General features: G+C 44.0%; 2 protein-coding genes across 6 annotated transcripts; one reads left to right on the top strand and one right to left on the bottom strand.

Annotated features, from left to right (window-relative positions):
- Positions 1-26,714: 26,714 nt before the first annotated feature.
- Positions 26,715-41,970, top strand: NXPH3 (neurexophilin 3). Its single transcript, XM_056549409.1, has 2 exons — positions 26,715-27,239; positions 40,578-41,970. The coding sequence occupies exons 1-2, from the start codon at positions 27,186-27,188 to the stop codon at positions 41,325-41,327; spliced, it is 804 nt and encodes a 267-aa protein (XP_056405384.1). The 5' UTR covers positions 26,715-27,185; the 3' UTR covers positions 41,328-41,970.
- Positions 41,971-42,109: 139 nt separating this feature from the next.
- On the bottom strand, positions 42,110-134,772 carry SPOP (speckle type BTB/POZ protein). Of its 5 annotated transcripts, none has more exons than XM_056549408.1 (11): positions 134,356-134,649; positions 133,771-133,857; positions 132,397-132,527; positions 132,184-132,305; positions 130,391-130,542; positions 130,177-130,304; positions 129,004-129,181; positions 102,440-102,495; positions 99,574-99,696; positions 93,160-93,302; positions 42,110-42,896 (listed from the first exon to the last, which is right to left on the bottom strand). In XM_056549408.1, coding segments are annotated over exons 3-11 (981 nt in total). In that variant the 5' UTR covers positions 132,475-132,527; positions 133,771-133,857; positions 134,356-134,649; the 3' UTR covers positions 42,110-42,895. The 5 variants fall into 5 exon arrangements, with proteins under 5 accessions (XP_056405383.1, XP_056405382.1, XP_056405380.1 ...); XM_056549407.1 differs by lacking the exon at positions 42,110-42,896 and adding an exon at positions 77,589-77,744; XM_056549405.1 differs by lacking the exon at positions 42,110-42,896 and adding an exon at positions 87,370-91,602 and having other exon boundaries at positions 134,620-134,772.
- Positions 134,773-144,179: the final 9,407 nt, after the last annotated feature.

Here is a 144,179-nt window from a genome sequence, read left to right as displayed (position 1 = left end):
CCTTATATCTCCTCCTATTACAACATATAACCTCCCTTATATTTCCTCCTACTACTCCATATAACCTCTCCTATATCTCCTCCTATTACTCCATATATCCTCTTCTATATATCCTCCTATTACTCCATACTGTGGTATCCCGGTACAGGACCTTGTCCTGTCCCTGTCTAAAGTCCCCTCAGTTAGAGTCCCTCCATTTCACAGGGCTCTCCTTCAGGGCTTGCCCCTTGGTCGCCTCATATAAATGTATATCTGTATAGTGTACGAATGTATAGGACCTACCTAGGTCACGTGATAAATTGTAATGGTTGTGCAGATATTTAGGACCTTCCTGGGTCATGTCATAATGTCATGTGTTGTACCCAGAGTTCTCAGGGTTCAGGATCTACAGGCTTTGAAGCCAATGGGATTAGTCCCGCCTCCTTAGTATATAAGGGGCTGTAGTCACTAAATTCACTCTCTTGTTCCTGTCACTGAAGCAAGCACAATCAGAAAATCTGCATATTTTAATTCATCAATTAGGCCAAAGCCTAAAGAACCAGAAGCCACTAAAACCGTGAGTTTTAAAGCTCTATCTACCAATTCCTTGTGACTACTATTCAACTCAACTCATACAAGTAATAGCACAGTGGCCTGCTTAAAGCTAAAGACTACTAGTCCCAGCAAAGCCTGTGAGGAACCTGTATCCCGGGGGTTGATACCACCAGGGTTGATACCACCAAGGGTTGATACCAAGGGTTGATACCACCAGACCCTGTTACACCATTGCCTCACCCAGCTCACTACATAGCTTTTGGCATCCTACGAACAGAATACGGGTGTTTGCCTTTAGTGACTTTGCTACCCTGACTGCCCGCAACGAAAAAAGGTGTATACGATAATTGCAAGAGCATAGTCCTCCCCTATTCAGAACTGTGCATACAAAACTGTCCGGGATTATCGCAAGGTGCGCACAAAATTGCGCCCAGAAGTGTACAGGACTTTATTGCTGAAATTGTGCTTAGCCGAGGGGGGTGCAAGAAAAAGTAAGGGGGGAGGTGAAGAATTCTGTGTGTTTTCTGTCATACCTGAAGGGGTTAAAGTCAGTGCTGGGCCTTCCCGCGCACGCGAAAAGCTGCGGCTCCTCCCCGCTGATCCTCCGCAGTCACGCCTCCAGTGCCGGATGGAAAGAATGAAAACTTCCCCCCTGTGTTACCGAGGGGAAGGATTTCTTGCCCAGACCAAACCGGAAGTCCTCCGAGAGCAGCAAAATTCAAAGCTCCGGCAGCTGCGCCCGCATCACTATAGTACTCCTCCGGACAGCACAGCAGTCATCAGAAACTGCAAAAGCAAGCCACACAGATCACAGTAGCACGCCGCGGTCCATCTTAAAGGGCCAGCGTACCCAAATTGCCCAGCAGTGACAGCGCACTCAATCTTGAAGACAGCGCACTCAAGCTTCAAGACAACATACTCATACTTCAAGACAGTGCACTCAAGCTTCAAATCAGCGCACTCAAACTTCTCTTAAAGGGCCAGCGTACCCAATCAAGTCTACAAGATGTCAGCGCCTACACCACCGCCACCTGACTCACAGGATGGTGATGCTCCTGCAACCCCGCCAGAGGGGTCACCACAGTCTGCAAGGAGAATGTTGCCCTCTTCACCCCCAGTTCAACATTACAACCTGGGAGCTCCTGTAGCCGCACCTGTCTTCTTGGGGAATCCAGTGCCCCCTATCTATAATGGGGATCCTTTCACCCTGCGAGACTTCAAGGAGAAGATACAGAGTCTTTTTGTTTTCTATTCTGTTCTCCCTAACCAGCAGGCGCAGTTACTCACAGGACAGCTTCAGGGATCTGCATTGGAAGAGGTCCGCACCTGGCCAGCTGCCGACAAGGCCACAGTGGAGCAGATTTTTGAGAGGCAATACCAAGTGTTCGAGTCTCACTCCCCATCTGAGGTACGTCTATGCCTGTACGAAAGACATCAGAAACCAGGTGAGACCCTTCGGGTCTATGCTGTAGCATTGCAAAATGCATTAGAAACTGTACAGAAGCTAGATGGCATTACGCCCGAGCAGGGTAACAAGGTGTTCATGGACAGATTCATAGACGGGGCACAAAATAAATGGGACAAGGCCCAACTTAGAATGCTGGCGGTGCAGAACCCTGACATATCTTTCCCTGCCTTTAAGAGATTGGCCATAAAAGTTACTGAGTCAGGGTCAGAGGCAGAAGAAGTCAGTGCCCTTTCCACTGAAATGATAGGAGCCTCTTTCAGGCCAGCACAACCCTCACCGCCTGTTCCTGCACCAATACCTGCCCCTACAAGTCCTGTGCCCGCGGACTTACAGAGTGTACGACAGGACATTGATCAGTTAACTAAGGCCGTTAAAGAACTAGTGAGCAGGTCTAGTCCACCTAGTCAAGAGACACTTCCACCCAGAAAACCTGCTCCCTGTCCTGCCAATCCACCTCATTACCCCCCTGTGGGGCCTCCAGGGACTCAGAGACCCTTCTGCAATCATTGCAATAAAGCCAGACATTGGAAAAGTCAGTGTTGGGCTTTAAACGGGAATCCCCTGAGGTCGAGGACCGCCCCTCAGGAGCATCATCACTAGGCCCAGATACAACATGCACCAAGTCAGGGCTTTCCCTGTACGTCGCCCCATGCCCTTATGTGAAGGTTATTGTGGAGGGGGTGCAGTTAGAGGCCCTCATTGATACGGGTTCCCAGGTATCCACTATTCTTAAAGATGTGTTTTATAGATATTGGGGGCCTGAAGTATTGTGTGAACCACATAATGTGGACTTTAAAGTGATGGCAGGGAATGGGAAACCGGTACCCAGGCATGGGTACTGGGAGCCCACTATACAAGTGGGAGAGTACGTCCTCCAAGGACAATGTGTCATTATAACCAATGTAATTGACAAAGGGGCAGCAGAGTTCATCCTAGGAATGTACCTTATGAGGCATTGTTTTGAAGAGATTGTAGGGTCCTTGCATGCATCTCTCCCTCACATGTCACCCTCAGGCCAGCGAGCTGTGCAAAACCATCAGAAGACTTTACAAGCCGAGCAGAAGTTTGTCAACCGCCAAGTAGAGATCTGCCGAGTGAGGATTCAGGATATACGGTCTGTGACCCTCCAGCCTCAGACAGAGACAATTATCTGGTGCCGTGCCCGACCAGGGGTGAAGAATCAGGATTATCAGGCCTTACTGAAACCAATTCACTGGAAGACTACCCCTTGGTCCGTGCAGCGAGGAGTCTAGTTACAGTATCTAACGGAAGGGTCCCGGTCCAAGTGGTCAACTTGTCGGATGTCGCCACCAGGCTACTGAAATATACTCCTTTCGCTCAGCTATACCATCTTGGGCCCAAGAATCCAACACAGATACCTTTCGCATACTTCCCATCGGACGACTGGGATGCAGATCCCCACAGGATTCGGCCGATGAGGTTGCCAGAGACAGCGTGTGAAGAGGAAGCGTACAAGATGCCCATCATGGATCCCAAGCACATGTCAAGATCCAGTTCATCATCTGTAACAGAGAATCTGCCCAGGCCTACTCCCCTGAGGAGGTGAGGCCTGATTAACAGGCACCAACAAATGTGCCTAGGCCTACTCCAGAGCCGGAGGTATGGCCTAATCATCAGGCACCAATTGATGTGCCACGGCCTACTCCACCCAAGGAGGTGAGGCTGAACAAACCGGCACCAACTGTAGTCCCAGTGGCCTCAGCCGCTGCCATTAATGTTGTAGCGAGCGTCAACCCATCAGTGGCACAGTCCCCGCTCACAAATGTGTCTTGGGACACTACCGTAAATCCCATGAGGGAACCCCAACCTCGTGCTCCTCGCTATATGTCACAAAGTAGGAAGCACGCTGATAGGCGTGGTTGGGAGTCAAGAAAATCCTACTTCTCAGTGTTATGCTCATCACTAACTGAGTAGTACACCAGTACCTTTATTGTCTTCCAGGTTTACCAGTTTTGTAACCAGTTCCAAGAGGAAGTGCCTGGCAGGACTATGCCAAGAAGTTCACCTGTTAAGCAACGTAACCTTCACAAGTTTGTGCCCGGCCCCTGGCCGAGAGACTCCTTGCCTGAGGAGATCCTAGTAAGTTTGTACCTGGCACCCGGCTTAGCCGTGTTTTATTCAGGACTCCTAATGTAAGGTGACTGTTGAGCCTTGCATGACCGTTTATGTAAATAATATAATAATAATATATTTTTGTGCACAAAATGTTTCACCCAAACAGCAGGTAAATATGACCTGGATATCTTGAGTGTTGTGCTGCTGATATGTAACCTCTGTATTCCAAACCAATAAAATATCTGGTTACATAAAATGTGAACAATGAAAATGGTGTTATTGTACAGAAGTATAAAATTCCTGTACATAAGTACATAATTCCTGTACAGAAATATTATATAGTATATTTCTATTCCAGGTGTTATAGTGTTTACTTAAAGGTGCCCCAGCTCCTCTGAGAGTAACAATAAATGTCACCCTTCACTAGCTCCCAAGGGAAACATATCTGTCACGATGCCGGCTGGCAGGTAGTGGATCCTCTGTGCCAGAGAGGGATGGCGAGGACCGCGCTAGTGGACCGGTTCTAAGCCACTACAGGTTTTCACCAGAGCCCGCCGCAAAGCGGGATGGTCTTGCTGCGGCGGTAGTGACCAGGTCGTATCCACTAGCAACGGCTCACCTCTCTGGCTGCTGAAGATGCTGAAGATAGGCGCAGTACAATGGAGTAGGCAGAAGCAAGGTCGGACGTAGCAGAAGGTCGGGGGCAGGCGGCAAGGATCGTAGTCAGGGGCAACGGCAGGAGGTCAGGAACACGGACTAGGAACAGACTAGGGAACGCTTTCACTAGGCACTAAGGCAACAAGATCCGGCAAGGAAGTGCAAAGGGAAGTGACTAGATATAGGGAAGTGCACAGGTGAACACAATAAGCTAATTGGGAAGATTGGGCCAGGCACCATCATTGGTGCACTGGCCCTTTAAATCGCAGAGACCCGGCGCGCGCGCGCCCTAGGGAGCGGGGCCGCGCGCGCCGGGACAGGACCGAGGGAGAGCGAGTCAGGTACGGGGACCGGGGTGCGCATCGCGAGCGGGCGCTACCCGCATCGCGAATCGCACCCCGGCTGAAGGCGGGACCGCAGCGCACCCGGTCAGTGGATCTGACCGGGGCGCTGCAACAACGAAGATGAGGCGAGCGCTCCGGGGAGGAACGGGGACCCGGAGCGCTCGGCGTAACAGTACCCCCCCCCTTGGGTCTCCCCCTCTTCTTGGGGCCAAAGAACCTGAGAAAAAAAAACTCAATTTTTCCGTGAAGAGGTCCGATGCAAATTAGGAGGGGTTCTGTGTGGAAACGTACGAGACAGTCCAATCTTTTATTGTAAAAACAATAGATGTAGAGGGGTCTGGCGAGACTGGTCACAGGAACGTAGAACCTGTTGATGAGAGAGGCCAAAAAAAATTTTCCTGCAGATCCGGAATCCAAGAAGAGCATAGTAGAGAAGGAGAAGGTAGAGGCAGATATCCGCACAGGCACAGTAAGGCGTGGAGAAGCAGAGTTGACATCAAGAACTGTGTCACCTTCGTGCGGAGTCAGCGTGCGTCTTTCCAGGCGGGGAGGACGGATAGGACAATCCTTCAGGAAGTGTTCGGTACCGGCATAGTACAGGCAAAGATTCTCCATGCGGCGTCGTGTCCTCTCTTGAGGTGTCAAGCAAGACCGGTCAACATGCATAGCCTCCGCGGCGGGAAGCACAGGAACAGATTGCAGAGGACCAGAGGAGAGAGGAGCCGGAGAGAAAAAACGCTTCGTGCGAACAAAGTCCATATCCAGGCGGAGCTCCAGACGCCATCCGGAAGAACGCATGTCAATGCGAGTGGCTAGATGAATGAGTTCATGTAGGTCAGCAGGAGTCTCTCGTGCGGCCAGAACATCTTTAATGTTGCTGGATAGGCCTTTTTTAAAGGTCGCGCAGAGAGTCTCACTATTCCAGGACAACTCGTAAGCAAGAGCACGGAACTGAATGGCGTACTCGCCAACGGAAGAAACACCCTGGGCCAGGTTCAGCAGGGCAATCTCGGCTGAAGAAGCTCGGGCAGGTTCCTCAAAGACACTTCGAATTTCCGAGAAGAAGGAGTGTACAGAGGCAGTGACGGGGTCATTGCGGTCCCAGAGCGGTGCGGCCCATGACAGGGCTTTTCCAGACAGAAGGCAGAACACGAAAGCCACCTTAGACCTTTCAGTAGGAAACTGGTCCGACATCATCTCCAAGTGCTGGGAACATTGCGAAAGAAAGCCACGGCAATACTTAGAGTCCCCATTAAATTTGTCCGGCAAGGACAGGCAGAGGCTAGGAGTGGCCACTCGCTGCGGAGGAGGTGCAGGAGCTGGCGGAGGAGATGATTGCTGAAGAAGTTGCGAATGTTGGTGCAAAATGGTGGACACTTCCGACAGCTGGTGGGTTAGATGGGCGATCTGTCGGGCGATATCAGAGACAACTGGCAGGGGAACCTCAGCGGGATCCATGGCCGGATCTACTGTCACGATGCCGGCTGGCAGGTAGTGGATCCTCTGTGCCAGAGAGGGATGGCGAGGACCGCGCTAGTGGACCGGTTCTAAGCCACTACAGGTTTTCACCAGAGCCCGCCGCAAAGCGGGATGGTCTTGCTGCGGCGGTAGTGACCAGGTCGTATCCACTAGCAACGGCTCACCTCTCTGGCTGCTGAAGATGCTGAAGATAGGCGCGGTACAATGGAGTAGGCAGTAGCAAGGTCGGACGTAGCAGAAGGTCGGGGGCAGGCGGCAAGGATCGTAGTCAGGGGCAACGGCAGGAGGTCAGGAACACGGACTAGGAACAGACTAGGGAACGCTTTCACTAGGCACTAAGGCAACAAGATCCGGCAAGGAAGTGCAAAGGGAAGTGACTAGATATAGGGAAGTGCACAGGTGAACACAATAAGCTAATTGGGAAGATTGGGCCAGGCACCATCATTGGTGCACTGGCCCTTTAAATCGCAGAGACCCGGCGCGCGCGCGCCCTAGGGAGCGGGGCCGCGCGCGCCGGGACAGGACCGAGGGAGAGCGAGTCAGGTACGGGGACCGGGGTGCGCATCGCGAGCGGGCGCTACCCGCATCGCGAATCGCACCCCGGCTGAAGGCGGGACCGCAGCGCACCCGGTCAGTGGATCTGACCGGGGCGCTGCAACAACGAAGATGAGGCGAGCGCTCCGGGGAGGAACGGGGACCCGGAGCGCTCGGCGTAACAATATCCATCAGATACCAAGACTGACTTCATTTACATTCAGTGTACATATAATTCAGTACATAATTCATTAGTGTACATTCATAAAGTTCAGTACACATCACTAATAACCTATGCTCAGAAGAAAAAAAAAATAGGTACATGAATATATCTCACCATCAAATACAAAAATAAGTCTTAGGGACTGTAACGTGTTCTATATCAGTCCATACCACTGTTATGCACAAATGTCAAGCACTAATATGTTCTTTTGTCTTTACGTATTCAGGATGGTCTTCCTGGCCAGAAGGTATACCTGTAGCTAACTAAAAATACACGTATCCAGTAAGGTAACAGTATGCTTAATTGTTATCTAGGTCAAATAGTTCTAGGGGTAAGTGTGTAGTACCAATAGACCCTAGTAGCTAAGGCATTGGGCAGAAAGCCTCAGGCAACCCAATCCGCAACCAGTGTATAACAAATGGAAATAATATGTGGTATAGTATCAAATGTATGTCAAGTAAAAGATAATAGTGAGCTTAATTACAGTATGTAGAAGCCTTTCTGTCATTATACATACTTCCAGTCAAAAGTCTATATGTCAGTCAGGATCAAATGTCAGACATCCATCAAATGTCTCATGTCAATAACATTTTCAGCTATAGGCGGATGTTATAGCTATAATAAAATTTCATGCATAGTCAGTAGATGCATAGTCTCCTAAACTAAGGTAAAATGGAGATACCAAAAGAATAAAAAATATACTCATCCTATCCTGTTAATCCTGTTTGTGAATAGAGACTAATGTTATCCTGTTTGTGAGTAAGTACTAGTATCATCCTGTCCTTAGGTGATATTATATCCTGTTCAGGTGCTATCCTGTTCGTGAGTCAACTCCCAACAAATCTTGTTTGTATATCAGTTTAAGAGCATGTATGGACATTGCCTAAAAGCACAGAGACTCTATATATATTTTTCTTCATTTTTATTATCACCATCCTGAATTTGGACATTTGTATTAGTGCTTCAGGACTGCATCCGGCCCTATGGCCATTCTGTCCTTCTACCTCCCGGGACCTACGTCGAGGATGACTCATCTTAAGTAAGGGGGTTTGTGGTGTCCTGGTACAGGACCTTGTCCTGTCCCTGTCTAAAGTCCCCTCAGTTACAGTCCCTCCATTCCACAGGGCTCTCCTGCAGGGCTTGCCCCTTGGTCGCCTCATATAAATGTATTTCTGTATAGTGTACGAATGTATAGGACCTACCTAGGTCACGTGATACATTGTAATTGTTGTACAGATATTTAGGCAATGTGACAATGTCATGTGTTCTAACCAGAGTTCTCAGGGTTCAGGATCTACAAGCTTTGCAGCCAATGGGATTAGTCCCACCTCCTTAGTATATAAGGGGCTGTAGTCACTAAATTCACTCTCTTGTACTGGCACTCAAGCAAGCACAATCAGAAAATCAGCATATTTCAATTCATCTCAACTAGGCCAAAGCCTAAAGAATCAGTTGCCACTAAAACCGTGAGTTTTAAAGCTCTATCTACCAATTCCTTGTGACTACTATTCAACTCAACTCATACAATTAGTAGCACAGTGGCCTGCTTAAAGCTAAAGACTACTAGTCCCAGCAAATCCGGTGAGGAACCTGCATCCCGGTTACCTTAGGAGAAACTGTATGTTTGTAAAGACTGTTTGCATAAGAAGTTCAGTAAAAGTTCCAGTTATCTCATAAATTCTGCTGTGGACATTCCGTTGATTATCTTCCCGTTTGTGGACCGGTTGTCGGCAGGGCCTTCTATCCAATACAACCGCACCCTGGCGTCACAACAAACCAAGGGTTAATACCACTACACCCTATTACACCATTGCCTCACCCAGCTCACACCTAACCTCTTCTATATCTCCTTCTATTACTCCATATAACCTCCCCTATATATCCTCCTATTACTTCATATAACCTCCCTATATCTCCTCCTATTACTCCATATAACCTCCCCTATATCTCCTCCTATTACTCCATATAACCTCCCCTATATCTACTCCTATTACTCCATATAACCTCCCCGATTTCTCCTCCTATTACTCCATATAACCTCCCCTATATCTCCTCCTCTTACTCCATATAACCTCCCCTATATCTCCTCCTATTACTCCATATAACCTCCCCTATATCTCCTCCTATTACTCCATATAACCTCCCCTATATCTCCTCCTATAACTCCATATAACCTCCCCTATATCTCCTCTTATTACTCCATATGACCTCCTCTATATCTCCTCCTATTACTCCATATAATCTCTCTATATCTCCTCATATTACTCCATATAACCTCTCCTATATCTCCACCTATTACTCCATATAACCTCTCCTATATCTCCTCCTATTACTCCATATAACCTCTCCTATATCTCCTCCTATTACTCCATATAACCTCTCCTATATCTCCTACTATTACTCTATATAACTCCCCTATATCTCCTCCTATTACTCCATATAACCTCCCCTATATCTCCTCCTATTACTCCATATAACCTCCTCTATATCTCCTCCTATTACTCCATATAATCTCTCTATATCTCCTCATATTACTCCATATAACCTCTTCTATATCTCCACCTATTACTCCATATAACCTCTCCTATATCTCCTCCTATTACTCCATATAACCTCTCCTATATCTCCTACTATTACTCTATATAACTCTCCTATATCTCCTCCTATTACTCCATATAACCTCTCCTATATCTCCTACTATTACTCTATATAACTCCCCTATATCTCCTCCTATTACTCCATATAACCTCCCCTATATCTCCTATTACTCCATATAACCTCCTCTATATCACCTCCTATTACTCCATATAATCTCTCTATATCTCCTCATATTACTCCATATAACCTCTTCTATATCTACACCTATTACTCCATATAACCTCTCCTATATCTTCTCCTATTACTCCATATAACCTCCCTATATCTCCTCCTATTACTCCATGTAACCTCCCCTATATCTCCTCCTATTACTCCATATAACCTCTCCTATATCTCCTCCTATTACTCCATGTAACCTCTCCTATATCTCCTCCTATTACTCCATATAACCTCCTCTATATCTCCCCTATATCTCCTCCTATTACTCCATATAATCTCCCCTATATCTCCTCCTATTACTATATATAACCTCCCCTATATCTCCTCCTATTACTCCATATAACCTCTCCTATATCTACTCCTATTACTCCATGTAACCTCTCCTATATCTCCTCCTATTACTCCATGTAACCTCTCCTATACCTCATCCTATTTCTCCATATAACCTCCCCTATATCTCCTCCTATTACTCCATATAACCTCCTCTATATCTCCTCCTATTACTCTATATAATCTCTCTATATCTCCTCATATTACTCCATATAACCTCTTCTATATCTCCACCTATTACTCCATATAACCTCTTCTATATCTCCACCTATTACTCCATATAACCTCCCCTATATCTCCTCCTATTACTCCATATAACCTCCCCTATATCTCCTCCTATTACTCCATATAACCTCTCCTATATCTCCTCCTATTACTCCATATAACCTCTCCTATATCTCCTACTATTACTCTATATAACTCTCCTATATCTCCTCCTATTACTCCATATAACCTCTCCTATATCTCCTCCTATTACTCTATATAACCTCCTCTATATCTCCTCCTATTACTCCATATAACCTCCTCTATATCTCCTCCTATTACTCCATATAACCTCCTCTATATCTCCTCCTATTACTCCATATAACATCTCCTATATCTCCTCCTATTACTCCATATAACCTCCCCTATATCTCCTCCTATTACTCCATATAACCTCTCCTATATCTCCTCCTATTACTCCATATAGCCTCTCCTATATATATATCCTCCTATTACTCCATATAACCTCCCCTATATTTCCTCCTATTACTCAATATAACCTCCCCTATATTTCCTTCTATTACTCCATATAACCTCTCCTATATCTCCTCCTATTACTCCATATAACCTCTCCTATATCTCCTCCTATTACTCCATATAACCTCTCCTATATCTCCTCCTATTCCTCCATATAACCTCTCCTATATCTCCTCCTATTACTCCATACAACCTCCCCTATATTTCCTTCTATTACTCCATATAACCTCTCCTATATCTCCTCCTATTACTCCATATAACCTCTCCTATATCTCCTCCTATTACTCCATATAACCTTCTCTATATTTCCTTCTATTACTCCATATAACCTCCCCTATATCTCCTCCTATTACAACATATAACCTCCCCTATATCTCCTCCTATTACTCCATATAACTGTGGTACGCCTCGGGGGGTGTAGGGTAGTTGGGGTGTTGCTGTAATATATGAGGGGTTAATTCAACCCTTTTCACTTGTGACACCAGGGTGAGGGTTAAAACTCTGAGGTAATGCTGGGCCTATCGCCACCCTTCCCAAGAGCGATAGGTGAGTGTAGAACAATGGATTGTCCACAACCGATGCTGAACTGGAAAACTTGTAGAAACTTTACTGAAGATTTTCTGTGTATGCAGTAACGGTAACAGTCCAGAAAACAGAGTCTATATACAGCACAGCAATGACTGACAGTCGGTTGGGACCGGTAAACTCTCTTTGGAGTAGGAGAATTAGATGGCATAGATCTGCTGGATTTAGGGGTTGGTTTAGGTCCAGTGATCTTGCGAAGATTTCGGGGAATTGTAATAACTCACAATTTGGATTATGGCCGAGGCTGCAAGGCTTCGGCCTAGTGGTTGCCGATGACAGCTGCGCAGATCCTACCTCATCAGCAGCCCATGAGGAAAGAGAGAGATTAAAGGCCGCAGCTCCCTTATATGGGCAGGGGCTGAACCGTTTTAGATTGGTCCATGTCAGCTGTCACTCACCGTTACATAGGATTGTGGGTGATCACCTGACTAGAACCACCAAAGGTCCTTTAGCAAACCATAGAGTTCTGTGAACCAAGTCACATGACCCGCAGGTCCTGCGACACTAACAAGGTAGGCATCTTAACTATACATATTTACACTTATATTTACACGAATTTTAGCTAACTGAGGGGTGACGAGGGGTTAACTAAAGAATAGGACCCCACTGTTCCTAAGGACTTTGGGGACCTCACCACAAGGTACGGTATGAAACCGGTACCGGGACACCACATAACCTCCTCTATATATCCTCCTATTACTCCATATAAGCTCCCTTATATCTCCTCCTATTACAACATATAACCTCCCCTATATCTCCTCCTATTACTCCATATAACCTCTCTTATATCTTCTCCTATTACTACATATAACCACCCTATATCTCCTTCTATTACTCAATATAACCTTCCCTATATCTCCTCCTATTGCTCCATATACCCTCCCCTATATCTCCTCCTATTACTCCATATAACCTTCCCTATATCTCCTCCTATTACTCCATATAACCTCTCCTATATCTCCTCCTATTACTCCATATAACCTCCCCTATATCTCCTCCTATTACTCCATATGACCTCTTCTATATCTCCTCCTATTACTCCATATAACCTCCCTATATCTCCTCCTATTACTCCATATAAACTCCCTTATATCTCCTCCTATTACAACATATAACCTCCCTTATATTTCCTCCTACTACTCCATATAACCTCTCCTATATCTCCTCCTATTACTCCATATATCCTCTTCTATATATCCTCCTATTACTCCATACTGTGGTATCCCGGTACAGGACCTTGTCCTGTCCCTGTCTAAAGTCCCCTCAGTTAGAGTCCCTCCATTTCACAGGGCTCTCCTTCAGGGCTTGCCCCTTGGTCGCCTCATATAAATGTATATCTGTATAGTGTACGAATGTATAGGACCTACCTAGGTCACGTGATAAATTGTAATGGTTGTGCAGATATTTAGGACCTTCCTGGGTCATGTCATAATGTCATGTGTTGTACCCAGAGTTCTCAGGGTTCAGGATCTACAGGCTTTGAAGCCAATGGGATTAGTCCCGCCTCCTTAGTATATAAGGGGCTGTAGTCACTAAATTCACTCTCTTGTTCCTGTCACTGAAGCAAGCACAATCAGAAAATCTGCATATTTTAATTCATCAATTAGGCCAAAGCCTAAAGAACCAGAAGCCACTAAAACCGTGAGTTTTAAAGCTCTATCTACCAATTCCTTGTGACTACTATTCAACTCAACTCATACAAGTAATAGCACAGTGGCCTGCTTAAAGCTAAAGACTACTAGTCCCAGCAAAGCCTGTGAGGAACCTGTATCCCGGGGGTTGATACCACCAGGGTTGATACCACCAAGGGTTGATACCAAGGGTTGATACCACCAGACCCTGTTACACCATTGCCTCACCCAGCTCACTACATAGCTTTTGGCATCCTACGAACAGAATACGGGTGTTTGCCTTTAGTGACTTTGCTACCCTGACTGCCCGCAACGAAAAAAGGTGTATACGATAATTGCAAGAGCATAGTCCTCCCCTATTCAGAACTGTGCATACAAAACTGTCCGGGATTATCGCAAGGTGCGCACAAAATTGCGCCCAGAAGTGTACAGGACTTTATTGCTGAAATTGTGCTTAGCCGAGGGGGGTGCAAGAAAAAGTAAGGGGGGAGGTGAAGAATTCTGTGTGTTTTCTGTCATACCTGAAGGGGTTAAAGTCAGTGCTGGGCCTTCCCGCGCACGCGAAAAGCTGCGGCTCCTCCCCGCTGATCCTCCGCAGTCACGCCTCCAGTGCCGGATGGAAAGAATGAAAACTTCCCCCCTGTGTTACCGAGGGGAAGGATTTCTTGCCCAGACCAAACCGGAAGTCCTCCGAGAGCAGCAAAATTCAAAGCTCCGGCAGCTGCGCCCGCATCACTATAGTACTCCTCCGGACAGCACAGCAGTCATCAGAAACTGCAAAAGCAAGCCACACAGATCACAGTAGCACGCCGCGGTCCATCTTAAAGGGCCAGCGTACCCAAATTGCCCAGCAGTGACAGCGCACTCAATCTTGAAGACAGCGCACTCAAGCTTCAAGACAACATACTCATACTTCAAGACAGTGCACTCAAGCTTCAAATCAGCGCACTCAAACTTCTCTTAAAGGGCCAGCGTACCCAATCAAGTCTACAAGATGTCAGCGCCTACACCACCGCCACCTGACTCACAGGATGGTGATGCTCCTGCAACCCCGCCAGAGGGGTCACCACAGTCTGCAAGGAGAATGTTGCCCTCTTCACCCCCAGTTCAACATTACAACCTGGGAGCTCCTGTAGCCGCACCTGTCTTCTTGGGGAATCCAGTGCCCCCTATCTATAATGGGGATCCTTTCACCCTGCGAGACTTCAAGGAGAAGATACAGAGTCTTTTTGTTTTCTATTCTGTTCTCCCTAACCAGCAGGCGCAGTTACTCACAGGACAGCTTCAGGGATCTGCATTGGAAGAGGTCCGCACCTGGCCAGCTGCCGACAAGGCCACAGTGGAGCAGATTTTTGAGAGGCAATACCAAGTGTTCGAGTCTCACTCCCCATCTGAGGTACGTCTATGCCTGTACGAAAGACATCAGAAACCAGGTGAGACCCTTCGGGTCTATGCTGTAGCATTGCAAAATGCATTAGAAACTGTACAGAAGCTAGATGGCATTACGCCCGAGCAGGGTAACAAGGTGTTCATGGACAGATTCATAGACGGGGCACAAAATAAATGGGACAAGGCCCAACTTAGAATGCTGGCGGTGCAGAACCCTGACATATCTTTCCCTGCCTTTAAGAGATTGGCCATAAAAGTTACTGAGTCAGGGTCAGAGGCAGAAGAAGTCAGTGCCCTTTCCACTGAAATGATAGGAGCCTCTTTCAGGCCAGCACAACCCTCACCGCCTGTTCCTGCACCAATACCTGCCCCTACAAGTCCTGTGCCCGCGGACTTACAGAGTGTACGACAGGACATTGATCAGTTAACTAAGGCCGTTAAAGAACTAGTGAGCAGGTCTAGTCCACCTAGTCAAGAGACACTTCCACCCAGAAAACCTGCTCCCTGTCCTGCCAATCCACCTCATTACCCCCCTGTGGGGCCTCCAGGGACTCAGAGACCCTTCTGCAATCATTGCAATAAAGCCAGACATTGGAAAAGTCAGTGTTGGGCTTTAAACGGGAATCCCCTGAGGTCGAGGACCGCCCCTCAGGAGCATCATCACTAGGCCCAGATACAACATGCACCAAGTCAGGGCTTTCCCTGTACGTCGCCCCATGCCCTTATGTGAAGGTTATTGTGGAGGGGGTGCAGTTAGAGGCCCTCATTGATACGGGTTCCCAGGTATCCACTATTCTTAAAGATGTGTTTTATAGATATTGGGGGCCTGAAGTATTGTGTGAACCACATAATGTGGACTTTAAAGTGATGGCAGGGAATGGGAAACCGGTACCCAGGCATGGGTACTGGGAGCCCACTATACAAGTGGGAGAGTACGTCCTCCAAGGACAATGTGTCATTATAACCAATGTAATTGACAAAGGGGCAGCAGAGTTCATCCTAGGAATGTACCTTATGAGGCATTGTTTTGAAGAGATTGTAGGGTCCTTGCATGCATCTCTCCCTCACATGTCACCCTCAGGCCAGCGAGCTGTGCAAAACCATCAGAAGACTTTACAAGCCGAGCAGAAGTTTGTCAACCGCCAAGTAGAGATCTGCCGAGTGAGGATTCAGGATATACGGTCTGTGACCCTCCAGCCTCAGACAGAGACAATTATCTGGTGCCGTGCCCGACCAGGGGTGAAGAATCAGGATTATCAGGCCTTACTGAAACCAATTCACTGGAAGACTACCCCTTGGTCCGTGCAGCGAGGAGTCTAGTTACAGTATCTAACGGAAGGGTCCCGGTCCAAGTGGTCAACTTGTCGGATGTCGCCACCAGGCTACTGAAATATACTCCTTTCGCTCAGCTATACCATCTTGGGCCCAAGAATCCAACACAGATACCTTTCGCATACTTCCCATCGGACGACTGGGATGCAGATCCCCACAGGATTCGGCCGATGAGGTTGCCAGAGACAGCGTGTGAAGAGGAAGCGTACAAGATGCCCATCATGGATCCCAAGCACATGTCAAGATCCAGTTCATCATCTGTAACAGAGAATCTGCCCAGGCCTACTCCCCTGAGGAGGTGAGGCCTGATTAACAGGCACCAACAAATGTGCCTAGGCCTACTCCAGAGCCGGAGGTATGGCCTAATCATCAGGCACCAATTGATGTGCCACGGCCTACTCCACCCAAGGAGGTGAGGCTGAACAAACCGGCACCAACTGTAGTCCCAGTGGCCTCAGCCGCTGCCATTAATGTTGTAGCGAGCGTCAACCCATCAGTGGCACAGTCCCCGCTCACAAATGTGTCTTGGGACACTACCGTAAATCCCATGAGGGAACCCCAACCTCGTGCTCCTCGCTATATGTCACAAAGTAGGAAGCACGCTGATAGGCGTGGTTGGGAGTCAAGAAAATCCTACTTCTCAGTGTTATGCTCATCACTAACTGAGTAGTACACCAGTACCTTTATTGTCTTCCAGGTTTACCAGTTTTGTAACCAGTTCCAAGAGGAAGTGCCTGGCAGGACTATGCCAAGAAGTTCACCTGTTAAGCAACGTAACCTTCACAAGTTTGTGCCCGGCCCCTGGCCGAGAGACTCCTTGCCTGAGGAGATCCTAGTAAGTTTGTACCTGGCACCCGGCTTAGCCGTGTTTTATTCAGGACTCCTAATGTAAGGTGACTGTTGAGCCTTGCATGACCGTTTATGTAAATAATATAATAATAATATATTTTTGTGCACAAAATGTTTCACCCAAACAGCAGGTAAATATGACCTGGATATCTTGAGTGTTGTGCTGCTGATATGTAACCTCTGTATTCCAAACCAATAAAATATCTGGTTACATAAAATGTGAACAATGAAAATGGTGTTATTGTACAGAAGTATAAAATTCCTGTACATAAGTACATAATTCCTGTACAGAAATATTATATAGTATATTTCTATTCCAGGTGTTATAGTGTTTACTTAAAGGTGCCCCAGCTCCTCTGAGAGTAACAATAAATGTCACCCTTCACTAGCTCCCAAGGGAAACATATCTGTCACGATGCCGGCTGGCAGGTAGTGGATCCTCTGTGCCAGAGAGGGATGGCGAGGACCGCGCTAGTGGACCGGTTCTAAGCCACTACAGGTTTTCACCAGAGCCCGCCGCAAAGCGGGATGGTCTTGCTGCGGCGGTAGTGACCAGGTCGTATCCACTAGCAACGGCTCACCTCTCTGGCTGCTGAAGATGCTGAAGATAGGCGCAGTACAATGGAGTAGGCAGAAGCAAGGTCGGACGTAGCAGAAGGTCGGGGGCAGGCGGCAAGGATCGTAGTCAGGGGCAACGGCAGGAGGTCAGGAACACGGACTAGGAACAGACTAGGGAACGCTTTCACTAGGCACTAAGGCAACAAGATCCGGCAAGGAAGTGCAAAGGGAAGTGACTAGATATAGGGAAGTGCACAGGTGAACACAATAAGCTAATTGGGAAGATTGGGCCAGGCACCATCATTGGTGCACTGGCCCTTTAAATCGCAGAGACCCGGCGCGCGCGCGCCCTAGGGAGCGGGGCCGCGCGCGCCGGGACAGGACCGAGGGAGAGCGAGTCAGGTACGGGGACCGGGGTGCGCATCGCGAGCGGGCGCTACCCGCATCGCGAATCGCACCCCGGCTGAAGGCGGGACCGCAGCGCACCCGGTCAGTGGATCTGACCGGGGCGCTGCAACAACGAAGATGAGGCGAGCGCTCCGGGGAGGAACGGGGACCCGGAGCGCTCGGCGTAACAGTACCCCCCCCCTTGGGTCTCCCCCTCTTCTTGGGGCCAAAGAACCTGAGAAAAAAAAACTCAATTTTTCCGTGAAGAGGTCCGATGCAAATTAGGAGGGGTTCTGTGTGGAAACGTACGAGACAGTCCAATCTTTTATTGTAAAAACAATAGATGTAGAGGGGTCTGGCGAGACTGGTCACAGGAACGTAGAACCTGTTGATGAGAGAGGCCAAAAAAAATTTTCCTGCAGATCCGGAATCCAAGAAGAGCATAGTAGAGAAGGAGAAGGTAGAGGCAGATATCCGCACAGGCACAGTAAGGCGTGGAGAAGCAGAGTTGACATCAAGAACTGTGTCACCTTCGTGCGGAGTCAGCGTGCGTCTTTCCAGGCGGGGAGGACGGATAGGACAATCCTTCAGGAAGTGTTCGGTACCGGCATAGTACAGGCAAAGATTCTCCATGCGGCGTCGTGTCCTCTCTTGAGGTGTCAAGCAAGACCGGTCAACATGCATAGCCTCCGCGGCGGGAAGCACAGGAACAGATTGCAGAGGACCAGAGGAGAGAGGAGCCGGAGAGAAAAAACGCTTCGTGCGAACAAAGTCCATATCCAGGCGGAGCTCCAGACGCCATCCGGAAGAACGCATGTCAATGCGAGTGGCTAGATGAATGAGTTCATGTAGGTCAGCAGGAGTCTCTCGTGCGGCCAGAACATCTTTAATGTTGCTGGATAGGCCTTTTTTAAAGGTCGCGCAGAGAGTCTCACTATTCCAGGACAACTCGTAAGCAAGAGCACGGAACTGAATGGCGTACTCGCCAACGGAAGAAACACCCTGGGCCAGGTTCAGCAGGGCAATCTCGGCTGAAGAAGCTCGGGCAGGTTCCTCAAAGACACTTCGAATTTCTGAGAAGAAGGAGTGTACAGAGGCAGTGACGGGGTCATTGCGGTCCCAGAGCGGTGCGGCCCATGACAGGGCTTTTCCAGACAGAAGGCAGAACACGAAAGCCACCTTAGACCTTTCAGTAGGAAACTGGTCCGACATCATCTCCAAGTGCTGGGAACATTGCGAAAGAAAGCCACGGCAATACTTAGAGTCCCCATTAAATTTGTCCGGCAAGGACAGGCAGAGGCTAGGAGTGGCCACTCGCTGCGGAGGAGGTGCAGGAGCTGGCGGAGGAGATGATTGCTGAAGAAGTTGCGAATGTTGGTGCAAAATGGTGGACACTTCCGACAGCTGGTGGGTTAGATGGGCGATCTGTCGGGCGATATCAGAGACAACTGGCAGGGGAACCTCAGCGGGATCCATGGCCGGATCTACTGTCACGATGCCGGCTGGCAGGTAGTGGATCCTCTGTGCCAGAGAGGGATGGCGAGGACCGCGCTAGTGGACCGGTTCTAAGCCACTACAGGTTTTCACCAGAGCCCGCCGCAAAGCGGGATGGTCTTGCTGCGGCGGTAGTGACCAGGTCGTATCCACTAGCAACGGCTCACCTCTCTGGCTGCTGAAGATGCTGAAGATAGGCGCGGTACAATGGAGTAGGCAGTAGCAAGGTCGGACGTAGCAGAAGGTCGGGGGCAGGCGGCAAGGATCGTAGTCAGGGGCAACGGCAGGAGGTCAGGAACACGGACTAGGAACAGACTAGGGAACGCTTTCACTAGGCACTAAGGCAACAAGATCCGGCAAGGAAGTGCAAAGGGAAGTGACTAGATATAGGGAAGTGCACAGGTGAACACAATAAGCTAATTGGGAAGATTGGGCCAGGCACCATCATTGGTGCACTGGCCCTTTAAATCGCAGAGACCCGGCGCGCGCGCGCCCTAGGGAGCGGGGCCGCGCGCGCCGGGACAGGACCGAGGGAGAGCGAGTCAGGTACGGGGACCGGGGTGCGCATCGCGAGCGGGCGCTACCCGCATCGCGAATCGCACCCCGGCTGAAGGCGGGACCGCAGCGCACCCGGTCAGTGGATCTGACCGGGGCGCTGCAACAACGAAGATGAGGCGAGCGCTCCGGGGAGGAACGGGGACCCGGAGCGCTCGGCGTAACAATATCCATCAGATACCAAGACTGACTTCATTTACATTCAGTGTACATATAATTCAGTACATAATTCATTAGTGTACATTCATAAAGTTCAGTACACATCACTAATAACCTATGCTCAGAAGAAAAAAAAAATAGGTACATGAATATATCTCACCATCAAATACAAAAATAAGTCTTAGGGACTGTAACGTGTTCTATATCAGTCCATACCACTGTTATGCACAAATGTCAAGCACTAATATGTTCTTTTGTCTTTACGTATTCAGGATGGTCTTCCTGGCCAGAAGGTATACCTGTAGCTAACTAAAAATACACGTATCCAGTAAGGTAACAGTATGCTTAATTGTTATCTAGGTCAAATAGTTCTAGGGGTAAGTGTGTAGTACCAATAGACCCTAGTAGCTAAGGCATTGGGCAGAAAGCCTCAGGCAACCCAATCCGCAACCAGTGTATAACAAATGGAAATAATATGTGGTATAGTATCAAATGTATGTCAAGTAAAAGATAATAGTGAGCTTAATTACAGTATGTAGAAGCCTTTCTGTCATTATACATACTTCCAGTCAAAAGTCTATATGTCAGTCAGGATCAAATGTCAGACATCCATCAAATGTCTCATGTCAATAACATTTTCAGCTATAGGCGGATGTTATAGCTATAATAAAATTTCATGCATAGTCAGTAGATGCATAGTCTCCTAAACTAAGGTAAAATGGAGATACCAAAAGAATAAAAAATATACTCATCCTATCCTGTTAATCCTGTTTGTGAATAGAGACTAATGTTATCCTGTTTGTGAGTAAGTACTAGTATCATCCTGTCCTTAGGTGATATTATATCCTGTTCAGGTGCTATCCTGTTCGTGAGTCAACTCCCAACAAATCTTGTTTGTATATCAGTTTAAGAGCATGTATGGACATTGCCTAAAAGCACAGAGACTCTATATATATTTTTCTTCATTTTTATTATCACCATCCTGAATTTGGACATTTGTATTAGTGCTTCAGGACTGCATCCGGCCCTATGGCCATTCTGTCCTTCTACCTCCCGGGACCTACGTCGAGGATGACTCATCTTAAGTAAGGGGGTTTGTGGTGTCCTGGTACAGGACCTTGTCCTGTCCCTGTCTAAAGTCCCCTCAGTTACAGTCCCTCCATTCCACAGGGCTCTCCTGCAGGGCTTGCCCCTTGGTCGCCTCATATAAATGTATTTCTGTATAGTGTACGAATGTATAGGACCTACCTAGGTCACGTGATACATTGTAATTGTTGTACAGATATTTAGGCAATGTGACAATGTCATGTGTTCTAACCAGAGTTCTCAGGGTTCAGGATCTACAAGCTTTGCAGCCAATGGGATTAGTCCCACCTCCTTAGTATATAAGGGGCTGTAGTCACTAAATTCACTCTCTTGTACTGGCACTCAAGCAAGCACAATCAGAAAATCAGCATATTTCAATTCATCTCAACTAGGCCAAAGCCTAAAGAATCAGTTGCCACTAAAACCGTGAGTTTTAAAGCTCTATCTACCAATTCCTTGTGACTACTATTCAACTCAACTCATACAATTAGTAGCACAGTGGCCTGCTTAAAGCTAAAGACTACTAGTCCCAGCAAATCCGGTGAGGAACCTGCATCCCGGTTACCTTAGGAGAAACTGTATGTTTGTAAAGACTGTTTGCATAAGAAGTTCAGTAAAAGTTCCAGTTATCTCATAAATTCTGCTGTGGACATTCCGTTGATTATCTTCCCGTTTGTGGACCGGTTGTCGGCAGGGCCTTCTATCCAATACAACCGCACCCTGGCGTCACAACAAACCAAGGGTTAATACCACTACACCCTATTACACCATTGCCTCACCCAGCTCACACCTAACCTCTTCTATATCTCCTTCTATTACTCCATATAACCTCCCCTATATATCCTCCTATTACTTCATATAACCTCCCTATATCTCCTCCTATTACTCCATATAACCTCCCCTATATCTCCTCCTATTACTCCATATAACCTCCCCTATATCTACTCCTATTACTCCATATAACCTCCCCGATTTCTCCTCCTATTACTCCATATAACCTCCCCTATATCTCCTCCTCTTACTCCATATAACCTCCCCTATATCTCCTCCTATTACTCCATATAACCTCCCCTATATCTCCTCCTATTACTCCATATAACCTCCCCTATATCTCCTCCTATAACTCCATATAACCTCCCCTATATCTCCTCTTATTACTCCATATGACCTCCTCTATATCTCCTCCTATTACTCCATATAATCTCTCTATATCTCCTCATATTACTCCATATAACCTCTCCTATATCTCCACCTATTACTCCATATAACCTCTCCTATATCTCCTCCTATTACTCCATATAACCTCTCCTATATCTCCTCCTATTACTCCATATAACCTCTCCTATATCTCCTACTATTACTCTATATAACTCCCCTATATCTCCTCCTATTACTCCATATAACCTCCCCTATATCTCCTCCTATTACTCCATATAACCTCCTCTATATCTCCTCCTATTACTCCATATAATCTCTCTATATCTCCTCATATTACTCCATATAACCTCTTCTATATCTCCACCTATTACTCCATATAACCTCTCCTATATCTCCTCCTATTACTCCATATAACCTCTCCTATATCTCCTACTATTACTCTATATAACTCTCCTATATCTCCTCCTATTACTCCATATAACCTCTCCTATATCTCCTACTATTACTCTATATAACTCCCCTATATCTCCTCCTATTACTCCATATAACCTCCCCTATATCTCCTATTACTCCATATAACCTCCTCTATATCACCTCCTATTACTCCATATAATCTCTCTATATCTCCTCATATTACTCCATATAACCTCTTCTATATCTACACCTATTACTCCATATAACCTCTCCTATATCTTCTCCTATTACTCCATATAACCTCCCTATATCTCCTCCTATTACTCCATGTAACCTCCCCTATATCTCCTCCTATTACTCCATATAACCTCTCCTATATCTCCTCCTATTACTCCATGTAACCTCTCCTATATCTCCTCCTATTACTCCATATAACCTCCTCTATATCTCCCCTATATCTCCTCCTATTACTCCATATAATCTCCCCTATATCTCCTCCTATTACTATATATAACCTCCCCTATATCTCCTCCTATTACTCCATATAACCTCTCCTATATCTACTCCTATTACTCCATGTAACCTCTCCTATATCTCCTCCTATTACTCCATGTAACCTCTCCTATACCTCATCCTATTTCTCCATATAACCTCCCCTATATCTCCTCCTATTACTCCATATAACCTCCTCTATATCTCCTCCTATTACTCTATATAATCTCTCTATATCTCCTCATATTACTCCATATAACCTCTTCTATATCTCCACCTATTACTCCATATAACCTCTTCTATATCTCCACCTATTACTCCATATAACCTCCCCTATATCTCCTCCTATTACTCCATATAACCTCCCCTATATCTCCTCCTATTACTCCATATAACCTCTCCTATATCTCCTCCTATTACTCCATATAACCTCTCCTATATCTCCTACTATTACTCTATATAACTCTCCTATATCTCCTCCTATTACTCCATATAACCTCTCCTATATCTCCTCCTATTACTCTATATAACCCTCCTATATCTCCTATTACTTCATATAACCTCCCCTATATCTCCTCCTATTGCTCCATTTAACCTCCCCTATATCTCCTCCTATTACTCCATATAACCTCCCCTATATCTCCTCCTATTACTCCATATAACCTCCCCCTATATCTCCTCCTATTACTTCATATAACCTCCCCTATATCTCCTCCTATTACCCCATATAACCTCCCCCTATATCTCCTCCTATTACTTCATATAACCTCTCCTATATCTCTTCCTATTACTCCATATAACCTCCCCCTATATCTCCTTCTATTACTCCATATAACCTCTCCTATATCTCCTCCTATTACTCCATATAACCTCCCCCTATATCTCCTCCCATTACTCCATATAACCTCCCTATATCTCCTCCTATTACTCCATATAACCCCCCTATATCTCCTCCTATTACTTCATATAACCTCCCCTATATCTCCTCCTATTACTCCATATAACCTCTCCTATATCTCCTCCTATTACTCCATATAACCTCCCCTATATCTCCTCCTATTACTCCATATAACCTCCTCTATATCTCCTCCTATTACTTCATATAACCTCTCCTATATCTCCTCCTATTACTCCATATAACCTCCCCTATATCTCCTCCTATTACTCCATATAACCTCCTCTATATCTCCTCCTATTACTTCATATAACCTCTCCTATATCTCATCCTATTACTCCATTTAACCTCCCCTATATCTCCTCCTATTACTCCATATAACCTCCCCTATATCTCCTCCTATTACTCCATATAACCTCCCCCTATATCTCCTCCTATTACTTCATATAACCTCCCCTATATCTCCTCCTATTACCCCATATAACCTCCCCCTATATCTCCTCCTATTACTCCATATAACCTCCTCTATATCTCCTCCTATTACTTCATATAACCTCTCCTATATCTCCTCCTATTACTCCATATAACTTCCCCTATATCTCCTCCTATTACTCCATATAACCTCCCCTATATCTCCTCCTATTACTCCATATTACCTCTTCTATATCTCCTCCTATTACTCCATATAACCTCCCCTATATCTCCTCCTATTACTCCATGTAACCTCTGCTATATCTCCTCCTATTACTCCATATAACCTCCCCTATATCTCCTCCTATTTCTCCATATAACCTCCCCTATATCTCCTCCTATTACTCCATATAACCTCCCCTATATCTCCTCCTATTACTCCATATAACCTCCCCTATATCTCCTCCTATTACTCCATATAACCTCTCCTATATCTCCTCCTATTACTCTATATAACCTCCCCTATATCTCTTCCTATTACTCCATATAACCTCCCCTATATCTCCTCCTATTACTCCATATAACCTCCCTATATCTCCCCCTATTACTCCATATAACCTCCTCTATATCTCCTCCTATTACTCCATATAACCTCCCCTATATCTCCTCCTATTACTCCATATAACCTCCCCTATATCTCCTCCTATTACTCCATATAACCTCCCTATATCTCATCCTTTTACTCCATATAACCTCCTCTATATCTCCTCCTATTACTCCATATAACCTCCCTATATCTCCTCCTATTACTCCATATACCCTCCTCTATATCTCCTCCTATTACTCCATATAACCTCCCCTATATCTCATCCTTTTACTCCATATAACCTCCCCTATATCTCCTCCTATTACTCCATATAACCTCCCCTATATCTCCTCCTATTACTCCATATAATATCCCCCATATCTCCTCCTATTACTCCATATAACCTCCCCTATATCTCCTCCTATTACTCCATATAACCTCCCCATATCTCCTCCTATTACTCCATATAACCTCCCCTATATCTCCTCCTATTACTCCATATAACCTCCCCCATATCTCCTCCTATTACTTCATATAATCTCCCCCATATCTCCTCCTATTACTCCATATAACCTCCCTATATCTCCTATTACTCCATATAACCTCCTCTATATCTCCTCCTATTATTCTACATTACTTCCCCTATATCACTCCATATAGCCTTTTCTATAACTTCCCCTATCTGTATATTCATCTCTGTAAAACATCATACAGTTCTCCTAGTTCTCCACACAACTTCTCGCTCTCAATCCCTCCTCTTCCTCCTTACATCTTTTATGCCCCTATACAGTTTGTTCATTGTAAATCACAAATGAACGCAGAGCTCGGAGTAGCGGCCGGTACCCCCCTCTTTTCCCTGGCACTAACACGCAGAGAATGAAAATGTCTGTCTAAACATCAATTTAATTGGAAAAGCCTTGTCTCTAACCTGGCATATTGACCCAGTGCATGCGGGAAAGACGAGAGAGAGGGAGAGAGAGAGAGAGAGAGAGAGAGAGAGAGAGAGAGAGAGAGAGGGAGAGAAGGAGAGAGAGAAAGAGAGAGAAAGAGAGAGAGAGAGAGAGACATGGATAATAAGGAAAGAGACAGAAAGAGCAGGAGAGTGTTAGACAGGGGAGAGGGAGGAGGGAGAGGTGAGGATGCAGTATTGGTAACCTGGCACCAATTTGCATAACTGAGCAAAAATACTGTTCACTTCCAGTTGTGCTAGGGGGCATTATGTAATCTGACCAGAGCAGATCTCAAAATTGGGTACCACCTCTGGGTGAGAGAGACTATGGGCACCACTCTGGGTGATAGACTGCATAAAGAAAATAAAAGGTACAGGGAGGGGGTAGTAGGTGAATGTACAGAAGATAAAAGTGAAGGGGTGGGCACTGTATGGAAAGGTACAGAGGTGGGCTAGTGGAGGGGGGTAAGAAGTATAGAGGGATGGATGAGAAATGAGACAGACAGTAAAAGAGTGTCTGAGGGGAGGAGAGAAAAAGGGAGGGAGATAGAAGGTCAGATAGAGAGAGAGAAAGACACAAGGAAAGAGGGAGGGAGAGTCAGGAGCGGGTGACAAACCCTGAGGAAGAGAGAGAGGAGAGAGACCTGGCAGGAGAGGGATGACTGAGAAAGCGAGGGGACTAGCAGAGAAGGGATGAACCAATGAGAGACCTGGAGAAGAGGAGAAAGGTGTGTGACAGCCAGGCAAGGCAGGCAAGGAGACAGGCGAGCAGGTGCAAGGAGGCAGCTGAGACACAGCAAGTGCCAGGAGCAGGAGAAGAGTAGACAGAACCAAGGTGATGGTCAAAGAGAGTGAAGAAGTGGAGACGAGAAGAGTGCAGCCACCTATGTAGGGGAGGGGGGAACTGGAGAAGTGCAAGACTAGGGAGTAGCACAAGTGAGGTGGTCAGGGAGCATCCAAGCTGTGTATATATCTCTAGCTGTGTATTCACAGATATACATGGATGCTGAACGCAGGTGAGTGTACGCCTCAAGACTCAGCCACTGAGCAACATGCAGCTCACACAATGCTGTTTTATATTCCTGGTTCAAGGCAGCATCTATCTGGTAAGTAAGACATAAAGGAGAACCTGTGTTTATCTCTCCCCGGCTGTGCCTGTACCGCCCCATAAATGTGGTGTCTCCTACCCTCCTGTGTGCCCTGTCTTGTGCCCCCTGCTCCTTGCTGTATGCATGTTATCACACCTGCTGCTCCTCTGCTCTGTGTATCATGGACAATCCAGTGTGTGTCTATAGGGTCAGATTGGGGAATGATGGAGGGGGCTGTCAGCAGGGGGGCTTATGTTAAACATTCCCCACTACCTGTTGCTCCTTGAAGTCACGTAATATGACAGTATATGTACATATGCTAGTGTATAGGGGGCGTGTGGGAAATATGAGATTGGATGTGTATGTGATGTGGTAAGAACGATGTAAGAGCTGGATAGTGTAAACGTAATACAGAGAAAGATTGATTTTCTTATAGGATTCTGGATGGGGGTATGTAACGGAGCGATCAAGTGGGGTCTGGAGTCAGAGAGATGCTTCAAGGGTTAAAGAGTCCGTCTCGTAGCAGACCATATAGAGCTTCAGACTGGAGCTTGTTTAGTTGGTTAAACAGGCTGGATAATAGAGCACAATACAAGGACGTGAGAAACGAGAAGAAGGGTCATTATAATGGATGTGTTATTCAGGGGTTAAAAGGAGAATTCTATGTATAGTCGGGAGATCTAATGACAAGGTCTGCTGTAGGAGTGGTGCTTTACAAACCAGGACATTTTTTGATGGGTTAAAGAGGCAGTACCACCAAATATTAGACATTTTATGGGTTACATCAATTACTCTAGTATGTAACAGAGGTCCTGTGAATGGTTTTCATGGGATTATCAAAGGTTGCGCTCTATGGTCGGAGATGTTTATTGGGCTAAAAGGTAATTCCGGAGAAGAAGTAAATGTCTTCAGACTTCACAGGATGATTTTATGTCAAGATTTAGAGACCACATAGTAAGAAGGTTAACAGTGTAAGTAAATGAAGTAAATTTCAAATCTGACCAAGTGGTCTATGGGTCGGTCTGGTTAGAATTAGAAGGTCTACAGCCATGGACATGGAACTGACAGGCTAAAGGGGCAGTGTCGCCTATGATCAGCCAGATGTAATTGAGATGGGAATGTTTAAAGGGTTAATGAATCTTGTGAGGGAGAAGAGCTTTGCCGCCGTCTTTTGATAGGTTAAATGATAGCTCCGTATAAAACTGTCCAGACCTGATGACAATGGCGTTTGATGGGTCAATCACATATGAAGGATCCAATCTGTGGACTGGATCAAATTGATCATTTAAAGAAATGCAAGAATATTCCTAAAATGACAAAAAAAGGCATGTTATTTCAAGGAGGATGATGATTTGTGGGGAATTTCCACATAACGTCTCAGCTATATAGTTGTCATTTGGCAACTAAGAAGGTGGAACGGCTTGTGGGTGTTCATCTTATCACCCTCATTAATTAATGAGTACAAGTCTTGACCTCGTAAGATTACATAAAGGTCAGATGCTTAGTCTCGTGTAGGGCTCGGGGCCATCGACAAATGTGATTCATTATGAATGACTCCTTACTGAGCAAATTAGCTCCCATCTTCAGATATGAACAGAGTATAAATGGGCCTTCCATGACCCATCAATATTGACCTGACCTCTAGGGTAAAAGCCATGTCCCAATGGGAATCCCATTGGAATAATGAGAGTCTTATTTACAACTCAGACCACACGAGTGTGTCCATTGACATGAACATGTTGGGTCAACCCTCCATTCTAGTGGATGAGGCAGTTTTGGGAAATTCTTCCATACCATGACCTATTGATTGTAGTGATCCTCTTCGAGGCACAGAGTCTCAGATTGTGGCTTTCTATATCAAGTGACCTTATCGATTGTAGGCTATTTGGACAGGCTGGAGAATTATGTGGTTTCTAATGTTGACTTGGGGCGAGCAGTTTTTAAGGATTTCTACCCAATCTTTATTGACCTTTGGGTGAACTGGTATAAGTTCCTTATAAGACAGATCTTCAGTATACAGGACAGGCACATTCAGAGCTGACCTTCCTACTTGATCGTGTTATTGTGTGGCTGTGTGTAGCATTTGTAGGTCTCCACGGGTTTGTGGGCTCATTTAGCAGATGCTACCCTTTCTAGTAGCTGCCATTTTGTAGTCATGTCTTCTTTTTTTATCCCCTGATTTCCATCACAATATTGTATAGAGTAATTGTTTTTTTTTTTTTTTTTAAGGATCTTGCTTTACATCCTATACATTGTGAGACACTCTACGAGGCATATTCCCATTTATTGCCATTCACTACTAGGAGATAGTCAATAGAAGTCATTAGAGGTGATAGTTTCAGAATAGTATATAACAGAATAGCCCCGACCCCAAGGATACATTTGATGCTTTCATTAAACTTTCCAGGCCGCTATTGTCTTGCGAGATTATACAATTCAATATCTGGTGATTTTTCCATTGTCATTAATTATCCGTCGCCGTCAGGCGGCGGCACGAGCCTCATTATTCTATATTTACAGCTTTTCACCATTGATCTGCAGTTCTGAGCCTATTTTGATGTAGCAATTAATTTTATATTAGAATTTATGTTTTACGATCATGTGTTGGGCTGATCTCCTTCATGTATCTACTACATTATGCATTCATTGGCTCAGTTATACATCTGTATTATTTTGTGAGCATGCATTAGGCGGTTTAGTGTTATCACCCTGGTCTGTCATCGTTCCCGGAGAACTATTGTAATGTATTTCTGCTGTCTGGTGGGATTTACCACTCTGGTATAGTCTTCTATAGATCTTATATGAGCCATGTCCCTCTGCTATTTTGTATCAAGATTCACTCTTGTGTATCTTGTGTGTTGCTCTCCGTCAAAACAACTCCCTATGGACTTAGCTCATTTACCAGCTGCCCCCACCTAGCTGTCACCATGGTTATCCCCCCTTTGTAAAAAATTAACTATTTCAGCCATGGATTATATTGACTAGCCATGCCACCTGTCCTGACTACAGAGCTGACACTTTGTTGTTCACATGGCTCCTCTTGTTGGAAGACCATGATATAACTAGTTGTAATGTTATTTCATGAAGTTCTCCAATATTATGTCTGGCAGTTATGTTAATAGTATTCATCATGTTATATTTAAAAAAATATTCTAATATTAAAAATTTTCTTCTGGCTTTCACACAAACACACACTCAGGTGAAACTCGAAAAATTTGAATATTGTGCAAAAGTCCATTGTATTTCATTAATGTAGCTTAAAAGGAAAGGAAGTGCTCCGAAATCTCCTGGTAGACGGATGCGTTGTCCCTGGACTTAATGAAGCACAGTGACCAACACCAGCAGAGGACATGGCTCCCAAAATCATAGTAATTGGGTGGGGGAGCTGTAAGCCATAATCATCACAATTATGACAAATTACGGCTTGAACTATATTGCTTTCCTGTAATGAGTTTCTCTCATATGTTAGTTTCACCTTTGTGAAGTTGCATTTCTGAAATAAACAAACTTTGCACGATATTAAAATTTTTCGAGTTTCACCTGTGTATATATATATATATATATATATATATATATACAGTATCTCCCATAAGGGACTCCACCCCTTATAATGTATATACAGTATCTCCCATAAGTGACTCCACCCCTCATAATGTATATACAGTATCTCCCATAAGTGACTCCACCCCTCACATTATATACAGTATATCCCATAAGTGACTCCACCCCTCACATTATATACAGTATCTCCCATAAGTGACTCCACCCCTCATAATGTATAGACAGTATCTCCCTTAAGTGAGTCCACCCCTCACATTATATATAGTATCTCCCTTAAGTGAGTCCACCCCTCACATTATACATACAGTATCTCCCATAAGTGACTCCACCCCTCACATTATATATAGTATCTCCCTTAAGTGAGTCCACCCCTCACATTATACATACAGTATCTCCCATAAGTGACTCCACCCCTCACATTATATACAGTATATCCCATAAGTGACTCCACCCCTCACATTATACATACAGTATCTCCCATAAGTGAGTCCACCCTTCATAATGTATATACAGTATCTCCCATAAGTGACTCCACCCCTCATAATGTATATACAGTATCTCCCATAAGTGAATCCACCCCTCATAATGTATATACAGTATCTCCCATAAGTGACTCCACCCCTCACATTATATATGCAGTATCTCCCATAAGTGAGTCCACCCCTCACAATATATATACAGTATCTCCCATAAGTGACTCCACCCCTCACATTATATATACAGTATCTCCCATAAGTGAGTCCACCCCTCACATTATATACAGTATCTCCCATAAGTGAGTCCACCCCTCACATTATATACAGTATATCCCATAAGAGAGTCCACCCCTCACATTATATATACAGTATCTCCCATAAGTGAGTCCACCCCTCACATTATATATACAGTATATCCAATAAGTGAGTCCACCCCTCACATTATATATACAGTATCTCCCATAAGTGAGTCCACCCCTCACATTATATATACAGTATATCCCATAAGTGAGTCCACCCCTCACATTATATATACAGTATCTCCCATAAGTGACTCCACCCCTCACATTATATATACAGTATATCCCATAAGTGAGTACACCCCTCACATTATATGTACAGTATCTCCCATAAGTGAGTCCACCCCTCACATTATATATACAGTATCTCCCATAAGTGAGTCCACCCCTCACATTATATATACAGTATCTCCCATAAGTGACTCCACCCTCACATTATATACAGTATCTCCCATAAGTGAGTCCACCCCTCACATTATATATACAGTATCTCCCATAAGTGAGTCCACCCCTCACATTATATATAGTATCTCCCATAAGTGAGTCCACTCCTCATATTATATATACAGTATCTCCCATAAGTGAGTCCACCCCTCACATTATATATACAGTATCTCCCATATATACAGTATATACCATAAGTGACTCCACCCCTCATAATGTATATACAGTATCTCCCATAAGTGAATCCACCCCTCATAATGTATATACAGTATCTCCCATCAGTGAGTTCCCCCCTCACATTATATACAGTATCTCCCATAAGTGACTCCACCCCTCACATTATATACAGTATCTCCCATAAGTGACTCCACCCCTCACATTATATATAGTATCTCCCATCAGTGAGTTCCCCCCTCACATTATATATACAGTATATCCCATAAGTGACTCCACCCCTCACATTATATACAGTATCTCCCATAGGTGAGTCCACCCCTCACATTATATATAGTATCTCCCATAGGTGAGTCCACCCCTCACATTATATATACAGTATCTCCCATAGGTGAGTCCACCCCTCACATTATATATACAGTATCTCCCATAAGTGACTCCACCCCTCACATTATATACAGTATCTCCCATAGGTGAGTCCACCCCTCACATTATATATAGTATCTCCCATAGGTGAGTCCACCCCTCACATTATATATACAGTATCTCCCATAGGTGAGTCCACCCCTCACATTATATACAGTATCTCCCATAAGTGGCTCCACCCCTCACATTATATACAGTATCTCCCATTAGTGACTCCACCCCTCACAATTTTGTAAATATTTCATTATTATATCTTGTGACAACACTAAAGAAATAACACTATGCTACAATGTAAAGTAGTGAGTGCAAAGCCTGTATAACTGTCTCTAATGTTGTGTCCCCTAAAAATAACTCAACATACAACCATTAATGTCTAAACCGTGGTTACAAAAGTGAGTACACCCCTAAGTAGAAATTTTCAAATTGGGCCTAAAGTGTCAATATTTCGTGTGGCCACAATTATTTTCCAGCACTGCCTTAAAGGGGTACTCCGGTGAAAACCTTTTTATTTTTTTTAATTCAACTGGTGCCAGAAAGTTAAACAGATTTGTAAATTACTTCAATTAAAAAAATCTCAATCCTTCCAGGATTTATTAGCTGCTGAATACTACAGAGGAAATTATTTTCTTTTTGGAACACAGAGCTCTCTGCTGACATCACAAGCACAGTGCTCTCTGCTGACATCTCTGTCCATTTTAGGAACTGTCCAGAGCAGCATATGTTTGCTATGGTGATTTTCTCCTACTCTGGACAGTACTTAAAATGGACAGAGATGTCAGCAGAGAGCACTGTGCTCGTGATTCAGCAGAGAGCTCTGTGTTCCAAAAAGAAAATAATTTCCTCTGTAGTATTCAGCAGCTAATAAGAACTGGAAGGATTAAGATTTTTTTAATAGAAGTAATTTACAAATCTGTTTAAAAGGGTTCTCTGGTGCTTACACATCTTATTCCCTATCCAAAGGATAGGGGATAATATGCCTGATCGCGGGAGTCCCGCCGCTGGGGACACCCGTGATCTTGCACACGGCACCCCATTTGTAATCAGTCCCCGGAGCGTGTTCGCTCCGGGTCTGATTACAGGCGACCACCGGGCTGGTGGCGTGTGATGTCACGCCTCCACCCCCGTGTGATGTCACGCTCCGCCCCTCAATGCAAGCCTACGGGAGGGGACTGATTACAATCGGGGTGCCGTGTGCCAGATCACGGGCGTCCCCAGCGGCGGGACTCCCGCAATCAGGCATCTTATCCCCTATCCTTTGGATAGGGGATAAGATGTGTAAGCACCGGAGTACCCCTTTAACTTTCTGGCACGAGTTGATAAAAAAAATAAAAAATAAAGTTTTTCACCGGAGTACCCCTTTAAACCTCTTGGATATAGAGGTCACCAGAGCTTCAAAGGTTGTCACTGGAGTCCTCTTCCTCTCCTCCATAACATATAGAAGTTACTGGATGAGACCTTGCACTCTCCCACCTCCCGTTTGAGAATGTCTCACAGATGCTCAATAGGGTTTGGGTCTTGTAAGGCAGTGGTCATCTTGGATCTGTTTTTGGGATTGTTATCATGTTGGAATACCACTCTGTGGCCCAATCTCTGAAAGGAGAGGCTCATGTTCTGCTTCAGTATGTCACAGGACATATTGGCATTAATGGTTTCCTTAATGAGTTGTAGCTCCCAGTGCCAGCAGCGTTCATGCAGCCCGAGACTAGACTTAGTTTGTCTTCAGCAAACTGTTTGCAGCCTTTCTTGTGCTTCATTCAAAGACTTCCTTCTGGGATGAAAGCCATGCAGACCAATTTGATGCAGTGCTCGGCATATGGTCTGAGTACTGACAGGCTGATAAAACCCTCACCCCTTCAATGCTGGCAGCACTCATACGTCTATTTCCCAAAGACAACCTCTGGAGATGATTCTGAGCAAGTGCACTCAACTTCTTTGGTCAACTATGGCAAAGCCTGTTCTGAGCGAAACCTGTCCTGTGAAACTGTTGTATGGTCTTGCCCACCACGATGAAGCTCAGCTCCAGGGTCTTGGCAATCTTCTTATAGCAACAAATTTGTAGAGCAACAAAAAAAAAATTCAGATCCTCAGAGAGTTCTTTGTCATGAGGTGCCATGTTAAACTTCTAGTGATCAGTATTAGAGAGTGTGAGAGTGATAACACAAATAGCACACCTGCTCCCCATTTACACCTGAGACCTTGTAACACTAACAAGTCACATGGCATCGGGGAGGGAAAATGGCTAATTGGGCCCAATTTCAACATTTTCTCTTAGGGGTGTACTGACTTTTGTTGCCAAGGTTTAGACATTAAAGGGGTACTCCTGTGGAAAACTTTTTTTTTTTTTTAATCAACTGGTGCCAGAAAGTTAAACAGATTTGTAAATTACTTTTATTTAAAAAATCTTAATCTTTCCAGTACTTTTTAGGGTCTATATACTACAGAGGAAATGCTTTTCTTTTTGGATTTCTCTGATATCATGACCATAGTGCTCTCTGCTGACCTCTGCTGTCCATTTTCGGAACTGTCCTGAGCAGCATATGTTTGCTATGGGGATTTTCTCCTGCTATTTTTGGACAGTTCCAAAAATGGACAGCAGAGGTCAGCAGAGATGTCATGACATCAGAGAAATCCAAAAAGAAAAGAATTTCCTCTGTAGTATACAGACCCTAAAAAGTGCTGAAAAGATTAAGATTTTTTAATAGAAGTAATTTACAAATCTGTTTAACTTTCTGGCACCAGTGGATTTAAAAAAAAAAAAGTTTTCCACAGGAGTACCCCTTTAAAGGCTGTGTGTTGAGTTATTTTAAGGGGACTTAGGGTATGTTCACAATGCGGAATCTCCGCTTGCGGAATTCTGCGAGTACTTGCAGAATTCCACGCAAAGTATGAACATGAAATTCCGCAGTGTGAAGAGGTCTCGGGAAGACCCATTCACACTGATGGTACTGTTCACTGCATGGAATTCTGCGAGAATTCGGCAGTGTGAACGTACCCTTACTATTTTACATTGTGGCAGAGTGTTCGTTTTTCGGTGTTGTCAAATAAAGTTATAATAAAATATTTACAATAATGTGAGGGGTGTACTCACTTATGGGAGATACTGTGTGTATGTATATATATATATATATATATATATATATATATATATATATATATATATAAATTCCGGGTAGGAAGAACTGATATCAGGTTTTAATTCTAGGAAAGATGGATCTATTGTTTTTCAATATCTAAAACTTCTCCTGGATTTGCTATTATATTTTACTGTATGACAACCTATCACTCAGATACCAGGTAGTTAGTACACTTAATAATGTACATGATTGTCCAGTTTAAATATAGGTTTTCATATTTATTTGGTATAAAGAACTGTACTGTTTTACAATCTTTAAAATAATTTCAGGATTTTGTATACTTTTTTTTTTTTTTACCAAGCAGTATGATAACTTTTCCATTATCCAGTCACAAGGTAGGAAGGACCTGGGTAGGAAAAACAGGTATCAGGTACCAAGTCTAGGAGAGGTGGGTCTAGATCTCTTAAAACTCTGAGACTGTGTCAGCAATGATGGACAGGGACGCTATATTTCCACAAGGTCATATGTGGATACAAGGTTTCAGAAAGCTCATATATCATCCAGGGAAAGCTGGGGGATATATGGGAAATCCAGAAATAGTTAAAGGGGTACTACCGTGGAAAACTTATATATATTTTTTTTAATCAATTGGTGCCAGAAAGTTAAACAGATTTGTAAATAACTTCTATAAAAAAAAAATCTTAATCCTTCTAGTACTTTTTAGGGGCTGTATACTACAGAGGAAATGTTTATCTTTTTGAATTTCTTTGATGTCACGACCACAGTTCTTTCTACTGACCTCTGCTGTTCATTTTAGGAACTTTCCAGAGCAGCATATGTTTGCTATGGAGATTTTCTACTGGCCTGGACAGTTCCTAAAATGAACAACAGAGGTCAGCAGAGAGCACTGTGGTCATGACATGAGAGAAATCCAAAAAGATAAACATTTCCTCTGTAGTATACAGCCCCTAAAAAGTACTGGAAGGATTAAGATATTTTAATAGAAGTAATTTACAAATCTGTTTAACTTTCTGGCACCAGTTGATTAAAAAAAAAAAGTTTTCCACAGTAGTACCCCTTTAATATCCCTGTCAAGACTTATCATGGTAAGGACTTTGGCAAGTCCTATTTTCATGCCTGGATTTTTATAGAATAAAAGGAAGGTTGGTAGTGGGTCCTTTCATATCCCTTCCTGGAACAGTCCAGGTTTTTAGTGTGGCCATGGTCAGCACAGGTGCTAAAGAAAGCTAAATACTGGGCTTTAGGTGTATCTCAGTTTGCAAGCTGTGACTGTGCAGAACTTCTGATGAGAGTTAAAGGGGTACTCCGGCGCTAAGACATCATATCCCCTATCCAAAGGATAGGGGATAAGATGCCTGACCGTGGGGGTCCTCCGTGATCTTCCACGCCGCACCCAGTTAGCATCAGCCCCCGGAGCGTGCTCGCTCCGGGTCTGATTACTAGCAATGACAGGGATCGAGCATAGTGACGTCACGGCTCCGCCCCCTCAATGCAAGCCTATGGAGGGGGCATGACGCCCCCTCCGTAGGCTTGCATTGAGGGGCGGGCCGTGACGTCACACGGGGCGGAGCCATGACATCACTATGCTCTGTCCCTGTGATCGCTAGTAATCAGACCCAGAGCGAGCACGGGGTGCGGCGTGGAAGATCACGGGGGTCCCCAGTGGTGGGACCCCCACGGTCAGGCATCTTATCCCCTATCCTTTGGATAGGGGATAAGATGTCTTAGTGCCGGAGTACCCCTTTAAAGTCCTGAAGTGTGTAGCCTCAAAAGGGGATGTTTGCCTTGTGTAAGTAAACCATTATTGATGGCTTTTTTGCTGGGTGGCTGGTAATAAGCCACTTACATAGATAGGGGAGAGTTCTGTGTATTTAATATTTGGCATTCTGGATTTATTTAGCTTTTTTTAAGCGTGAAGCTAAAGTCTATGGGGGATATTTATCAAAACCTGTCCAGAGGAAAAGTTGCTGAGTTGCCCAAAGCAACCAATCAGATCGCTTCTTTCATTTTTAGAGGCCTTTTCAAAAATGAAATAAGCGATCTGATTGGTTGCTATGGGCAACTCAGCAACTTTTCCTCTGGACAGGTTTTGATAAATCTCCCCCTATATTTTCTTTTCTGCTTGTAAAAAATAAATAAATAAAAAAGACAGGAAAAGCCGTTTGAATTATCTGTATGTGTCACTGTCTCTGACTGCTGTTTTGCTATTATTTGCCTGGCTCTTTTGGGTTACTCTCCCAAATTGATATATGTAGAGCTCTAGAGTAGCTGCTGAAACATGTCTCTCATTTGGGGTGGCAAAAAGCCAGACTGCCTTGAGCTAGGGCAGGAAATTGAAGGTAAAGGAAAGCTTAACTACGTCTCTGACCAGACGCCTAAATTGAAGCAAACTTTGTAACAGAGCCTTTACCTGCTGTTACCGGCAGGGAGGTAGTAGATCCACTGAGCCTGTGTGAATGATAGCGTGGTCCATGTCAGGGAGGGGAGTCTAAGGTAGCACTGGTTTTCACCAGAGCCCACCGCAAAGCAGGATGGACTTGCTGCAGTAGGCGGCACCCAGGTCACTACCCCTGACATGACTTGTCCACACAGGCTGCTGAGGAGAAAACGTGGTACAGAAGGAATATGGCAACTAGTAGTCAGGATAGCAGAAGGTCAGGGCTGGCAGAAGGGTAGCGAGAACAGGGACGTAGCAAGAGGTCAGTAGGCAGGCGGCACAGGAGCAAGGTCAGGTCATGGAGCAGGTAGGTCAGGAACACGGTAAGGCAAGACATAAGAAACGCTTTCACTAGGGCACTAGGCAAACCAAGATCGGGCAAGAGGTAGCGGGAGGTGCACATACTTATAGAGAAGGGACAGGTGCAAACACTAATTAAGGGTGCACTGGCCCTTTAAATCTCAGAACTCCAGTGCGCACGCCCTAGGAGGCGGGGACGCGCATGCTGGCAGTGTGTGAACATGGAGGAATCAGAAGAAGGAGGAGGTGAGTGACAGCCCGAGATTCTCATGCGGGCGCGTCCCGCAATGCAAATCCCGGGCCCCCCAGAGGACAGAGGAAGAGAGCACTCACAGCCAGTGTGACCGGCCGGAGCGCTCGCCGTAACACCTGCCATTTCAAATACTAATAAATTTGCTGCATCAAGGTCCAAATGCAACTGCCACCTGTACACCCCCTTTACCTCTGCACCTAAAATACTTTTAGATATGTTGCTCTGATGCCTTTGGGCCCCCTCAGGAATCTTGTCTTATGACATCCTTGCCTTGCCTACATGGTCCTCAATAGCAGTTCTAAAAAAAAAACAATTATAACTCATTTACATTATCTATTAATTAAATGAATTGTCAAGGGAGTTGTCACTTTACAGTAAAATGTCCTCAGTCTGGAGTAAAAACAATAAAAGAAAATATGTTCTCACCTGCTTTGATCCCCTGCTGCTATTCCAATGGTGCCTGGTCCCACTGAATAACATGTCCTGGCCTTGGTCTTGGCACAAGGAAGTGCCCGTTGAGCCAATCACTGGATGCATTGGTGGTCTGCTTAGTAGGCACTGGGCACTTCATTAGATTGAGAAATAGACCAGGATCTTCTTGACAGTAAGACTGGGCACTGTTGACACGGTGGTTTTTATTGTCTGGACCCCAGCCTGGGCACCTATAAAGTGAACATGCCCATTGATTTCAGCTGAACTATTTGAGAGCAAGATATGATAGAGGTAGTAAAGCTGAGTTCTATGATATATAGGTTTATGTGATTTGGAGCAGAGTTTCTGAGTAAAAAGCAGTGTAAATCCTGACAGTACTCCTAGGAGAGACAGAGAGAGTCCTGCTTACAGTGCCCTTATCTATTGATTTACATAGTAAATAAATCACTGTGTAAATGGGGTTAGAAGGACTCTAAGGCCTGGTTGACATTGGAATTTCTGCCAGAGATCCCGCAGGCGGCGCTAGGACCTTGAAGACTGCATTGCCATCCCCATAGACGGCAATTCATTTCTGAGCGGATCCGCCGAAAGATCGGCTCAGATATGCATTGCCGTCCGTGGTAATGGCAATGCAGTCTGCGCAGTCCTAGCGCCACCCACGGGATCTCTGGTGGAAATTCTGTCTGGAGATTCCTCAGTGTGAACCCGGCCTCACTGTCTCTCCTAGGGGTCTTGTCTGGACTCTTTACTCAGAAATCTTGCTGCATATTATATAAACCTATCTATCACAGAGCTTAGCTTGTCTCCTTCACTTTACCTTTAAAAAAAATATTGCCCGGACAACCCCTTTAAAAAGTTACTCCCACCAAGGTCACACACGCATACCATTGGGTTTCAAAAATTCTAAATTAGTTTTGACCTGTTATTGTATGTTTATGTGACATTTTGTTTATGATAAAAGTACATTGTATATGTTCATAACTGGCACTCATAAGTCATGCTGTAAGTGTGAATAGTAAGATGATATTTTGTACGAAGGTGCTAGCTGTATAACAGTGATATTAAGAGTCTGCGCCCTCCGTAGCTGAAAGCACATTGCTGTGACATCTGCAGTTACCACAGAGCGGCTGTGAGTTGTGTAGTGGTCTCTTTTTTCAAGTAGCTCTTTGACATTGTGATACCCAGGGGGTGTAGGTCAGGTGGATGCACATTACTCAGCTCTCATTAAACTGGTTACACTGATTAGTACTCAGTATCACTAATTATCAGCTGCAGCATCTGTTACTGCTGGGGATTCAGGTGAGGGCCTATCAATAAAGGAAAGGAGCGGAGACAAGATTAAGAGAGTACAAGGCACTGAAGAAGAAACAAAGGGTGAGGGAAGGGAATACTGTTTGCTTGATGATGCACCATTTTAGGTTTCTTTACTGATAGAGGTCATTGTCTTTTTCATCACCAGGTAATCTGTGGCCAAGAAGACTCTTCTAGTGACCCAGATGATGAAGATCAGTCAGATGCAAAGCCCAATTCCAGGCCTCGAATCCCCAGGAGACGGTCCCCTTCTCCATCCCGATCTCGTAGCTCAAGCCCCTCAAACTCCACCATCCTACAACTTCTATCCAACTCTCCTGAATTTTGGGATGTCCTGAACAGTCTTTCAGAGCTGGGCCATAATCCAGAACCCCCAGTTCCAGCTAGGAATCGACGTCAGTCTGTGCTAAGGTCAACAGGAAGAGCCAAGAAAATCTTTGGTTGGGGGGATTTTTATTCCAATATCAAGACAGTAAAGCTCAACCTTCTCATCACAGGAAAAGTAGTGGATCATGGGAATGGGTCCTTCAGTGTCTACTTTCTCCACAACTCTACAGGCCAAGGGAATGTTTCTGTTAGTCTTGTACCACCTTCCAAAGTCCTTGACTTTGACTTGGAGCAGCAAATGTATGCTGAAGCAAAGGAGTCAAAAATCTTCAATTGTCGAGTGGAATTTGAAAAAGTAGATAAAGCAATTAAGACGGGTTTATGTCCTCATGACCCATCAAAGACCTGCCACCAGCAGCAAACTCGTAGCAAGGTCTCATGGACATGCTCTCACCCATTCAAGATTGTTTGTGTATATGTCTCCTTTTACACAACAGATTATAGACTAGTGCAAAAGGTTTGCCCTGACTATAACTATCACAGCAGCTCTCCGTATTCACCCTCAGGCTGAAGATAAGGAAACTGTGAGCTCATGGCTGTGGAATAGCCTAAATTGGGCTAAAATTGGGTCTATCTTTTATGGACTTCCTGTGCCTTGGTCTGGTCCATTGTGGTGTATGTATTTGTGGAGACAGTGGACAGAAAGCTGTGTAAGTGATGTGTTGGATGTGAAATTAAAACCACTTCAATATACATACGTATATAAATGCTATACTGATATTGCCCTATAAAATGAACTAATAGATTCTCCCAGACACCAAAAAAGTAGAGGTTTGGTGGGTGCATTATGTCTCCAGATACAATGTCTTCTAGTGCAAACCCAGATTTATGGTAACAGCAAACTAATCCAGAAGTATGGTTCTGAAGATTATGGTAGAGCCGAGTTAATCAGCTGACTACAAGTCCATCCTTCATAGCAAATGTCCTGTGTTTTATGTATGAATATTCGGCCAACTTGTCAGTCGTTAAGTACCTTGTGACCTCGATGTTTCAGCACCATTGTGTCCAGCATCATCTCACTCTCTAATAGATTAGTTTTGTTCATGTATCTACATCATGAGAGTTGCCTACATGTGTGGTGAAAAGATGCATATCCTAAAATAAAGACTATGGAGACTGTAGAACTTCATGGAAACAGAGAAAGACATGTAGAACCACATCCAAACTGGGGTCATCCAACAGACTCATAAGTTGTAGCCATTATAACCTCCCATCCTACAAGCGTTCATAGCTGATCCTAATATTAAGTTGTTGGCATAAAATATATATGGCTTGGGTAAGTCAACCAAACTGGGAAATAATTCTGAAAGAAAGGACTCACAGAAAATTGGCCAAAAAGAATATATTTAGGCCTAACCTCCCATTGTAAGTTATATGGAGCCGATTGAACAATTCTAATTGAAATTTAGTGGTCATTGCAGCAATTTTCTTATATTATACAGCACATATCCACAAGCCTGTCACATTTCATAGAGACGTGATTCCTATTACAAGGTAATTCAACCAGTCATGTAATAAGCTATACGTCAATTACTCTCTTACCTCTCTCCTACAATGTAAATTAATTTTCTCTACCAGGATTTATTTGTATTTATTACATTAGGCTTATATGTGTTTCTCACTTTCCAGTTTTGCCACTGGAAAATCTTAACCACATGGGTTTCATGTCTATTACATAAAGTTGTCATTCAATAGAAAATACGGGACAGGTGGTATCAGGATGGGGAGCGTAGTGGCTGGGTGCTCAAGACCCAGTATACTTTCAATGAAAAGAAAAAGTCACATACGCTAATATATGCATCAATTCTTTATATATGATTCATCCAAAATACACAAATCCAGCATAGAATATTCACCCAATTTGTGACAACAAGTCCGCAAGGTGTAGATAGGAGATATCAATGGTGTCTGGTTTTCCAAGTGCACCTGCACCAGCGTTCTCTCATGCGGCCAACTCCATTCACCGAGGGTCTGGTATGAATGTCTGCAACGTTTCAGAGGACACACCTCCTTTGCCAAGCATAGTGCAAATCACCACCACCACAATAAATAGGTAAGAAAATCTCGCGAGAATACAATTCTAAGGTAAAAACCATACAAAATAGTATTACAAAAGATAAAAACATTCCAATATGTATATCTGCAGATAGAAACAGAACTATATCTTATAAGAATACATTAAAGTTACATATCTCATTAATCCCGTGCAGCTGTAAAGTGCACAATTTTTAAATCCAGCGTACTACACTTTTAAGCAATCTTACTTTAATTTGTTCCATATTTTCTCCCTCTAAATCTCCAGTACCTGCCGCCTAAGTTCATTCACATTATGGTCCTTTTTATTACATAAAGTGGAACATGAAGAACATCAACAAACAGATACATACAATCCAGCCAGGTGGTGAATTTTATCCTGTTATGCCTTATTGCAAAAGTAATATAAACACATAGGATGATTTTAACAGCAGCCCCTTTCCTAGTGTGTTGCTGGTGTTATTGAACACCCTTAATCATTGGGGCCTTTAATAAAGTAGAACATATATGTTGTGGACTTCAACATGAGAACAGCTATGATAGCTATAAGGGCATGGCATATACTCCCATAAATTGGATTGCTGATTCTAGAAATCTCATTACATGCAGAAAAATGGGCCCCTCCCTATGGACTCATTGTGAGTTTAAGGTTATGTTTTTGTATTTGTTTCCCAGTAATACCTGCCTGTTGTGAAAATAAAGCATAACTTGGTCCAGTCCAGGTCAGGAACTGATTTTGGAACCCTTTGTCAACTTTACTTAATGTAGGCTTGTTGACTAACATGGGGAACCTTCCAAAAATGAATACCGTAGCAATATTACTAGTTCCCAGCCATTCACAATGTATGGATTTGGACAGAAGCTGTCTTCACTGTGTTTAGGTAAGCGTTAACCTTTTAGGTTATTTGGGTTCTTAACCAACTGTCGTTGACCAAGGCACATTAGACTGAAATGGTATTAAGGACTTACTAATTCATTGACAGTAGCATAGTCAATGATCAGCCCTTATGAGAACAGACATAATGGGAAATAAACCCATATCATTTATTTTTATCACCAAAGCGGACTTTATGGCAATATAAAATGTGAATATACTGGTATATTAGATATACAAACGTATTTAAAAACGGGGCTACAGATTCATCACAACCTAAAGCTACAACATGATGGGTTGTGATAGTCCATTATTACTGATATCATGTATGATGTGTATTATATACTGTAGTTAAGATTTTATTTTCCAGATTTAACAAAAAAGTATATATATTATCAGTTACGGGGTGCATTAGGTTTAAAAAAAATAAAAACAAAAAAACAAACAGACACAGGAAGGTTTCTGACAGTGACACATCTGTGTGAACCCATTCAAAGTCACTGTCATTTTCTCTCTCTCTCATGGGGCACGCCATTGCATCACTCTTTACGAGAAGGCCGATGCCATTAACTCTTTCCTTGTAAGATCAGTCTGCAATATCTTCAAAAAGGGCCTGGGAGAGTCTTCTGTTAACCTCTGTGTTTATGACTATACCATGTGTGAGGGGGTGGTGGGGGGCGGGGGTGTTGGTTATTTTATTATTGGGGCTCTGTGCAATATGGAAAATATCTCTGTAACCTTACTCGAAAAAAAATCGGAAAAATTCTGTCTGTGATAAATAAACAACCGCCGACTATACGTTTTTTCTTTTTTTTTGCGTGTGTCCTCATCTTCCTTGGTGCTGTATTTTAGAATAATTAGATGTAGGAAGGACATAAGGTGACAAATGACAAGAAGTGTGTGTATGTGTGCACATATATATATGTATGTACATATGTACTACTAACACACAGACACACAGGCGGAGCGGCGTGTGTGATCCCAGTAGCTGTGCCTATTAATCACTAATTACCAGTCCGCACGTCCCTAGCTCAGCATCTTTCTGTACTGATCCCAACAGCAGCTGTTCTGCAGTAACACAACATCCATCTTCCACCTCCCTCACGCTCCCCTCTCTTCCTCATGTCTCCCTTCTATGTCTTACGCTTTCCCCACCACTACTGTTACCTTGTATCTTTTTCCTTCTTTAAGTGTACCTGCTACCTACACAAAACAGACAGAAGCCATTTTGCTAAATGAAACCAATATTAACATCTCTGCACCCCTTTCCCCCCAACCCCTTCCTGCCGGAGTCATTGCTCAAGCACAAGATAAAAATTAATCTGGCCTTCGCCTCTGACCTGCCACTCTATGCGGTCCTCGGGTGACAGGTGACAAGGGTGTCATGTGACGGATGGACTGGCCCATGTGCCTGAGGATTATGCGCCTGTCATGTGTGTCGCGAGACCGGGGATAGATCTGGTTATTGAGACTCACAGCTTGGACGCTCAGATGTTATTAAATTACACCCTAATCCGAAGATAGGGGTTTGAGTGAGGGCCTAAGAATCAGTCAATCACCATGATTTAAGAAAAACGGACACCTGAAGATGTCGAACAATGGGACAGTGATAGAAGGGATTCCAGTGTAAACATACAGAGACGTCTGGAGGTAATGCTATCTCTTATGGGAGATATATATATATATATTTAGATTATTTTTTAAATATGATTCACTATGTTGTGTATAATGTGTATAATGTACAGTTTTTCGGTGGCGAAACCTGACAGAGAGAGTGCAGATAGAGAGTACAGATAGAGAGTGCATGTGTTAAAGGGTAGCTCCCATCATCCTATTTAATTTTTTTTTTTTGCTAGCCCGTTCCCCCCCCCCAGCTACGGCACTAGACCGTTAAATCCTCCCCCCCCCCCCCCCGCCCCGCATACCCCGTTCCCTCATTACACTTGCAGTTACTGCAGAGTCCGGCAGCGGGCGTGCAGGGACAGCGGCGGCAACGACGCGCCGGCGGCGATGTGCGGGAGGAGTGGCCTCCCAGCCAGTGGCCGGGGAGCCAATGCCCTCGCTCCCGCCTGTCTGATTGACAGGCAGGGAGCGAGTGCAGCCTAACTGAAAAAGGACTGATTGCCACTCCAAAATCAGTCCTTTTTCAGTAGCCGGTTTTTAAATGTAAATTAAACCTTTTTAATGGAAAAAAATAATAATAAAAGTATAGTAGAGATATGTTGTAGTACATAAGTACTACAACATATCAAAAAATAAAGTTGGTGACAGTGCCCATTTAAGCTTCACCCCTGCTTAGGCTATGGATTATTTATAACACTTTGCTTTGCCTAATTTAGCACCCATGGGGGGGGTGGAGCATGGTAAAATAAATGACAGAATCCATCTGCCAAGCTCCACCTCATAAGGGCCTTGTATTAGGCATAACACTATACTATGTCTAAGGTAGGGCTCGAGAGGGCGGAGTCTTACAAAGCTAAATAGAGAATGCATATGTTAAACTCCACCATTTAGGCTCTGGATTATTCATAACACTGTGTGATGCCTAATGTGGGGCTTAAGGGGTGGAGCATGACAAAACCAACAAGAGAATCCATGTGCCTGGCTCCCCCCTTCAGCAAAACACATTACATCGTGTTCTGCCTAATGTTTGTCCTGAAGTAATGGACAACACCAAAAGAGAATCTATGTGTCAAGCCCCACCAACCCTGAATTAGACATAACACTATGTTATGTAGGGCCAGATGAGAAGGAGCATGACAAAACCAAAAAGAGATCCATATGTCAAGCTCTACCTTACCGACCCTGCATTAGACATAACACCATGTCATGAAGAGCCTGAAGAGGTGGAGCATGACAATTCCAAAGAGAAAAATCTATGGGAGATTCATCAAAACCTGTCCAGAGGAAAAGTTGCTGGGTTGCCCACAGCAACCAATCAGATTGCTGCTTTCATTTTTTTTTAAAAGGCAATCTGATTGGTTGCTATGGGCGACTCAGCAAATTTTCCTCTGGACAGGTTTGGATAAATCTGCCCCTATGTGTCAAGCTCCACCCCATCAGCATAAGATAGTGCTATGGCTAAAGCACAGTCTAAGTCAGTGGTTCCCAACCTTTTTCTGCTCGGGGAACCGGCGAATTTGATGAGCAAAAAAAAAGAGGGGGGGTGGGGGCGGGAGAAAACAGCTGCAAAGCACAACATCAATTTATCTGTTGGCTTTGTAGATTACAGTGCTGCTTTGTACATAAACTCACAAATGACATCTTCTAAAATCAGCGTCATTCCCTTCTCTTCTCCGGGTCATTATAACGATTTCTTCCAGCCACAATTCTTCACCGTTAAACCTGCACAACAAACCTATTAGGCTCCGCACTTTTCCTGCATCAGCCTCCAGATTCCACTTTTACAAGTGAAAGGGGCGTATAGGTGTAACAGAGGGGTGTAGAATAGTGTATATGGGTGATAGAGGGTGTAAAATAGTGTATATGGGTGACAGAGGGGTGTAGAATAGTGTATATGGGTGACAGAGGGGTGTAGAATAGTGTACATGGGTGACAGAGGGGTGTAGAAAAGTGTACATGGGTGACAGGTGTGGAGAGGAGTGTACCTGGGTGACAGAGGGGTGTAGAGGAGTGTACATGGGTGACAGGTGTGGAGAGGAGTGTACACGGGTGACAGAGGGGTGTACATGGGTGACAGAGGGGTGTAGAGGAGTGCACATGGCTGACAGGTGTGTAGAGGAGTGTACATGGGTGACAGAGGGGTGTACATGGGTGACAGAGGGGTGTAGAGGAGTGCACATGGCTGACAGGTGTGTAGAGGAGTGTACATGGGTGACAGAGGGGTGTACATGGGTGACAGAGAGGTGTAGAGGAGTGTACATGGGTGACAGGTGTGTAGAGGGGTGTAAATGGGTGACAGAGGGGTGTACATGGGTGACAGAGGGATGTAGAGGAGTGTACATGGGTGACAGTTGTGTAGAGGAGTGTACATGGGTGACAAGGGTGTAGAATAGTGTACATGGGTGACAGAGGGGTGTAGAAGAGTGCACATGGGTGACAGGGGTTTAGAGGGGTGTACATGGGTGACAGAGGGGTGTAGAGGAGTGTACATGGGTGACAGAGGTGTAGAATAGTGTACATGGCTGACAGGTGTGTAGAGGAGTGTACATGGGTGACAGGGGTGTAGAGGAGTGTACATGGGTGACAGGGGTGTAGAGGAGTGTACATGGGTGACAGGGGTGTAGAGGAGTGTACATGGGTGACAGGGGGTGTAGAATAGTGTACATAGGTGACAGAGGGGTGTACATGGGTGACAGGTGTGTAGAGCAGTGTACATGGGTGATAGGTGTGTAGAGGAGTGTACATGGGTGACAGGGGTGTAGAATAGTGTACATGGGTGACAGAGGGGTGTACATGGGTGACAGAGGGGTGTAGAGGGGGGTACATGGGTGACAGAGGTGGGTAGAGGAGTGCACATGGGTGGCAGGTGTGTAGCGGAGTGTACATGGGTGACAGAGGGGTGTAGAGGAGTGCACATGGGTGGCAGATGGTTGTAGAGGAGTGTACATGGTGACAGAGGGGTGTATATGGGTGTAGAAGAGTGTACATGGGTGACGGGGGGCGTAGGGGTTGACAGAGGGGTATACATGGGTGTAGAAGAGTGTACAGGGGGCGTAGGGGGTGACAGAGGGGTGTACATGGGTAACAGGGGTGTTGGGGGTGTAGAGGAGTGTACATGGGTGACAGAGGGGTGTTGAGGTATGCACATGGGAAACAGATGGGTGTAGAAGAGTATACATGGGTGACAGAGAGGTGTAGAGGAGTGTACATGGGTGACAGGTGTGTAGAGGAGTGCACATGGGTGACAGAGGGGTGTAGAGGAGTGCACATGGGTGACAGAGGGTGTTGAGGGGTGTACATGGGTGACAGATGGTTGTAGAAGAGTGTACATGGGTGACAGGGGGCATAAGGGTTGACAGAGGGGTGTACATAAGTGTAGAAGAGAGTACATGGGTGAAAGGGGGCGTAGGGGTTGACAGAGGGGTGTACATGAGTGTAGAAGACTGTACATGGGTGACAGAGGGGCGTAGGGGGTGACAGAGGGGTATACCTGGATAATAGGGGTGTTGGGGGTGTAGAGGAGTGTACATGGGTGACAGAACGGTGTTGAGGGGTGTACATGGGTGACAGATGGGTGTAGAAGAGTATCCATGGGTGACAGTGGGCGTAGGGATTGACAGAGGGGTGTACATGGGTGTAGAAGAGTGTACATGGGTGACAGGGAGGCGTAGGGGGAGTGACAGAGGGGTGTACTTGGGTAACAGGGGTGTAGAGGAGTGAACATGGGTGACAGAGGGGTGTACATGGGTGACAGATGGGTATAGAAGAGTGCACATGGGTGACAGGGGGCATAGGGGGTGACAGGAATGACAAGGAGGTAACAGAGGGGTGGATAGGGGGGACAAAGGGACAGAGGGGTGGTGAACATGGGTGACAGGGGCGGACAAGGTGGACATGGATGACAGGAAAGTGGACAAGGGTGAAAGGGGGTAACAGAGGGGTGACAAAGGGGGGTGACAGAGGGAAGAGGGTGCATTACCTTAATGTTTTTCAATGTCTTTCTGCAGGAGGCCTGGAAGATGGTCCTGGGGCCGGGAAGATGGTACTGGGGCCGGGAGGATGGTCCTGGGGCCAGGAAGATGGTCCTGGGGCCGGGAGGATGGATGGTCCTGGGGACAGGAAGATGGATGGTCCTGGGGCTGGGAAGATGGTACTGGGGCCAGGAGGATGGTCCGGCGCACCATTCCCATTACATATATCCCCTTCACGGCCTGCGCACCTGTGATCTACTCACGGTGCCGCAGGGGGATGCTGTGTGCGCACGTACACGCAATGCGCACGCAGGCTTCCCTTCCTCCCTGCACCGCCGTGATTCACAGGCCTGGGCGGGAGATTTAAAAAAAAAAATTTTAAATTGCCAGAGCATTGCAGTACCTCGTGCAGGGCCTGATGGGACCCCGGGGTTCGGTTGGGAATCACTGGTCTAAGGTGATGAAGCATGACATTATTTTGGGGAGGCATGAGTTAGTGTATATTACAAAAAAAAATTATTAATAAGCCCTTTAAAAAAAAAATCGGACACTTCGCTGTTATACTTAGCACAATCAACGCACCCCTCTAATATAGAGAAAAAATCCTCATTGAAAAAAGAGCAGAATTCTGGAAATACAAAGGTCATCATGAAGAACTGAGATGGAAAGGAACCTTTATCGATAGCAATATATGAAACAAATAAAAGGGTAATCTATTAAATCAGATTTCCTCATATATAGCAAAATTCCAATGCTGCCATAGACCAGATACAGTCACAGTCACCACCAGTACATGGTGCATTAGAAGGCCCAAGAGCCCCCCAGTATCATTAGTGGCACATGTGGGTCTTGTTATAGATTTTGCATAGGGGACCTTTAATAAGTTTTATACCCAATAATCTGTAAAACAAAAGGAATGTTTCTGGACTTTTTGTGTCAGATGGTTGATATTAGGTGTCACGCCCCCTCCCGAGCACGCTCCGGGGGGCTGATTCTAACGGGGTGCAGCGTAGAAGATCACGGGGGTCCCGCCTTTGGATAGGGGATAAGATGTCTTAGCGCCGGAGTACCCCTTTAAAGTGTACCTGTCATTAGCGAAAACTTTTTTGTGGCAAGAAAAGCTCTGTTTATTTGCCGCCTAAGAGAAGGGTCACATGTCCGCGATGTGCACTAGCTGACTCACAGGCCCCCTGTGTGGCTGCTGGTAGCACCGGATTGCCGAGGTGGATCGGGGGTGGGGGGGAGGTGGGTTTGCAACAGCTGGAGGCACAAAATGGGTCAGGTTACCGGCGGATCTGCAGCGTAAAATACGCTGCAGATCCGTTACGTGTGACCCTACCCTAAAGGTAACAGTTGGATCAGGGCATTATTTCCCAAGATGCTCCAAAGAGCCCTTAGACTATTACTGAAAATGGTAAATGATAGTCCAGTTATGCCTTCAGTTTCTTCTCCAGGCTTAAAGGGGTATTCCAGGATTTTTTTTTTTATTTGACTATGCTAAAGGGGCTGTAAAGTTAGTGTAGTTCATAATATAGTGTCTGTACCTGTGTTTCATGGGGGTCTCTCAGTTCTTCTGTGATTTTTGCCCCAATATTTATTTTTAACAGCATACAAAATTTCTCAGGTCTCAAGTTTTCCCAGGTTGTAGAGTGGCCGAGACATGACATCACTAGTCAGGTGTGCAAAGGGAGCTTGTCCTGCTTCAATGAGTGGAGCGACCTGGAGGCACCCTGGTTAGAAAACACTGGTCTTTTGAATGGAATGCAGCTCATTTGTGTTTCAATGGATGGGGTGGCTGATGTGTGGGAGGGAGGAAAGTGACCACACACTTACAAACAAGGAACTATGGGATTTGTAGTTTGAGAGAAAGAACTGCAACAGGAAATACCTAGTTCACACAAAGATAACCGCAATGTTATGGTAATCTTAAAACATAGCCATTTAGCTCCAAGACAAACACGGATCCTTCCTAAGCATGTCCAGTACTGTATGGCAGGTGGGTACTAAAATCACCTTAAGGTGGAAAACCCATTTAAAGGGGTATTCCAGGCCAAAACTTTTTTTTATATATATCAATCGGCTCCAGAAAGTTAAACAGATTTGTAAATTAATTCTATTAAAAAATCTTAATCCTTCCAATAGTTATTAGCTTCTGAAGTTGAGTTGTTGATTTCTGTCTAACTGCTCTCTGATGACTCACGTCCCGGGAGCTGTGCAGTTCCTATGGGGATATTCTCCCATCATGCACAGCTCCCGGGACGTGACATCATCATTGAGCAGTTAGACAGAAAACTTCAGAAGCTAATAACTATTGGAAGGATTAAGATTTTTTAATCAAAGTAATTTACAAATCTGTTTAACTTTCCGGAGCCAGTTGATATATATAAAAAAAGGTTTTGCCTGGAATACCCCTTTAACTTCCTAAAATTGTGAGGTAGCTTGCTCTGGTGAGATTGTACTATGTTACAGAACTCAGAGCTCTGTATGTAGGGTCATATAGTGAAAAAAGATGTTTGTGTTTAAATCTTACAGAATTCAGCCCCCAAAAAAGAAAAATGTTCTAGACAGAACTGTGTAACATCATGTAAAAATTGCACAATGGCGGTGTGACCGCCAGACAATTTTTTACTGCCCCTTAAAATCTTCCCTATAGTAGTGAAAAAATGCTGCAACACAGTAAATCAAACATGCACAACCAAAAGATTGGTTTATGTATTATAGGTTTATGTATTGCCACCTAGTAGCCATTAGTGGTACTGCATCATCTGTCTCATTTTTTTAACCTCTGAAGGATCAGGTTAGTTTTGGCCTTAAAGGGGTTGTCCAGTTTAAAAAACAAATTTCATATACCATATTAGTTAATTCTGAGTTAAAAGATGATGGCAGAATTTTATTGATATAATTGTTTTAGTATGTGGTAATAAAAAAAAGTAAAGTAATGCTGCTATCATTTTTTTCATAGCATTCACCATTATAATGAACTAGCTGAGTACCCAGCATTGCCCGGTTTCTCCTTCCTAATCCTTGTTGGGGAGGGAAATCAACAAAGGAGGAAGCTTTTGACTTCATATCCCATCCTCAAATATTGTCCTCATATCCCGACCTCATATCCCGACCTTATGTCACATCCTCATATCCTGTCCTCAAGTGGGACTGATTTGTGAAGAAGATATTGTAAGCTGAAAATAGAAGGGGGCGTGGCTTTGTGGGACTGGGCGTGATTTGCAAGCCAGACAAATACACAAAAAGGGTAGAGAATAAAAGGGGTGGGGCTTAAACTGTGGGTGTGTCTTTATGAGATGTGGTGTGGCTTGCAAGCCGGACTGACACATTCACCAGGAGATGCAAACCGGAGCTTGTGAAGTAAGGTACTGGAAGTCCCATATACGTGCATGGGACTTGAAACAAAAACCCATCTTTTATATAAGGGCATAGGTAAGGATTAGTTTAACTATTATATATTTTTATTTGACATATAAGTAATATGTGTACAAGGTATTATTGAAATATCTCCAGCCGTACGGAAGTTATGGGGGAACATACATTTCCCATAGATTTGCATGGGACTTTAAACAAAAACCCCAACCCTCTCAAATGGGGGTAGTTAGGGGTTAAATTAACTATCTTATATTTTAAGTGGACATATAAGTAACATGTGACCAAATATTATCGAAATATCTCCAGCTGTTTGGAAGTTATGCAGTAACATGTATTTCCCATAGACCTGTATGGGAATTTAAACAAAAACCCCGACCCTGGCAAATGTGTTAAATCCCCTATCCTATGTTTCTTGTTGACATATAAGTAACATGTGGCCAAGTTTCATGTTAATATCTTTAGCCGTTTGGACGTGATGCTGGAACATACATACAAATAGGAAATAGAAGAAAAGACTTCACTGACACAGTAGCGCACCAATAATCATCAATTCAATTTTATTCAAGAAAAAAATCAATTAACACACAGAAAAAGCCAATTCACACACATTGTGGCTAGTTAGTTAATGACACAAAACACATTAAAAACATAAAAAATCTGTCTCACACATTTTGTTAATTGATATTTTTCTAGAATAAAATTGAATTGCTGATTATTGGTGCTACTGTGTCAGTGAAGTCTTTTCTTCTATTTCCTATTTGTCATGGTTTTTCACTGAGTAGCACCCAAATTATAATTACTGGGTTGAGCCCCCCTTATCTTCTTCTCTGGGAACATACATACAAACATTGAGTTTTATATATATAGATAGAAGGCATAACTTTATTGTATGGGTATTGTATGATAAATAATACGCATATGCTTTATATATTTTGTGACTTTGAAAATTAATTAATAGATATATTTTTTCTATATACTTATGCTTTGCAGCATATTTTTTTTATTTTATTGAAGCATACCTGTCGTTTCAGAACATTTTTAAAGGGGTACTCCGGTGCTTAGACATCTTATCCCCTATCCAAAGGATAGCTGTCACGCCCCCTCCCGTAGGCTTGCATTGAGGGGCGGAGCGCGAGGTCACACGGGGGCGGAGGCTGCCGGCCCCGTGATCGACAGTAATCAGACCCAGAGCGAACACGCTTTGCGGACTGATTACAAACGGGGTGCCGCGTGCAAGATCACGGGGGTCCTCAGCGGCGGGACTCCTGCGATCAGGCATCTTATCTCCTATCCTTTGGATAGGTGATAAGAGGTCTAAGCACCAGAGAACCCCTTTAAGGATAAAGGTTTATGCATGTGTACAGGAGGAGCAGCTCTGTTTCTGGCCAAAATATTGTATACCGCATTTTTCACCACTTTTCCCCTCTGCTGGCTCTATCTGTAATTTTCATTTGTCCCTGAGCTGGTGTGGGGAAACTTGCTACTATAAAGTCCCCCATACACTGCACACAGAGAGGAGATAGCTCTCTAAAGAAAAAACCTCAAAAGAAGCAGCGGCATAGATGTCATTATAAAGGAGCACTGAGCAGTTTAAGCTGTAAGTTAAGCAGTCGAAGCTGTGAATAAACTGCCTCTCCCTCTCCATCCCCCCCCCCCTTCCCTCACCTATCCACAGACTTGCATGGCCAGCATGTAACTGAACCCTCAGTGATCTACTACTCTTCTTCTGAGTACCAAGTTTTCACAGTAAATGATGAGTTGGGGGGGGGGGGGGGGGGGGGGTAAGAAGTGAGCCTGATAAGTGAAAAAAGAATGATAATTTTTAAAGTTGCATATTTTAGCAAGTTTTGCGGAAATGAAATAATGAAACTTTTATGTCTCACTGTGCCCGGGCTGCAAAAACAAATAGAACAAACTTTAACTCACCTTCCTACGTTCCCTCATTGCTCAGGTATCTACATCCCGTTCCTCCGCTGCTGCTGGGCTCGTGCTTCTTAGGCACGAAATGTCACACTGCGGTCAGCTTATCGCAGGCTGCAGCGATGTCCCGCCCTCGCCGGTGATAGGCTGAGCGCACTGAGTCAGCCCGAGCTCCTTACATGATGCTGTTTTTGCAGCCTGGGCAAAGGGGACATAAAAGTTTTATGCTGCATATCTCCTTTAATATGTCAAGGGCTGCCATTATCTCTAAGCCAGCCTGGTGACTGCATTTCTATGGCTGACAAGGGCAGAACATAGTTAAAAAAAAAAACTTTCTGTCCACACTATTATCAGTGCTGATAAAAGTGCTTCATGACAAAGTATTTTTATTTGACTGTGCTATAGGGGCTGTAAAGTTAGTGCAGTTCATAATATACCTGTGCTTCATGGTCTCACAATTCTTAAGTCTTAGCAGCATACAAAATGAGTGTTGTCACAGCTTTTTGCCAGGTTGCAGTGCGACCCGAGACATTCCATTACAAGTCAGGTGTTCAAAGGAAGCCTGTCTGTGCTTCAATGGGTGAGCGACCGCTAGGTGTGAGGGAGATCATTCTCCATAGGGCCGCAGGGAATTGTACTTTCAAGCACAGCACAGCATGGAAGGCAGCTGAAGTGTGCTTCAGTTGGTGGAGTGGCTGATGTATGAGAGGAAGAAAAGTGACCTCACACTTACAAACAAGGGATCCTGGGACTTGTAGGTGGAGGGAGGGAACTCCAACAGGAAATAGACAGTTCACAAAAGGAAAGCAGCAGTGTTATGGTGGACTGACAACACAGCCATTTAGCCCCAAGACAAGGATCCTTCCTAAGCATGTGTCAGCAAGCAGAAAGGGGCACCAAGTACAAGACACTCTTTTTTTTATTAGCTAGAGGCCTTCTCATTCTGGAGGACCTGACAAGTCTGTACATAATACTGACAGCCCACTGATTTCACTGCAATCTGTGTAATGCTTTATTTCCCCTCTGAGGGGACTGCCAGGAAATCAAAAGAGTACTTCAGTGGAAAACACATGTTTTAAAATCAACTGGTAAATATAAATAAATATAAATGGAAGTAATTTACAAATCTGTTTAACTTTTTGGCACTAGTTGATTTAAACATTGTTTTTCCACCAGAGTACCCCTTTAATTAAGCACTTGCTACGAGGATTTCCAATAGACCTCAGCTGATTTACTTAGGGTTGTAGCAGTGGACCAATCTGTATTTAGCTTACCATGGTTGACCCTTTCTAACAAAAAAAGATTTCCCAATCAGACAGTTCCTTTGATAATATGGCTGTACTGAGTAATGTGCATTGCATAATGTGTATTGCATGAAGTGATGCCATATTTTCCTTAGAACCAAAATAGAATACTTTCTAAGATTCCATTTTCAATTAAAGTGTTATATCTATCTATTTATCTATCTATATATATATATATATATATATATATATATATATATATATATATATAAACTCAATGGGGGACATGTATAAAAGATTTAACCCTTGTTTTGTGTTTAAATTGTTGCGTAAAATTTTGCGCAAGCTGTTTTTTGCGTCTTTTTTTTGGGCGTACATTCAGGTGGAGCATTTCCTCCAGATGTGTAGGTTTCGGTGCACCTTGGAGTGACATATTTAGTACGCACAAATTTATTTACGGGGTACATTTAATTTACCCGCAGAAATCTTGCGCAATGACCATATTTTTAACGCAAATATAAGCCATCTTGGACTGCACATAGCAAGATGCTCTAAATCATCGATTCCATTTTTCAAAGAGTAGATGGAGGACATTACTATATTTGCCCACAATCTATGAAACTCATTGCGCTTGATTGATAAATTTAGCACTTCTGCGCCTAATTTAGAATTCGGCAAAAGGGGTAAACTGCTTCTACTATGCACAAATAATGATACATGTCCACCAATGTGTGTGTGTGTGTACGTATGTATGTGTGTGTATGTATGTGTGTGTGTGTGTGTGTGTATGTATGTGTGTGTATGTATGTGTGTGTGTATGTGTGTGTATGTATGTGTGTGTGTATGTATGTATGTGTGTGTATGTATGTGTGTGTATGTATGTGTGTATGTATGTATGTGTGTGTGTATGTGTGTGTATGTATGTGTGTGTATGTATGTATGTGTGTATGTATGTATGTGTGTGTGTATGTATGTGTGTGTATGTATGTATGTATGTGTGTGTGTATGTATGTATGTGTGTGTATGTATGTATGTGTGTATGTATGTATGTGTGTGTGTATGTATGTGTGTGTATGTATGTATGTGTGTGTGTGTATGTATGTGTGTGTATGTATGTATGTGTGTGTGTGTGTGTGTATGTTCCAGCATCACGTCAAAACGGCTGAAGATATTAAAAGGGGTTCTCCGGTGCTTAGACATCTTATTCCCTATCCAAAGGATAGGGGATAAGATGCCTGATCGCGGGAGTCCTGCCGCTGGGCACGCCCGTGATCTTGCACACGGCACCCCGTTTGTAATCAGTCCCCGGATCTGATTACCGGCGACCACAGGGCCGACGGCGTGTGACGTCACGCTCCCCCCCTCAATGCAAGCCTACGGGAGGGGCGTGATAGCTATCATGCCCCCTCCTGTAGGCTTGCATTGAGGGGCGGAGCGTGACGTCACACGGGGGCAGAGGCGTGACGTCACACGGGGGCAGAGGCGTGACGTCACACGCCGCCGGCCCTGTGGTCGCCGGTAATCAGACCCGGAGCGAACATGCTCCGGGGACTGATTACAAACGGGGTGCCGCGTGCAAGATCACGAGGATCCTGCGATCAGGTATCTTATCCCCTATCCTTTGAATAGGGGATAAGATGTCTAAGCCCCGGAGTACCCCTTTAGCATGAAACTTGGCACACATGTTACTTATATGTCAACAACAATCATAGGATAGGTGATTTAACCCTTACTGAGGTTCAGATATGAGGACGGGATATGAGGTCGGAATATGAGTTTGAGATATGAGGACGGGATATGGGGTTGGGATATGACAACAATATATGAGGATGGGATATGAAGTCAAAAGCTTCCTACTTTGTTGATTTTCCTCCCCAACAAGGATAAGAAGGAAAAACCGGGCAACGCCGAGTACTCAGCTAGTTGCTTTATATATTAAGTCTAAATTGCTAACATTGTGCCTTCTTTATAACAGGACCCCTCGCCTGGTACTATTACTCTTAGCAGGTACCTGCTTATAACCATGATCTGTGGATGGTCAACAATGCTATGGTCAATAATTGTCCCACAACACAATGATATCTAGATATCACATATGTAATGTGTGGATCCTTTTACATCACATGGGACAAAGCCTTGAAGACTTTAACCACAGTATTGGGACTTCGTTTAGGTTAATACCTTACAGTGCAAAAGGCCTCAAACCAAGCCCAGGGGGATTTCACCTAGTTTGTCCACTCCTAGACCATCCTCTGCCAATACTGAACACCAGAGATTCAGGCTATGGCTGCCTAAAATATACACCCCAGCTCACAAACAATGTGGGATCTTGTGGCTACCAACTATCTACCAAGTAACAGACTTCACAACTAACCATAATGCTAGGTTGTTGTGACACCTGAACTTATAGTGAATCTTATAACAACTTCTGCAAATGTTTTTGACTGTGGTCTCTTGAGTAGTCCCAACGACAGTCTCTACAGCCTCTATATTGCTCAAAAACTGGCAGGCCCCAATCACAAAGTGCAGTTATTTCTGCACTTGTCTCAGGATAATGCATGGTCATAGGGCCCAACTTGCAAAACCGAGTCACAGGTAAATTAATCTGGATTCTCCATATTAAACATTTTAGTAGCACACTACAATGTCCAATGTATTCCAGGTAGACCTGAGAGCCACATAAGGCCCTGGAGGCTCCTTCCTCTAACAAAGTCTTATTGGCCCCACCAGTTTCTACAGTGGTAGGTCAACACCTGGTATTCACAGATTCCAGTCGTGCAGAGGCCGGCAGACTTACCTAATCACAGGTTCCCAGCGTTCAGGTCCCTTGGGTGTCTTTTGAAGGCACCAGGAATGTGTTGTCCTCCCACAGGTTTTTGCTTACTTTTCTCAGCCTTTCAGCTCTGGACTATGTTTCCTTCACTGGCCAGATTGCATACAGCTCCCGTCTCTCTCACTGCATCGCAAATTTTGTTTCTCAATTCCCTCAGATGATGTTTCTTTCTCTTCAGCTTCAACATTCTCTGGACTCCAGACGACATCAGGATATCCCACATCTCCACGAATTTTATTATGTTCCAAAATACATAATAGTGGCTACTCACCTATCACAGCTTAACAGACTTATATTTCTACAATGGCTCCATCCATTGACTTATTCAGGACCCCCCCCCCCCCCTCAACATTAAGCCAGTTTACGATTAAATACTGGACATTTTTGCTGATTTTATCTGCAGCTAAGGGCCCTAAAAAGGTTTCCATAAGTGGACAACACATATCAGTAAAGTCCCAATGATGACTTCTCTTCATCAGTCTCGAAGCTTCTTGGTAGCCATGGAGACTAGCCGAGAGCTTCTCCCTCACACTAATGTGAAAGCTCAAATTGATAAAGTTATAACAAAGAGACAAGAAAGAAAGAACATGGTCATTAAATTCAGCAAACAAATTTGAGGATGTGGAGCTAAGCAGTTGTCCAAACATTCAATGTGTGAGCGTCTATAAAGATCATCTATAAAGAAATCTAGTAAACATAATAGATTGGAGACGGTAGTACATAAGCGACACACATAATAGGACAGAAAATTGAGATTTTAACAACCAACATCCTCCCTTGTAATACAACAAGGACTCAGTGTATATCCATAATCAGCCCGTCAGATGTAAGGAAATTAATTTCATGCAAATTCTCTCTGTGCCGAGATATAAAGAAGTGGAATAATCTCCTCTGTAGATCAAATAATACTTACCATTTATAATATGTGCCCCTCACACTGCCCTCCATTCTTGGGGTCACTTGGGTAAGGGAGGAATTCTTCGGCATACCCTTGGCTTTAATTTACTGAAACATTAAGACCCAAAGGGTAGAATTTTCATGGTTAAAGGAGTTTTCCACCTTTGACAATCCCTTTCCATCAACAAGGACTCCAAAAATAAGGTGGTCACAAGGTGCCTGTCTATCAGATGTAATTTGTAGGGGAAACTGACAGAAAGTATTCAGGCGCCTCTACAGGGTAAAGGAAGAATGACAAGGTGACTAATAAAATCAGTGGGCTATGTGTATAATGTTAAGGCCCCTCCCACAGACATGAATGGAGGGAGTGTGGTGTGACATAACGACCACTGCCTACGGAAGCCATCGGTCATCTAGAATGCCAGGTACTGCACGGAGATTGCGGGGTCCCAGCGACAATACCCCACTATCAGACATCTTATCCCCTATCCTTTTCATAGGGGATAAGATGCCTAGCGGTACAGTACCCCTTTAAACCATTTTATTAAAGGGAAGTTGTAATATTGAAAATACAGACCAATGCCCAGGCATCATATTATAGAGCAGTACAAGCTGAGCAGAATGATATACATATTTGTGGGGAAAAAAACTAACTGGTGGTTTATTAATATAAACTTCTGCTCATCATGGGCTTAAGAGTCCAGTAGGCTGTCCTACTAGTGATTGTATGAGTGTATGCACAAGGGTATGTGTAAATCACAAATTAGGACCACCACCCAGACTCCTAAGACCAGAACAAGCACAGGTTAAGATTTATAAATTACTAGTTATACTGACAATTTCTTACTAAACTACTGTATATATCAATCTGCGGTGCTCTTTCTCCTGTATGATGTAATGCCTATGGATTGACCTGCGTTTTTAGCAGGAGATGTTTCCTTTATTAATACTTGTTTTTGATAATTCAGGGAGACAAGAGTTTTTCTCTTATGTCCAGTAAAGTTCAGGCCAGAAAGGAGAGTGAGAACCCCCAGTTTGAGTGTTGAGAGGGACAAGTTGAATTTGACATGTTCAAGCCTCTTTAGTGTCTTGTATCCTGAGACACGTAATTGGACTGTTTTAGTTTCATGTCTGCAAATGCATTATAGTATAGCACACGCGAAAAGCACTCCAGAGACTTTCCAGTGAATATATCTGTTATTGAAGTAACTAGCATATGCCGCCTGACACATCCCTCAAAAAAGTTATGTTACTCAGTACCTAATCCTGATCATGTACATATAATTTTTATGTGTCTAGGACCTATATTTCTCGCACAAATACCTTCTCTGTTGCTCACTTGGTTTGTAATTCTGTGCTCTGAAGGGGGGGGGGGGGGGGGGGGGTCCACACTCTGCATGACTTTTCTTTTTCCCTAAGTCTGCTGTGCCGTGTTTCATCATCCAATCACTGCAGGCTGCTCTGTAACCCCATCCTTTCTGCTGCAGTCTGATAGGACAGGAGTAAGCACAGAGAAGTGCTAGTCCCACCCTCACTTCCTGGACTTTGTCCCTGCCTGTGCTTTAGCTGGTACAAAGATGATGCTGCAGCTGGACAGGATTATGTTCTGGATGGTATGGGAACCCCTTAGCAAAGGCTGTCCGGGCATGCTGGGAGTTGTAGTAGTTTTGCAACAGCTGGAGGCACACTGGTCGGAAAATACTGCTCTAATTTATTGATAATTAAGGAGTTCTCCACTTTAGAAGATCCCACCTTGTTAGATAGCTGTTTGTACATGCTGGGAGTTGTAGTTTTTGAACAGCTGTAGAGTTGTTGGAGGTCAGTAAATTCTGTTGTAAGAAACAGAAGGTGATAAAGCATAGATGAGAATTGCTGCTTTGTACAGAACTGTTCCAGTACGGCTGTGTAAGTGTTTGTCCAGCAGTAATCACTTTCCTTAATTACGTAGGTTCGATCCGTCCTGGGACACCATTAGACTTTGGTGTACATTCTCAGGGTTTATTTACTTGTAATGACTTTAAGCTTAATTTAATCACCTTAAATTTCAGTCACGTGACCTCAACCTATTGTGCTTACTGTGGAGGTGGCCATTTTGCAGATAGAGAAACATTGTTGACGAGGGCTTCAGTCTCTAACACATGCAATACTTCCCTGGTTCTGCAGATAAATAGGCAGTTGTGGAATCAAACTGCTTTTATGTCTGTCAGGAAATAGCACTTCTACATAATATCAATGAGTCTTCGAACTTAGGATATGTAAAGGAGGTGACCAAGAGGGAGAATTATGGGAGGCAGAGCCAGAGGGATGGCGGTGCCACAGCCAGTTACGGATGAGGTCGCTGCACAGGAGGGCTTCCACCGGAACACTCCAATACACCATGAGTTGGCACAGTCACAGTGGATGCACAGTCAGTGCAAATGGTGTAATGTCCCCCAGAGCACAGTCTGTGCAGTGTCCGGTTTTGGGAACATATGCTACCTTGATGGTCGATACTGTCTTGCAACAGAAGCAGCTCTTCCATTAGGAGGGTTAAGCGGCCCCCTAAGGACTCGCGCTCGAGGGGAACTCGCAACCGCCTAACTCGCCCCCTAAGTGAGTGGTGATGCATACAATGCCAGGTCCAGGACACCTTTAACTATAAGCATGTCTTGATGCGCATATAGTTAAATGCAGCTGCTTGACACAGTGAAGAGCCATTGGCTCCAGGGCCAGACTGGCAATCGGGCATTTTCCCGGTGGGCATGGACATCCAGTGGGCCGCCAGCCTGCCTCTATGCAATTTAAAAATGCTGTGCCCCTTCTTTGGCCACACACGACCATATATCTGAGCCGGCCCCAAGTGCCATTAAATCGGGCAGGGACACTGCTGCTTTGACAGCATCAGAGGCTGCTTGGAGATTACGTGGCCCACACAGAAACATCCGCCTGCTCGAAGCCCCTGGCATGTCACTGCTGGTGCCAGAGAGGCAAGAAGTGGAGGCTGGCAAGATATACTGCAATGGAGTCGGTACGCCCTAGCTGTGAGCAGCATTGCCTTCCACCCCGCGGCACTGATCTCCAGGAGAGTAAGTAGACATGGGAAGGGGGGTGAGGAGACGAAGGATTGGGTAGGGGGATGTGTATGACAGATGTGTGCGTGATAGACGTGTTTATGTATGATAGATGTATGTATGATAGCTGTGTGTATGCATGACATATGTACTATGATAGATGTGCGTATGATAGAGGTGTGTTTGTATTATATATGTGTGTGTACAATAGTTGTGTGTATGTGTAATAGATGTGTTTATGCATGATAGATGTGCGTATGATAGATTGTATGTATGACAGATGTGTGTATGTATGTATGATAGATGTGTGAGACACCAAGGGGGTTATTAATACTGTTGGAACCGTTTTTCCTATACTGAATTATTGGTGGAGCTTGGGTGTCCCATGAGGGAGGTCCCAGTTTTCTGGGATCCCCTCTGTGGTTGTGGAATGGGGAGTTTTTTTTCTTCCCCTTCCTGTGTTTTAATTGTTTTTATCTTGTGTGGTTTGTATATGATTTGTAAAGTATTTTGAATAAATAAAGATTTATATGTAGCATCATTTATGGTGTGCACCTTATAATGTGTTTGTGTTGGTCTCTTTGGAAACGGTGTCGTTTTTGATAAACATTGGCAGCACCCGTGGTAATTTTTAGGAGATTGAGACCACTATTTCTGTGTTAACATTTAGCTAAATCTATTAAATGGCAGCCATTAGCAATATCTAGGCCCTGCCTGAAGCCCTGGAAAGTCCTAGATGTGTTATGGGCCTCCAAAACAAAACTTTCTGTATAATTCTTTCTTTTACCTTATTGATACCTCAGGTTGGACTTGATGTGAAGCTTTGAGATGTATATAGTCTATTCTTTATATGAGTAATGATATCCCAAATGGTCCCGAATGGTAAAGACAAGCTAACAAAAGCTGGTAAGTAAGGGGCTACTTACCCTTTCTCACTCTAAGCAAGACTAAACTAGACTACTCTCTGAGGTTAGAGCAAGGGCCGCTTTTCCTACACACCAGAATGTTCCTTGATACACATTAATAGAGTAATGCTACTATATATGAGCTACCTCCCTCACAGACAGTTAAATGCCAACAGTAGGGGGAAGCATATTACAGTGCAACTACAAACAATAGGCATAAATCAGTACTCTATCAGTAAAACACATGAACGAGGCAGATATCCAACAACCAAGTGCTTGTCCTACAGAACCATGTAGTGGGACACTGCACGAACATATCATAAGCAAATGGATAAGCATAAAATAAGCAAATGGGGCAAACAGGCAGATAGTTACCCATCACTAGATCTTAGAGAACCTAAAGAGCAAAACATAGGAAAACTATATAGTGTAGCACAACCTATGGCCTGCTGGGTAGAATCTCAGGGACTACTGCAAAGAATTTGGATTTCCATGGGGCCCTGAATTGTGGTCATATTGTTTTCAGTGTCAGAGGTAAAATTATGCTAAAGGGAATCTCTGGTTTAGGACCCCATTTTATATTGTATAAAGGAATTTATATTGGGAAGTACCTTATTTGGGATCCTCACGTTTTAGTTATAACAGTTACAAGGGACCTCTCTTGCTCTGGGGGACCTGCCCTATCCTACATTACACGACATATTGATCTGAATGGGCACTGTCTGTGCTTAAAGGGGTACTCCGGTGGAAAACTTTTTTTTAACCCCTTAAGGACCAGACCAATTTTATTTTTGTATTTTTGTTTTTTCCTCCTCGTCTTCTAAAAATCATAACTCTCTTATATTTCCATCCACAGACCCATATAAGGGCTTGTTTTTTGTGACACCAATTGTACTTTGTAATTACATCACTTATTTTACCATAAAATGTACGGCACAACCAAACAAATATTATTTATGTGGGAAAATTGAAAAGAAAACCGCAATTTAGCAAATTTTGGAAGGTTTTGTTTTCACGCTGTACACTTTCCTGTAAAAATGACATGTTTTATTTATTCTGTGGGTCAATACGATTAAAATGATACCCATATTATATGCATTTCTATAATTGTACCGCTTAAAAAAAATCTCATACCATTTTAACAAAATTAGTATGTTTGAAATTGCCCTATTTTGACCACCTGTAACTTTCTAATTTTCTGGTATATGGGGCGATATCAGGGCTCATTTTTTGCGCCATGATCTGTAGATTTTATCAGTATCACTTTTGCTTAGGTTTTACTTTTTATAAATTTTTTATGAATTTTTTTAGGAATAAAATATGACAAAAAAAAGCAGCAATTTTAGACAATTTTTTTTTTTACGTTTACCCTGTTCAGCGTTCGGGATGATTAACAATATATTTTAATAGTTCAGACTTTTACCCACGTGGTGATACCAAATATGTGTATTTATTTATTTTTTAAAGCTTTTTGGGGGGTAAAATGGGAAAAACGGACGTTTTACTTTTTTATTGGGGGAGGGGATTTTTGTAATTTTTTTCCTTTTTTATTTTACATTTTTTTACTTTTAATTTTACACTTTTTATGTCCCCATAGGGGACTATTTATAGCAATCATTTGATTGCTAATACTGTTCAGTGCTATGTATAGGACACAGCACTGATCAGTATTATCGGTGATCTTCTGCTCTGGTCTGCTCGATGGCCGGAGCCAGACGGCCGGAGCCAGGTGAAGGGACCTCCAGCCACCATGCTGGATGATCGGATTGCTGCGGCAGCGCTGCAGGCGATCCGATCATCCATTCAAAGTGCCGCAGATGCCGTGATCTGTATTGATCACGGCATCTGAGGGGTCAATGGTGGACATCCGCGCGATCGCGGATGTCCACCATTACCGGCGGGTCCCTGGCTGCTGATAGCAGCGGGGACCTGCCAGGCATGACGCGAGCACCACTTCGGTGCTCGCGATCATGGCGGCGCGTAAATGTACGTCATGGCACGCTAAGTACCACATCACCATGACGTACATTTATGTCCATTGTCGTTAAGGGGTTAATCAACTGGTGCCAGAAAGTTAAACAGATTTGTAAATTACTTCTATTAAAAAATCTTAATCCTTCCAGTACTTATTAGCATCTGTATGCTACAGAAGAAATTATTTTCTTTTTGGAACACAGAGCTCTCTGCTGCCATCATGACCACAGTGCTCTCTGCTGACATCTCTGTCCATTTTAAGAACTGTCCAGAGTAGGAGAAAATCCCCATAGCAAACATATGCTGCTCTGGACAGTTCCTAAAATGGACAGAGATGTCAGCAGAGAGCACTGTGCTCATGATGTCAGCAGAGAGCTCTGTGTTCCAAAAAGAAAATAATTTCCTCTGTAGTATTCAGCAACTAATAAGTACTGGAAGGATTGATGATAGTAAAAAAAATATGGCAAAAAGAATTGGATGAGATAGAAGAAGCACAGTGGGGAAAAATATATGAAAGAATTAACTCTACTCCATTAAATGCGAATCATAAGGTGATACAGTTTAATATTGTTTATAGGTTTTATTACACACCTCTCTTTCTTCACAAAATAGGCAAAAACGGATGCCTGTTTAAAATGCGGGCAGGAAGAGGTGGGATTGTTGCATATGTTTTGGGCATGATCAGAAATAAAGAAATAGAGAAAAGCTGAAAGATTAGAATAAAAATAACGCCAATAAATGCGCTCTTGGGAGGTGATATTGGGATAGAAATAAGTAGGAATTGGGGAAAAAAAATTTTAAGGATACTCTTTTACGCCAGACTAATGATAGTAACGCAGTGGATATCTGTAACAGGCCCGAGTGTGTACCAATGGAGAGAGGGGCTGAGGAGGGATTATAGAATAGAAATTTAGAAAATTATATGCGCTGAGCCGCGTGGTCCGATGGGACATTACCTTTTTTTTTTTTTTCCCAGGAGGTGATAGGGTGGGGGTGGGGGGGGTATAATTGTAGAAATGGTATATTATTTTTCTATATTGTATATTATTGTGGTAATAAAGCATCTAAAAAGAATAAAAAAATAAAAATTAAAAAAATAAGTACTGGAAGGATTAAGATTTTTTAATAGGAGTCATTTAAAAATCTGTTTAACTTTTTGGCACCAGTTGATTTAAAAAAAAAAGTTTTCCACCAGAGTACCCCTTTAATCTCCCTTTTCCACTGGAGTACCCCTTTAATCTCCCTTTTCCACCAGAGTACCCCTTTAATCTCCCTTTTCCACCGGAGTACCCATTTAATCTCCCTTTTTTTATTTTTTTTATGAACCGGTGCCAGAAAGTTAAACAGATTTGTAAATTACATCTATTAAAAAAAATCTTTACCCTTCCAGTACTTTTTAGCAGCTGTATGCTACAGAAAAAATTCTTTATTTCTTTTTTGTCTTGTCCACAGTGCTCTCTGCTGACACCTCTGTCCATGTCAGGAACTGTCCAGAGCAGCATAGGTTTTCTATGGGGATTTTCTCCTACTCTGAACAGTTCCTGATACGGGCATCAGGTGTCAGCAGAGAGCACTGTGGACAAGACAAAAAATTTATTCAAAAATAAAAGAATTTCCTCTGTAGCATACAGCTGCTAAAAAGTACTGGAAGGGTAAAGATTTTTTTTAATAGAAGTCATTTACAAATCTGTTTAACTTTCAGGCATCAGTTCATCAAAAAAAAAAGTTTTCCACTTGAGTACCCCTTTAAGGGAAAGGTCTCTGGTTGATATATGATAGGGGGAGTGGTGGAGGGGTTGGGTTAGACTGAGGACCACCCTTATATGATGTACAGTGTCCCTAAAAGAGAAAATGGAAAGGTATTGTCTTGGAGAGGCTAAAGAACTGGTCAACTAGACCTAACATTATAAAGGCTGTAAACAAAAGTCATCACACTTAGCAAAAATAATAAGTGTGCAGACCATCAAACTGAAATTCAGGACATATATATATATATATATATATATATATATATATATATGCTGTATAGTGCACCCACAGGAAACCTCAGAGGTGTAGCTCATAGATCTTGGGCTCCACTGTAAAATCTGTAAAAGGGCCCAACCTACCATGTACCATTCATATTGTTAGTTACTTCTTTGAGCCCCCTAAAGCATGCATCACATGACCCTCAGCATTCAGATTGCAATAGGTTTTATATGACATACCGTATTTTTCGCCATATAAGACGCACTTTTTCTTTCCCAAAACTGGGGGGGGGGGAAAGTTGGTGCGTCTTATAATGCGTCTTATACGGCGAATACACCCCTATCGCTGCGGTCCCTGCGGCCATCAACGGCCGGGACCCGCGGTGATGCCCTATATTAACCCTTCAGACGCGGCGATCAAAGCTGACCGCCGCGTCTGAAGGGAAAATGACACCAAACCGGTTGCTCAGTCGGGCTGTTCGGGACCGCCGCGGTGAAATCGCGGCGTCCCGAACAGCTTACAGGACACCGGGAGGGACCTTACCTGCCTCCTCGGTGTCTGCTCCGTGCCGGGATCCCCTGCTTGGCCGGTGCTCTCCTCCGACGTCATCACGTCGTCGCGCACGCCGTCCCGTCATCCAATAGGAGCGGCGTGCGTAGCGACGTGATGACGGCGACTGAGAGCGGGGAAGAAGACGTCCGGAGCGTCGGGGACACCACGGGGACACGGCGACAGCGATGGAGTGACATCCAGGGCAGTGGTGACTAGTGTTGAGCGGCATAGGCCATATTCGAATTCGCGAATATTCGCGAATATATGGACGAATATTCGTCATATTCGCGAATATTCGCATATTCGTAATAGTCTTGTTTTATTTTCTCATTTGCGAATATTCGCGCATGAAAATTTGTATATACCAAAATTAACACATGCGAAAATTCGCATATGCGAAAATTACCATATGCAGATTTTCGCATATGCGAAAATTCGCACACCAGTCTCACACAATAGTATTAGAGCCTTCTTACACCACATAAGCTGGAAGCAGAGAGGGATGATCACTGTGATGTGTACTGTGAAAAAAAAAAATATATATAAAAAAAATAAAAAAACGAATATTCGTAATTACGAATATATAGCGCTATATTCGCGAATATTCGCGAATATGCGATATTCGCGAATAAAATTCGAATTGCGAATATTCGCGAGCAACACTAGTGGTGACGAGTCCGGAGCGTCGGGGACACGTGAGTATTACCAGTGGTCTTCAACCTGCGGACCTCCAGATGTTGCAAAACTACAACTCCCAGCATGCCCGGACAGCCGTTGGCTGTCCGGGCATGCTGGGAGTTGTAGTTTTGCAACATCTGGAGGTCCGCAGGTTGAAGATCACTGTTGGGTTCAGAATCTTTTTTTTTCTAGATTTTGCACCTTTAAAATTGGGTGCGTCTTATATGCCGGTGCGTCCTATAGGGCGAAAAATACGGCAGGTGAAAACATCCATGGTTGACAGAACTATAGACTACAATAGAACCAAAAATGGCACTTGTCACATGACGCATGTAATCCTGTTGCTTACTGAATGCAGAGGCTACATAAAAAAATTAAAAAAACTACCAACACTAATCGTGCAGGACCAGTACACCATTATGTTCATGCTTTGGCTACTACCCCTTTCCCAGAATTTTGAGTATGTTATAAATTTAATTTGCCCCCATTACGACTCAGATGTTCATGCTGGACTAAAACAATACACATTCTCCTGTAAAAGACAATGTAGGCCATTGCTCTTTTTTTATAGCCGTCTCCGAGAGTCATTCTCTGCTTGTTTTGTTAAGTGGCAAGAAGCTATTAGCATAACCGAACAGGTCTCCTGACAAATGGTAACTTAGCGAGAAGAAAATGTACAATAAATCCTACGCAGCCTTACCTCCAATCATTAGGACATACAGAAAATCACACTGCAAATGGAAATATAAGATTTAGTGAGCTGGGCAATGGAGCTCCTTCTGTATTAGCACTTTCATACATATAGTACTAAGGGACTCTACCTGTACATTAATGGTAAGGGGAGCATTTGATTTCTATAGGGTTTTGTAATGTGAAATGTTCAAAGCTTTGAATGGAGCCTGTGCCACTGTGCATGGAAACCATACAACTCTTAAAGAGGACTTGTCATGTTGCGTGAAAAAAAAAAAATTAGGTATATGTTACTCAGTACTGTATCCTGCTCATGTACATATTATTTTTTTATGTGTCTAGCATTATATTTCTCTCACAAATACCTCCTATCTGCTACTCACTTGGTTTTCCTCTTCTCTTGTGGAGGGGGCGTGTCCATCTCTTCCCTCACTTTACATGACTCATCTTCTTCCCTCAGTCTGCTCGGAGTCTAAGAGAAGGTTTATTGGAGTTTGCCATCAGTACAGTGACCCCCCGACCTTCGATGGCCCCGACATACGATCATTTCAACATACGATGGCCTCTCAGAGCAGCATCAACATGGCCTCTCACAGCAGCATCAACATACGATGCTTTTGTATGTCGGGGCCATCGCATAAACGGCTATCCGGCAGCGCAGACTGCTTTAGCTGCCCCCGGATAGCCGTTTACGGTGCCCCGTGTGGTCCGCTGACGATCACTTACCTGTCCTTGGGGCTCCGGTGCGTCCTCTTCAGGATCCCCTCCATCGTCGGCGCTCTCCATCGTCGTCATCACTTTGCTGCACACGCCGTCCCATCATCCAATAGGAGCGGCGTGCGTAGCGACGTGATGGCGGCGACCGAGAATGCCGGGGAAGCAGAGGCCTTGCCGGATCATCGGGGACACCCCGGGGACGCGGCGACAGCGATGATAGGTGACATCCAGGACAGCGGTGACGGTCCAGAGCGGCGGGGACAGGTGAGTACAACTTCCTCTACCAGTGGTCTTCAACCTGCGTACCTCCAGATGTTGCAAAACTACAACTCCCAGCATGCCCAGACAGCCGTTGGCTGTCTGGGCATGCTGGGTGTTGTAGTTTTGCAACATATGGAGGTCTGCAGGTTGTAGACCACTGTCCTATACTTTACATTGCACGGATCCCTCAACATACGTTGGTTTCAACAAACGATGGTTGGATGGAATGGATTACCATCGTATGTTGAGGGACCACTGTATACCTAAGACACTATGGTGAGTTTATAAAAGGGTAAAATGTGTAATAGGGTAAATGTGTAAAAAAAATAGATCTTACTAAATGAGTGCAAAGGTTTAATGATAAAAGTAAAATAGTTTTTTTTTTTTTGCATACATTTTCTGTCTGTTCTGTATGACCATGTGTGTCCTCCAGCTTTCTCAAAATCCTTAATGGCAGCTCATCAAACACAAACGCATTGATAGAGCTTGCAGTATCACATACAACAGGCAGTATCACACATAATATACTTAGATACACTGTTGTAAAGTCATTATCCCACATATCTTCATGGTCCCTCAGCTGCTGCTCTGAGCTGCCAGCAGACCAGAGCAGGTCACATGGTAAGAGAAGCAGTAAAAATAGCTGAGGGAGGGGCATGTGGCCTCAGCCAATCAGTGAATATCACACACTGAAGAGCAGTTTGTTAGGAGCGAGCATGCACAGCACATATCTCTTATACTGGGTACCAGCTTGCCTTATGGCTGGTATCCAGAGTGCTAAAAGTCGTGTAAGAGTCGTTGCTGTGGAGAAAAATAGACAATCCCTAGTAGTGGCAATTTTTAAAGGATATCTGTAGCCAACCCAAAAAACGATATTTTACTGTCATCAAATAGCTTAGGGGGCCCTGATCACGCACCTTCTCACAGTCTCATATGAATATTCTCAATACACACTCGTTTCTGAGATATGAGGGTTCATAGTTTCCATGACAATTTAGAGAATCAGTCAGATGGGTGTGAACTTCATTTTAATACTGGGAGTGACTAAGGTCATGGGCGGGATTATAGTCAAGGGGTGTAAATGTTATACATTGAGGGACGTGTATGGCTAATGCACCCCTCCCCTGACTGTATAATCCCATCTATCACCTGATAGTCACTCCTATTATTAAAATTAAGTTAATGCCCATCTGACTGATTCCCTGTATCATCCCATCCAACTATGCCTTAACTCTGTTACATCCACAGGTCCATTGAATGAGTCTATTTATCATATTTTTGTTTCCCAAAAATTTTTGAATGTTCTGAAGATCTATTTTATCATTCTTAGGATGTGGACCAGACCAACATTTCCTTAACGCAACAGGTCTTTTCTGGGTTCCAACAAATAAGAAAGTCTACAAAGAATTCCAAATATTCCCAGATGGTTTAACTTTTCACCTTGTGATTTTTCATTCCTATTCTATTATGACTCAATATTTTACATGGTATAAGGCATATATATTGGTTTCTCCAATACATGATGTAAAAACAATCTGAACATACCTGTATATTTATTCTATAGGTAGAAATGAAAATACTGCACCCACCGCTTCGTTACTTCACTGCTTATTATGGATACATAGTGGGGGTACACATAGCGGGTGCTTTCAAAGGCTAAATCGACATATGTTTCGTGCCGATCAGCGCATCATCTGGCTCCCTGGGAGGGACCATTGTTAATGGACATTGCGCATTATTGCTAGTAGTGCCAGCTTTTTTCTCCACTTGTGTTATATCTGTATATTTCTCTTTATAGGTTTTGATGGACATTGTGCATTATTACTAGTAGTGCCACCGGTGAAAGGGATCACTGTTAATGGACATTGCACATTATTACTAGTAGTGCCAGCTTTTTTCTCCACTTGTGTTATATCTGTATACTTCTCTTTATAGGTTTTGAACGGAGATATCGTCCAGGGAGCCAAGAGACTGAAATAGATATATGATAATCCATCGTATGGAAGATAGAAAATCTTAAATAGATTTTATATAACTAAGAAATATGGTCGTGCATTAAACATGAGCTCAACTGTAATCAATGTGTAGGCAGATCCTACTATTTCTTTATGAAGACACAAGCACTATAGGTATGTCTCACCACACTAAACACAGGTGAGCATCAAAGAGGTTGTCTGCCAGTGGTTGGTAGCACAAATATACAGTAGTATGAAATGGTCACTGTCGTTTCAGACAACTTACCTCCATGTGGTGGCCTATGTGATTCCTAACATATTTGTAAATCACTTCACTTAAAGAAGACTTCTCATTGCAGAAAAAAGCCCTAAAGTCTTGACCACTAGGTGTCTCCCTTTCTTGCAAACTGTTGTCCACTGCCTGTTGTAACAGGAATTTTGTCTCCAGCATCTGTGAGACCAAGACAGAAAATAGGAAATAGGCATGGGGTTTAGTGTTATGCAGAGGAAAAAGCCTGGACTGTGTGCCTGCACCCTGACCTTCTTTACCTCATCCAAGGGTCCACATTTAAGAGCGTACATATCATAGATGCTGACCCTGCAGCAGCTAAGGGGCCCTAGAAGAAAGTGTGCCCAGACCCAGTTGGTCCCATTCCTTTTTTTCTTGGTAAAAAAAAAAAGCAAAAAAATAAAAGGAATGCACAAGTCTTCTCCATTAATGAATGGTGGAATTGACCAATCTGTCGAAGAAATCAAAGGGGAAAAAACAGACCTTGTCTGGGAGGGTTGGTCAAAAATCAAACACCATAATAGGGGTCCCTTTCCGACCATTGCTATGGGGCCCTCTCTCTTCTGTGTTCACATTGTTCCTGAAAGGTAAATCAAGGCCTCCTTTTATATGTATTACCACCTATAAAGTTTTGAGCTACTGTCACTTGTGAAAACACTTGTGTTCTTGCTATTTACACAGTGCTACTTCCTAATGTCTAACTACCCCCTACATTCAATCATCATTGTCAGCAGTGGTTCACTGCTTATTTCAGGGCTGCTTTTGTGATGTAACCTCTTCTTTGCTGTGATCCTGCTGCAGTTTGTTGCCTTTTTGCTCACATAACACCTGGTAAACTCAATGCATCAATAACCCTCTCCTTCCCTTCACATGCTATTTATAGTAATATACTGTACATCACCCTCTTAGCACAGTGACAGCCTTTTCAGTCCACTGTACTTTCTCCAGCACTATGTTATGGCATATTAGCGAGGAGTAGGTGAAATAAGGTAAAGGAAGTACCTGTGTGTGTGTGTACTGATGGCAAATAGCTCAGCTCTAGTCTCCCCCCTGAAATGTAGAGAATAATAAATTGCTGTGCACTATGGAGGGGACTCTCCTGGGCTCAATAACAGCAGTGAGAGCAAAGGCTCTTTTAAGATGCAGCTCCAACTAGAATTGACTTTTCTAATGCATAATGTTTCAAGAATTAGTGTAAGGGGTACAATCTGAATGTAGCCTACATGGTGGCCCTAAGAGTGGATACTTGCATTAAATACACAGAACTTAATGGGGTTAACTCATCACAAAAACCCTTGCCTATATGCCCTATTATATTAACATCATAATGAGGGAACCCCCTCTATGACCCATAACAGTATCTGCAGCCACTCTGGCAGACCTGAGCTATCCATGTATTAAGGTAGACATAAACCTTCAAAAGCTGTCAGATGAACACTTGTTCAGTTGGTAGCTATTTCTCGTATTCTCCCAATACACATGTACAGTGGGGCAAAAAAGTATTAAGTCAGCCACCAATTGTGCAAGTTCTCCCACTTAAAAAGATGAGAGAGGCTTGACATTTTCATCATAGGTATACCTCAACTATGAGAGACATAATGAGAAAAAAATCCATAAAATCACATTGTCTGATTTTTAAAGAATTTATTTGCAAATTATGGTGGAAAATAAGTATTTGGTCAATAACAAAACTTCATCTTAATACTTTGTTATATACCCTTTGTTGGCAATGTTTGACAACTAGCGCTCCGGCCTTTCCTCCTGGCCATGAGCGCATTGTTCCTCTCTCTTCCCCAGCCCGTCACTCACCTCAGTCCTTTGCTTCTTCCTCTGAGCTCAGGCGCGCGTGCCTCCACATCCTAGGGCGCGCTCGCTGGAGCTCTTAGATTTAAAGGGCCGGTGCACCCATAATTATGATTTGCACCTGACACACACTTAAAAGTTTCTACACCCCAGATCTTTGTTTGCCCCCGGTGCCTAAGTGAAAGCATTATACTGTGTTTCCTTGCCGTGTATCAGACCTAGTATTCCGTGACCTGACTGTGTACTTTGCCACCTGCCTACTGACCTTCTGCTACGTTCCTGTTCAGGCTCCTGTGCCGCCTGCCCTGACCTCCTGCTATCCAGACTACATCCTGTCTCTTCCTTTCTGTACCTCGCATCACCTCAGCTGTCTGTGTGGTCAAGTCGTGTCAGAGGTAGTGACCTGGGTGCCACCTGCCGCAGCAAGACCATCCATCTTTGCGTCGGGCTCTGGTGAAAACCAGCGGCACCTTAGACTCCGCTCCCTGGCACAGCCCGCGTCATCTGCCACACAGGTCCAGCGGATCTACTACCTCCCGAGTGCCAGTCGACTGCGGTGAGTCTAACACAATGACAGAGGACAAACATTTCTGTAAGTCTTCACAAGGTTTTTATACACTGTTATTGGTATTATGGCCCATTCCTCCATGCAGATCTCCTCTAGAGCAGTGATGTTTTGGGGCTGTCGCTGGGCAATACGGACTTTCAACTCCCTCCAAAGGTTTTCTATGGGGATGACAACTGGAGACTGGCTTGGCCACTCCAGGACCTTCAAATGCTTCTTATGAAGCCACTCCTTCGTTGTGCGGGCGGTGTGTTTGGGACAATTGTCATGCTGAAAGACCCAGCCATGTTTCATCTTCAATGCCCTTGCTGAAAATCTCCCTCACTCAAAATCTCCCATTCATTCTTTCCTTTACACGGATCAGTCATCCTGGTCCCTTAGCAGAAAAACTTCCCCAAAGCATGATGTTTCCACCCCATGCTTCACAGTAGGTAGGGTGTTCATTCTTTCTCCTCCAAACACGACAAGTTGAGTTTTTACTAAAAAGTTCTACTTTGGTTTCATTTGACCATATGACATTCTCCCAATACTCTTCTGGATCAACCAAATGCTATCTAGCAAACTTCAGAAGGGCCCAGACATGTACTGGCTTATGCAGGGGACACATCTGGCACTGCATGATGTGAGTCCCTGGCGCGTAGTGTGTTATTGATGGTAGCCTTTGTTACTTTGGTCCCAGCTCTCTAAAGGTCATCCTCTAGGTCCTCCCATGTGGTTCTGGAACTTTTTCTCACTGTTATTGTTATCATTTTAACACCACGGGGTGAGATCTTGAGTGGAGCCCCAGATCAAGGGAGATTATCAGTGGTGTTGTATGTCGTCCATTTTCTAATAATTGCTCCCACAGTTGATTTCTTCACACCAAGCTGCTTGCCTATTGCAGATTCAGTCTTCCCAGTCTGGTACAGATCTGTGAGAGCCAGAAATCTTGCTTGTTTGTAAGTGACCAAATACGCATTTTCCACCATAATTGACAGTGTGATTTTATGGATTTTTTTCTTTCTCATTAGGTCTCTCATAGTTGAGGTATACCTATGATGAAAATTACAGGACTCTCTCATCTTTTTAAGTGAAAGAACTTGCACAATTGGTGGCTGACTAAATACTTTGTTGCCCCACTTTATGTGTTCCGAAAGAAGAATGGGAATAAAGCATTAGGCATTGAAATTCCCCCATGATCACCTGTTGGGATGAGCCAGCACAACACCAAACATGTAAGATGGCCATCTGGTCTGGCAAAAATTGTCATGTTTGGCTGGATTCTGTTACATTTATGCCCATTCATCAGAATGGATGCCATGTAATACTACATTTCCACTGGCTGCAGTGACATGTGGCATGCAGTGGTGTACCATACCCATGGCAGTTAGCCGATTGCCGCTGCGGCTAAAAAAAATTAAAAGGGTTTCTGTGATAAGAAAGCAATTTTTAAGGTGTTTTCCAACCATATTGATATCCTATTGATGACTGCTTGGTGTCTGAGAAGAACACTAATCCTACAACAGACGGGGATTCTTTACTGTAAGAGCAGTGAGACTGTGGAATTCTCTACCTGAGGAGGTGTTCATGGTTAACTCTGTAAAAGAATTTAAAAAGGGTCTGGATGCATTTTTGGAGAATAATAACATTACAGTTTATATATTTATAGGGACAGAACGTTGATCCAGGGATTTATTCTGATGCCATATTTGGAGTCGGAAGGAATTTTCACCTAGAGTATGAGGGTTTTTTGCCGTCCTCTGGATCTACTCAGTATGGACTCATTAGGGTTATAGGTTGAACTTGATGGACTCTGGTCTTTTTTCAATCTTATGAACTATGTTACAAGTAAAGGTAGTGCTGTCTTTAACTTTGCTCCCAAAAGGCATTATTCATGACCAGCCAATGGGCTGTGTTGCAGTTCTCACACAACTCTTCATTGAAAGTGGTGCTGTTGCAAGAAAAAAGCCTGAAGGGCCCCTTCATTTTAGGAATCAGTTGGAGTTCCATTGGTCAAGCCCTTTTTTATTTGTGAAGATTGAACAATTGGATTTTCCCCACCAATTTCACAAAGGGGTAAAGAAAGCTGCTGGTCCTCATGCAAAAAACCATGACAGGACCTCCACCTTCCACGTGTAATATGTAACATCAGATTTCAAGTGTAACTGCTACCTCTGAACCCGCTTTAGCTATGCCCCTGAGATTACAGCTCATTTCAGCTTGATCAGGTTATTGTAAGGGATTGTCCAAAATGGATGACACCTTTAAGGAAGCTAAATAAAAATTGAAATGAACTTTTAGATTTTCACAGTTTATGCATTAACAACATTCCTCTTTTGTTGTCTCCATGCTGTTCTGCCAGGGATACTGGTGGTTACACGTGTTACCATGGTGCCAGGCAGTAGGTACACACGGCACAGATCATGCTCAGCTCTACTGACTTGCTAAGGTAACAATGAGGAAAGAGACTATTTTTACCAAAGAGGAATGCTGCAGCTCTAATTAAAATATTAAATGACAAAGCCATTACTGGCGAGAGGCAGAGAGGTCACCGACCAAGGCCCTTATCAATGACTGTCAAAGCATCCAATCATAATTTCACGTTTAATGGTCTGTACATGTATATAATGTAGAATTCTACAGCTGCCTCATCATTATTTGGACTCCTCTGCTTCCCAGATGTTCTGATGGGTCTTTGGTCAAGGAATCTCACCACTGAGGTATGTCTAGTCCTCTAGTTCAGCTCCATTCACTTCAATCAGGATGACCTGCAAAATGAGGCACAGGCCAGGAGTGGCGGTGTTTGAGGGGGGAAAAAATCTGATACTTTTTTTGGTTAATCTAGAAAACCACTTAAAGTAGACTTCTAGAGGGAGATTTATCAAAACCTGTGCAGAGAAAAAGTTGCCCATAGCAACCAATCAGATTTCTTCTTTCATTTAAAAAAACAATGAAGGAAGGGATCTAATTGGTTGCTTTGGGCAACTGGGCAACCTTTCCTCTGCACAGGTTTTGATAAATCTCCCCCCTTGAGAGTATAACAAGAAAATACCAAGTACAGAGAATCCTCTTTGAGAAGACCACCCAAAAGTGCTTTGAAAAAGTAGTCCTTGTTGCAGGTAGAGGTCTTAAAGGGGTACTCCGGCGCTTTGACATTTTATCCCCTTTCCAAAGGATAGGAGATAAGATGCCTGATCGCGGGGGACCCGCCGCTGGGGATCCATTTGATCTTGCACGCAGCACCCCAGTTAAAATCAGTCCCCGGCGCATGTTCGCTCCGGGTCTGATTACTGGCGACCACGGGGCCGCCAGCGTGTGACGTCACGCCTCCGCCCCCGTGTGACGTCACCTTCCGCCCCTCAATGCAAGCCTATGGGAGGGGGCGTGACAGCTGTCACGCCCCCTCCCATAGGCTTGCATTGAGGGGGGCAATCGACAGAATCGACAGTAATCAGACCTGGAGTGAACACGCTCAGGAGGCTGATTCTAACAGGGTGCGGCGTGCAAGAGCACAGGGGTCCCCAGTGGCGGGACCCCCGCGATCAGGCATCTTATCTCCTATCCTTTGGATAGGGGATAAGATGTCTAAGTGCCGGAGTACGCCTTTAAAGAAAATGACCACCATGCATATGTATGCTGGACTGAAAACCTGTCCATGAAATCTGGTTTGGATAAGGGGGTGGCCTCCTCAAAGAGGTGAAGAGGTTTAAATATAGAATTGTGGTTGGATATTGCATGTATTCTAACAATGCAGTTTGCTAAATTTCGGCCCTGCTGGGGTCCTTTCCAGACATGTGGAGAGGTGTAATGTATACCACCATCTGGAGCAGTGTTAACGCACTCTCTAGAGTGATGAACATCGCTTCACCATCTGGATTTCACAAATGGCAGGAGAATTCTTCATGTCCTAGTTCAGTAAAGTTTTAAGGATAAGAATAAAAACATGAGGTGTCTGTTCTAGAATATTTTCTAATACCCTAGCAAAGTATTCCGAGTTCATTGTGGGAGGAGGTTCTACAACTATAAGTTCTAGAGCAGTGTTTCTAAATCATTTCAAGCCAAGTACCCCTTAGTTATAGCAAGTTCAAACCAAGTACCCCTAAGAAAGCAATCCACTGCTATTGTTAGCAAAATAAGGTTATGGGCTACTTTGTTTGCAGCCCCTAATGAGATGCCTTCAGATTTAAGCTAGGGTTACACAGTGACATGTCCAGCATACTGCACTATTCTTCCTATTAAAATGGTGGACACCACATTAGAAGTCAACCCTATTATTTGTTAATAGGGTCGATTAGGACCTCAGTGTTTCCCAATCCAGTCCTCAAGGCACACCAACATTCCAGGTTTTTTCAGTTACTCCATTGGAATAGAACAGGGAAAAATTAAAATCCTGGACTGTTGGTGTGCCTTGAGGACTGGGTTGGGAAACACTGGATTAGGTGGCATTGGTGTTTGGTGTATGATGGCGCTGGCACTTGGTTATGCTTTTTCTTATAAGAAATTAATAAAAAGCTGCAAATGCATTCCCCCACCTATTTATACAAGACACACCTCCAACTGAGGACGATAGCATTTAAATTACGAATTGTACATATGACCCCCTTTCATAGACCCCATAATGGAGACCACAAACCAGATCTACAAAGTGCAAATATAGATCCCAGGCTAGACCCCACTCTTTCCTTGTTGTTTGCCTCCACACGCAGGCAGTGCAGTACAGTGATGCTTTGATACATGCACTAGGAGGCTGAAGCCCTTGGCTGTCACAGGGGGGCTGCCACTTCTTTGTTCCACTGTACTTTTCAACTGTGTTTATTTCCTAAGGATGCACAGACAACTGAAAACAGCACTCGTTTGGGGATCCTGAGCATGTGCCTTTGGGCCCAGTCGGAGGAAAGTGGGCTGATGTGCTCACTCTGTAAGTCAGTTTTGTAGCAATCACTGCATGCTCATTGTTTTCCTTTGTTTCCTCGGCCAGAATACCTACTTACCCCGAGTCATGTACCCCCTAGAGTATGCATACTGCAGGCTTAGAACTAGACTAGACAGTGTGTAGTGCAGTCTTTTTACCCTACTGATTTTAGTGCTCACCATGTAATACTTTTTGTCCCTGTGGTGGCACTGCAGGAAATAGAAGGCTTTCTTCCATGCTTTACAGCAGATAAGTCAATCACTGTGATCGGCCTCTTTTTTTGGAAGATCTTTTTATTATAAAGGGATTATGCAAAGTAAGTAACCTCCTTAAATGACATAAACAATACAATGACATTCAACCAAAGTGCTTTGCAGTGCTATGAGAGATGGGATTGGGGTGCTTTCTCGTTGTAGGACAAAAAATGCCTATAATAAAATAAAATGGTTTCCTAAGAGTGCATGACTAGCCTGGACCAAGCCCTGACCATTCGCCATCTTTTAAATTAACTGCAATGACTCTGGGCCAGGCTTTACCACCCTACCTCACTTAAAGGGGTACTCTGCTGGAAAACATTTATTTAAATCAACTGGTGCCAGAAAGGTAAACATGTTTGTATATTACTTCTATTTAAAAAATATTTATTTTTTTATAGCAGAGTACCCTTTTACTGCCATAATAGAAGTAAATCCCTACACCTATCATTCGCCATCTTTTAAATTAACTGCAATGACTCTGGGCCAGGCTTTACCACCCTACCTCACTTAAAGGGGTACTCTGCTGGAAAACATTTATTTAAATCAACTGGTGCCAGAAAGGTAAACATGTTTGTATATTACTTCTATTTAAAAAATATTTATTTTTTTATAGCAGAGTACCCTTTTACTGCCATAATAGAAGTAAATCCCTACACCTATATAAAAAAATGTATTGGCATGGACATGGTCAATGTATGAAAAGGACGAAATACAGGTTTACACTTAGTTTTGGTGTGGTGGCCCAGTATAGAAAGTGCCCTATCGGGCAGACTCATTCAATGTCCCCTGGCCCCACACTCCTCAGAACTCTATCATCTTAAGTTCTGTACGAGTTAATGTAATGTATTAATATGTTATTGTGCCTTTAAATCTTTGTTGCTAAGGACTATGTTACCAAGGGGAGGTATGCGAGGTGAACCAGGTGACTTATCTGGCCAATGGGATCTCTAAATGGTTACCAGACCTAGCTGGTAGGAACTAGCCTAGTTCAGTTGTAGCTAAGGTACAGCTTGTGTGAGGACTTAAGAAGTTTGCCTGGTGTTCCTGAGGGAGGCCCAAGGCCTAGTCACGCGGCCCCGCAACTACTGCAAGTCAACCCCTGCAGATGAAAGTCAAAGCCTGGCGGTAAGCACAAATACAGGGGAGAAGTCTAATCAAGATAGTCAAGTATAATTTACTAAAGTCAGGGTGGGTTGCATAAGTCAGTCCAAGTCCACTACAAGTCCCAGCAAGCCGATAAGCTTCCTAAAGTTCACCGTGCATCTCCTTGGGCCTGAACTGAGCTGTAAAGTCTTTAACACCTTGTCTGCCTCAGTAAAAAATGGTGTTCCGTAACCTTGCATCAGAGTGATTATTTCCCCCGCGCCTGGCCCAGGAATCATCGGCTATACCTCGGGTGGTGAATTAAGTAAACCGCGCCCTGGCTTCACGAGCACATAGGGTTAATAACATCTGCCCTACCAACACCCTCACCACATTGGTTTCACAAATTATACAGTAGATGTAAAGGAGATTCAATACCTAACATATGCCCCCTATTTGTACGAACATAAAATTAAAGGAAATATGTCATATACTTCATCTCTAATCACCACAGAACAAGTGGAGAACTAAAGAGAACGTTCCAAATGAGGCCAAAAATTTTCCTGAAACAGCAGAAATCCATCGACTTTCCATAGCACACAAGAGCTGAGCCGACATCTCATATGTTTGATGCAGGGAAGGGTGCAGGCAGCTCGTTCCAAACTGCTGTTATCTAGAGCAGATGGTGCGAACACGCGTATAGCAGCAGTGTGCGAAGAGTGGGGTGTACTGTTATGACAGACTGCAGCAGTCCTGGCCTCTGTTTCCTAACTACTTCCTGCAAGAGCCTCGCATTGCCAGGATACAAGCCAAGAAGAACCACCTATGATTAAAGTTTCCCATTCTTCCCAGGAGTCTTTGCAAATTACAGTGAAATACTGTGGAAAAAAACCAAGAGGAATGCTGTGGAGACTCAAAGAGAGTTGGTACCACAAAGTTTGCACAATATGTTTTAAGGAGGGGTTTACTTTAGAAAGCCTGTTTTTATATTATAGGAGGGAATTGTTAGTAAGAAGAGGGGTGGGGGCTCTGTGGGAAGCAGCTCCAAAAAATCTCTCACTCAACGTGTGAACGTATGTTCCAGTAGAACTTCCAAATGGTGGAAGATATGTTGATAAAACTTGGTATACAGGTTACAAAAAATACAGTAGAGTAAAATAAACCCTACCCCATGTCCACCTGATGCGAGAGTAAGGTATTTTTGTCTGAAGTTCCATGCAAGTCTTCTAGTACATTTAATACTTTTACTCTTGGCTGCAGAGATTGCCCGGGACTTCAAAATCCTGCTGACTGTCCAGCAGCCAGATGCAAACAATAGTTAGTGTGGGAGGACAGGAGAGGAGGTCAGGATATGAGGACGAAAGCGTTGTTGTTAGGCCATGTTCACACAATAGCATCTCCGAGTGGTCTTGGCACCGACAGAACATTCTGTCGGCTCTCTGCTGTCAGTGGACATTCCACAATGTGAACATAGCCTTACTTTCCTATCCCCCAGGGTGTAGGTATGAAGTCCGGGCAACATCAGGTACTCAGCTAGTCCTTCCAATAAAGGTGGATTGTATAAAAAGTGTACAGACACATAGTTCTGATTCCCAGTTTACAGGATTTACATGTTTTTTTTTTTTTATTGTGCCCTGTTAATGTAAACCCTACAATGTACATATATGGCAATGGAATACAAGGCTTAAAGGGGTACTCCGGCCCCAAGACATCTTATCCCCTATCCAAAGGATAAGATGTCTGATTGCGGGGGTCCCGCCCTGAGGAGCCCCGCAAATTAGCACTGCAGGAACTGCTGGACCACAGGGACGGAGTATTGTGACTTCACGACTCTGCCCCGTGTGACGTCACGTCCAGCCCCCTCAATGCAAGTCTATGGGAGGGGGCGTGACGGCCGTCACGCCCCCTCCCATAGACTTGCATTGAGGGGGCGGGGGTGACATCACACGGGGCAGAGTCGTGACATCACGATACTCCGTCCCTGTGGTCGGGAGGCATAACACAGAGCCTCCAGTGCTTCCTACAGTGTTTACAGGTGGGTTCTGCATGCTAGATTGCGGGGGGGGGGGGGGGGGTCCCCAGCAGTGGGACCCACGCAATCAGACATCTTATCCCCTATCCTTTGGATAGAGGATAAGATGTCTTGGGGCCGGAGTACCCCTTTAACAGAAGTCATTGTCTAGATATATGACAGTGCCAAGCCAAATTACATCTCAACATACCCTCACGGCTCGTTCACACAAGCGTATTTTGGCTCAAACCTGCAGTGGGTTTCCCGCTGTGAGTTTGAAAGGGGGGGGGGGGCTCTCCGCCGGCTGTCCGCAGCTGATTTTCAGACTTCAATGGGGTCTGTGGCAGATTTTCCGCATTGGATATTCCACTGCTGAAAATCTGAAAATCAGCTGCGGACAACTGGCGGAGAGCCCGCCCCTATCAAAAATTGAAGCGGGGAACTTGCTGCAAGTTTGGAACAAAATACCCTTGTGTGAATCAGCCCTTAGGTTGTTTACACAGTAAACTGCTGTTTTACAGCTCAAATAAAATGCCAAAAAAGCTTGCACTGCTCCTGACTTCTGATAGAACAGGATCTAAATGGTCAGACTGCCATTTGAAACTTTTGATATGTCTTTATAACAAAGTATTTTAATTTTTTTATTACAATGTCCATTTAAAAAATATAAAAGTCAAAAAACCAGATGTTATGTATGCAAAAATGGTTAAAAACACAGCTGAATTTTTTGGCCCTTTTAGCATAGAAATGGCTTATTTTAAGTCTATAAAAACTACCAAAATCCATTGTAAACAGCCTCAAAAGGGGCTCAGACCCTGCACTCCCCTTTTCAGGCATTAACAAAAAAAAAAAAAAAAAAAATTACCAGATACCCTTGGACCTCCGGGGAGACAATAGAGTGCTCTATTTGAATTAACAATAAAGGTGCTAGAGTACTCACTAGGTCCGATAATCATCCCCATCAAGGTTATTCTAAAAAAAAATAAAAAAAAATAAAAACACTTTTGGTGGTTAAGACACAGAATGATGTAAGGGGTTGTCTCAATGACAGTGTTCTGTAGAACCATCATAGAATAGCTTTGTTCTGGTCTGCATCCTCCGTGCTTTCCCAATGGCCTGGTTTCCACGGTTATCCAGAAACAATTTATTTTCAGGGTCAGAATAGTTTACATCTATGGCCATTTTATAAATCCTAAGACTTAAAAGGAGTACTCTGCCCCTAGACATCTTATCCCCAAAGTATAGGGGATAAGATGTCTAATCAAGGGGATCCCGTCGCTGGAGACCCCAGTGATCTTGTCTGCGGTACCCAAGACATCCGGTGCACGGATCGAACTTCGCTCCGTGCCGGATGACTGGCCATGCGGGGCAGAGGCTTATGACATCATGGTCATGCCCCGCTCATGACGTCACGGCCATGGCCCCTCAATGCAAGTCTATGGAAAGAAGTGTGAGTCACACCCCCTCCCATAGATTTGCATTAAGGGGGCCTGACGTGATGTCACAAGTCTCTAGCGCTGCACCCGACACTCTAAACGAATGCCGGGTGCAGCAGGGAGATCGCGAGGGTCCTTTGGATAGGGGATAAGAAGTCTATGGGCGAAGTACCCCTTTAAGATGAGTAAAATTCCCAAAACACCTCTCAGGTATGATTTGAGAGAATCGGCTGTTAAATTCAATTCTGTATGGAAAAAGGTGCCCCATTTTTTGCCCAGTGCCCAGTTTTCAAACACAGGAAACGTGCGCCTCCAGAGTGCAAGTAGTAGCCAAAATTAATATCAAAAGTTTCCCATTTGCAATATCACAAAATTTTGGGGAGATTCAGAATAAATTTGATTCATATAGAATTAACTAGCTCATCTCTTATTAAGACACAAACAATTTCATAAGCCATAAGAGGTAGAAATACAGACCAGAGATCACCAATTGCCTGTGAAGTAATATTCATGAAAAACACGGCCTCCTTCACCAGCGACCATCATCAATGTGGCATTTAATGACTAATAATGATGAGATGCAGGCTCCTTGTAAATGATAAGATGCAAGCTCGTGAAAATTGATTCAGATAAAATGCTGCCTCCTCCCCTCATAGATAACACACGCAAATCCTGGCATTATCTCGTGTATAGCTGAACGATCCAGACACATCTGTTTATAGCAGAATCACTTGAGTCTTAATGTCTGTTCTGGAAACCCAGACTACCCAAAGTATCTGCGCTGAAGGACTGTTAAACAATCTAATGGGGCGAGCAGAAAGTTGCTTAAGTGATGTCTGTGAAAAATATGTTGTGAATGTAGCACTACATTACCATAAAGTGACGCCAAAATACGGATTCTTTGGTTGACAAGAAATAGTGTATTCACCGTACATTCTGGCATTTTCATTTGTCTTATATTTCGGAACAAAGCACACTTACTGACTCTTCAGTGAGGAGTTAAAGTGTACCTGTCGTTACCCAAAACTTGTTATATAATGCTAATACCATTATATATATTTGTAATATACATTAGTTAAAAAATGTGTATATTTTTTTGGGGGGGAAAAAAATACTGTCTCTGCAGCTATTGCCTGCATGACCCTGTGAGAAGACTAAATACAGGCAGTGAGGGCAGGATAAGTAGGGCTCTGTGCAGGCTCCTGGCTTGTCAATCATCCTCATGTGTGAGCTGGAAGCAGGTCACAGAGCCTCAGTGCCCCGCTTGTCCTCCGTGTACAGAGCCCCGCTCGTCCTCCGTGTACAGAGCCCCGCTTGTCCTCAGAGCCCTGCTTGTACTCAGTGTACAAAGTCCTGCTTGTGCTCAGTGTACAGAGCCCCGCTCGTGCTCAGTGTACAGAGCCCCGCTCGTCCTCAGTGTACAGAGCCCCGCTCATTCTCCGCGAAGAGCCCTGCTTGTCCTCAGTGTACAGAACCCCGCTTGTCCTCCCTGCACAGAGCCCCGCTTGTCCTCCCTGCACACACATGCAATAGCTGTAAGGAAAAAAAATGTTCTAATTTTTTAACCAATGTATATTTCAAATATACATGTTATTTTGTACATTGTATGAAAAGTTTTTGCTAATGACAGGTACACTTTAAAAAGAATGGCCCCTAGTACTCAAATATTTTTTCCTTATACATCACCCATTCATACAAGACACTCCCACACCCAACAGTATTTGTACCGCACAGGTCTTCCTTCATCACACCGCTAAACTAACACAAACCACAGACTAGACTTTGCAGATACTAACCCACCCATGTTCCTGCTGGTTCTTATTCTCCTTAACTCGTGGGCAATGACATAAATAACATCCACCATCAGTATGCTGTCTGCAGTGTTACTTGGGTGTAAAAAGGTCTGCAGGAACTATGAGAGGTGAGGACATGTCAAAGGATGTAGGACTACCAGGAAATGTCCCTGCTCATCCAGGAGATCTTACTTTGTTCCAGGTGCCTTCATAACATTGAGGAAGAGTTGGAAAGCATGGCCTAAGGCCCTAAGGTAACCGAGGCTCTTTACTAGAATTGCAGAAGAATTGCTGACACAACTGGTACCAAGGGGTCCTAACACTAGGACAAGTCTGTTTACTATAGTAACTCCACCAACCAGAACTTGATCACTAGGACTCTCACAAGTCCATTGGTTTCAGCTGATTTTGCCACTATATATACAATTCATGTATAAAACGTGGTACTACATGGTTCCCATAGAAATCGTAGTCCCCTAATCAGGTCTATAAGAGTTCTGTAAACCCATAATAAGTGAGTGCAGTCCCTTAGGGAAATGTTGACTTTATGGCCATAAACGTCCTGCTATGAGATAAAAAGACGTGAACAGCTGACACTGGGGACGTGGGTTGCCGCATTTAACCCCTAAAGGACTCGGTTTTTCCACTTTCCTTTTTTCCTCACAAAAATCCTCTTTCCACCTACAGACCCATATGAGGGTGTGTTTTATGCGCTAACAATTTTACTTTGTAATAAAATCAGTCATTTCACCATAAAACCTACGGCAAAAAAAAAATAAAAAAATATTTGTGGGACAAAATTGAAAAACAAAAAAGGCCATTTTGTAATTTTTAGCGGCTTCCGTTTCGGTAAAAAAGACACCTTATATTTATTCTGTAGATCCATACGATTACAAAGATATCCAATTTATATCGGCTTTATTTCACTACTTTAAAAAATGATAACTACATGCACCAAAATTCGTATGTTTAAAATTGTCATGTTTTGACCCCTATAAAACTTTATTTTTCCGTATATGGAGATGTATGAGGGCTAATTTTTTGCGCCGTGGTCTGTAGTTTTTATTGTGTTTTGATGGGACTTTTTGACCGCTTTTTTGCAAATTTTCTTTATTACATAAACGCCTTTGACGTGTGGTGTAATTAACATTATATTTTTATAGTTTGGACATTTACACACGTGGTGATACCACATATGTTTATTTTTGTTTACATTTTTTTTATGGGGAAAAGGGAGGTGATTCAAATTATGGAAGGGGTTAATTCACATTTATTAACTTTTATTTATTTTTTAACACAATTTTTTAGTCCCCATGGGTGATTATTACATGCAATCCTTGGATTGCATACACTGTTCAATGCTGTGCCATAGCATAGATCAGTGTTATCTGTGCTCAATTGCTCCAGGCTGCTGAGGCTGCCTGGAGCATCGAGGAAGAGATCGGAAGGGGAGGCGGCAGGTAAGGGCCCTCTCGCCGTCCTCTCAGCTGGTTGGGACACTGCGGTTTTACTGTGGTGGTCCCTATCAGCTCTGCTGAGCTGCCGGTAATGCTTTTTTAAATTTATTATTTTTATTTTAGGCGCCGCAATGAACTTTGATCGAGGGGTCTAATGGTTTAATACCGGGCATCACCGCGATTGGTGATGTCTGGCATTAGACACAGGTCCCGGCAATTGATAGGTGCTTGTGAGCCTGCCTCATAGCAGGGGAGCATACAGGTACGCCCTGCGTCCTTAACAGGTTAAACCACTAACAGGTGAAGTGGAATAACATTGATTATCTTATAGGGAGATATTAGGCAGCAAGTGAATAGTCACTTCTTACAGTTGACATGTTTGAAGCAGGAAGAATGGGCAAGGGTAAGGATATGAGCGACTTTGTCATGGACCAAACTGTGATGGCTAGAATCAGAAGATCTCCAAAAGATTTTCTTGGGTGCATTAAACAGTAGGTACTACCTACCAAATGTAGCCCAAGGAAGGACAGCCAGTGACAAGATCATGGGTGCGCAAATCAATGATTCCAGTACTTGTGTGATACTTGAGGCCACTCAAAGTAAGACCACTTTTTGGTTGCATCAGGGTTGACAGTGTCACCATCTACCCCAATCTTTACATTAGTAACCAGTGTCAAAATGACAAAATACTCCAAAGCAATCCTCCCCTCCATGGCTCTCAACACAGATGCAGCCACACACGCTCCATGCTTCATATCTCATCGTAATACATACACATAGGAACCAAAAAGATTTTATCCAAAACAAACATAATTGAAATCTATATTTTAAGCAGTTTTTTTTAAAGGCAAATTAAACCAATATAGTTCACAGACCAAAACATTTGCTCTCACCTAATGGAACCATTAAATGAGTCCACTCTGTACATTGTGTGCAGCTGAGGGACAGAATAGAGAATGCAAAAATGGAAGCCAAATTAAGGGATGATTTACCTATGGCCTTGGGTGTTGTGCCTATTGACAATGCTGACTGGATGAATAGGTATTATGCTTATACTAAATCACTCCTGTATATCGGAGGCCTTGAGCCAAGTGGCTGTATACCAATGAGTGTTCCAGATTCATTAGAAGAGTGAATATGCCCGTACTACTGCCAGAGGGTTCTTCTAGACAAGGCTGCCAATTTAGGATGAAAACTGAATTTCCTTTAATGCAACTAGTTACATAATTCAGGGACAAAAAGGTAAATACGGAATTAAATACCTCTGTAAAATTCCCATCACTATAGGTAAGAGATACTCAAAACAATGTGTTACAGAATTGGGTGGAGGTATAATCACAAGCTCTAGAAAGTACGCAGTAAGTGGATTAGTAGGCTGAAGCTAGAGTCCTAGAGATGTTCAATATAAGATATAGGGGAATTATCATTGTCCCAAAATGATTAAATTTAAAGGGGTACTGCAGCCAAAATTAACTTATCCAACTGTTGGCACACCCTACCATCTCATTTAAGTTGAACACCTAAGAGCACTAAACATCTGTGAATAACCTTTTAATATACACCGATCAGCCATAAGATTAAACCAGAAGTAGTTGAGAATATTGACTGTGTCATGACAATGGTGCCTATTTTGTGGGGTGTTCCTAGTCTGCAATCATTGGTACCTACCAAAAAGATCCAAGGAAGGACAGCTGGTGAACTTCTGACAGAGTCATGAAGGCTCATTGATATGCGGGGTAGGGGAAGCTAGTGATGGTGAGGGTGCATCATATGGACAAAAAAACTAAACAAAACCTGGTGTGCTTCTTTAAGACAGAACAATGTTTCTTTACAGCAGTCTGAGTTTCATACTCCCAGCATGGCCATAGAGTTAAAGTGACTTTCTGGTTCACAGTTTATATGCAGACTGTGTAGGTAACATATTGCGTTGCTGCGATTCTCAATCTCCTCTAAATGTGTGTAAAATAGCAGCCAGATTTCCAGACTACACTTTACACTTCAGTAAATGGTGACATTGTGGGTCATCTTTCTGACAGTGCTATTGCTGAGTTGCAAAACCCCACACAGAACCTGTGGCTAGGTGTGACACTGTTGGTTTAAGAGCTAAGCAGCCATGTTTTTCTAACACTACACAACCCCTTTAAGCGAAAAATCTAATTGCTAGGACACTAAAATGTCCTACGTGTTAAACATAAAAAGAATCCCCACAAGGAGATTTCTACATTTCCACAGATCTGCCATCACCTGCGTTTGAATAGCACAATCTTCCTTTTTTGTGAACACTCCCTTTAAGTAGGAAAGGTTTCGCAGCTGTAAGCAATCTAGGGCAAATGCTACTCCCAAGATGCCGGTACGGAATACGTAACTGCATGAATGCAAATTCACAAAACGGCACAGTCTTTGCACATGAAAAGGAACAGACCAGGCATACCCTCAAGTTTTACTAAATCCCCCCACGATCCATCCCATCGCAAGATTAACCCAATAGCATGGTGGGCATATTTAATGCAACAGTACTCTCTTAAGATGGAATGCGTTTAAAGGATAGTGATGCACAATACAAAATAGGAATTATTTATGGTCTGCAAAAAGAAAAGTCTACTGGCTTTGAAGCAATAGCGGCTGAGCCTCACAACATAACATAGTAGCTGCAAGTACAAGAGGACAAGGACAAAGCAAAGAAGGTAACATCACAGTCATGTCAAACAGTCCTCGGTTCTGACTGCTGGATTCAGCATCTCAATGTCTGGCACACTCTCGTAAAGCCAGGTATGGGCCCCAAGGTGTGTAACCTCAGTCTAAGTTCATCTAATCATTGGCCAAAAACTGCATAAAAGTCATTGGACCCCACCAACTCCGTGGCTATAACAGAGGGGGGTACTAGAGTTCATGAAATGAAGACCGTGACGTGGAGGCCACATCCAGCGACACCGCCACAGACTGGCCAGTGATACTGAACTTGGAAGATGCGAATTTATAGTGAGGAGATCCTCTAATGTTATGGAACAGTATTAAAAGCTAAATTAAGAGGAGGGGGGGGGGGGGGTAATAATGGAAATGATGGCAAAACAAAAGGAACACAACATAAAAGAAATTAAAATGCATCCCAGAGAATATAGACACAAGTTTAGCCCCTGCACTGTCCGGGAAAAACAAAAAATTGGGGTTCGGAGGGCAGCTCTGAAAAGCTCGCAGTCTCAGCCCTTGAACATCTGAACTCCAAAAAAGTCCTCTATGGAGATCAGAAACTTCTCTCCGCCCCTATAAATTAAGGTAAAATTCCAGCAGGGAAACACACCCACAGGGAGGGCAAGTCTGTTTATGCTCCCTGCTCCTCACAGGATACGGGAGACAGAAGACTCAGTCCGGCCACGTGGCAAAGGAGAGTAGGGTGGCAACACACACAATGTTGGGGAGGTAAAGATAGAAACCTCCTCTCTCACCCCCTCCCCCACCAGTGTCTCTCATGCGATGAGGAAGAGGAGAGAGCGGCTCCAGATCAAGAGTGGTTAATGTGTACAAGAGCTTCACTTTAAGATTGCTTCAGACGCTTGCGAGGAGGGCCCAGGAAAGGGCACTGAGCCGAGGCCAAGGAACGGTATGCTTCTGCCACCAGGTGTGGGTGAGAGACCACCATGGATTTCCATCCTGATGTCTCCATGACATCAGACGCATGACTGTGGGGAAAGAGAAGGAGAGCTACATGAGACAGATGCTTATGGCAGAGTCACTAGCCCCTAGATCAGTGGTCTCAACCTTGTGGGTCTCTAGCTGTTGCCAAACTACAATTCCCATCAAGTACAGCAGTGTTCCCTGAACTATGACCCTCCTGCTGTAGTGAAATAACACTCCACCTTGCCCTCCAACTGTATGGGCAGCCAGTGCTCCCCAATCTGTGGCTCTACAGCTGTTGCAAAACAAAATCATCACATTGTACCCTGCCATCCATGGCAGGAGTTGTAGTTTTGCAACCTCTGGAAAGCCATTGGTTGTGAAATACCGCCCTAGAAAATACATTGGTCTTACGAGTTTCTACTTTACAGCTGAAGAAAGTAAAATGTTCAATGAATCTCAGGGAGGGGCCCCCAGATTAAAAAAATGTTTTTAAGTGACTGTCCATCTTCTAATACCATTTTATTCATAGCTAAAATCGGTGAGGATCCAACTCCCAGCTGCCCAACTGATCCAGAAAGTTCAGAGTGCTCATTGGTGTTCTTCAAGTAAGGGAGATGAGGATGAGGGTTTCCCGGCTGGGATGAATTCGTTGGAAAAATTCTGACTTCTGGAGCGCTCGACCAGGGTTAACACAGTTCTTGATTTGTTTTTTTTCAGTGCCTTTTATTACACACAGAAGAAACAGCGGTGGTTACAACGTTCACCGGGTTTCAAAGGGTATTCCCTTTTTCATCAGGTTATGGACTTGAAGAATACCCTTTGAAACACGCTGTCCGTTGTAACCACCGCTGTTACAAGGAAAAAAAATCAAGAACTGTGTTATCCCTGGTCAAGCGCTCCAGAAGTCGAAATTTTTTGGACGAAGGCATCCCAGCAGGGAAACCCTAATCCTCATCTCCCTTACTTGTACCTGCACCGTTGCCCAACAGTACCGGCGGAAAGCTGCTACTGGGAATTAGGATTCTAAATCCAAAAAGCGATTAAAAGTGCTGTGCCTGTCGTGCAAAACCACCAGGCGAGCAAGTGTTCTCAACCCACTGTACACCACTATTCCTCCCCCCCTCCCCTCTCTCTCAAAACCGTGGATAACGCCACTATAAGCGCCATTCTCTATCTCCTTTTTATCTCCACTATTTTTCAATGGTGTTCTTCAAGCACAGGTCCCTATGTTTAGTAGTGGCCATGTCTGGTACTGCAGGTTGGTAAAGTTGGGACTGAGCTGTAGTACCACCCACAGCCACTAGCACATGTATGGAGCTGTACCTAATAAACATTGAGGAAGACTTGGCATTCACTGGAGCCAGCGGGCAGCTGATTGATGGGGTGCCGGGACCCATCTAATATCAGCGGTCTGTCCAAAATCCCCCCCAAAAAATGTAATTTATTTTAGGGGTCAAGGCTTCAATGGCTTACATTAGAGTGGTAGGCAGCACCACTTACCGGCAATAACTTTTGGTGACAGAAGCTCACAACCCAACAATATGTCTCTGGTGGGCTCTTACTTCCTACTGTTCAACTACAATTGAGTACAGGGGGAAACAAAAGAAGAAATCACTCACTAGTTGATGAAGTCCACGGCCTGAGTCTTGAGCTGGTCTGCACTGTGTAAGTCAGCCAAGATTAGAATCTCGGCAGCGTTCTCTACTGACAGGTTGCTGCACAGAGCCTCCTCGCACATCACCTTCAGACGTTCCAGAGCATACTGTGGAGAGAGAGCAGAATCGGCTTAGATCCTTGTAGCAGAGCAATGCTTTATAGAGGTACTCCACTGGAAAACATATTTTTTTTTTTATCATCTGGTACCAGAAAGTTAAACAGATTTGTTAATTACTTCTATTAAAAAATCTTAATCCTTCCAGTACTTATCAGCTGCTGTATGATCCACAGGAAGTTATTTTCTTTTTTTAATTTCCTTTCTGTCTGACCACAGTGCTCTCTGCTGACACCTCTGTCCATTTTAGGAACTGTGCAGAGCAGGAGCAAATCCCCATAGAAAACCTATCCTGCTCAGGACAGTTCCTGACATGGACAAAGGTGTCAGCAGAGAGCACTGTGGTAAGAGAGAAAGGAAATTCAAAAAGAAAAGAACTTCCTTTGGAGCATACAGCAGCTGATAAGTACTGGAAGGATTAAGATTTTTTTATAGAAGTAATTTACAAATCTGTTTAACTTTCTGGCACCAGTTGATTTAAAGAAAAAAAATAAAAATAAAACAAAAAGTTTTCCAGTGGAGTATCCCTTTAAGAGAATGTCCAACATGGACACTGATCAATTTCTCCATCTATAGCAGGGTTTCTCTACCTGTGTGCCTCCAGCTATTAGTAAACTACAACTGCTGCGACCCCCAGCGATCTCTTGAACGGGCCCCGGCATTCACTGCCGCAGGTGGCATGCGCTCCATTCATTTCTATGGAAGCACCGAAAAGATCAAAGTACAGCACTTGAGCATTATCGCTGCTCCCATAGAAATGAATGGAGCGCATGCCATCTACCTGACAGAGAACTGGGGCCCGAAGATCGCAGGGAGTCCCAGCAGTCAGACCCCCTCCGATCAGCTTCTTATCCCCTATCCTGTGAAGAGGGGATAAGTTAATTTTAGCTGGAGTACTCCTTTAACCTCAAGCGCCCAGGTGGTTCAGAAAAATCATGATGTCACGATGCCACTGGAACCAGAGTAACTAGTGATTGGGGCTGGTATCAGTCTTTCGAGCGCAGAGTGACGTGCCAATCCCTATCTATGTTTGGGAGGAGACTCTGGGCTGGAAACCAACCGCAGGGAACGCCGCCCCCCCCCCCCCCCCCCCCCCCAAACATAAAATTGGTGACTGGTTCCCTTTAAGGGATTTTCCAATCTTATATATGCGGTAAACCCAACCGACTGTAACCGGCCAGTGTCTGCAGATGGACCCACAAGTAAATTGCGGCTTCTCTGCCCTATCATGGGCCCCACAATCACACTATGTATAAGGGAATTGGTATATACGCATTTCCCTTATAAAGTAGAATAGTGTCGCCTCACATTACGGGATGACCCCTATTTCAGGCCTTGGATTGAAGTACCTGGAGAAGTTACGGTGACCGTTCTCGCTCGGCGCTGCTTCACACGTTCACAGCTGATGAGCACAAGAGAAATGTTTGTCTGGTTCAATTTCCCCGCTGTCTCTTCGTATATATCTACTTTACAGTGTTTACGCTGCGTCCCTGTGGCTTTCTAAGATGGATGGAAGTGTTTTCCTCAAAGAGCTGTAATTACTACAACTTTGTTGCATTATTGACACGGCTGCTAAAGTCGTCTATAGCTGAAATATATTCCCTTTATACAATCCCTTCCTCTTATTTATAAACTGGTGGCATTAAAGGCCTAACACCTTTTGCTTTATTACCCTGGGCTCCAGGATCAATCGTCTACTCCAGTGTTTCCAAACCAGTGTGCCTCCAGCTGTTGCTAAACTACAACTCCCAGCATGCCCGGACAGCCTTTGGCTGTCCGAGCATGCTGGGAGTTGTAGTACTGCCAACAGCTGGAGGCACACTGGTATGGAAACACTGATCTATTCTGTAAGTGACAATAAACACCCATCTATTGTGGGGTGTAAGTTCTGCAAGCATTGCCTGGGGGGTGCTGTCAGGGTGGGACAGTCAAAGAGGGTTCTGAGTGGGTGCTGGTCAGGTGACATGAACTCTTTGTTGCCCCTGTGTCAATTAATAGGGGTGGTTGTATAACAAAAAACCCGCCATGTGACCCAAGGTAAACAGCTAATTCCGGACGACTCCCCTGCAGCCATAACATTGTGGTAGCTATTCAGATGAATCAATGTCAGGGTAGTGTGACTTCTTGAGGAAACCACCAAACTGGTATATGGAGTCTAATATACCATGCAATGCTTCATGGGAATAAAATGCAAAGCAGCTCCCGATAGATAAGGAGGAAAACAAAAAAGCTTACTCCTCATCGCCACCTATTAGAGGTAACATTCCCTCAAATTAGTGTTCAAGAGATCCTTGAAATTGTATAGCCTGGGATTACATACAAAAACAAAATCTCTCCCAGGAGAGGAGACGGAGATATCCATCTGTAAGGCCGGGTTCACACCATAGAATCTACAGCTAGAATTTCCGCTTCCAAAGGCTGTCTGGGCAAGCTGGAAGTTGCAGTTTTGCAACAGCTGGAGGCACACAAGTTGGGAAACACTGCTTTAAATCAATGTACAAATCTTAGGCTGGGTTCACACCACGGAATCTCCAGACAGAGTCGCCACCAGAGATCCCAAGGGCGGAGCAAGGACCAAGCAGAATGCATGGTGACCCCCATAGACGACAATGCATTTCTGAGCGGTCCAGCCGCTGGGACCCCTTGTCATCTCCTGCAAGGCAGTCCCCAGGAAGGGAGCGCATTGACCCCCGCATGAAGCGTTGGCTGACACATCCCCTCCACGTATCTCTATGGGAGAGCCGGAGATACCCGACAACTGTATCTCCGGCTCTCCCATAGAGATACATGGAGGGGGTATGTCAGCCAGCGCTTCATGCGGGGGTCGACGCACCCCCTTCCTGGGGATTGCCGGAGTGCCATGCAGGAGATCGTGGGGGTTTCGGCGGTCGGACCTCCTATGATCCGACATTTATCCCCTATCCTTTGGATAGGGTATAAGTGTTTCTGCACATTAGTACAGTGGTCCCTCAACATACGATGGTAATCCGTTCCAAATGGACCATCGTTCGTTGAAACCATCGTATGTTGAGGGATCCGTGCAATGTAAAGTATAGGACAGTGGTCTACAACCTGCGGACCTGCAGATGTTGCAAAACTACAACACCCAGCATGCTGTCCGGGCATGCTGGGAGTTGTAGTTTTTCAACATCTGGAGGTCCGCAGGTTGAAGACCACTGGTATTGGAGGTTATACTCACCTGTCCCCGCCGCTCCGGACCGTCACTGCTGCCCTGGATGTCGCTTTCCATCGATGTTGCCGCATCCCCGGGGTGTCCCCGACGCTCCGGCAAGGCCTCTGCTTCCCCGGCATCCTCGCTCTCCGTCGCCACCATCTCGTCGTTACGCACGCCGCTACAATTGGATGACGGGACGCCGTGCGCAGCGACGTGATGACGACAATGGAGAGCGCCGATGATGCAGGGGATCCCGAAGAGGACGCGCTGGAGCCCCGAGGACAGGTAAGTGATCGTCAGCGGACCACACGGGGCACCGTAAAAGGCTATCCGGCGGCAGCTGAAGCAGTCTACGCTGCCAGATAGCCGTTTTTGCGATGGCCCCGGCATACAAAAGCATGCTGTTGCGATGGCCCCGGCATACAAAAGCAGCAGGTTGATGCTGCCTTCACATGTTCGCATGTGAAATTCGTATTGCACATTATCGTATGTCGGGGCCATCGTAGGTCGAGGGGGAGTCACTGTACTTCTTTAAATGGCCTGGTGCCCATTTAAAGCATATTTGTAAATTATGCAAATATGCTTCAGATGGGGGCAATTCTAGTTAAAAGAGGGGGGGTGGGGCTTAAACCAATCACCTGTTCATCTATTGCTTACAGCTGCTTTGACTGGTAGATTGAAATCAGGGGATCCCCCACTACAATGTCTATATTCCCTAACAGAGCATAAAAGGCAGGGGTGGCCCGAGACATTCAATTTATATACAAAATTAGGACACTTAGTAAAAATGGTGCAAACAAAAGGTAAATAAAAAAAAAAAAATATCCAGCTGATGGGTTGCTACAGGCAACAGCACCACTTTTACCAATGAGCAAGTTTTGCTAATTCTCCCCCAACGCATTAAGGGTTAGGAAGCAGAGATCCGGCTCTAAGTACCCGGCTCTGCCGCCTTAGCTTGCAGAGACTCAATAAATGAGAGGTCTGGGTAGCAAATCAAACAATAATGCAGTGTCAGATATCAGCGGCTATACCCCCGAGGCTGGCGGAGCAGCGAGCCCCGGCTGTCTGTTATTCCTGACTGGCGAGATTGTGGAGGATTACGAGCAGGGAGAGGATGAAGAACATTTCTTGTGCTGTACTTCTGAAATGTTTACAAGGAGATGATTCACAAGACGGAAAAAAAAAAATTATAAAAAATAAAAACCTGTACTTCAACTTCTGGCTGAACCGGGGGAAAAAATGTGTACTTCTAGCTCGTATTGTCAAAGATGGAGAGGATTCCAGTTCATTCTGGTCAGGATTTAACCATTTGATTGGATTTATAACCAGTAAAGACCAGTTAAGCTGCAACAATCTTACCCTGAACCGGCCTGCGTTGGGATAGTATTCACAATGGATGGCATACAATAGGACAACTCTCCTGCAAGGAACTGAACGACCCTTGTCCTAATCATACCTCAATGGTGTAGGGTTTCAGCTACCAAACCAAGTCCCCAGCAGCTCTACAGTAGGGTAATTCTCATGGCACCCTCCTGTGTGGGTCTGTCTTATGCACTCAGTATCCCTGTACTCCCAGGCATGGCATGGTTCCTTCTCCCATTCACAGCACCATCCAGGGCTCCTAACTCCATACAGCGCATCATTCAGGGCTCCTCCCCCCTCCATACACGGCACCATCCAGGGCTCCTCCCCCCTCCATACACGGTGTGAGGTGGTTTTTTGCGCCCCCGTAGATCCATGCGTCCGCTCCTCCCCCAGCAGGTCCCCTCCCTCATCTCCCCGAGCTGAGGACGTAAATCTCCACGGCAGGTCCCCTCCCTCATCTCCCCGAGCTGAGGACGTAAATCTCCACGGCAGGTCCCCTCCCTCATCTCCCCGAGCTGAGGACGCAGAGCAGTGCTCCTAATGAGCTCTATGTGTAAAGGGGGACATATTGTATGGGCTAAAGGGGGACATACTGTATGGGCTAAAGGGGGACATTTAGCCTGTACAGTATGTCCCCCTTTAGCCAGTGCAGTATGTCCCCCTTTAGCCCGTACAGTATGTCCCCCTTTAGCCCGTACAGTATGTCCCCCCCTTTACACATAGAGCTCATTGGGAGCACTGCTCTACGTCCTCAGGGAGGGGAGATGAGGGAGGGGACCTGCCGTGGAGATCTATGTCCTCAGGGAGGGGGCGTGCCGTAGAGATCTGCGTCCAGCCGAGCTCAGGGAGGGGAGATGAGGGAGGGGGCGTGAACTTCTCTCTCCCCTTGCTCTACCCTCCCCCAGTTCTAGCTTCGGAAATGTTCGGAGAGCTGGGGGAGGAGCGGACGCATGGATCTACGGGGGCGCAAAAAACCACCTCACAACGGCACCATCCAGGGCTCCTCCCTCCATACACGGCCCCATCCGGGGCTCCTCCCTCCATACACGGCCCCATCCGGGGCTCCTCCCTCCATACACGGCCCCATCCGGGGATCCTCCCTCCATACACGGCCCCATCCGGGGATCCTCCCTCCATACACGACCCCATCTGGGGATCCTCCCTCCATACACGGCCCCATCCGGGGATCCTCCCTCCATACACGGCCCCATCCGGGGATCCTCCCTCCATACACGGCCCCATCCGGGGATCCTCCCACCATACACGGCACCATCCGGGGATCCTCCCACCATACACGGCACCATCCGGGGATCCTCCCTCCATACACGGCACCATCCGGGGATCCTCCCTCCATACACGGCACCATCCGGGGATCCTCCCTCCATACACGGCAACATCCGGGGATCCTCCCTCCATACACGGCACCATCCGGGGATCCTCCCTCCATACACGGCACCATCCGGGGCTCCTCCCTCCATACACGGCACCATCCGGGGCTCCTCCCTCCATACACGGCACCATTCTCCCCCCATTCAAAAGACCCACTAAGTTCCTACCCCTATGGACAATACAACCCAGAATGTGCACTCCCAGCTGGACATCTTTAACCTGATGTTATACATATTAATAGTCTTACTTCTTGCCTTTGGTTCCCTGTACAGCCGCTTAGTCCTAGTAATTATTCTTCATTAATAAATCTGCTAGTCCCGATGATAATCGTACCTTGTCTGCAGCCGCCAGGAGATCATCAGCCATCTTATCAAGGTTGGATGCCTTCCCGGTGTATATAAAACACATCATTTCCTTGAAGACATCTGGTTCCACATCTTTAATCTCCACACGATTCTAGGTGTTAAAAAAAAAAAAGCACAAGGTAAATATTCCAAATCTAAATCATGAAAGATCATCCCTTACCCCTCATGTCATCATCAATCTGAGTGAATACAAGAAGTACTGTATATAATAGACAGATATTGTCCTCGGCTTGTATGGATTAGATGGGGCAGACAGCACACAGCTGTCAGGCTTGATATATGTATATAACTTGATATATATCAGTTGATTAAAAAACAAAGTTTTCCACTGGAGTACCCCTCTAATAGTCCAGCAGTACATCTAATCCATACAGGCTGAGGACAATTTCTGTCTATTATATACAGAATAATATATTTTATTTATATATTTATATTTATTTATTTATTTATTATTTATTTATTTTATTTTGTTTAATTTATTTATTTATTTATATTAACTGCCGGACTATTAAGGGGTACTACAGTGGAAAACTTTTTTTTAAATCAACTGGTTCCAGAAAGTTAAACAGATTTGTAAATTACTTCTATTAAAACATCTTTACCCTTCCAGTACTTTTTAGCAGCTGTATGCTACAGAGAAAATTTTCTTTTTTAATTTTTTGTCTTGTCCACAGTGCTCTCTGCTGACACCTGATGCCCATATCAGGAACTGTCCAGAGCAGGAGAAAATCCCCATAGCAAACCTATGCTACTCTGGACAGTTCCTGGCACGGACAGAGAGCACTGTGGACAGACAGAAAAATTCAAAAAGAAAAGAATTTCCTCTGTAGCATACAGCTGCTAAAAAGTACTGAAAGGGTAAAGATTATTTATTTACAAATCTGTGTAACTTTCTGGCATCAGTTAATAAAAAAATAAATAAAGTTTTCCACCGGAGTACCCCTTTAATGCTGTCAATCCCCTATAAAAAGGACAGCTGAACCTTCACACTAATATGATTCATTTGTATATATATATATATATATATATATATATACACACACATATATACATATATATATATACATATATACACACATATATATATATACACACACACACACACACATATATATATATACACACACACACACACACACATATATATATACACACACACACACACACACATATATATATATACACACACACACACACACACATATATATATATACACACACACACACACACACATATATATATACACACACACACACACACACACATATATATATACACACACACACACACACACATATATATATACACACACACACACATATATATATATACACACACACACACACACATATACATATATATATATATATATATATATATATATATATATATATATATACCACACATATATATATATACACGCATATATATATATATACGCATATATATATATATATATATATATATATATATATATATATATATATAAATAAATGTGTCTCTAGACTTCCCGCCACGTTGTAGAACACAGTCTGTGCACACAGGCATAATCCGCACCCATGGGAAGCGCTGCAATGTGGCCTTTTCTAACTGCAATGGGAGCTTTGGCGCCTAACCATGCAGGAGAAAAGTGACATGTGAACCCAATGGTAGTATGGTATCAGCCGCTGGCACCTAGTGGATTTTGCAAGGAACTTCTTTATTTGATCATATAAAAGAATACATAAATCATAGAAGATAACGCTGACGTGTTTTGGAGGATGCAAGAGTCTTAGTCATGGTGTGACTAAGGATCTTGCAAGATCCGAAATGTGTTGGCGTTATCTTCTATGGTTTGTGTGTTCTAAGATCAAATAAAGTTCCTGTTTTATTGCACCCCTGACGCTGGACATTTTCTTCTTCAGAATTTTGTATGAGGCAAGACGCTCTGCTTCCCAGTATGAGCGCAGGTGGACTGGAGTGTGATGTGCAAATATGCCCCAACAGAGCAGTGGAGAGTCACAGGTAGCAGCAGCAGAATGAAGGCGCCATTTATCACAACCTGCATTATGATAATGGGGGTTATATCGGGGTTCCAACGCTTAAAGTGATACCCTACAAACTTTCGTTTTTTTGTAATCTTGATAGATTGGGATGAGAACACAGCCTATAACTAAGACTAAGAATAAACCCTGGCGTTGGATGAAAAAATAAAATAAAATAAATGTTGCATCTAGCGCAGTGGTCTCCAAATTGTGGACCTGCAGCTGTTGCAACTCTCATGCTGCGAGTTGTAGTTTTGCAACAGCTGGAGGCACACTGCTTGGGAAACACTGGAGTAGACGATCGATCCTGGAACCCGGGGTAATGCTGTGAGTTGTGGTTTTGCAACAGCTGGAGGGACACTGCTTGGGAAACACTGGAGCAGATGATTGATCGTGGAACCCGGGGTAATGCTGCGAGATGTGTTTTTGCAGCAGCTGGAGGCACACTGCTTGGGAAACACTGGAGTAGATGATTGATCCTGGAGCCAGGGGTAATGTAGGGCAGTGGTCTCGAAACTGTGGACCTGCAGATGTTGCAAAACTACAACTCCCAGCATACCCAAACAACAGCTGTCCAAGTATGCTGGGAGTTATAGTTTTGCAACCTCTGAAGGTCCATAGCTTGGAGACCACTGATGTAGGATAACTAGAGGGCTACTATCAGTAGAGGGTCAGAATTGTTCATAGGTCCAATGTCGTGCCCCAATTCAGCCTATGGGTCACCAGATTGAGTAAATCGAATCCAGGGTGGCTCCGGATTACAAGTGTGACCCCCTAAAAATTGCAAACCTTACAAGACAATACCGTACCTTCTTACTTTCTTCCATCTCATGCTCGAACATAGCGCTGAACACAGGTGACCGAGCTGCAAGAAAAATAGAGAAAAATAAACCAAAATGATGTGGGGCTCCTCATCATCCATTACGCATTCAATACACTGACTAAGCTAATTACCATAGGTGCAGTTCTACTTGGCCAAGCATGTCTGTGTATATCTATATTAAGAAAACAGAAGGCTGATGCTTTGCCTGAAGCCAAATTGATGATTCTTATTAGTTGCCCGTGTGAAGCCAGACTAAGGATATTCAGTGGCTGCGATCCAAGGCAGCTAAATTATTGGTTCCCTCATTTGGAAGCGGCAGCCATAATCAGATAGCTGGCTACTATCTTCCCCCCTCCACACCCACTTCTGAATGATGCTGCTTTTTATGAGTCTGCCTACCGCCTCAGACAAATGAAGTTTAATAAGCGGCTGTCATATCAATGGTCATCATTACCCGGAGATTTAGAGAGATCATTGTATACGGACAGTACATTATATAGAGCTGGATGGGCTCTAATTTGTTTTTTATTCAGTTAAAGGGGTACTACGCCCCAAGATGCCTTATCGCAGGGGTCCAGCGGCTGGAGCCCCCTCACGATCTAAGGGGCCGGCACCTTAGAGTTCTGAACATGGAAGCTTGGAGCTTCTGTGTTCGTGACATCATCCCATGCCCCCTCCATTCATATTTAGGGGAGGGGGCATGATGGATAGTACATAGCTCTCACGCTTCCTCCAATGGACATTTATGTGGCTGTGGTCAACAGTCATGGAGAGGAGTTCGCTACATGTGCCAGATGACTGGAGTGCCGCACCGGAGATCGCAGGGGGTCCCAGCAGTGACCTCCCGCAATCACACAATATCTCCCATCTTTAAATATAAATATCTACTCATTCTAATCTTAGGAGTCCAGGGGGTGACTCTACTCAGTGACTGACAGCCTTCCCTTTATGACTGTGGGCAGAGATAACTGTCAATCACTAGTAGGACCGCCTACGGGACTCCTAAACCAGAATGAGCAGAGATTTTAAATGAACAACATACAATTGATGCTGAATATTTTGTCCACAAGATTATATATCAATCCACTCCGCTCTTCTTGCTCTATAACAGGATGCCTAAAGGAAGAGGACCACTGGCGTCTGCATTGCTATCAATGGTGGCGGCGCATTTCTATTTTTATTTCTTTGCGGAGGACCAATTTCAGCGTCCAAATTCTCTGCTGTTGAAATTCCATAGTGTGAATGGGCCACGCTAAATGTTAATGTACACACTGCGGAATTCCCAAGCGCAATTTCACGTGCCGAAATTCCATAGAGTGAACATACTCTAACAATTTTTATAATGTTTTATTATTTTTAATATTATTGGTAATATTAATACAATACTACTAGTAATATTAAGTAATAATACCAATTATAGTAAATACTACTACAAATAATAATCTACTACCAGCAAAAATGCTAACAGTAAATACTACTAACAAACAACAAGAACAATAGTAAATACTGATACTAATCAATTCTACTACTATCCAAAAACAACAATAAAAGTAAATCATACTACTACTACCACCACCACCCGTATGTGACCGTATGCGCTCCCGTATGTCATTCATTTCAATGAGCCGACCGGAGTGAAACGTTCGGTCCGGTCGGCTCATTTTTGCGCCGTATGCGCTTTTACAACCGGACCTAAAACCGTGGTCAACCACGGTTTTAGGTCCGGTTGTAAAAGCGCATACGGCGCAAAAATGAGCCGACCGGACCGAACGCTTCACTCCGGTCGGCTCATTGAAATGAATGACATACGGGAGCGCATACGGTCACATACGGGAGCCCGAGCTTTTAGCTCCCCCCTGCCGTATGCGCTCCCGTATGGGACAAAACGTAGTGTGAACCCAGCCTTACCATAACAATGCTGTTAATAAACAACAATACTAATAATCGTAAATAAAAACATGGTTGAATAAAGGTCAATTGACAGAATAGAACATAGAGGCAATAGATATGAATTCTTCCACATCAATAACATCTAATATCGAAATTAAGTAGAAAATTATTTTTCCCAACCTGCCAGTCTAGAAGTCCTAGTATCAGGCCATCCACACTGTAGAGCAGTGGTCTCCAAACAGTAGCTGTCAAACCAGAGGACGTACAGAAGCAGGAGACCACTGTTTAAACAATGGTTTTCTGCTTCTGTGCTGGGGCTGCTGCAGGGGGGTGCAGCGGAGGACAGGGCAGCCTGGGCCCCATACTGGGGTATTGGCTGTACCCCCTGACAGCAGCTCTGTATACAAGGTAGGGCCGGCACATAAGTCTGCTTGTCCCCTATTGGGAGTTTCTTTTCCCACTGGGTGTGTTCGCATCCGCTATTGGGATTGTCCCCTATTCAGAGGGAGCAAATACATTAAAGGGGTACCCCGGCGGAAACAATTTTTTTTTTAAATCAACCGGTTTTGAGGAATCCGTTTTTTCATAAAAAATCTGATACGGGAACTGTATTGCAAAAACGTGGTGTGAACCCAGCCTCAACTGGTGCCAGAACGTTAAAACACATTTGCTAATTACTTCTATTTAAAAATCTTAATCCTTCCAGTACTTATCAGCTGCTGTATGATCCACAGGAAGTTCTTTTCTTTTTGAAGTTCCTTTCTGTCTGACCACAATGCTCTCTGCTGACACCTCTGTCCATGTCAGAAACTGTCCAGAGTAGGAGCAAATCCCCAAATCAAACCTCTCCTGCTCTGGACAGTTCCTGACATGGACAGAGGTGTCAGCAGAGAGCACTGTAGTCAGACTGGAAAGAAATTCAAAAAGAAAAAAAGACTTCCTCTGTACTATACAGCAACTGATAAGTACTGGAAGGATTAAGATTTTTAAATAGAAGTAATTTACAAATCTGTTTAACGTTCTGGCACCAGTTGAGGCTGGGTTCAAACCACGTTTTTGCAATACAGTTCCCATATCAGATTCTTTATAAAAACGGATTCATCAAAACCGGACTAAGCTGTATCAAAACGGGTGTACAAAATTTAACCGGTATACAGTGTGAAAAATGATGTCCGGTTGAATCCGTTTTTTAAGAAAAAAAAAAAAGTATACGTTTTAAACTTTTCATTGCATTATGAATAAAGTTTCACTTGTTTGATTGAAATTCCGAGAAAAAAAAAAAATCTGCAAAGTCAAAAACCGTATGGTGCTAACAGGATGGAACCTTACGCACATACGGTTCCCTTTGACTCCCATGTTAAAAAAAAATATATGTATACGGATTAATACAGTTTTTCACCCGGACCAAAAACTGTGGTAGGCTACGGTTTTGGGTATGGGGGAAAAATAATAAAAAAATAAAAACACAGACAAAACCGTACAAGACATCATTTGGCATACGGTTTTCAATACGGTTCCATACGATTTTCAAATTGAAAACGTATGCGGGAACTGTATTGCAAAAACGTGGTGTGAACCCAAAAAAAAAAAAATTATAATAATAATAATGATGTTTCCACCGGAGTACCCCTTTATGTCTTATGGAACTCTGCCAGCTATTGGGAGGTGTCTCCTAAAAGAGATTTTACTGTATATATATGACATGCTGTAGAGGATGAGATTAAAATATTTTTTTTATTATATTTAGATACACTCACACACACACACACACACACACACAGTCATGGCTGTAAATGTTGGCACCCCTGAAACTTTCTAGAAAATGAAATATTTCTCACAGAAAAGGATTGCAGTAACACATTGAAACTAAACCAAAAAAAGGGAGGAAAAAAAGAAAATTGGACATAATGTCACCAAACTCAAAATGGGCTGGACAAAATTATTGGCACCCTTAACTTAATATTTGGTTGCACACTCTTTGGAAAAAATAACTGAAATCAGTCACTTCCTATAACCATCAATAAGCTTCTTACACCTCTCAGCCGGAATGTTGGACCACTCTTCCTTTGCAAACTGCTCCAGGTCTCTCTTATTGGAAGGCGCCTTTTCCCAACAGCAATTTTAAGATCTCTCCACAGGTGTTCAATGGGATTTAGATCTGGACTCATTGCTGCCACTTCAGAACTCTCCAGCACTTTGTTGCCATCCATTTCTGGGGGCTTTTTGATGTATGTTTGTGGTCATTGTCCTACTGGAAGACCCAAAATCTAAGACGCAAACCCAGCTTTCTGACACTGGGCTGTACAGTGCGACCCAAAATCCATTGGTAATCCTTAGGTTTCATGATGCCTTGCACACATTCAAGGCACCCAGTGCCAGAGGCAGCAAAACAACCCCAAAACATCATTGAACCTCCACCATATTTCTCTGTAGGTACTGTGTTCTTTTCTTTGTTGGCCTCATTCCGTTTTCGGTAAACAGTAGAATGATGTGCTTTACCAAAAAGCTCTATCTTGATCTCATCTGTCCACAAGACGTTTTCCCAGAAGGATTTTGGCAAAATGTAGTCTTGCTTTTTTATGTCTGTGTGTCAGCAGTGGGGTCCTCCTGGGTCTCCTGCAGTAGCGTTTCATTTCATTTTAATATTGACGGATAGTTTACACTGACACTGATGCTCCCTGAGCCTGCAGAACAGCTTGAATATCTTTGGAACTTGTTTGGGGCTGCTTATCCACCATCCGGACTATCCTGTGTTGACACCTTTCATCAATTTCTCTCTTCCGTCTACAATCAGGGAGATTAGCTACAGTGCCATGGGTTGCAAACTTCTTGATAATGTTGCGCACTGATGACAAAGGCAAATATAGATCTCTGGAGATGGTAACCTTGAGATTGTTGATATGTTTTCACAATTTTGGTTCTCAAGTCCTCAGACGGTTCTCTTCTCGCCTTTCTGTTGTCCATGCTTAGTGTGGCACACACAGACACACAATGCAAAGACTAAGTGAACTTCTCTCCTTTTTATCTGCTTTCAGATGTGATTTGTATATTGCCCACACCTGTTACTTGCCCCAGGTGAGTTTAAAAGGAGCATCACATGCTTGAAACAATCTTATTTTTCCACAATTTTGAAAGGGTACAATAATTACGTCCAGCCTTTTCTGTGAGAAATACTTCATTTTCTAGAAAAATTTCAGGAGTGCCAACATTTACGGCCATGACTGTGTTTATATGTGTATATATCTATATCTATCTAGTGTGTGCATAATATATATATATTTATTTATTATGGTATATATAGATATAACATACACACACACTATATATATATATATCTCTATATTCTGTGTGTTTTTTATATGTGTGTGTGTGTGTGTGTGTGTGTGTGTGTATGTATTATATAAATACACATATATATAAAATACACACGGAATAGAGAGTCCAATGAAAAAAAGTATTACAAGATACTGCAACATTTTTTTATTTTGCATCTGCATCACTGGACTAATACGGCTACTCAAATTTACTATAATATATATATATATATATATATAAGTTAGATATATCTCTATCAGTCTATCTCCCTGTGTCATGTTCCACCCCATCCGGTCCAGAAGCAGGCATTGGGCATTGCACAGCATCAGTTTTGCTCCTTAAAACATGGCAGCTACGTGTTAGCAATAGAAAGAATTGTTCTTTTATCACTGTGGATGTCCCTTACGCAGTAAATTAAATGTATGAACTTGTCATAAGTCATTAACTAGACAATGTAATACTGAGTCACTGAGACAGGCAAAGGCTGTCCGGGTATGCTGGGAGTTGTAGTTTTGAAAACATTGATTGAGAAACACTGTTCTAGAAGTGCAAAAATGCCTAGTAATGCAGCCATATAGAGATACAGAAGCTGGGATGATACAACTTTGCCATTCTGAAGCCTGGAAAAGCTTGGTGACAACCTCTTTAGGCCTTATAGGACAGCGGAGCATACTCTGGGGGCTTCTAGGGATTGACAAAAGACCTGTTCACACCCACTGTCTCCATAGCTATGAATCATTACACCAGTGTTTCCCAAGCAAGGTGCTTCCAGCTGTTGTGAAACTACAACTCCCAGCATGCCTGGACAGCCGAAGGCTGTCCAGGCATGCCGGGAGTTGTAGTTTCGCAACAGCTGGAGGCACCCTGCTTGGGAAACACTGCCTTCTACTTTGTACGGCAGCTGCGACATCCTTCACACTATGAGTACAGAAAGGAATAAGCTTCCCATTCGCTTGGGTTTGTCACAGAGGATGAAGTCAAGGCCGGGTTTGTGTGTAGTTTTAAAGGTACGCTACGACACTGAACTCTCTGCGGAGATCAATATTACAATGGCGCTCGCAATGTCATACTGTTAACGCGTTTCAGGGTCACTGGCACAGCGGTGCATCGGCATAGAGAAACAATGTGGCGGTGGCCGACATCAGCGCCTAGGATGACTCATTTGCAAACTTTGCTGAAACCACTAACTGGGATTAAAAGACAAATAAAAAAACAAGTCGGGAATTTCCTAAGAGCAGAAGTAACCAGAAGTCTTGTAGCCAAATGGTGCAGCAAATCCATTACAGGACTGCTGCCTGCCCAGTCTTAAAGGGACAGCCACATAAACCGCAAAGTGCACTAGAGAACTCTCCCTGGTGTGACACAGCTACTGCAGTACATGGAACAGTGTTTCCCAACCAGGGTGCCTCCAGCTGTTGCAAACCTACAACCCCCAGCATGCTGGGAGTTGTAGTTTTGCAACAGCTGGAGGCACCCTGGTTGGGAAACACTGACATGGAAGGATCCATAATCTCTCTGCTATAAATGGATACACAGTGAACTGCCTCAATCTGCATCTGATAATCCAGCACAGGAAATCCCTCTGACTAAAATGTTATTCTTAGTTAGGACTAATAAATTTAGCAGATTTCTCTTTTTTAATATAAATATATATCAACTGGCTTCAGAAATGTAAACTGATTTGTAAATTGCTTCTATTAAAAAAATCTTAATCCTTTCAGAAGTTATGAGCTTCTGAAGTTAAGGTTGTTCTTTTCTGTCTAAGTGCTCTCTGATGACACCTGTGTCGGAAAACGCCCAGTTTAGAAGCAAATCCCGATAGCAAACCTCTTCTAAACTGGGCGTTTCCCGAGACACGTGTCATCAGAGAGCATTTAGACAGAAAAGAACAACCTTAACTTCAGAAGCTCATAAGTACTGAAAGGATTAAGATTTTTTAATAAAAGTCATTTACAAATCTGTTTAACTTTCTGGAGCCAGATGATATATAAAAAAAAAGTTTTTTTGCTGGAATACCCCTTTAAAGTATTACTGTCATTTAGTAAAACTTTTGATATGTTGCCCATAATAACTTTACATTTCACTTGTTCCTGAGTTATAGTAAGGTGTATGGTGTCCATTTTAGGACATCGCCAGTCGTCAGCCGTAACTCCGTCCCGCGTCAGGCGAAACAGCATCCCGCCTCCTCCCTCGGACGTATCTCCAGTCCAGTGTTTCCCAACCAGGGTGCCTCCAGCTGTTGCAAAACTACAACTCCAGGCATGCTGGGAGTTGTAGTTTTGCACCAGCTGGAGGATCCCTGGTTGGAAAACGCTGCTCCAGTCAGTCATCGGCCACAACTCCCTCATCCCCCAGATGAATAACTTCCTGCCGTGTTGCAGAGCCGAGTCAGTGTCGGCTCTCTGCTATACGGGTTCTGCTGTACATGCTATTCAGTGTCGGCTCTACAATACAGACTCTGTAGCACATGTAGTGTCTGTAGTACACATGCAAGTTTCACAGTTTCGATTCTGCTATACAATGCTGTGCAGTGTCGGCTCTGCTATGCGGCAGGGATGACGGAGTTTTGGATGAAGCTAAAATAACAGTAGAACTTCAAGATGTAGACAGGATACACGGGCGCTCAACAACCAGGTAGCAGGATAAAAATGTTTAATCACCCATTTTTGGATGAGGCAGGAGGGAGATGTGGGTGATGGATGACGGCGATTGGTGTGCGGGAGGAAGCGGGACGCTGTTTCGCCTGACGCGGGGCAGAGTTATGGCTGACGACTGACGATGTCCTAAAATGGACGCCATATGAGTGAAGTGTGTGGTAGCGCTCTTCGTTCCCTCGCTAGCTACCTGGTCAGACTGATGTGCTCCATAGAGTATAATGAAGTGCATCAAATCGAGTGGCTGGCCAGAAGGAGATGCGTTCTGACACATGCTTCTGGACGACATGTCAAAAGTTTTAGTAAATGATGGCAGCGCCTAAAATTGCTGCCCAGCTTGCACTCTAGAGAAAAGCTCCCCATGTACATGCTACGTTTGACCATTCTACTACTTATGCAGTAATAGTTTGTATAAATAATTGGACAATGTTGGTGATGCGGGTACAACTGCCTAAAGAGGCTGCGGCGCTTGTGCAGTGTCCCACTGGGATCCCTGTAGGGCTTGTGGTTGGGTGTTGTATGGTGCTGACAGTTCCAGATGAGCCAAGGCAGACAGCATCCTCTCCAGGTGGAAGGTTTTGAGAGTAGTATAGCTCAGGACTGCCGGGGGCAAGGAGCTCCTGCTAAGAATTCAGTCCAGGACACAATCAAAGCAGCCTAATGGGGTGAAGACAAGCAAGGATAGAACAACTCCCAGGTCATAAATCTACGACTGCACCTTACTGTTGGGAATGGCAGTACTAGTGAGACAAGCAAAAAGTGTCCCTGCCTCAAAGCTCTGGGCCAAGCAGTTTATCGTCTGTTTCAGAGAGACTTACTGATAAGGCAAAGAAAGAATAGCTTGATAAAAAAAGGAAAGCCTCCTACTGCAGCCAAAGCCAAGCCTGTCTGATGCCATGTTCAAGTTCTGTGTCTCCAGCTTGTATGATTTCTACTGAGTAAAGTGAACTGTGACTTACTGCAGATGTGTGGGCGCTCAGCGGTGAACTACTGATCTTCTCCTCTGAGCGCTCACACATCTCTGCAGTCCTGGTCCCCGGCTGATCCGAATAAGAGTTTCTAGTCCTGTACTGAGCGGTGAGTGCAGGATATTCCTGTATGCTATGTGTGATAGGTTTATACTAAGTTCTATCCTAGCGCCTCCGCGGACTCATTGTTGATGCCATGAACCTGCCTCGCTGCTACACACCATTCCCACCTGTCCATCGAATTGAGTGCCTTTCAAGTGGTGCCTTCACATCTTCCTATTCACAGGATAGGGGATAAGTAGCAGAGTTCCCATAGAAATCAATGAAGCGCATGCAGTCTACTGCACACACTCCTCACTCAGAGACGCGTCTTGGTTAGAAGTCCCAGCAGTTGGACCTCCCGCAATCTCTAAGGGTGCATTCACAGCATGCAATACAGTTCCTGTATCAGGTTTTTGATGAAAAACGGATTCCTCAAAACCTGACTAAACGTGTATCAAAACGTGTGTACAAATTTCAAATAGTATACAGTTAAAAACCATATACGGTTTGAAAAATGATGTCCGGTTGCATCCGTTTTGTAAGAAGAAAAAAAAATGTATACGTTTTTAACTTTTCACTCCATTTTGAATAAAGTTTCACTTGTTTGATTGAAATTCCAAGGAAAAAAAGCTGTGCAAAGAAAAAAAAAAAAAAACGTACGGTGAAAACCGGATGGAACCGTATGCACATACGGTTCTGTACGGTTCCCATTGACTCCCATGTTAAGAAAAAAAAACACGTTACGGTTTAATACAGTTTTTCACCCGGACCAAAAACCGTGGTAGACTACGGTTTTGGGTACGGGGAAAAAGCGGACAAAACCGTACAGGACGCAAAACGGAAACAACCTGATGCATCTTTTGGCATACGGTTTTCAATGGAGAGTCAATGCATACGGTTTCCAATACGGTTCAATACGTTTTTCACATTGAAAACGTAAACGGGAACTGTGCTGCGAAAATGTGGTGTGAATGCAGCCTAAACAGGATGAGTCTCTGAGTGAGGAGTGCGTGCAGTAGACGGCGTGCGCTTCATTGATTTCTATGGAAGCTCCGAAGAGTCCAGCACTCTGGCATCATTGGCGCTCCCATAGAAATGAATGGATCGCCTGCTTCTCACTGAGTGAGAAGGGGTCCCAATCTGAAGATCGTGGGGAGTCCCAGCAGTCGGACCCCACCACGATCATCTACTTATCCTTTATCCTGTGGATAGGGGACAAGTTAATTTTGGCTGCAGTATCCCTTTAAATACCTAGATACGCTGTGTATGAAAGCTGAACCTCTTCTACCTTCTCCACAAAGAAGACAATACGCAGATGAAGCCCCCCTCCCCTGTATTAACCTGCATTCAGGATCTGCCTTCTGTAATATGCTAATCCCTTACACACCCACATTTCAGGACAATTCTCTCCATGAAGCGACTAAAAGCACCAGCTGCAAACTGCTACGAATGCAATGAAAATTATATTTTTATGATATAAAGTGCTGATACACAGGTGCAACATTATACAGCCCCGGGAACAACATTCAATGGGATTTTTGAACTAAGAAGATTTCTTTAACAAATAAAAAAATGCTTATTTGTACTGCAGTTTAATGTACATATCCTTATGCCTTTAAATTCTTAGAAAGAGAAACAGCGCCACTCTTGTCCATAGGTTATTCTCTGTATTGCAGATCAATTCCTTCTCATCATGCTGCTTTGGCCAATGGAAGCCAAATGCAGTACAGCCCCCTCTAAGATGTCTGTATACTAATGTTTGCCAACCAGAGTGCCTCCAGCTGTTGCAAAACTACAACTTCCAGCATGCCTGGACAGCCGAACATGCTGGGAGTTGTAGTTTTGCAACAGTTGGAGGCACACTGGTTGCAAACCACTGTTCTAGAGTCGAGAAAAGCTGGGTGATAGACCACCATGTTGGTTTTGCAGCAGCTGGAAAGTCAACAGGTTGGCAGAAGAATCAATATTTTAAAAGTCCAAAATTTAAAAAGGTCATATGAAAATCCAAAAACTGAAACGAAAACACACCCAAGTGAACATAAGTCACCAAAACGTTGACGTGTTTCGAACCAATTGGTTCTTAGTCATGGCCATGACTAAGAATCAATTGGTTCAAAATGAGTCGGCATTTTGGTTACTTATGTTCACTTGGGTGTTTTTTCGTTTCAATTTTTAGATGACCTTTTACATTTTGGACTTTTAATATATTTTGATCCTTTTTTTTTTTTTGGGGGGGGGGGGGGTTGATGCTGCAGAGCAACAAGTTGGGGAACACTGCCCAACAGCTGTTAGGGCACTATGGGAGTTGTAGTTTTGCAACTGCTGGAAAGCAACAGGTTGGAAAACACTGCATTACATGGTGGACAAGGGCAACTAGAAATATCAGCTGTCCAGGCATGCTGGGAGTTGTAATTTAGCAAGAGCTGGAGGGCCACTGGTTGGGAAACACTGAATTTTACCCTAAGAAGTGCAGAACCCAGAAGCCCACATTCGCACAAGATGGTTGTTTGGTCCAGGTTCGGCCACATCTGATGTGTATAGTCAGCTTAGGCGTGTGTTCACATCTTCAGGTTTTTAATTTCAGTTATTGCATACAGGCATAAAAGGAAAGAGAGTGAGGTTTTGCCTTTCTAATCTATCTATCTTTGTATTCAATGCTTGCAATAAAAACCTGTACCCCCTATTCTGAACTAAACAAACTGGGGAAAATACAACAACAACACACATTCCCCTGAATGCCGCCAACAACAACAACAACAACCACACATTCCCCTGAATGCCCCCAAAATAAAAAAATAAAGCTCCACTCACAGAAAAATACAAAAACTTGAATAACTGAATGAGAGAAAAAAAAAAAGGTATAGCTTTCTATTCAAAGTCACACATTTGAAAGCGGATAAATAAAAAAAAAGGGGGGTGGTCTGGTCATGAAATGAGAAAGGTGCCATGGTCCGATATGGTTGTTGGGAATCTATCATCACTTTCATGCTTTTTGAACCACAAGTCGTTGGGACGGTCCCCGACAGCTTCTGCCTACCCGAACAGTCTTGTCCAATAGATCTCATACTATACATAAACAGGGAGAGATCTATCAGGGCTGGTGGGTTGGGAAGGAGCGGCCGAGACCACCCCAATGCCTCATGGTCCAGGCAACATCAGAGCAATGACAGGTTCCCTTTGAATTGAGAAAAGAGGAGTTGCAATACCTAAAATGGCCCATACACAAGAGTGGAGCTGTGTCTGGAAAAAGCAGACCATGGTATGTAGTCCTGTTAAATTGGCATATACCAGCTGCCGAAAAGTTGTCACTAGGTCACTACGTTCAGGGCACAAACGCAGTGTGAACAGAGTTTTCCATGAAAAGGAGGCAGGAGGTTTTACACGTACTAAAGCCGCTTTGTCGACGATTTCCTTGCACTGTTAGCCACCCCCCCCCGGGACTGAAACCCAAGAGAAAACAGTCTAAACACACAGATTCACAAAACTAAGAGGGGGAGAGAAGGGGGGAAAAAATTTAAAAAACACATTCTCCTATAACAATGGAGGCGATCAGGTAACAAAGCAAAGCACCAAGAGCTCTGAGGAGAGGCATGGAAGGAAAACCTACTCAGCTGTGCAGAAGGAAGGGAGGGAGGGAGGGGGGGGGGGGAAGTATCGTTGCTTAACTAGCTCCATTCAACACTCTGGGGACTTGGAAAGTTGGGTGACAGCCCCTGAGGAGCCATCATGGCCGCCAGATTGGCTGTCATTCGGTTTTCAGAAAACAGATCTGGAAGACGGCTCCATAATAATACATCCAAACATAATGACGTGCAAATACAGATGTGACTCAGAGCACAAGACAGCGTTCCGGTTAGGTTTCCTGTAATAAACGTTCCCCCTAGTCTCTGATGATCTCAGCTAAAGTCCTTTTAGTTAGGTATTTACACTGCTCAAAAAAATAAAAATCAAATATATATATATATATATATATATATATATATATATATCATGCTCAATATATAATAAAAGACAAGATTCAATATCAAGATAACATATGCAAAACTGACAAGTTAAAACTACGGTATATCCATCGGCTTTCTTATTTCTTCTAAGGTTGAGTTCATAGAGTTTATGTTCCACGGCTTCATGTTTCTGCATAATTCATAGTTTAGTTCACAATATTTTTCCCATCAACTGATCTCTTTTGGTTAAGACTTTAATTGTTAACAGAAACTTTGAAGAAAGCTCTCATTTTCTCCAACAGAAGGCTTAATTTAATGGCCATCATATAGACTGCTCAAATAAATAAAGGGAACACTAACATAACACATCCTAGATCTGAATGAACTAATCGTATGAAATACTTTCGTCTTTACATAGTTGAATGCGCTGACAACAAAATCTCACAAAAATTATCAATGGAAATCAAATTTATCAACCCATGGAGGTCTGGATATGGAGTCAGAGTCAAAATCAAAGTGGAAAACCGCACTACAGGCTGATCCAACTTTATGTAATGTCCTTAAAACAAGTCACAATGAGGCTCAGTAGTGTGTGTGGCCTCCACGTGCCCGTATGACCTCCCTACAATGCCTGGGCATGCTCCCGATGAGGTGGAGGATGGTCTCCTGAGGGATGCCCTCCCAGACCTGGACTAAAGCATCCGCCAACTCCTGGACAGTCTGTGGTGCAACGTGGCGTTGGTGGATGGAGCGAGACATGATGTCCCAGATGTGCTCAATCGGATTCAGGTCTGGGGAACGGGAGGGGCACTCCATAGCATCAATGTCTTCCTCTTGCAGGAACTGCTGACTAAGGATCGATCGATATCGTTTTTTTAGGGCCGATACCGATAATCGGTGGAGGTTAGGGCCGATAGCCGATAACTTATACCGATATTCTGGTATAAGTTATCGGCTATTTATCCCCCCCCCGACACCGCTGCAGGTCATTGATTTAAAGCGGGCGCTTTAAATCAATGCACTGCAGTGGCTTTTGCGGTGCCATATGCCGCCGCCACCACCACCCGCTTCTCTCCCCCTACCTGTTAGGGTGGTCCGGGCCATCCATCCTTCCTTCCTGTAGTGTCCGGTGGCATTCCGGCTGGAGGGTGAACCGGTCCGGGCTGTCCTTCTCCGGGTGTCCTCTTCTCCACTCCGGGCAGGCTTCGGCCTAGCACGCTGCATAGACGCAGCTGCGCAGTGACGCCCGTGCGCAGCGACGCACCTGATGTCACGGCGCAGCGGCGTCTATGCAGCATACTAGGCCGGAGTCTGCCCGGAGTGGAGAAGAGGACCCCCGGAGAAGGACAGCCCATACCGGTGCACCCTCCACCCGGAATGGCGCCGGACACTACAGGAAGGAAGGATGGATGGCCCGGACCACCCCCATTACGGGCAATTTATTTTTATTTTTATTGACTCGGAGGGTGGGGGAGGGGCCCGACCGGTATAGCGGTATGGGCAAAAATCCATACCGGTATACCGCCCAGCACTACGGTGGGGGGTGCGACGTGGTGGGTCGGGGGGGGGGGGGCAGTCGCGGTGCGGCGGGGCATTATTGGCAAGGTAATTGCCGATACCGGTAATGCCCATATAATATCGGCCATACCCATAATCGGACGATCCCTACTGCTGACACACTCCAGCCACATGAGGTCTAGCATTGTCTTGCATTAGGAGGAGCCCAGGGCCAACCACACCAGCATATGGTCTCACAAGGGGTCTGAGGATCTCATCTCAGTACCTAATGGCAGTCAGGCTACCTCTGGCAAACACATGGAGAGCTGTGCGGCACCCCAAAGAAATGCCCCCCCCCCCCCCCCCATACCATTACTGATCCACCGCCAACCCGGTCATGCTGGAGGTTGTTGAAGGCAGCAGAACGTTTTCCACGGCATCTCCAGACTGTCACGTCTGTTACAGTGGGACAAAAAAAATATTTAGTCAGCAACCAATTGTGCAAGTTCTCCTGCTTGAGTGGACACATTCACATTTGTGGCCTGTTGGAGGTCATTTTGCAGGGCTCTGGCAGTGCTCCTCCTGCTCCTCCTTGCATAAAGGCAGAGGTCGTGGTCCTGCTGCTGATTTGTTGCCCTCCTACGGCATCCTCCACGTCTCCTGTTGTACTGGCCTGTCTCCTGGTAGCACCTCCATGTTCTGGACACTACGTTGACAGACATAGCAAACCTTCTTGCCACAGCTCGCATTGATGTGCCATCCTGGATGAGCTGCACTACCTGAGCCACTTGTGTGGGTTGTAGACTCCGTCTCATGCTACCACTAGTGTGAAAGCACCGCCAGCATTCAAAAGTGACCAAAATATCAGCCAGGAAGCATAGGAACTGAGAAGTGGTCTGTGGTCACCACCTGTAGAACCACTCCTTTATTGGGGGTGTTTTGCTAATTGCCTATGATTTCCACCTGTTGTCTGTTCCATTTGCACAACAGCATGTGAAATTGATTGTGAATCAGTGTTGCTTCCTGAGTGGACAGTGTGATTTCACAGAAGTGTCATTGACTTGGAGTTACATTGTTACATTTGATATATACACATAGATACAGTGTATATTAATCTTGAACCACATTCTTTAACCATACAGTGGCCATACACCAAGCATGCGCAGTTAGGCTGACCATACACATCATGTACAGCCGAACCCGAACTAGAAACCATCTAATGTAAATAGAGGCTTCTGGGCTCCGCACTGACAGCAGGTTTTAGGGGAGAGAAGGATCTGGAATATTTTAATTCACCTGCCTGATCTTTCTGCAGTTTACATGTAGAGCACATGTACTCTACTCGACCAAACTGAGCGTGCATGTGTATAGAGATCAGGAAAGATGGCTGTGAACTGAATGCTGGTTTGGCTGACTGCCATCTTCTTGTGTATTGCCAGCTTAAAACAGGAGTGTAAATAGGCACATGGCTAGATAGGACTAGTCATCGGGATTCCAAGCATTTGTTGTATCTCTAAAGTCCTTTCCAGCACAGACATATAAGCCTTTGTTACTATGCAAATGAGGCTCAAGTGCCCAGGGGGTGTTCCCCAGCACAGCAGGAGTCCAGTCCAAGTCCTCTCTATCACCGCCACTAGCCCACTTGCATCCACCTACCCTGTTTGACCGACAGCCACTACTAATAAAGAAAACACGGAGCTGGGGAATGCCATCTTGGCACTTAGCTAAAACGGAATAGACCGTGCAAGCGGGCTAGTGGTGGTAATAAAAATAGGACTTGGACCGGACTAACCTGGACTCGTGCTGTGACGGGGAACACCCCCTGGGCACTTTAGCCTCATTTGCAAAATAACAAAAAGGCTTATATTTCTGTGCTGAAAAGGACTGAAGAGTTGACTAATCCTATCTAGGGTTATGCTTATTTACACCCCTGTTTTCCTGCTGACAGGTCTGTATTAGGCTACTGCCAGACACCTCAGGTGTCAGCTTTATCTCCCATGAGAACAAAGGATCGCGCATGCTGAAATCCAACATGCTGGCAACAAGTTGGGGGGGGCACTGCTAGAGTACCACAGGTTGGTGTGTGCATGTTGGGAGTTGTAGTTATGCACAGCTAGAGTACCACAGGTTTGTGGGTGCATGTTCAGAGTTCTAGTTATGCCCAGCCAGAGTGCCACAGGTTTGTGGGTGCATTTTGGGAGTTGTAGTTATGCCCAGCCAGAGTGCCACAGGTTGGTGCATGCATGTTGGCAATTGTAGTTATGCACAGCTAGAGTACCACAGGTTTGTGGGTGCATTTTGGGAGTTGTAGTTATGCCCCAGCTAGAGTGCCACAGGTTTGTGGGTGCATGTTCGGAGTTGTAGTTATGCCCAGAGTACCACAGGTTGGTGGGTGCATGTTGGGAGTTGTAGTTATGCCCCACCAGAGTGCCACAGGTTTGTGGGTGCATGTTCGGAGTTGTAGTTATGCCCAGAGTACCACAGGTTGGTGGGTGCATGTTGGGAGTTGTAGTTATGCCCCAGCTAGAGTGCCACAGGTTTGTGGGTGCATGTTGGGAGTTGTAGTTATGCCCCAGCTAGAGTGCCACAGGTTTGTGGGTGCATGTTGGGAGTTGTAGTTATGCCCAGAGTACCACAGGTTGGTGGGTGCATGTTGGGAGTTGTAGTTATGCCCCAGCTTGAGTGCCACAGGTTTGTGGGTGCATGTTGGGAGTTGTAGTTATGCCCCAGCTAGAGTGCCACAGGTTTGTGGGTGCATGTTCGGAGTTGTAGGTTAGCAACAGATGAAGAGCCACAGACTGGGGAACACTGGTCTATGGATATGTAAGGAGATAGAAGAGAGACTCCGCAGCTTCATCACCCTCTACACTCACATACTAATCATGTTATCATTACAGGTCACCATTGTGTTGCTCCCTATTATCGCCATCTGCACACAGTTTATGTACCGCTCCCTCGGGGGCCCTAAGGCTTCCACCCACCATTTAAAACACGCTCACAGGTCATACGGCTTCCCTTGAAGCCAGCCCCAGCCTGTTCCCGTGAAACAGAAGAGACGCTTCTCCAGGACTAGATCAGCCATAAACCTACATTTTCCAAACAGGGCACCTCCAGCAGTTGCAAAACTACAATTCCCAGCATGCCCGGACAGCCGAAGGCTGTCCGGGCATGCTGGGAGTTGTAGTTTTGCAACAGCTGGAGGCACGGTTTGGAAAAAGCTGACCTACATGTTCACTTTCTAGACAAAATGTATCACATACTACATTACCCATAAGGGCTGTCACTCAGATTACCTTATGAATGATATACAGCTTCATAGCTATAGAACATGGCTGTATAAATCAGTTCAGATTTCTACTCCATTCAGGCTCCCTGGAAAGTTGGGAAACACCTGCAACATTGCGTGTGCAGAGTGTTTTTATTTTGCGCCGGAATGATCACCTCATTTTGTGCTATTTTTATGTCGTCTGCACTGGCTTCATCCCTTTTTGTCACAGTTAGAAAATGCACTGGTTGGTGCGCCGAATTTATCTCTCGCGCAAAAAAATATTTTGTGTGTGAGCTTTTCACCCCCTTTTTTTTTTGCCCTGTCCAGTAGTTTCCTGTCATTTCCGAAAAAATTAATAAAGTGGCCAGCGCAATGTAATACATTTTGAGCAGCAACTGAGAAAACCACACACTTTAACAGCGGGTTTCGCATTGCGCAAAAATCTGCGCTACTAATAAATCCCTCAAGTTTTATTCCCTGGATAACGTAGCTTTAAGTAGGCAGCAGAAATGCGGAGCATAGCCTCCCATTTTGTCACAGATTTGAATATTACGACCTTGTTTATTTTTGTTATAAAATATATATATATATATATATATATATATATATATATATATATATATATATATTTTTTTTTTTTTTTTTTTTTTTTTTTTTCCTGGTCATGGATGCAGCGCAGTCCCAGTCAATCGCTTTCGCTTGGGATACACTCAGAATAAGCAATATGGGGGAGATTCATCATCAAGACCTGTGCTGAGAAAAAGTTGACCAGTTGCCCCTAGCAACCAATCAGATCGCTTCTTTCATTTTTCATGAGGCCTTTTCAAAACTGAAAGCAGCAATCCGATTGGTTGCTATGGGCAACTGGTCAACTTTTCCTCAGCACAGGTCTCGATGAATCTCCCCAATGCAACTTATTCCAGTATACTTGAAATGCGTGGCAAAAAATAAATATGCGTTGCGGTTCACACTGAACAATGCTTATTCCCAATAAAAATATAACAAGAGTGTAATCGGCACAGATAACAAAAATGCCATGTGCCGGGTCTTAGGGTTCTAGCTAGAGATGAGCGAACTTACAGTAAATTCGTTTCGTCACGAACTTCTCGGCTCGGCAGTTGATGACTTATCCTGCATAAATTAGTTCAGCTTTCCGGTGCTCCGGTGGGCTGGAAAAGGTGGATACAGTCCTAGGAAAGAGTCTCCTAGGACTGTATCCAACTTTTCCAGCCCATGGGAGCACCTGAAAGCTGAACTCATTTATGAAGGATAAGTCATCAACTGCCGAGCCGAGAAGTACGCGACGAATCGAATTTACTGTAAGTTCGCTCATCTCTAGTTCTAGCGATCCAACTTCGCAAAAACAGCACAGATTTTCTGTGCAGCATTTTATCACAGGGCCTGACGGCAAAAATTATATATGGCAGACTTTTTTATACACAAATTGATTTTTTATTTTTTTTGCAACGCATAAATTTCTTTTGTAGGTTCAGATATATATTTATAGGAAATTTTTCAATAGGGAAGAAGTAATCAATAGTTATTAGTGGGGGATCTTGCTGAGGATTTATCTGTAGATGCGCAAAAAATAAATAAATACTCACCTTACCAATCCCCTGAGGCTCCTGTGGTGATGAGTCATGTAGGCACATGCCACTGCAGCGGTCACATGGAGTCAAACCGAGGTTGGCAAAGACCAGAGAAGCCTCACCACAGCAGTGCCATGGGATCAGGGGTGTTAATTTAAATGGGTTCCGTATACGGTTTGAAAAATTATGTCCAGTTGAATCGTTTAAAAATAAAAGAAATTTATAATTTAACTTTTCACTCCATTTTGAATAAAGTTTCACTTGTTTGATTGAAATTCCAAGAAAAAAAATAAAAAAAACTGTGCATAGTCAAAATCCATATTGAACCGTACGCACATACGGTTCCAATTGACTCTCATGGTTTAAAAAAAGAAAAAAAAAAAAAAGGTATACGGTTTTTCACCCGGACTAAAAAACGTGGTGGACTACGGCCAAACCTTATAAGACGCAAAACAGACTAAACTGGATGATGCGTTTGACATACGGTTTACAATATTAAAGGGTACCTTTCATCAAAAAAAACTTTTGATATATTATAGATTAATGTATGCAGAAAAACTTTCCAATTGCATATTATTAAAAAATATGCTTCTTTCTATTTAATTTTCCATTTAAAAAAAATTACCACTAGGGGTCTCCCTACCAGTACTTTTTTTTTTTTTAATAGATTTCAGACTCATGCTGGAGTCCTAAATCTCAGACTGCAGCCGGGACACAGACAAACTCAGTACTGCTCCCTGCCAGGGAGTTTGTCTATGTCCCGGCTGCAGTCTGAGATTTAGGACTCCTGCACGAGTCTGAAATCTATAATAAAAAAAAAAAAAAAAAAAAAAAAAACTGGTAGGGAGACCCCTAGTGGTCATTTTTTTTTAAGTGGAAAATTAAATAGAAAGAAGCATATTTTTAATAACATGCAATTGGAAAGTTATTCTGCATACATTAATCTATAACATATGAAAAGTTTTTTTTGATGAAAGGTACCCTTTAAGTCAATGCTTACAGTTTTCCATATGGTTTTTAACTTGAAACCGTATGTGGGAACTGTATTGCAAAAACGTGGTGTGCATGCACCCTAAAAGAGCAGAGCCAGGGCCCCGTACGGGAGTCCTGCAGAATAAGTTTATTACCGCTGGCCATCCTCTTTAACAAAAAGGTGTTGTACAGGACAGCGCCACACACATGCCAATGGGTTGTGTCTGGTACTGCAGCTCGGCTCCAATGAAGTAAATGTTGTGGAGCTGTTTCTAGAATCCTTTTAATCTCTTTAATCAGTTTGGAAAAGGATCCAACATCAGACAAGTTTGTGCCCCCTCCTCCCCCTCCATATAGAATCTGCACCTTCTGATTATAGGCTTACAATTCCCAGCTTGAAACAATGGGGGTGACATTTGGATATTTTAATGCTGTAATTTACAAGAAAAACAAAGAAAAAGAGAAGGATCTGAGACCTCGCTGCGGCTTCTATCGGTTTATCTCGCACTTTTTTCTTTACAAACGTGGAATAAATTAGCACCTTGTAGATTTAATTAAAAGAAAATTAGACGCCGGCCAATCAGATTGCAGGGAACGGCATCAGGGAAAACTTTTTGCGCATTTTCTCAAAGGAGCAGAAAGACTCTGAAGTCCTAACACTATCTGGGTTACACAGGCTCTACAGCAATCCTGAACACAGAGTATTAAAGGGATTGTCTACTTTGAACAAGTCCTTTAGTGGGAAGATAGTACGAACCCTCCTCCTCACATGCCTCGACTCGAGAACACGTTACAGATTTCAAATAATGCCGCTCTGGGGTTTGATCCATAAATGTCACCGAAATATGTGAATAAATACAATAATTTACAGACGTCTGAAAAGCCACAGGACTAAGTAGTGTCGGAATATCAAATACTCTGAATTATCAGATGGTGACTGAAAAAATCTATGGGGCGAAAGGGTTAACCCCTTAAGGACCCAGCCCAAATATACCTTAAGGACCCAGCCATTTTTTTGAACATCTGACCACTGTCACTTCAAGCATTAATAACTCTGGGATGCTTTTACCTATCATTCTGATTACGAGATTGTTTTTTCGTGTCATAATCTACTTTATGTTAGTGGTAAAATTTTGTCGATACTTGCATCATTTCTTGGTGAAAAATTCCAAAATTTGGATGAAAAAAATAGAAAATGTTGCATTTTTTTTTACTTTGAAGCTCTCTGCTTGTAAGGAAAATAGACATTCCAAATAAATTATACATGGATTCACATACACAATATGTCTACTTTATGTTTGCACCATAAAGTTGACATGTTTTTACTTTTGGAAGACACCAGAGGGCTTCAAAGTTCAGCAGCAATTTTCCACAAAATTTTCAAAATCTGAATTTTTCAGGGACCAGTTCAGTTTTCAAGTGGATTTAAAGGTCCTTCATATTAGAAATACCCCACAAATGACCCAATTATAAAAACTGCACCCCTCAAAGTATCCAAAATGACATTCAGTAAGTGTGTTAACCCTTTAGGTGTTTCACAGGAATAGCAGCAAAGTGAAGGAGAAAATTCAAAATCTTCATTTTTTACATTCGCATGTTCTTGGAAACCCAGTTTTTGAATTTTTACAAGGGGGAAAAGGAAGACATTTTTACAAGGGGTAAAAGGGAGAAATCTTCCTAAAATGTGTAACCCAATTTCTCTCGAGTAAGGAAATACCTCATATGTGTATGTCAAGTGTTCGGCGGGCGCAGTAGAGGGCTCAGAAGGGAAGGAGCGACAATGGGATTTTGAAGAGTGAGTTTTTCTGAAATGGTTTTTGGGGGGCATGTCACATTTAAGAAGCCCCTATGGTGCCAGAACAGCAAAAAAAAAAAAATATACTATTTTGGAAACGACACCCCTCAAGGAACGTAACAAGGAGTACAGTGAGCCTTCACACCCCACAGGTGTTTCACGTCTATGTCAAAGTTGGATGTGTTATTACATTTTTTTTTTTTTCACTAAAATGCTAGTTTTCCCCCAAATTTAAAATCTTTACAAGGAGTAATAGGATAAAATGCCCCCCAAAATTTGTAACCCCATCTCTTCTGAGTATGGTACTACTCCATGTGTGGACGTCAAGTGCACTGCGGGCGCACTACAATGCTCAGAAGAGAAGGAGTCACATTTGGCTTTTGGAAAGCACATTTTGCTGAAATGGTTTTTCTAGGGCATGTCGCATTTAGGAAGCCCCTATGGTGCCAGAACAGTTAAAAAACCCCACATGGCATACTATTTTGGAAACTACACCCCTCAAGGAATGTAACAAGGGGTACAGTGAGCCTTAACACCCCACAGGTGTTTGACGACTTTTCGTTAAAGTTGGATGTGTAAATGAAAATTTTTTTTATTTTTCACTAAAATGCTGGTTTTCCCCCAAATTTTAAATTTTTACAAAGGGTAATAGGAGAAAATGCCCCCCAAAATTTGTAACCCCATCTCTTCTGAGTATGGTGATACCCCATGTGTGGACGTCAAGTGCACTGCGGGCGCACTACAATGCTCAGAAAAGGAGTCACATTTGGCTTTTGGAAAGCACATTTTGCTGAAATGGTTTTTCTATGGCATGTCCCATTTAGGAAGCCCCTATGGTGCCAGTGTATTGTACACCCCCGATCACCTTGTATCTCCGGGTCATCGGGTCACACGTTAAGTTAAACAGATTAGTAAATTACTTCTATTAAAAAAATCTTAATCCTTCCAGTAATTTATTAGCTGTTGTTATGCTCCACAGGAAGTTCTTTTCTTTTTGAATTTCCTTTCTGTCTGACAGTTCTCTCTGCTGACACCTCTGTCCATGTCAGGAACTGTCCAGAGCAGGAGAGGTTTGCTATGGGGATTTGCTTCTACTCTGGACAGTTCCTAAAATGGACAGAGGTGTCATCAGAGAGCACTGTGGTCAGACAGAAAGCAACTTCCTGTGGAGCATATAGCAGCGTTAAGTACTGGAAGGATTAAGATTTTTTTAAATAGAAGTGATTTACAAATCTGTTTAACTTTCTGCCACCAGTTGATTTAAAAAAAATATATATCAGTGGAGTACCCCTTTAGCCCTTTCGTCCCATAGATTTTTCAGTCACCGTCTGATAATCCAGAATATTTGATATTCCGACACTACTTAGTCCTGTCGCTTTTCAGACGTCTGTAAATTATTATATTTATTCACATATTTAGGAGACATTTATGGATGTCACCTAAATAGTGACATACATAAAAGAGTACCCCTTTAAGGTTTATCCTTGAGCAGAGAGTCATAAAGGCTTGTGGAGACTTACAGGCCAGTATAGCAGTATTTCTCAAACAGGGTGCATACAGCTGTTGCAAAACTACAACTCCCAACATGCCCGGACAGCCAAAGGCTGTCCGGGCATGCTGGGAGTTGTAGTTTTGCAAGAGCTAAAGGATCCCTGGTTGGAAAATGTTGCTCCATTCAGTCATTGGCCACAACTCCCTCATCTGAAACTCCGTCATCCCTCAGCCTTTGGCTGTCCGGCATGCTGGGAGTTGTAGTTTTGCAATAGTGAATCTCCAGATGCAACTGTGGCCCTCCAGATGATACAAAACTACAACTTACAGCATGTGTGGACTGGTTTATTAACACCTGGTGGGCCAAAGTTTAGAGCGCACTACCTTATAGGACAAGAGATAGCTGAACAGTGTGGGATCCGACTGCTGGGACCCCCTGTTATCAGGAGAAGGGGAGACAACAACCCCCTAAATTAATAGGGCAGCAGTACACATGCATAGTCAGCACTCCATTCATTAACAGTGTCCTCTGAACTGAACTTAAGACAATTGCCATCCATTCTTAAGATCAGTTTAGGTCCCAGAGCTCAGACCCCCAATCAATCAGATCCAGTCGATAACTTAGCATCCTGGGATAACACCAACCACATTGGGCCATTGTTGCCTCTCTGCATTGCAGCAGCCATAATTGTTTTATTGCTTCATTCATGTGGCTTATCGTCGAAAAAAAATGTTTTCACCGTTTCAGGAGTGGAGGACTAACTTTAATTGAAAGGAGTTGTCCGGTGAAAAACAACTTCTCCCCAATCCACAGGATAGAGGATTAGTGTCTGGTTGCGGGGTGGTCCGACCGCTGTGACCCCCAGCAAGCTCCTGAACTGGACCCCGGCTCTCGGTGAGGAGCACATGGTGCTGATGACACACACTCCATTTGTAAATGTTATTATACTGATTACTTACTTCTATAGGCGTACAGCACTCTTTGGCTCTTCCATAGAGATTAAAAGAGCGGGTGCCGTCTGCAGCACAACCTGTTCTCAGAGAGCTGGGGTCCAGTTCAGAAGAAGATTTCTGGGGGTCACAGTGGTCGGACCACCCCACAATCCCCCCAGGACATAGTTTACATCCGGGCGTTGTAGCTGCCAGCGCCCTGCTGATCAGAAATTGATGGCCTATCCCATGGATTAGATATCATTTATATTCCTTAGAAAAAACTTTTAACTGCATCATTTATATATTTTTTCCGTGATGCCAATAAACTAAAGAGTGATTTTTGTAAAGGAATTTTTTTTTTAGAATTTTGTACTTTTTTTTAATTTTATTTATTTTTGTTTATTCAGTTTCCAATTGACACTAAATAACCTGTTAAAGGGAACCAGTAATCAGATTTTACCCTATATAACGCTTGGCAAAGAGTTATATAGGGTAAAATCTTTATCCTCACCATCCCCGGGGGGGGGGGGGGGGGGGGCTATTGTACGAGCCCCAACAGCCGGCTGAGTGTACAGACACCAGTGGGGTCCTTTCTAGATTAACCAGGGCCGACTGCACAGGGGAACCCCAATCCTTGATAATGTCACGAGAAATCCAGTGACCTTATTTAAGGACAGAACGTTTGAGGGTTAAAGCAGATGGGTTTGGAGGTTTCTTGTAGAGCAGAGGGTGGCACAAAACACCAATGCAGATCTTTATCTCCAACGTCGTAAACAGTGTGCTGTAGAATCAGGCCCTTTTATGGCCCTCATAAAGGCCGTACTGTTGGTTAAGGACATAGAAGAGTATATGGTTTCCTAATTCCCTCAGCCCTTATAGACACATCCTATTTCGCTGTCTTCAGCCCATATTGAACCACAAAGCAAGCTCAATGAAGGAAGAGTTTCCCTTAATCGGATGATCAGTCACAGTTTCCACATGGCAGAAAGGTACCCCCACCTTACCATAGCTAAAGCTTACCACATATATACAATGACTGCTGGCCAAATTAGTCCTTGAGATCTCTCCATACACATACACTTTGTCCAAGAATGGAGAGGCAAGGAGAAGATACCTCTGCTGGCAACTAATGCCGGGAGCTAGCGCACGCAAGGACGTCACTCATGTCCCATGCGTGCGCCCATGGCATCGGAGCGTGGAGGAGCAGAGAAGAAGCAAGAAGGATGCCAGCTGGCAGTTGGTAAGTGTTTACCAGCGGCGCGTCAGCTTTGGTGTTCTGACCAGTGAGCCTCCGGTCCTGCTATGGCCGGACCAGAGGAGCAGTGGTCGGAACACTGAAGTGGGGCAGTACACAGGCATACAGCCTCCAGCCATTCTGTATGTCAGTGGGGGAACATACTGCACCTAATGTGGGGGAACATACTGTCAGCCTAATGTGGGGGACTATATTGCACCTAATGTGGGGGATTATATTGCACCTAATGTGGGGGAACATACTGCCAGCCTAATGTGGGGGAACATACTGCCAGCCTAATGTGGGGGGGGGGGGGGGGACACTGCCATTGTTGCGAAAACGACATGAGAGTGGCACTTGCCATGGTTTTGTTCATTTTGTGCACCTATGCATAAATATATACCTCTATGTTTTGAATTTGAAAATCATATTTTATTTTTCCAATTATGAGGGGTTCGGTGAATGCGCATATGAAACTGGTTGGGTTCAGTACCTCCAACAAGGTTAAGAACCACTGCCCTAGATACACATTAGCAAGATCACATTTGGCAACTTCTAAGGTCACAGACTACCAATGATTTCCACAACGTCTTATACACCCTTTCAGGGCATCCTATAGGTTTCTATTACTGGAAATCTGACAAAATTTTAATCAAAGGTCCATTGAAATCACTAGTAGGGGGTCAGATATGCAGCATTAGAAACCCAGTGACAAGGGTATACACTCTCCGCAGAGGTCCTTATGTCATTTATGTTCCAATATTACAGATTTTCCCATTTGTAGATTTGATATATCAGATCATTTTGTGTAGAGTTCCCCACAAAGTCTGTCACCAAGTATACTGCTCGAAGAGTTCTGCACAGACTTTTCTTTACATGTTGTGGTAGGACAAGTCACAGGAATGAAATGCACATAAAACTTATGAGAGAGGGATCGTTGCATTTGCATTACACTGACCTGCAAGGATGGCTTTGTGCGCCTGAAATTCCTGACCCGCCACACACAGGCAGCAGTCTGTAAAGCGAGAATTCTCCCATAACCCTCCGAGCTCATCCGCGAGGCGACATTCTGGGACTTTCACCATGTTCATTGTGTTTTGACCGGAAATGTTGACAGAATCTTGTACCACGCTGACCTAGGGGACAAGACACAAACAGGTCATATCACTATCCAATCCCATCCACTATCTAAAGAGGGTCGGTATAAATATAACAGAGCCAATAATAAATTAATGGGGTTGTCCAGTCAGGTTACACAACTTTCTAATATGCTTTGGGGGGGGGGGGGGGGGGGGGGGGGGAAGTCAGCTGTAAGAAGTTTTATTATTTTTTAACCTGTGCGTGTGAGAACTAAAAACGTTTCCATTCACTAACAGCAAGCAGAGATCTTGAAAATAATAAGGACTGCTGGTGGGGATCCTGTGTGCACACGGTGCTGGCGTGGTCCACAGGACCACGCCAGCACTGTATGCACACAGGATCCCCACCAGCACACTCTTACTCTGCTAACTACTAGTGTATTGTCAAATTGGACCTGAGGAAGGCACTGTGCCGAAACGCGCTGTCCATATTGTCAAATAAAATATTTATTGTCCTGTGCTGGCCTGAGTCCATCGTTTTGTGACAACCCTTGAGCAGCCCTCCAAGAACACCATTTTCTCTTTTAACTTGCGTTTCTACACTGGTCTCCCCAAGGGAGTCCAGAATCGGTCCAAGTGCGGCAGCCTTACTTTTATATACCTCTAATACACCCTACTGCACCCCGATCACCATGACTCTCCGGAGCCGGGTATCAGATTGCCATCACCCCACAGGTGGAGGGTTCACACCAAGTCGATATACACTACGAGGGAGCACCCCCTGTTCCTTTTCATCTCTCCCAGTTTCGTCTACTATGGCACTTGGCTATCTCTCCTGGGGCCTTCCTACTTGAGATCGCTGGCGATACCAATGGTTGCACCATTCCCCCCCCCCCCCCCCCCCCCCGCCCTCCCAAGCTATTATACATTCATCCTTATAACCCCTCCCAGTGCCACCACAGGGGAAATGAAGTATTAAATCTCACAGACACGTAATGAGCTCACACTAGATTATAGCTCATAACCTTTAGTATGCAGGTACAATCTCATACCTCACAAAATAGTGTCAGCTTGTCGTCCGGGAGTAAACCATTGGCCTCGTCAAGCAGGAAATCTCTACGAATGAACTTCTTAAAACCCCAGTCCTTCCCTTGGACGAAGCGGTATGCCCGCTGGCTTTCTGCAAGAGAACATGAGGGTATGTTGACCTCAGGACCAGAAGAGAATAGCAAGGATAAAACAAAGAAGAGCCACAGGACCACATACCCATCGCCTTGGTCTCTTCCCCCTTGGCATTGAGGATGGAAAATTTAAATTTGGCGCGCACCTCGCTCTTTGGACAACTGACTAGCAGCAGATAGAGAGACAAATAGTCTTTACTTTCTTCATCCAAACCTTTAGGATTCACTCGTAGGCACCTGCAGGAAGAAGAGAAAATATTATCACCCTTCAGATCAGAATGGATATAACCACAGCTCGCCTGACCAGTTCCTCACATCTGTACACGGACCCACCAGCACCGCTTCCGGCTTCAAAAGAAGTGCAGTAGAAAAACAGATGTCCGGCATCAATGGTGTATGTTAAAAACGGGTCTAAGTTTATTGGAAAAATTGCACATAAGGAGTACAGATAAAAACAAAATCCTATCACGTTTCAGGCTGTTAGCGCTTAAAGGGGTACTTATCCTCTAGACATCTTATACCCTTATCCAAAAGGATAGGGGATAAGATGTCTGATCGCGTGGGTCCCGCCGCTGGGGAGCCCAGTGATCTCCCTGCTGCACCCGGCGTTCGTTTAGAGCGTTGGGTGTAGCGACGGAGGCTCATGACGTCACGGCCACGTCCCCTAAATGCAAGTCCATGGGAGGGGGCGTGACGGACGTCACGCCCCCTCCCATAGACTTGCATTGAGGGGACGTGGCCGTGACATCACAAGCCTCCAGCCCGCAATTTTTCCAATAAAGTTAGACCCGTTTTTAATGGACATCTGTTTTTCTACAGCATCAAAGAATGGTATTCTTTAAATGATCCTGGGTGTATCCCAGTCAGATTATCACACATTGATGGTGTAACCTTTGGACAGGACTTCTGTGTTAAAGCTATGTTCTCATTTCAAAAAATGTATGTGTACCCCTAGGATATGCCATCACTTGGCCTGACCTTTGGGACACCCCCACCAATCTAGAGAATTTAGGAGCCACAGCATTGAGCCTCAGCTATTTTTAATCCTGGAAAGCTAGGTACACTCTCAGAAGGCAGCCAGTCCCATTCACCTGACCATATCTGTGCTGAAGTTTCCTGCACAGTGGATGGCTGTGTGTGTCGCTGTGAAGGGAAAAGACTGAAGGGAACAGTGCTAAATAAGAACTACAGCCTCTTCATTTCTCAGAATCAGCGCATGTCCCAGATGTCAGACCCCATCAGATGACAAAGTAATGGCTTATTCTAGCAATGTGCCATCACTTTGAAATGGGAATACCCCTTTAAGATGTGTTACATGAATTTACACTAACATAGGAAATTACACAAGCAACTTTATAATTAAAAAATTCTGATGATCCAGCACACAACAAAGTAAAGTACAATGCAGTGTAAGATAGGTATTCACAAGGGCTGAGATGGAAAACAGAAAAAGCTAATCTCATAGTTTGGGCCTCAATCTGGAATAGTTTCCTTTGTTTTCCCACTAGTAATACTAAAGCATTAGTCTACATGATGAATTGATTGTCTATGCAGTCATAATCCTACTGATCAGCAAATGTTATCAATGCTAAAACCTTTTGAGGTAATCTGTGAACTGACACCAGGCTACAGGCTGTCATACAGCAGTCTATGTCTTCTGAAGGGCTGACACAAGGGAATCTGAATTCTATGCGCTTCTCCGTTTTATTATTTGGAAACTCTTCCTTTAACAGAGCAATACAGATATTAAAAAACAACTTAGAACAGTGTTTTCCAACCAGGGTTCCTCCAGCTGTGTCAAAACTACAACTCCCAGCATGCCCGGACAACCAAAGGCACTCCTAGGTCTGTGAGTGGGCCCATAACCTGCGATCTTACCATTTTAGTTTATCGTTGGCTCCAGATGAGAACGTGGAGCTTTTTATCACTTCACCCATTTCCTCTCGACAGAAGCTGAAATTATTGATGGTCCACATGTATGAAAACTTCACAACTTTTATCTGCAGAAAGAAAAAGACAACAATCAACAGCTTTGGGTATTAAGAGAAAATGGCAAGAAAATCTTTGTCTCAGTAGAACACAGAAACTTACCTGAGTATAACACCAGCTTTCAGCCACGGGACCACTGGACATCTCAGCCGGGGGAGGGGGACTTGGAACTCGCGACATCGCCAGCTTGGAAGCTTTTGTGGTGCGGAGGAAGGAGCCCTAAGGGCCTTCTCCTGAGAGAAATAAACAAGAAAAATATGTAAACATGGTGGCATGTTCTATTGCATAGGGCATAAACATCTGATCACAGGGGATCCAACCACTGGGACCCCCCACGATCTCCCGTACGGGGCCCCAACGCTGCACTGCTAGAGCACGTTTCGTAACCCAACACGTCAGCTGGTACAAACACGCCTCCCCAATTCATCTTTCCCATAGAGATGAGTGGATGGGGCATGTTTGTACCAGCTGACCTGTGTGCGAAACATCACACACAGCAGCTCAGCCAGGGCCGAGAGGTGGGACCCCCATGATCAGACATTTATCCCCTAGATACATTTCTTAGCACTGCACATAATCTTTAAGAAAGAAAAAAAACAGGCCATAGACTTGCTATAGGGTTCAATTATACAGGCGATTATTGGCCTATCAGGCCTTCTTAAATGAGCGTCAATCTAGAAGATCAGTGATTGTCAAATGTATGGTTCGGCCTATTACTGTGATCAGCGGTCTGATTCTGCAGATGGGCAGAGTGTCTTTCCTGGGTAAATTCCTTCAAAAAGTGTATTGCATCTCATAATAGGATGGCATATCACTAGGACCCTGTAACCCAGTGGTCCCCCAGATGTTGCAAAACTACAACTCCCAGCATGCCTGGACAGCCAACGGCTGTCCAGGCATGCTGGGAATTGTAGTTTTGCAACATCTGGAGGGCCACAGTTTGGGGACCACTGCTGTAACCCCACCCTTCATGAGAAGAATGGGCCTGCAGCCCTAATGTCCCTTCACAGACATGCACAGCAGCATCCAGGTCTCCATCCTAAGCTGGAGCGTGCCCAGGAGTGCTGCTGTAGAGTGACAGGGATACTGTGCTACATCTTCCCCCCATTAATCCTCAGTAAAAAAAGAGGGGTCTCAGATTTATGACCATAAAGTGATAACATATCCTAGAGATATACCATTACTTTATGAGATGGCAATAACCCGTAACGTAGCAGTCGCAAGCTTAACCCAGACTCCATTCCTATTAATTTCATAGCTTCATAGCTTAAGGAACCCTGGTTGGGAAACACTGCATTAGAAGGTAGTTAATACTTAACGATGGTGTTATAGCCCTTTAAGTTCCGGTAAGGTTTCGTTCACACCACCTTTTAGAGTTGTAATTTTGCAACAGCTGGAGGGCCCCCTGGTTTGGGAACACTGATGTTCCACATGATCGTTTCTTTTCGTCCGCCAACCACCTTTACACTCGCTTACCTTTCAGTATGGCAGAAAACTCACAGCCGCCTCTGTATAGGGACTTGTCCGCATTAAATCTCAACCCGAATCCTCAATGGCAGTAACCTTAAAATAAAAACAGAAAGTTAGCAAAGCTCTTAGAGCATTGAGAAGGCATCTCGTCGGTCATCTACGTCCTATCAAGGATCGGCGTGACATCGTCGCTACAGACCAGCCAAATATATTTGCCCTTGGGGGTGGGTGCAAATAAGCTGGACGTGGCTGAACGCATCAAACAGAAGTGATCAATGGGGTTATATTAAAGCATAGTGATGTCATAGGCGCCATGTCGTAAATACCATATAAAGATTGCACAAATCCAGGTAAATGGGAAGGATTACCCTGCGTCCAGTATTCGTACAAGTCCACCGGGCACTATGGTGAAGATATAGTTAACACCAGATACAGCCGATTGCCTATAATGGTATATGTGCGGCGTTGCCTATACGTATACACCCCCAACCCATCTGTATACCATCAGCTATAACTATGGGTATATACATTGTAAAGCAATGTAACTAGTGACACACACATATATAGATATATACATACAAGGCACTATACCTCTATTATTACAGAGAACTGATCACCCACAAGCACAGGAAGTGTTCATTCCAAGTAATAATCAGCTGTCAGTTCCTGGTTCGTAGCCCCTCCCCCTTCAGGTTCCCAGGGGCCCCCCAAATTGCCTCCCCTTCGAGCTAACGAGGTCCCAGTACCCGGGTAATCGATGGCACCCCCTAGTGACCACTGCTTAAGGCCCCCTAGAACCTCAACAGGCAGGGCAGCTCATAATGTGGCAGCATATGGGGAGCAAGGAATGCTCACTATCTGGCAAGAGAGAAACCCTGCAGAGCTTCACGGCGCAGGCGTAAGCCAATAGGCGGTAATGCGCCTGCGCAGACGGTCATCTTCGTTTCCTCCATATGGGGGAATATTAGACGCTACGCAAGCGCAGTTCCTTTGCCTAGGCGGAGGGCGCGCCTGCGCAGGACGAGCTAAGTTGGTGCGTGCGTATGACAATGGCGCGTGCGCATTACAAGGTCCATAGGAAACGACCAAAGCGGTTCGAAATTGTTTATTTATGTTCTCCAACGTAAAGAACCGTTTAAGTATCGTACGCCACACATAATAGGAACAAGCGTAGGTAGCCGGTGACGTCATCGCGCACTGTGGTGGAGCCTGCAATGGGACCTGCGCATGCGCGTCAACTTTCCCCAATTTTCCCTTTCAAGGCTTAGTTTAGTGGTGTATGGTAGCTGGTCGCGGTTAGTCACTGCTGGAAAACTCATGACATAGGAAAATGCAGTCATTAGAACAACTAGGGTGCCTCCAGCTGTTGCAAAACTACAACTCCCAGAATGTCCGGACAGCCAAAGGCTGTCCGGTCATGCTGGAAGTTGTTGTTTTGCAACAGCTGGAGGCACCATGGTTGGGGAAACCCTGCATTTGAAGGTTGGTATCTACAATAATGGCGTTACAACCTGGTAAGGCAACATTCCCACCGCCATTTTTGTTTCCATTTAAGGTATATGGGTTTTTAATTATTTGTTTTTGTTTTGTTTTGTTTTTTTTAGGAAAAAGCTATACGTTAACAGATCCTTAAAAAAAAAAAAAAAAAAAAAAAAAACGGATGCCACTCTATGCCATACAGTGCAATCCATTTCCTATTCACTTACATTATGAAAAAGAAAAAAAAAACAGACCGTAACGTCTTTTTTTGGTGTCCATAGTAGCGTGGTTGACCACATTTTGCACACCTATAAATCACCTATGAGAAATGCATTAAAACCCTGTAACCCATAATGGTTATAATGAATTCCTATTCCTAAATAAATGGGATTTCCACTATTTGGCATATTATATATATATATATATATATATATGTTCATAATTGCAGAAAGAGCAGGCTCTAATGCTCTGTTACCCACCCTGTGGCTTTCCAGCTGCTGCAAAACTACAACTCCTATAATGCCCAGACAACTGTGGCCCTCCAGGGCTGCAAAACTACCTCCTATTAGGTTTGTATTTACAGAATTGCAGCAGGAGCAGTCCCTAATGCTGCGTTCCCCAACCTATGGCTCTCCAGCTATTAAAAAACTGCAACTCCCACCATGCTCAGACAACTGTGGCTCACCAGCTGTTGCACAACTACAACGCGCAGGCAGCAGAGGCACTCTAGCTGTTGTAAAACTGCAACTCCCAGCATGCTCAGACAAATGTGTGTCTCCAGCTGTTGCAAAACTACAAGCCCCACCATGCCCAGGCAACTCAGGCTCTCTAACTGTTGCAAAATTTCAACTCCCATCATGCCCTGACAATTGTGGCTCCCAGCTTTTGCAGAACTACCATCACCAACATGGTGGGAGTTGTAGTTTTGCAACAGCTGGAGACCAGTTTCTGTCACCATTTACAGCTCCTGTATTCTCGATGAATAAAATCCACAAAAAAAGTTTACCTTTACCTGTTCAGTAAGGCTAGGACTCCACTGAGATTTTTGCCCTGCGATTTTTGTGGCATAAAAATGCCAGAAAAACTGCCACAGTTTTTCCCTGCGTTTTTTCTTGCGTTTTTACCTTTGTGTGGAATTTGCCTTTTTTGGCCCCTTTGGCGTTTTTTTTTTTTTTTTTTGTTACAAATTTTTACAAAATAGTTGGGTACCAAAAAAAAAAAAAAGATGCAGTAGGGATGTAAAAATGTATTTAACTAAATGTTTATTTTTTATAACAAAATTTTAATACATTTTTTTTTTATAAAGTGTGTGTGTTTAACTTTTTTTCTCTTTTTTCCCCCCACATTTTTTATGTAGTTCTACTACTCCCAGTATGGAACACACTGTTCCATGATGGGAGTAGTAGTACCTGTACTATAGACATATCGCCCCGGGTGTCAGTCTGACACCCAATGCGATCGTCCATAATATAGCAGCGATGGAGCGGCTCTATACACCGCTCCCACCTCTGCTCTGTACTCTGAGTGATGTTCTATTCACATCACTGGCCGTTCATATTTTCCGCCCAGAGCTGTGATTGGCCGGATGGTTGCAGCCAATCACAGCTCTGAGGAAAATATGAATGAGCGGCCGGCCCGGAGTATAGTGCAGAGCAGGGATGCTAGTGCTGTATACAGTCGCTCCATCTCTGCTATAGATAGGACGATCGCAGCGGGTGTCAGTAGTGATACCCGCTGTGATCTGTTCTTACCTGCAGGTACTCCTACTCCCAACATGGAGCACACTCTGCTCTATGCTGGGAGCTGTAGTATCTGCATTAATAGACAGATCGCAGAGAGTGTAACTTCTGACACATGATGCAATCTGTGTATTAATGCAGGTACTACAGCTCCCAGCATGGAGCAGAGTGTACTCCATGTTGGGAGTAGTAGTACTTGTAGTTAAGGAAAGATCACAGCGGGTGTCACTACTGAAACCCGCTGTGATCCTCCTGTATAATGTATGGATGCAGCGGCCGCTCTTCTATGGTCCCCTGCATGGCCGTATATATACACATATTCCTAGAGCTGTGATTGGCTGGAACCATCTGGACAATCACAGCTCTCTGCAGGAAATATGAATATGTGTATATATATACGTCAGTGCAGGTGACCATAGAAAAGCGGCCGCATCTATATATTATACAGAAGGATCGCAACGGGTGATCTGTCAATTAGTACAGGTACTACAGGTACTGGGAGTAGTAGTACTACCTAAAAAAAATGTAAAAAAAAAGTGAAAAACACGCACACACTACATTTTTTTATTATTGTCGGCTACATTTTTAGTGCTTTACCCGCTTACATAAATTGATCCCTGTTTAAAAATTAATAAACATTTCGTAATAAAAAAGATAAATCTCATTAGATACAATTTTTTTCATCACTATTATATCATTTTTATTATTAATTTTTTATGGTACCCTACGAAATTTTAATAAAAAAGGTATCTCCATCACTTTTTTGAATCGCTAAAGTCCAAAAAAGAATAAAAACCGCCTGCAAAAACGCAATATTTACAACCAACATGGCGTTTTTCTTGGCATTTTTGCTCTCCCATAGACTCTCCCATAGACCTGATTTTAGAAATTGTTGAAAACTTATTAAAAATGAGAAATTAACATTCTGCATGGACATAGGTATTCAGACCCTTAGCTGTGACACTTGAAATTTAGCTCTGGACCCTTCTGTTCCTCTTGATGATCTCTGAGATGTTTCTACACCTTGATTGGAGTCACCTGTGGTAAATTCAGCTGATTGGACAGGATTGGGAAAGACACAGTCCTGTGTATATAAGGTCTCACAGCTGACAATGCATATCAGAACAAAAACCAAGCCATGAGGGGGAAATAACTGTTTGTAGAGCTCAGAGACAGGATTGTGTTGAGGCACAGACCTGGTGAAAGGGATCAAAAAAAAAAAAATTCTGCACAGAAATTTCCCAATAGCTCTTTGTCCTCCATAATTCTTACATGGAAGAAGTTTTGAACAACTGGGACTATTCCTAGAACTTGCCGCCACACCAAACTAAGTAATTGGGGAAGAAGAGCCTGTGTCAGGGAGGTGACCTAGATACAGTCATGGCCGTAAATGTTGGCACCCCTGAAATTTTTCAAGAAAATGAAGTATTTCTCACAGAAAAGGATTGCAGTAACACATGTTTTGCTATACACATGTTTATTCCCTTTGTGTGTATTGGAACTAAACCAGAAAAGGAAGGAAAAAAAGCAAATTGGCCATAATGTCACCAAACTCCAAAAATGGTCTGGACAAAATTATTGGCACCCTTAACTTAATATTTGGTTGCACACTCTTTGGAAAAAATAACTGAAATCAGTTGCTTCTTATAACCATCAATTAGCTTCTTACACCTCTCAGCCGGAATGTTGGACCACTGTTACATAGTTCATAAGGTTGAAAAAAGACCAGAGTCCATCAAGCTCAACCTATAACCCTAATGCGTCCCTACTGAGTTGATCCAGAGGAAGGCAAAAAAAAAAACCTCATACTAGAGGTAAAAATTCATTCTCAACTCCAAATACGGCAGTCAGAATAAATCCCTGGATCAACGTTCTGTCCCTATAATTCTAGTATACATAACCAGAAATGTTCTTACTCTCCAGAAGTGCACCAGACCCCTTTTGAACTAGTTTACAGAGTTCACCATGACCACCTCCTCAGGCAGAGTTCCACAGTCTCACTGCTCTTACAGTAAAGAACCCCTATCTGTGCTGGTGTAGAAACCTTCTTTCCTCTAGACATAGAGGATGCCCCCTTGTTATAGATACAGTCCTGGGTATAAATAGATTATGGGAGAGATCTCTGTACTGTCCCCTGATATATTTATATTAGGTCGCCCCTACGCCTTCTTTTTTCTAAACTGAATAACCCTAATTCTGATAATCTTTCTGGGTACTGTAGTCCTCCCATTCCCCGTATTACTTTGGTTGCCCGTCTTTGAACCCTCTCCAGCTCCACTATATCTTTCTTGTACACTGGTGCCCAGTACTGTACACAGTATTCTATGTGTGGTCTGACTAGTGATTTGTACAGTGGTAGAATTATTTCCTTGTCATGGGCATCTATACCCCTATTGATGCACCCCATGATTTTATTTACCTTGGCAGCAGCTGCCCAACACTGGTCACTACAGCTAAATTTACTGTTAACTAAGACCCCCAAGTCCTTTTCCATGTCAGTCGTCCCAAGTGTTCTCCCATTTAATACATAATCCCAGCCCGGATTATTCTTCTCATTTTATACACCAATGTGGCACCGTATCAAATGCTTTGGAAAAATCCAGATATACGACATCCAGCGATTCCCCCCTGGTCCAGTCTGGAGTTCACCTCCTCATAAAAGCTGATCAGGTTAGTTTGACAGGACCGATCCCTCATAAACCCATGCTGATATGGGGTCATATATGTATTTCTTTCAAGATACTCCAAAATAGCATCCATTAGGAAACCCTCAAACAATTTACATACAACCGAGGTTAAACTAACAGGTCTATAATTCCTTTTTAAATATTGGCGCCACATTTGCCATGTGCCAGTCCTGGGGAACAGTCCCTGTTACTATAGAGTCCCTGAATATTAAAAAATAGGGGTCTGTCTATTACATTACTTAATTCCTTTAGAACACGGGGGTGAATGCCATCTGGACCTGGTGATTTGTCTATTTTGTACTTCTTCCTGGGTTAGACAGGTGACCTGTACTGGGGAGTTTACCTTATCTCGCTGTATTTCACCTGGCATTTCATTTTCCTCTGTGAAAATAGTGGAGAAGAATGTATTTAATATATTTGCTTTTTCCTGATCCCCGTCTATAATTTCTTCCTCATCATTTTTTAAAGGGCCTACGCTTTCATTTTTGACCTTTTTGCTATTTATATAGTTAAAGAACATTTTGGGGTTAGTTTTACTCTCTTTGGCAATGAGTCTTTCTGTCTGCAGTTTGCAAACTGCTCCAGGTCTCTCTTATTGGAAGGTGCCTTTTCCCCCAACAGAAATTTTAAGATCTCTCCACAGGTGTTCAATGGGATTTAGATCTGGACTCATTGCTGCCACTTCAGAACTCTTCAGTGCTTTGCTGACATCCATTTCTTGTGCTTTTTGACGTATGTTTGGGGTCATTGTCCTGCTGGAAGACCCAAGAACTCTGACGCAAACCCAGCTTTCTGACACTGGGCTGTACAGTGCGACCCAAAATCCATTGGTAATCCTCAGATTTCATGATGCCTTGTACACATTCAAGGCACCAAGTGCCAGAGGCAGCAAAACAACCACAAAACATCATTGAACCTCCACCATATTTCACTGTAGGTACTGTGTTCTTTTCTTTGTAGGCCTCATTCCGTTATCGGTAAACAGTAGAATAATGTTTGTGCTTTACCAAAAAGCTCTATCTTGGTCTCAGCTGTCCAAAAGACGTTTTCTCAGAAGGATTTTGGCTTACTCAAGTTCATTTTGGCAAAATGTAGTCTTGCTTTTTTATGTTTCTGTGTCAGCAGTGGGGTCCTCCTGGGTCTCCTGCCATAGTGTTTCATTTCATTTAACCTCTTAAGGAGGACTGCATTCCGAGTCCTTAAGGACGCAGGGCGTATCCATACGCCCGTGGGAATTCCGGTCCCCACCGCTAGCCAGTTGGGGACAGGAGCCGGATGCCTGCTGAAATCATTCAGCAGGCACCCTGGCACATCGCCCAGGGGGGTCCTGAGACCCCCCCCATGTCGGCGATCGTAGAAAATCGCATGTCAATTCAAACATGCGATTTTCTCCAATTCCGGGCTGATCGGGTCTCTGGTGACCCGATCACCCAGAAAATAGGGCTGATCGGAGTTGTCAGCAACAATCCCGATCAGCCTAAAGGATTGGAGTGAGATCGCAAAGCTGCGATCTACTCCTATCCCCTGCCATTATTCAGAACGGAGTTCTGACCAATGGCAGCGCAGACAGGCGGTTGCCATGGCAACCCCCCGTTCTGCCCGCCCCTGGATGTCGAGGGGCTCTGGGAAGAAGATGGAGGCCGTACCTGCAGGAGAAGATGCCTGGGGACCTGGGATCTTCGCTGGAGCCTGCAGGATCCTGATCAGGTAGGGAATCGACAGTGGGGGGGGGGGGGGGGAATTGAAAGTGAAAGTAAATCGATCTTTACTGTGGCAACCACTAGGGGGGCCAAGCTGCAACTCCCAGCATGCCCAGAGAGCCAAAGGCTGTCTGGGCATGCTGGGAGTTGTAGTTTTGCAACATCTGGAGGGTCACAGTTTGGAGACCACTGTTACAGTGGTGCCCAAACAGTAGCCCTCCAGATGTTGCCAAACTACAATGCTCAGCATGCCTCGACTGCTCAGGCATGCTGGGAGTTGTAGTTCTGTAACATCTGTCCCTTCAGATTTAGCAATTTTCATGACCTTTTTGAAAATTGCTGCTCTACTTTGAAGCCCTCTAATTTTTTCAAAAAGCAAAATATGTCCATTTTATGATGCCAACATAAAGTGGACATATTGTGTTTGTGAAGAAAAATAAAATTTATTTGGAATATCCATTTTCCTGACAAGCAGAGAGCTTCAAAGTTAGAAAAATGCAAAATTTTCATGAAATTTGGGGATTTTTCACCAAAAAAGGATGCAATTAACGCCAAAAATTTACCACCACAATAAAGTAGAATATGTCACGAAAAAACAATCTCAGAATCAGAATATTCGGTAAAAGCGTTTTCGCATTATTAATTTGTAAAGTGACGGTGGTCAGAATTGCGAAAAAGGGCTCAGTCCTAAAGGTGAAAAAGGGCTGCATCCTTAAGGGGTTAAATTATGATGGATAGTTCGGGCTGACACTGATGCTCCCTGAGTCTGCAGGACAGCTTGAATATCTTTGAAACTTGTTTGGGGCTGCTTATCCACCATCCGGACTATCCTGCGTTGACACCTTTCATCAATTTTTATCTTCCGTCCACTCCCTGGGAGATTAGCTACAGTGCCATGGGTTGCAAACTTCTTCATAATGTTGCGCACTGTGGACAAAGGCAAATCTAGATCTCTGGAGATGGACTTGTAACCTTGAGATTGTTGATATTTTTCCACAATTTTGGTTCTCAAGTCCTCAGACAGTTCTCTTCTCCTCTTTCTGTTGTCCATGCTTAGTGCGGCACACAGACACACAATGCAAAGACTAAGTGAATTTATCTTTTTATCTGCTTTCAGATGTGATTTTTATATTGCCCACACCTGTTACTTGCCCCAGGTGAGTTTAAAGGAGCATCACATGCTTGAAACAATCTAATTTTTCCACAATTTTGAAAGGGTGCCAATAATTTGGTCCAGACCATTTTTGGAGTTTGGTGACATTATGTCCAATTTGCTTTTTTTACTCCCTTTGTTCGTTGAATTCCAATACACACAAAGGGAATAAACATGTGTATTGCAAAACATGTGTTACTGCAATCCTTTTCTGTGAGAAATACTTAATTTTCTTGAAAAATTTCAGGGGTGCCAACATTTACGGCCATGACTGTAAGTAGCAGATCGGGTTCACATGAGGAGGAAAAATCCAGGCTGAGATTATTTACTAAATTAGGAAACACTGGGGACATCAGACCTGCACATCCGATGTCACCGCTCTACACCTTCTGCACACTGAAGCCTGACTCAAAATCTCATAAATTCCAGATTTGGAGTCAGGAAGAAAAATTTCTCCCTAAAATAAGGACAATTGGCTTCTACCTCATGGGGTTTTTGCCTTCCTCTGGAACATCACTATAGGATAATAGGCTGGACTGGATGGACATGTGTCTTTTTTTCAACCTTACAAACTATGTAACCCAATGGTCACTCTGACTGAGATCCAAAGATATTAAATTGTGTGTAGATTGGAGAAACTTCCAGAAGGCCAACCACCACTTCAGCCACCACAATCTAAGCTTTATGGTTGACTGGTCTAAAAAAACTCTTTCCAGTAAAAGACACATTAAAACATGAAAGCCTCTGGAATTTGCAAAAAAGGAAATAGAAATTAAAAAAACACCTAACTGATCGTCATACTGTAAGAAGCAAGACTCTGTTCACCTTCCAAAAAAACAACCCTAAGGACACAACCAAGACAACACAGAAGTGGTTTATGGTCAACTCTGTAAATGTCCTTCAGTCGTCCTGCGAGAGCCATGACTTGATCCTAATCAAACATCTCTGGAGAGACCTGAAAATGGCTTCCACCGACGGTCCCCATCCAACCTGACTGAGCTTCAGAGGATCTGCAGAGAAGAATGGCAGAAAATTCCAAAATCCATGTGTGCAAACATTGTGACCTCATCCCCAAGAAGACTGGTGACTGTAATCATTGCCAAAGGGGCTTTTTTTTTTCTAGAACAAGGCCGCAACATAACGAAATGTGAAAAAGAGTAGAAAGACTGTAGACAACTGGATCTTTATAGTGGTTAATTACAAGCTACAATTATATTTCTATAAATACAAAGGGGAATTCTAACTAACTAAGGGATATTGGTAGAAAAGGGGGAAGGGGGTGGGAAGTGCTCTCTCTCTATCTCATCATCCTATGAGTAACATATATGTCAGTCATACACACACACACTCATGACCCATACATTGCCCATCCCACTACATCTCTATGGCCAATCAGAACAGTTCCTTGACAATCTGCAAACAAGGTTGTTGAATGTTGTCCTGTAGGTGGTTTATTTGCACTGCAATCAGTCCTTGTCCTTTGATGTCTTCTTGAGTGGGAGATCCAAGGTCCCTTGAGAACCACACCTTGGTGGGCTGTGAGGATGATTGCTCCAGCACAAATGTGCAGTCCATTGTGTTCAACACAGCAGGGGCTGGTTTTTATGGCTTTATGAGCAGATGAAAGCAAATGAATCAATCATCACTATCTTGCTGG

The sequence above is a fragment of the Hyla sarda genome, chromosome 12 (assembly GCF_029499605.1).
Source record: "Hyla sarda isolate aHylSar1 chromosome 12, aHylSar1.hap1, whole genome shotgun sequence".
NCBI classification, from domain to species: Eukaryota; Metazoa; Chordata; class Amphibia; order Anura; family Hylidae; genus Hyla; species Hyla sarda.
This window is presented reverse-complemented; position numbering and strand designations above follow the sequence as displayed.

Coding starts and splice junctions, on each gene's coding strand:
- NXPH3 (XM_056549409.1), top strand. CDS start 27,186: ATGCAGCTCACACAATGCTGTTTTATATTCCTGGTTCAAGGCAGCATC. Junction 27,240..40,577: donor TTCAAGGCAGCATCTATCTG/GTAAGTAAGACA, acceptor TTTCATCACCAG/GTAATCTGTGGCCAAGAAGA.
- SPOP (XM_056549405.1), bottom strand. CDS start 132,474: ATGTCGCGAGTTCCAAGTCCCCCTCCCCCGGCTGAGATGTCCAGTGGT. Junction 132,306..132,396: donor AAAGCTGGTGTTATACTCAG/GTAAGTTTCTGT, acceptor TTCTTTCTGCAG/ATAAAAGTTGTGAAGTTTTC. Junction 130,305..130,390: donor GGAAGAGACCAAGGCGATGG/GTATGTGGTCCT, acceptor GTTCTCTTGCAG/AAAGCCAGCGGGCATACCGC.